This window comes from Chenopodium album, chromosome 21 (genome assembly GCF_948465745.1).
Source record: "Chenopodium album chromosome 21, dcCheAlbu1.1, whole genome shotgun sequence".
Taxonomy (NCBI): domain Eukaryota; kingdom Viridiplantae; phylum Streptophyta; class Magnoliopsida; order Caryophyllales; family Amaranthaceae; genus Chenopodium; species Chenopodium album.
In genome coordinates, this window is record NC_137854.1 from 11,580,960 (window position 1) to 11,725,138 (window position 144,179).

The 144,179-nt window shown below is 34.2% G+C and overlaps 15 protein-coding genes, 2 non-coding genes and 1 pseudogene across 17 annotated transcripts in view; 13 read left to right on the top strand and 5 right to left on the bottom strand.

The window, feature by feature from the left end:
* Positions 1 to 4,414: 4,414 nt before the first annotated feature.
* Positions 4,415 to 6,267, top strand: LOC145600390 (F-box/FBD/LRR-repeat protein At1g13570-like). Its single transcript, XM_081656287.1, has 3 exons — positions 4,415 to 5,317; positions 5,421 to 5,570; positions 5,863 to 6,267. The coding sequence occupies exons 1-3, from the start codon at positions 4,415 to 4,417 to the stop codon at positions 6,265 to 6,267; spliced, it is 1,458 nt and encodes a 485-aa protein (XP_081512413.1).
* A 1,609-nt stretch (positions 6,268 to 7,876) lies between these two features.
* On the top strand, positions 7,877 to 9,723 carry LOC145600391 (F-box/FBD/LRR-repeat protein At1g13570-like; annotated as a pseudogene).
* Positions 9,724 to 10,064: 341 nt separating this feature from the next.
* On the bottom strand, positions 10,065 to 12,739 carry LOC145600392 (F-box/FBD/LRR-repeat protein At1g13570-like). Its single transcript, XM_081656289.1, has 4 exons — positions 11,888 to 12,739; positions 11,644 to 11,802; positions 11,264 to 11,545; positions 10,065 to 10,154 (listed from the first exon to the last, which is right to left on the bottom strand). Exons 1-4 carry the CDS (start codon positions 12,737 to 12,739, stop codon positions 10,065 to 10,067), a joined length of 1,383 nt encoding a protein of 460 aa, XP_081512415.1.
* Positions 12,740 to 21,826: 9,087 nt separating this feature from the next.
* LOC145600393 (F-box/FBD/LRR-repeat protein At1g13570-like) lies at positions 21,827 to 23,721 on the top strand. Its single transcript, XM_081656290.1, has 4 exons — positions 21,827 to 21,851; positions 22,006 to 22,787; positions 22,902 to 23,060; positions 23,329 to 23,721. Exons 1-4 carry the CDS (start codon positions 21,827 to 21,829, stop codon positions 23,719 to 23,721), a joined length of 1,359 nt encoding a protein of 452 aa, XP_081512416.1.
* A 5,810-nt stretch (positions 23,722 to 29,531) lies between these two features.
* On the top strand, positions 29,532 to 31,650 carry LOC145600394 (F-box/FBD/LRR-repeat protein At1g13570-like). The gene is made up of 3 exons (XM_081656291.1): positions 29,532 to 30,425; positions 30,533 to 30,694; positions 31,366 to 31,650. Exons 1-3 carry the CDS (start codon positions 29,532 to 29,534, stop codon positions 31,648 to 31,650), a joined length of 1,341 nt encoding a protein of 446 aa, XP_081512417.1.
* A 2,358-nt stretch (positions 31,651 to 34,008) lies between these two features.
* LOC145600395 (F-box/FBD/LRR-repeat protein At1g13570-like) lies at positions 34,009 to 35,574 on the top strand. The gene is made up of 3 exons (XM_081656293.1): positions 34,009 to 34,866; positions 34,954 to 35,112; positions 35,215 to 35,574. Exons 1-3 carry the CDS (start codon positions 34,009 to 34,011, stop codon positions 35,572 to 35,574), a joined length of 1,377 nt encoding a protein of 458 aa, XP_081512419.1.
* Positions 35,575 to 36,951: 1,377 nt separating this feature from the next.
* Positions 36,952 to 39,082, top strand: LOC145600396 (F-box/FBD/LRR-repeat protein At1g13570-like). The gene is made up of 3 exons (XM_081656294.1): positions 36,952 to 37,260; positions 37,353 to 37,511; positions 38,813 to 39,082. The coding sequence occupies exons 1-3, from the start codon at positions 36,952 to 36,954 to the stop codon at positions 39,080 to 39,082; spliced, it is 738 nt and encodes a 245-aa protein (XP_081512420.1).
* Positions 39,083 to 42,803: 3,721 nt separating this feature from the next.
* LOC145600397 (F-box/FBD/LRR-repeat protein At1g13570-like) lies at positions 42,804 to 45,859 on the top strand. The gene is made up of 3 exons (XM_081656295.1): positions 42,804 to 43,679; positions 43,786 to 43,944; positions 45,590 to 45,859. The coding sequence occupies exons 1-3, from the start codon at positions 42,804 to 42,806 to the stop codon at positions 45,857 to 45,859; spliced, it is 1,305 nt and encodes a 434-aa protein (XP_081512421.1).
* A 5,282-nt stretch (positions 45,860 to 51,141) lies between these two features.
* LOC145600399 (uncharacterized) lies at positions 51,142 to 52,014 on the top strand. The gene has a single exon (XM_081656296.1). It carries the CDS (start codon positions 51,142 to 51,144, stop codon positions 52,012 to 52,014), a length of 873 nt encoding a protein of 290 aa, XP_081512422.1.
* A 1,624-nt stretch (positions 52,015 to 53,638) lies between these two features.
* TRNAG-GCC (transfer RNA glycine (anticodon GCC)) lies at positions 53,639 to 53,709 on the top strand. Its single transcript has one exon. It is a non-coding gene; the product is annotated as a tRNA-Gly (tRNA).
* Positions 53,710 to 55,467: 1,758 nt separating this feature from the next.
* On the top strand, positions 55,468 to 57,369 carry LOC145600400 (uncharacterized). The gene has a single exon (XM_081656297.1). It carries the CDS (start codon positions 55,468 to 55,470, stop codon positions 57,367 to 57,369), a length of 1,902 nt encoding a protein of 633 aa, XP_081512423.1.
* A 1,982-nt stretch (positions 57,370 to 59,351) lies between these two features.
* LOC145601707 (putative phospholipid hydroperoxide glutathione peroxidase) lies at positions 59,352 to 61,766 on the top strand. Its single transcript, XM_081657768.1, has 6 exons — positions 59,352 to 59,414; positions 60,426 to 60,502; positions 60,610 to 60,671; positions 60,759 to 60,874; positions 61,483 to 61,650; positions 61,731 to 61,766. Exons 1-6 carry the CDS (start codon positions 59,367 to 59,369, stop codon positions 61,764 to 61,766), a joined length of 507 nt encoding a protein of 168 aa, XP_081513894.1. The 5' UTR covers positions 59,352 to 59,366.
* Positions 61,767 to 63,175: 1,409 nt separating this feature from the next.
* On the top strand, positions 63,176 to 65,426 carry LOC145602776 (F-box/FBD/LRR-repeat protein At1g13570-like). The gene is made up of 4 exons (XM_081658932.1): positions 63,176 to 63,380; positions 63,859 to 64,708; positions 64,793 to 64,951; positions 65,069 to 65,426. Exons 2-4 carry the CDS (start codon positions 63,893 to 63,895, stop codon positions 65,360 to 65,362), a joined length of 1,269 nt encoding a protein of 422 aa, XP_081515058.1. The 5' UTR covers positions 63,176 to 63,380; positions 63,859 to 63,892; the 3' UTR covers positions 65,363 to 65,426.
* Positions 65,427 to 67,468: 2,042 nt separating this feature from the next.
* LOC145602311 (protein CLAVATA3 INSENSITIVE RECEPTOR KINASE 5-like) lies at positions 67,469 to 71,444 on the bottom strand. The gene is made up of 11 exons (XM_081658501.1): positions 71,017 to 71,444; positions 70,795 to 70,927; positions 70,522 to 70,593; positions 70,264 to 70,407; positions 70,023 to 70,094; positions 69,864 to 69,923; positions 69,650 to 69,747; positions 69,376 to 69,528; positions 68,939 to 69,280; positions 68,300 to 68,679; positions 67,469 to 68,217 (listed from the first exon to the last, which is right to left on the bottom strand). The coding sequence occupies exons 1-11, from the start codon at positions 71,120 to 71,122 to the stop codon at positions 67,897 to 67,899; spliced, it is 1,881 nt and encodes a 626-aa protein (XP_081514627.1). The 5' UTR covers positions 71,123 to 71,444; the 3' UTR covers positions 67,469 to 67,896.
* A 14,681-nt stretch (positions 71,445 to 86,125) lies between these two features.
* On the bottom strand, positions 86,126 to 86,197 carry TRNAH-GUG (transfer RNA histidin (anticodon GUG)). The gene has a single exon. It is a non-coding gene; the product is annotated as a tRNA-His (tRNA).
* Positions 86,198 to 89,370: 3,173 nt separating this feature from the next.
* On the bottom strand, positions 89,371 to 90,897 carry LOC145602850 (S-adenosylmethionine decarboxylase proenzyme). Its single transcript, XM_081659005.1, has one exon. The coding sequence runs from the start codon at positions 90,725 to 90,727 to the stop codon at positions 89,591 to 89,593; it is 1,137 nt and encodes a 378-aa protein (XP_081515131.1). The 5' UTR covers positions 90,728 to 90,897; the 3' UTR covers positions 89,371 to 89,590.
* A 27,044-nt stretch (positions 90,898 to 117,941) lies between these two features.
* On the bottom strand, positions 117,942 to 128,604 carry LOC145601481 (uncharacterized). The gene is made up of 8 exons (XM_081657502.1): positions 128,161 to 128,604; positions 122,580 to 122,660; positions 122,426 to 122,485; positions 120,153 to 120,196; positions 118,816 to 118,858; positions 118,633 to 118,704; positions 118,444 to 118,545; positions 117,942 to 118,341 (listed from the first exon to the last, which is right to left on the bottom strand). Exons 1-8 carry the CDS (start codon positions 128,533 to 128,535, stop codon positions 118,222 to 118,224), a joined length of 897 nt encoding a protein of 298 aa, XP_081513628.1. The 5' UTR covers positions 128,536 to 128,604; the 3' UTR covers positions 117,942 to 118,221.
* Positions 128,605 to 144,000: 15,396 nt separating this feature from the next.
* Positions 144,001 to 144,179, top strand: part of LOC145600401 (uncharacterized) — a 1,089-nt gene continuing 910 nt past the window's right edge. The window contains exon 1 of the mRNA XM_081656299.1: positions 144,001 to 144,179. This exon is cut by the window's right edge and continues 910 nt beyond it. Within this exon, the coding sequence (XP_081512425.1) occupies positions 144,001 to 144,179 (179 nt within the window).

Sequence of the window (144,179 nt, forward strand, 5' to 3'; positions counted from 1 at the left end):
AGGCATGTAAGTGTGTATATTTTGTACTTTTTATTTACTTTATCTATCTATTTCTTATTATTTGCAACAAAGAGATATTTTATGCGAAACTCAATCAAAATAATAATGTGCTTCAATCTGGCTTGTGCATCCTGGATCAAAGTTCTTGGCCGCGTGTGGTGTATCAAGAATGCTACCATTGCCCTTCACTCATGTGAGAAATTTACGACTCACAAACATTGATTCCTGTAAGGATCTCTCCTGCGCTGTTGGCGTACTTCGAAGCTGTCCTATTGTTGAAAAGTTGCAAATTTCGGTAAGTTACATACTTACACTTGCACTTAACATATTGTTCAATAAATTTAATTTGCTTAACAATAGGTTCATATAGCCTTGATCAAATGAGTTTTTGCTAATTAACTCCAAAATCGAAATATCTCATCCTTGCAATTATACTTAAATGTAGGTGAAAATTTCCGACAACACTGCTGATTCTGTTGAAGACAAGTGGAGTTGTAACCATTCAAGTAAATTTCTCCAACTCCGTAGCATCGATGTGAGACTGAACAGCGGGTCAGCTGAAGAGCTGAAGCTCATTGAGGTTTTGTTAGCCTGCTCTCCTGTACTGCAGATGTTCAATCTCGAGATTGTTGAAGAACTCGATGTAGACGACAAGATGAAGATGTCAAAGAAATTGATGCAATTTCATAAGGCATTTTCCAACATTAGTGTCTTTCTTATCTTCATAAACGGCAAATGTGATGACTGATGATGATATTGTAAACTTCATGCTGAATTTTTGATACCAATATAGGTCCGAAACTACCAAATTTGAGCGTTCATGAAAGTAGATTGTGTAGCTAATGTTTGTTGATCGGACAAAGCACATCCATTGACATACTTTAAAATGAGCACACATTACTTCTTTTTTATGATATTCAACTAAACAAACTCTACTATCATGATATTTTAATTTATTCTGTTCAACTCACATTTCTAAAACTATGTACCAGTTATTTTAAGTTTTTGGTTGAAATACGAACTATATTAGATAAGCATCATAAAAGTTAGTGGCCACAGCCAACTTACAAAAGTTACTCTTAAAATATGAAACTATGTACCAGTTATTTTAAATTGTTACTCTTAAAAATATGAAAGGGGCCGGGATCATTTTTCATGTGCTACCTACATGTTTTTGTAATATATACGAGAACTTAATTTTTCATAAATTAATTGCAAATATTTCATTAGTTCATCGATACTCAATTTTGCACGTTCTCTTAGGAAAATTAAGGGCATTGTAATTAATTAATAAACTAGCCTTTTGGCCCGTTCAACGAACGGGTTGTAGCTCATTTTATTTTTCTTGAAATGTGTTGCTTATTTGTATTGTATGTGTCGGTGATTTTTGGTAACAATTTGCTTAATTTTCTTACTTATAATTTGCAAGTTAGGAATACATAAAGATTTTAACATTAAATAATTTGTTATTTTAACTTTTACATTAAAAGGGGTATAGAGAGGAATACAACTTTTTTTTTTATAGTGAAAATGAAACACTCCACTTTCTTACTCAAATTTGCAAGTTAGGAATGCATAAAGGCTTTAGCATTCAATAACATTTTATTTTATCATTTACTTTAAAAGGGAGTATAAAAAGTAAAAAAATTAATGGATGTGTTATGTGGCATAAGGGTGAATTATGATGACATGTGTCATATAGGTGATTGTGGTTTGACTTTTTAAATACTAAAGTATAGAGTATAGATTAACAGGCATGTGGGGTTAATGAGGTAATTTTACTAGAGTTTGTAAGAGAGAAACAATAATCAATGCAAAAGGGTATAGTGCAATAGTAGGGGAGATAAATTATTTGCCCCCTCCATCCCAAAACAATGTGCGCTAGCTTATGGTATGTTCAGATTTACTGAATTGAACAAATTGGAGTTAAATTGAACTAAATAGAGCGAAAATGAATTGTTTATAAGAGAAGAAAATTAGGAACTAAACTGAAATGATTAGAGTTGAACTGAACTGAACTGAAATTAAGCTGAAGAGAACATCCCTTAGAATAAAGCACAATGTTAAAAACCATTTTTTTCATAATCAATATAAAAAAAAACTACTTAATATAACAAAAGACTACTATCAACAAAAACCATTAAACTATCAAATTCGGCCGTGTTTTAATAAGTGTTACACTTCCTTTTTTTTTTTTGACAAAAAGCTTCGTTTTAATATTACTCGTTTTAATATTACTCCCTCCATTCCCTTTTGATAGTCATTCCTACAAGCAAGTGGGGTCAAGTGACCCCACTTGAACATAAAAAAATAAATTTTTTCCTTATAAAATAAACTATTTTCTTATAAAATTGAGTTTTTTTCCCATAAAATTACCCTCTTGACCCCATTAAAATTTATTATACTTCCTCCGTTTTCTTTTACTTGCAACACTTCCCTAAAAAGGAAATGTCACAATACTTGCAACACACGATAAAAGGAAAGTTACTTTAAGGAAAAATTATACTATATCCCTTATTTAAAGCACATGGCCCACTAAATTACATTCCTAACATCCACTCATCCTATTTTAAAATTCATTATATCATGTAAACCCCACCTTTCTTAACGCGCTAAAGGGTGTGTTGCATCTAAAAGAAAACGGAGGAAGTATGTATTTTGAACCCGTTAAATATTTTTCCTGGACTCGCCACTGCTAGTTGAAATTAGGGGTGAACATAAATTTTGGGTACCCAGAATTAGAGTTGGAATAGTTAGGAACGATGGGTCCATAATCGGAATTGGACCCGGTTTAACATAATTCAAATAGCTTAATTCCGTGTTTTTTTTTTTTTTTTTTTTTTTTTTGTGTGTGTGTGTGTGTGTGTTTCACCCGATTCACGGCCATTTGGACTAATCCGAATTTGGAAATCGGTTTTGGTTGGTTAGGTTTCAATACCCTCCCAATTGCTGTTGTGGGGGATCGAACACAAATCCTTCATACTTGTATTAAGGGCGTGTTCTATTCTCCTGATTTTCACTTATCAGAATTTAACTTAACTAATCTGAACTTAACTGAACTTATTTGAACTTATCTGAACTTAACTTAACTTATCTAAACTTATTAAAACTTATTTTAGTTGTAATTTGAAGTTGGGCAACCCTTATCATAACCTATTTTTCCTGAATTGAACTTATCTAAATTTATTTTTCCTAAACTGAACTTATTAAACCTGAAACAAGTGAAAATAAGATGAACAGAACAGACCTTTAATATAGTCTCAATCACCAATTCACCACTACACCAACAATCAATTGCGAATCACACTTAACTTGTTTTGAGGAGTCTAACAGTCAAACTTAACTCACTTTAAATGTTTCCTAACATAAAATTTTAAAAAAAAAAAATTCACTCGTGGAAAACTCGAAGGTCGAAACTCGAAACCAAAGAAAAATGAAATTCAAATAAAAATTCAGATTGCAGAAACAAAAATTCACCATCTCGAATTCACGATCATCTTCCCGGTGATACCTCTGCTCTCTCCAAAGTAATGGATTTTTTTCACAATCTTTGTTTTTTATATGTTAAATAACAAATTTTATGTTCTGAATTGTCAATTTTTTTTGTTCAATTTGTATATCTGTTTATTTTTTCAATCAATTTGTATAAAATTATCACTCAATTGTAAATTTGAAGGATTAATTCATATCACATTCGGTTAATTGCCAACGAATTATGGGATAATTGGGATAACATCAATTGATATTTTTGGATTAGGGTTTTTAATTACAAGTAAAATTTTATTTTTTTAAAAAATATTTGTGTCATGATTTCTCAGAATGTTTGTGGGTTAGGGTTTTGTTTTGTGAAAGCTTATATCTTTATTAATCATTATAATTTAGTCTCATTACATATTAAGTCGTATGTAGATTCATCATATATTGATTTTGTGGCCAAAATTAAATTAGCTCATATCAGATTTCATAGTGTAAAATAAATTAATTTGGCTGATCAGATTTTATAATTTGATTTCGAAATTATATTAAATTTAATAATCCCTTCTATTCATAACTTTACTTTTGCATTTGCATGGTCTCCAATGCCCTTGTTTGACCATAAAGATTTTTTGTGATGCACTAGTAAAAAACTGTAAAAACTTGATTATTTATAAACTTTACATTGACATGAATTCTACGAGATAATGTTTTTGATAATATTTAAACCACCAATCATGAAATGAAGGTATAATGTGATGTAATTGCCAATTTTCTAGAGATTTTTTTATGAATAATCTTTGTTTATGTTCTGTTCTTATATATTATATGTCTTGGAAATTAAATCAACTTAAACGAGTACGTACTTCAGATCAGTCGAAATTTTGTTTTCTTTTTTTATTCTAACTGCCTCTGAATGTTTATATTAGTAGTATCAAGTATGGCTCATAGTGGATCGAAGAAAAAGAAGAGCCTTGAAACTCAACTTGATATGCACTATACTAGATTCAAGAAAAGGAGGAGCCTTAACAATCAAGCTGATATTGATAAGATTAGTGATTTGCCGCGAGATGTGTTAACCAGAATTATGGAATGTTTGCCCCTCCGGGATGCTGCACGAATGTCTGTTCTGTCGCATAAGTGGCAGGACATTTGGACCTCAATCCCTAGTCTTGCTTTTGATGCTCACTTTTTTGCAAGGGTTCTTAGAAGAAGTGTACCTAAAACCCATCAATTTTGCAGTATTGTTAGTAAAATACTCTTTCAACATGAAGGTTCCATTCTCAAGTTCACATTGTGGGTTCCTCCTGTGAAAACTTGTCCTGATGTTACTCAATGGATATCCTTTCTTTCAAGATCCGATCTTAGGGAGTTCGACCTTTGTAACATGTACCATACGCCTCTTAAGTTGAGCTTGCATCTCTTCTCTTGTCATAGCTTGGAAACTTTGAAGCTTTATAACTGCATATTTAGTCCTCCTCTTGATTTTGGGGGCTTTCCGAGGCTGACAAGCCTGGAGCTTTGCAGAGTCAATATAGTGTGCAGGACACTCAAAGATGTAATTGGCAGTTGCCCTGTACTACAAAGTCTAGTTTTAAAAAACTTTTCTGGTATGGAGGATAGGCATCTTATTATTGATGTTCCTCTCCTCAGAAACTTGGTTGTCGATGGTGCATTCGCTTCACTTGATGTTACAGTTTCTGAAAATCTTGTGTCAGCTTCCTTTGTTCTACAGAAAATAACACAAAATTGTCCTGAGGAAGGGAATTCATATGATCTGATCAATTCTCTTGCGAATTCTAGTAAACTTGAATGCCTTTGTTTAGGTGGTCATTTTTGTAAGGTGAGTGGAAAATAAAATGGGGCTTGAATTGTTAATATCAAACCATATTCCTTATGTTCTAATCCTTTGATTAATTCGTGCTTTAAACATGTTATGGCTGCAGGTATTGTTGGAAAAGCAAAGCCTTCCTAATACTTCTCCGAAATTGAAAATTTTGGAGTTGCTGTCCCTCCATCTGAATGATCAAGATGACTTTTCTTCTGTAATTAGCTCTATTCAGAGCTTTCCTAACATTGAAACGCTTGATATCTCTGTAAGTAAATTCTTTTTTATGGCTAGTTCCTGTTAGCATCGCGCTTTAAATTGTTGTATAATTCCTTGATTCATATACAACCAAGGTACCAAATGACTTTGCCAACATTGGTAATTTTATCTATATGATACATTTTACTGTAATAAATTTTTTATTAAGTACAAGTATTAAAATTGTTTATTTCTATAGAGCATATTTCAAATTGCAAAATATGTACAGTTAATAGCATAGGTATTCATAGTTAATTATTCTCATAGTGTTTATAAGTACTAAGAATATGTTATATTTATAGGTTAATACCAGCAAAAATCTGGATAATAATGTGCTAGTTTACGATCCTGATTTTATATTACATCACCTCCGTTATGCAAAATTTGGAATTTGGAGTGCTTCCAGTACAGAGCTCAAGTTGATTGAGTTTTTGCTTGCGTGCTCTCCTGTGCTTGAGAAGTTATCGATATCATTGACTACGCCCCTGAAGCAGGGCTCTCACTCCAAGATGTCGACACAGTTGAACAGGTTTCGTAGAGCATCACCAAAGGTGGAAGTCATCTGTCCAGAGCGTAAAGTCTTTCCAAAGAAATTACCTCATGGGCACTATCAAGTATCATTCACTTCATCTCCGACTTCCCAACATATTAGTATAGATTTGTCGTCCTCTGATGACATTGAGTATTATTCAGATTCATCTTCTTGATCAGATTAGTTTGTGGTTTTGTATGTAATGATTTGGATAGTTTCGGGTTTAGTATGTAGTGATTCTGCTTTTGTGATTTTGTATGTTAAGGGGATTTTTGTGATTTTGTACGTGGCGAATTGGATTAGTTTGTGATCAGTGGTAATAATGTTCTGTATGTACTATGTAATAAGTCTAATTAGTTTGTGACTTTTTATGATTTGTACTAGTATCTCATTAATAATCAGAGATATACCGATCTCTTTCCGGTCTTTTGCAGGTTCTAGTGTTACTTTGTGTAATAATCGCTCTTTATTTGAATATTGCGAAAAATAACGTGGGTAGTAATTAAAATTGGATTGCCATTTTGTATAAGAATTTTTGCTTTGTCTTTAGTAACTGTCCGCCATTAGCTTTTTTACGGCCTTTAATACACATTTAAAACATAAACATTCCTAATTTTATAAGCATAAAATTTTGAAAAAATAAAAATAAAGATTGATGGGTTAATTTTAAAGTCAACATTGAAACGATGAATAGAATAAGGGAAAATTTTAAGGGAGTAACAAGGTTAGAGTGGTAAAAAGATTAAATGTAAAAAAAATAAGTGAGAAATACACCACCTGACCACCACACTATTGCAGCACTCTAACACTCTTTATTGACTCATTTCTCTCTCCTTCCCGCCAATTCTTCTGCATTTCTCCAGGTAATTTCTTCTCCCAATTTTTAACAATTTCCTCTAATTTTCTTATTAATTTATAAAATCATTCTTCATATGTTATAGTAATTTGTAAATTATCTTCGTTCAATTTGCCTATTTATGCATATGATCATTCCAATTTCTATTTATATTCAGTTTAATAAAGTTATTATTCGGTAAATTTCTGGTCTCTTCGAGTGAATTACGAAGGAAATGTGAGCTCATTTTGATCATATGCATTGATTTTGCTTCTTAGGGTTTAAGTTTTGATTTCTGTTTTACAAATTCGTTGTTGATGAAAATAAACAATTTTCCTTTTGTTAGGGATTTTGGTACTGTTATAATTATGCTTAATTAACACTATATAATTGAAGATTTCTATTAACTAAGGTCTAAAAATGTTGCTGTAAACTTAATTAGTAAGTTTGAATTGAGAAACCATCAGATATTTGTTTAGATTTGATGAGTTGTCTGGATATTCAATTTGATCTAGTTGTGGGTAGGTGTTCTTCGAATAATCTTGATTGCGATTCGTGACCACGGATTTTGATATTAATGTGCCAGTGTTGATTTATGCCTTAGCTCTATGAATCATAAACGTGTAGGTGTTCTTCGAATAATCTTGCTTGTGATTCGTGACCACGGATTTTGATATTAATATGCTAGTGTTGATTTATGACTTAGCTTTATGAATCATATGGGTGTATGTGTTCTTCGAATAATCTTGCTTGTGATTTGTGACCACGGATTTTGATATTAATATGCCAATGTTGATTTATGACTTAGCTCTATGAATCATATGAGTGTATGTTCTGTTCCAACTTACACTATTCAAATTTCCTGAAGAATGAATTAAACTTATAAACTATGGTTGTTTTTTCTTATTAAGTCCTGTAGTTGATTGTAAATTTTTAAATCTAGTAGGTAATGGACCATACCAGAATTAAGATCAAAAGAAGCAATGACACTGAAGCTGATATAATTAGTAATTTGCCGAGGGATGTGATACATGAAATTTGGGAACGCTTGCCTCTCCGTGATGCTGCAAGAATGTGTATTCTTTCGCATAAGTGGCAAGACATTTGGACTTCAACCCCCCATCTTACTTTCGATGTTCACTTTTTTACAAGTGTGCTCAAAGAGGAAGTACACGAGGCCCCTTAAGTTTTGCAGTATTGTAAGCAAAATTCTCTTTCAACATGAAGGTCCCGTTCACAAGTTTTCATTGTTTGTTCCTTCTTTAAATGCCTGTCCAGATGTTGATCAGTGGATTTCCTATCTTTCAAGAAATGGTGTTAGAGATTTTAGCCTTTGGAATGCATACATGGCGCCTCTTAAGTTGAGCTCTCGTCTTTTCTCCTGTGGTGACCTGGAAAAGTTGAAGCTTCACTTCTGCATATTCCGGTCTCCTCTTAATTTCGAAGGCTTCCCAAAGCTGACAAGCCTTGAGCTTGACAGAGTTGTTTTAAGATACAAGACTTTCAAAGATCTAATTGGCAGTTGCCCTGTACTGCAAAAATTAGTTTTAACAAACTTTACTGGTTTGGAGCACATGAACATTGTTATAGATGTTCCTAAACTCAGATACCTGACTACTGATTGGGTATTTGGATCACTAGATGTGAAATTTTGTGAGAATCTTGTGTCAGCTTCATTTGGTATTCAGAAACTGGTCAGTGTTCACAAGGGGTTCTTAGGTGATCTGGCTAAAGTTCTTACAAATTCAAATAAACTCGAAAGGCTATGCTTTAGAGGTCACTTTTGTAGGGTAAGTGGTGTTTGGATAGCTGATACAAAATTATATCCATGGTTCACTTTATCCTGACTGATAAGATTTTTCGAACATGTTATGGCTGCAGGTTTTGATTAATGCAGGCAGCATTCGTAATACCTTTGAGAAACTGAAAAATCTGGAATTGCTATCACTTCATTTGGATTTTCTGGATGACTTCTCTTCTGTGATTAGCTGCATTCAGAGCTTTCCTAACATTGAAACACTTAAAATCACTGTAAGTAACTCATACCTATGGTGGGATCTCTGTCTCCACCTATGTAGTTCACTCTGTAACTCAAATTTGGTTGAAATATGTGTTTAAGTTTCCAACTTAGGTATAAAGTAGATGTATGAATGTATCCATGTATTTGGTTGAAAGCGTTGTCACAAGTCTATTACCCTTGTCGGAATGTCCAGGTTCTGAGATGGATACATGAGAATTCGAGATAAATGAAGATTCATAGTACCATAAAATTGATTCACTCTGATGAATTTATCAACAGATAAGGTTAATACGTGAAGTTCTAGCACTTTTATCATTGCAATTGTAATTTCTGGAGTCTTAAAATTATGATCTTTTTTTGTAGTAAATTTATACGAAGTATTACAGAGTATAGTTAATAGGTCCTAACATGTGAATTTCACTATATACTTTTAGGTAATTTCAAGCACAAATCTTGCTGGAGGTTCAGTGGACTCCAATTTTGATTTTACATTACACCACCTCAGGTGTGCCAAAGTTGGAATTTTGAATGCTTTTACTACAGAGCTGAAGTTGATCGAGTTTTTACTTGCTTGCTCTCCTGTGCTTGAGCGATTATCTGTACATACACCCCTCCTCAAGAAGACTTCTCGGTCAAGGATGTTAATGCAATTAAATCGGTTTCGTAGAGCATCACGAATGGTGGAAGTCATTTGTCCAGAGAACACATTGCCAAAGAGATCTGTTCATGTTGCCATCTCACCTTCTACTTCAGATTCGTCTTCTGATTCTGCCTAAGAGACTAGTAACTGGTATTACTTTCTTCAGTTCTTGTTTCGTAAGTAGCCAACAAGGGAGTGAATGAATGATCCTTTGGTTGTTATACATAAGCCTTACAAGTATAATTTATGGTTTGTGTCTCAGCTCGCTGTTGTTTCATTTCTTTTGCTTCTGGTTTAAATTGCAGAAGAATTTGCTTCAATACATTACTCCCCTGATGTTATATTATCTGTAAATTAGGGTTTTGGAGGGATTGTCATTTGGGGAAGAGGAGCTTTTTGTAATTGATTGTTACACCAAGGAAATTGGCTAAATTTAGCTAGTATAGTATGAATGGTTTTTGTGGTGTTTTAAGCAAGTCAGGGATTGTTGAAACGCATGATTCTGAAACAAATAATCTTCTGGTCATCACCTGATATACTAATTGCCAATTTGCCAGTGTTTTGAGCCTGTCATAGCACAGAAAATTGCCATTGCCAGGACAGATTTCAAAGACTGGAATTGTTGGAGATGAGGCTAAGCATTGAAAAGAGGCTAACAGCCAGTAGCAGGTGAAGGAAGTCATAGGAAAAAATAACAATGATTGAAGAGCTCACTACATAATGTTATTGTTGCAATGCTTGAAACGTTACAGCACTTGTTGCCGGGTAACAAGTTTAAAGACAAGATAACATTTAGTATTCTTCACATTATTTTTACCTCTTATACAAGTATTAGTCTTAGACTTATCTTATATGGAGTATGAACTTATTAGCTCGTACTTTATCTTCTCTAAACTTTTACATCCTTATCTTATCCTTCGTATCATCTTACTTCAACTTATATTCTGTAAAATTATTATTATTATTATCTTATAGGACCTTGTTTTTGTATCAGGTCCGGTGTTATATAAACTCCGTACATGTACTCCATATGGTATAAAAGTTGGATAAACAAGAATTGACCAAAGTTTACCATGATATCTCATGGTTCAATGAATCAATGACATATTTAACTAGTATTTTACCTTATAAATAAAGTATTCCATAGTAACAAGTAGGATTAGAGAGAGTAAAACAGAAAACAAATACAGAGTACCGATCATATATAAACACAATAATTTGATACACTAGAAAAGGAATGCAAACAATATAGTTTAATAAGATTGCTAATACACAAATTTGAATGTTCTACCTAAACCTCCACAACTCAACTGACCATACAGCATTTACCCAATTTAATCTGAGCAATACCCAATTTAAGGCGTAGGAAGCTTTCTTTAAGCACTTAATTAAACACAAACTTAGGCAATACAATTTTTCAGAGAAATACAAATGGGACAGTACAGAACAAATATCAAATATAGGCCATACATTAATTAATAGATAGGTTGATCACAGAGAGTTGTTGGATGGCCATAGGCGATCCCAAAATGACATCCTGGTAGCTAGTTTGCGGTCCAAAAGATTCTAAGTCACTGGCTAGAGCTTTAATACAAGTACGGGGAGGATGGACTCATGGAGTATCTAAATTCTAAATTACGACATACCAAGGAGTAATAGTATTTTTCTCAGCATACAGTCGTGATTATTATCTCAGCATTTGGAGAAGCTCGAGGACATAGCATAGCCTCCAAGGAGAAACAGTATTTTACTTCAGATCCCATTTGAGAAGTGATCTCATTCAGCCCAATAGTCATTTCCTCCAGAACAGGAGACTGGGCTAGAATATATTGTATAAGCTGCAGCTCACTGTGCAACCCCAACAGACCAAGGAGTTGCACTTTTCTGAGGCATTGAAAGATGTTAGAGCAATCAATCTGTACTGGCTGATCATCAGTCACTTCTGCATATTGGGGAACCTAATTTTTTAAAATGGGCAATATTAGATATGATTTAAGACAGAATTAAGTATGCAAATGAGTTAGATTAACTTAAAGACAAGCATAGATAAACTCACTTGAATGGATAGTTTCTCCAGCTGTGGGGAGCTAGCAAGCAAGCAAAGAACAAAAGACATGTGGGCTTGCTCATACAGTCGTACATATGCCAAAATCAAAGTTCGTAACTGTCCCAATTCTTTTGGAAATTTTTTGGGGGGTTTATAGTGATAGGTTGACTGCAATTAGCAAATCCAAAAATTAACAAAAGTGAATGAGCGACTTAGCTGCTATAAGTTGAAACATCAAATACAGTTCACTTACCAGCCAAAAATTGTCGTCTAGAACAAGAACCTCAACGTTGGCCAAGCAATCGAAAATATCATCCAGGCAGCCATAATTCCTCAACCAAATTTCCAGGACTACTGTGTTAATAACCCTAGTATCTTCCAAGAATAGACTATAAATGGAGCCCCTCACTCTCAAATTCCTAAGTTTTGGAGCATGAATTGTCAAATCCATCTCTTCATTAATCACTAGATGGAGGGTCTTAAGTTGTGGGCATCTTGAAATAAGAGTTTCCAACACTTCATTATTTTTAGGGGTGTCACGATTATAGTAGGCTCCCAGTTCTAGATAAACAAGGCATGGAAAGCCCGTAAAAGTTGGTGGAATATAGAGGAGTTTGCATCCGGTAATAGTCAAACGTGTTAAGCTCGAACAAGTGAACAAACATGTAGGCAAATTCATTTGAAAACCCAAAAAATATTCAAGAGTGAGTTCTTTGAGATCACTAGCACAAACATATCTTACCCACGTGTATATTTCTCCTACGAACCAAAAGGGAATATAAAGCACAAACTTAGTTATCGGTCCATCATGACTAAGAAGTATATTGTTGACAGCAGTTGAGTATGTCAATGAAATGTCAGTTCGTTCATTAAATTCATTCCTTCCCTTTATGATGGTTGTAATGAATGACTCACCAATTGTAAGCTGTGGTATTGAAGTCCATTTAAACCTCCAATTTCGCGACAGCACACTTGTCTTAACAGCTTCTTCTAGTGGTAAACATTCTAGGATTTTATGTGTCAAATCTAGTGGCAAGTTGCTGATTCGATCAACTTCTTCCATTCCACAGCTTCGCTTGTTTATAGCAGCTCCAATGGCAAACATACGTACTATCAACTACTATAAGAAATGATTGAAAATAAAGATTAGCAATGAGAACTCAACAGGAGGATGAGGAAGTGGGATGTCAATGCATTAATAATATTAGAGCTGTACAAACTTGGAGGTGGGAAAACAGGATTTAATTTCAAGTGAAGTCTTATTTTATTTTATGTTTATTTATTTTTTTGGAAAGAAAACGTTAGGCAGGCATTATACTTAAGTCAATTCAAGTTCCGCCAAAGTTATTATAAATCTTTGGGGAACATTATTCTCAAAACATACATACTTTAGCTCATATCATCAACATCTCCTCAAATATAAATGGGTAATTTGAAGTGAAGTTGATAATTCATGTAGGGAATATTTTCAAATTTTATTAGTGTTAATGGTATTAACATTATATCCATAGAAACACAGTTCCCATTGACTCATACTTGCCTTGAAAATGTGTGATCAAAGTTCAGTTCCTAGCCTAAGTAAGTATAGTCAGATAGTCACATTGTTCCAACGACTTCGTTCTTGGCTAGTGGCTATACTTGGAAATTACAACATGGGCATGTTTAGCTCACCATAATTTTCCTTATCTTACTAAAACTTATTTTTTTAAATTAGGTCTCGGAAAAAATATACTAAGTTGGATCTTGTTAGATTCAAAATAATGTACTCCCTCCGTCCCCTTCTGATAGTCCTTTATGGGCATTTTTCACGGGAATTAATAAACACAAATAAGAATAGTAAAAGTACATTGAAAAAGTAAATTGACATTGGGTATGCAAAAAAGTAGAGAGAGAAAGTAATAAAAGTATATGCAAAAAACAAAATTTACATAGAAAATTTAAATTTGTACAAATATTGTTGCAAATTGGAGGGAATTTTGGTAAAAAAATTAATATTAATGGTTGTTGGAAAAAGCAAATGGGGTGAACATTTTGGGACTAAAATTTGCCAGTAAGGGACTATCAAAAGGGGAGTGAGGGAATATAATTTATTAATATGTAATTATCATAATCTTTTCCCTACAAATTAAAACAACTTTAGCAATAAAAACGCACATAAACAATAAAACTTATAATTATTATTTTATGTACTACAAATAGAAACAACAAAAGAAAAATATTAAAATTGAAACTCATAAGTTAGAAAAAAAAACAAATAAAAAACAGTCGTATGATTTTAGAAACATTGGCAATCAATCTCATAATCGTAGTTGAGTTCTTACATTACCAAATAATATTCGCGATCCAAAAATTTTAGAAAACAAGGGTGCTAAAAATAACAAATTGGCAATCAATCCATAATCATGGTTGAGTTCTTACATATAGGAATAGTGAAAATTGAAGAGAAATTGAGATATTGAAAAACAATGGAAGGAGACTAAATTATTTATAGGCAAAACCAAACTTGAAAAATAAATTTTGAAGGCTGAAAAGTTGTTTATGTAGCAATTGGTGGTATTTGAAGAAGGAGAACAAAAAGTATATGGAAAATGAAAATTTTATGGGAAATTCTTGTGGAAACGGCCAACCACACAAAAAACGCGCTAAAAAAAATTTGGAAATATTAATTCCATAGTTGCATTAAGCACTTAAGCAGAAATTAGATCATGGCAAATGAACGCAACATTCATATACATCATAGTCTAGGACTACACACAAAACCCCCAGAAACTCATTTGAAACACAACCAATTAAGAAACTAAACACTAATTACTGTAAAGCTAGCTCATTTTCTCCAACTCAATTAAACAAATTGATACCAGATTTAAATTAACACTATAATAAACAAAGATGACCATCAATTTGACAAATTTTAACAAACAAGAAAAAAAAAAAAAAACCCTTGAATTCTACCAACAAACAGTAATTAAAAGCAACACCATATTATAAATCACAAGAATCTCTTGTCTTTAACTAGAAGAACAAAAGTTATTAATTAATATCAATAGTAGCTGTAAATGTGAGAGAACTTCTTAATAAAGTAAATCATCGTCACATGCATTAAGTTGGATAAAAAGGAAAAACAAACAATCACTCAAAATAAATAACCTAGAATAAAAATTAGCTCAATCTCCCATTAAAGCAATTGAAAGGGAAATTAAAAGTTTATGTCATACCCAGAGAAGTTGTGCTTGAAATCGGCAAAATCGAGCAAGAGAGAGATGGAAATCGGTTGATAAACTTGTAGCAAATTGTCATAAACAACCTTTTAAATTGTCTATTTTATTAAAAACAACCTTTTAAATTTTTTTTTGCAACTTCAAACCACATTATAAAATTTTTTTACCAAAGACAACCTAATGCTAGTTTTTGGCGTTGACTCTTTTTTTCCAATGTTGACCACGAGTGTGTGAGGCACGTGACTTCATATATTGCTAATTATACCCCTTTCCCCTCCAATTAACTCCTATTAAAACCCTTCAAAGTGACAAATTACTTTGAGAGAGGAGGAGATTTAATACGAGTGAATTGGAGGGAAAGGGGTGTAATTAGCAATATATGAGGTCACATGCCTCATACACTCGTTGTCAACATCGGAAAATTAGAGTCAACGCCAAAAACTAGCATTAGGCTGTCTTTGATAAAAAAAAAAATTATAATGTGGTCTGAATTTGTAAAAAATTATTTAAAAGGTTGTTTTAAATAAAGTGAACACTTTAAAAGGTTGTTTCTAACAAATTTTCCTATTTATTATCAAAATTTTCTTCAATTTACAACAATATTTGTGCAAATTTAATTTTGTCATGTAAATTTTGTTTTTCCATGTACATTTATTGCTTGTTTTTTCTACTTTATTGCGTACTCAATGTAAATTTATATTTCCAATGTACTTATAGTCTTATACTACTGCTTATTTATGTTTATTAATTCCCTTGAAAATTGTTCATAAGAGACTGTTATTGAGGGATAGAGGGAGTAATTTAAAAGATACTCTTTTCGTGTTTTCATAAGTGTACACTAATCAAATGCGCTCGTATTTTTAATATTTTATAACCAAAATTGGCCTCAACACCTTGAACTATGGTTTGGGTGCAACAAACACTCTGAACTTTGACTAACAGTTGAAACATCACCAACTATTAATTTGGGTGTAATGCGTGACATTAGTGCATGGTTTTTTTTTTTTTTTTTTTTTTTTTTTTTTTTTTTTTTTTTATGGGACTATATAAACTGAGATAATTTAAATAAATAAAGTATGATTGATGGCACACATTGCGCTCAAATCTATAGTTAGTGGTGTTCTAGCTACTAGTTAAAGTTCGAGATATTGGCTGCACCCAAACTATAGTTTAGGATGTTGATTCCAATTTTTCCATTTTTTTATATCATATATATTTCTCCTTTTATAGTCCCACCCAAACCCATTACTACTTTTTTTTATTATTTGTTTTCTCTTAAATTTCTTACTTTTTAATAAATTATTAATTAATTCTGCTACTCCCTCCGTCCCTAAATTACATTCCTCCTTTCTAGTGCTAGTGCCGATGTGATTGTAAGAAGGAGAACTAGTGCCGATGTGATTGTAAGAAGATTTATATAGTAATGGTGTAGTGATGGGTGAAAAAAGGGAATTATTAACTTTATTTTGGGTGTAATAGGTTACATTAGGGGGGTGGAGTGGATAACCTATTATCCTGAAGGTAATTATTCCTCCACTTCTCTCTTCTCCTTATGTCACTACAACCTTAATTCACTCATAAACACCTTGTCTCCTTACAATAATACCAGTAATCAACTACTCTATATAATTTACCTACTTTAACTTTTATTACTCCTTTAAGCTAGGGTCTATTTTCTTACGTTGAAATTTAGCTCAGTTCAGTTCAGTTCAGTTTAGCTCAGCTCAGCTCAGCTCAGCTCAGTTCAGTTCAGCTCAGTTCAGTTCAGCTCAGCTCTTAATTTCCTTCTCTTATAGAATATTCATTTCAGTTCAATTCAACTCAGTTCAGTTCATTTCAGTTCAGCTGAATTTAGTTAACGAGAACATACCCTAATTTATTACCCACATTTTAAGAGAGGTTCTCGGAAGCAAGAAGTGAATTTGTTAGAATAGATAGAGTTATTATTTCTTGCACGTTCCCAAGAACGCTCAGAGCTTCCGCTACATGCATTGATCATTCTCTCTTTTCAGTAGTAGGGAGGGGCTCAATACTCCTACGTTACCTTTCTATCCTGACCAACCAAAGGGCTGGATTTGTCTCTGTTATCAAAGAGATTTTTTGCTTGTTTGATTAAATTTCAAAAAAGAAAGTTGAAACTCCGAGTTAGCTCTGACCCTTATTCTTCTCTTCTTCTTTTAATTCTTTAAATAGGTGCATGCTTGATTGCTTTCACCTTCTTAATTGCATTATTCCTTCATATTCCATGTTCTTGTCTTTTAGTTTCTTCTTTAAAAGCCTTAAAGTCCTTCAAGTCTTTGCCCTTTATTTTCTTTATATGTCTTTTTGTATGGGAATTGTGCAGAATTCCTCTGACTATCAAACCCAAGAGCAACTTATTAATTGGCAGTTACGGATCCAAAAAAAATATTTAACGGGCTCAAAATACGTTTGATTAATTTTAATGGGGTCAAAGTAGGTAATTTTTATGAAAATAAACTCAATTTTAGAGTCATTACCTTATTGAACATTTTGTTGGGGACTATCCACCGAACCTTATCCTCATTCGGGGGTTGGTAAACACTCAGAGTCTGTTCTTATACATACGTTGAAATTCAATTCAGTTCAGTTCAGTTCAGCTCCTAATTTCCTTCTCTTATAAAATATTCATTTCAGTTCAGCTCAGCTCAGTTCAGTTCAGCTGAGTTCAGTCAATGAGAACAGGCCCTTAAATGGGTCACTAGAGGGGAAATTAAAAGCACTTAACTGATCATAACCAAGAGCGCTATGCTTGTTACAAGTTATAAAAATGACCAATTTTACTCCAGCAAAATAGGAATACACTACTCCCTCCGTCCCTAAATTACATTCCTATTTCTCTCTATTATATGAGGAATAAATGCTAAAAGTACATATAAATGTAATTTAAGGACAGATGGAGTATTAGCTTATACACAAGTATTATGTAGGCTATGTAGGGATTGAACTTACACCATGTACATACACCATAATACTATATATAGTACATTGTTCTACCATTGAGCTAATAGTGTTGAAGTAAGACATACATTTTTCATTTCTATCATAACAAATGGCCATACAATCACATGTTTAAGGCAATTGACCTAGTATTCTCATAGGGAGAAGGGGAGAGATAGCTAGCGTTCCTTGACTGTGTTCCCATCAAGGCATAAATATGCTTGGTAGTAGTTTTAATAGTCATTTCCTTACCTCTTCTACTAGCACAAAGATATTAATAGTATGATAATAGCTCAATACACTTTACATGCAAAATATTATATTAATGAGTAATTCTAACACATTTAATTTAATTATTTTAAACATGAATTGCTTTTGTTCTTATTTACAAAAAGTACCCTTCAAGTGGTTAATGTCAGCCCTAAAAAAGGTCATTCTAGATACATGCAGCTATCAAATTACACAAAACAAATCATACATGTTGAAGCTTAAGAGTTTTGATGATGATGAACACAAAGAGAAAACTTCAATTAATAAGATTTCTCTAAATGTTGTAAATAGAACATGTGAAGTAGACTTTAATTTGGAAGTGGAAGAGTAACCTGCCTTTGAAGACTCAAGGAGACTTCAAGGAAAGTTAAAGAAATAGAAGAAGAGTTTCTCAGTGGAACAAACTGAGTTTCGTAACAGGAACATTAAGACAGCAAGTTGAGAAGCATAACTTGGCCTGCGTTAAAGACAACAAGTTCCACCTGCGAAGTTCCAGTAAGGTACTTGAGAAGTGAAGATAGCAAGAACTTAATTCTGGACTGCGTGAAGCCCAAGTATCCTAACCTACAGCTTTTGACGAAACAATATAAATTATTTTAAGTTTACAATTTTAAGGATTGTTGTAAATATGTTAGGTTAATTTTTGCATCGAATTTATAATTAGAAGCTTGGTAAGCTTATAAAAGGAAAGTATATAAAAGATAAAGTTTCAATTTATGAAAAGATTTTCTAAAAGATTTTATTTTATAAAATCCGGTTTTTAAAAGATATTATTCTTTTCATAAATCTATCTTTAATTAGTTTTACAAAAAGTTTTTTTTCACAAAAGATTTACAGAAAAACGTGTTTTATGAAATCGGAGGTTTTGATAAAGTCTATCTTTTGAAAAACCTACTTAGGGTCTGTTCTCATACGTTGAAATTCAGTTGAGCTCTGTTTAGTTCAGTTCAGCTTTGTTCAGTTCAGCTCCTAATTTCCTTCTCTTATAAAATATTCAGTTTAATTCAGTTCAGTTCAGCTCAGTTCTGTTCAGTTTAGTTCAGCTGAGTTCAGTCAATGAGAACATACCCTTAATTAATATACGAGTTTGTCTTGCATATAAGGAAGAATTCATAATGAACACAAGTGGTGAGTTGATGTGTGAAGAATATGAAGAGAACTCAATTGTGTAAATTTGTCGAGTTTAACTTTATCATATTAGTTTCGGATTCCATGTGTAGCTTTCCTATCACATATTAAAAGTCAAGTGTTTCTATTGTTTTGGTTTGGGTGAGAGAACTGTTTATTGCAAACAATATTGCAGGTTTCTTTAGTGAAGCTGAGTGAGCAAGCACTCTGGGAGTACGGAGAAATTCTAAGTCAGGGAGATAGGGCAGGTAAAATAGGGTTCTACTTTGTAGCAAATTCATTCTGGAACTTGTGAGTTTAGGTCTGATTATAATAGGTTTCAACAGGAGAGTTTTCCCTATTATATTGAAGTATTTTGGTGTGTGAATCCCTTAGAAGGGTTGAGGTTTTAAATGTTTCTTCGTAAAGTACTGTGTGCTGTGCAAGTTCCTTTTACATTTCTGTTTTATATTCCGAAAAAAGCAAGTAATAGGAACTCACTATAAACCACCCCCCTCTTGTAGTGTTCTTCTCAACTAACAATACAAGTTGGCAATAAGATGCATCACTTTCTATAAATAGTTTTTTTTAATTTAGATGCATCACTACATGAACCTATTTATTTGTTTTTTCTCTATCTCTTTTCACTATACTCCAAAAATAATTGCATAAAAGTTAATTACAAAAATGATGTATATTAAAAAAACGGAGAAAATATTGTACATCCGATGGGTAACTTAGGGTCACATTTACAATTTTTAGGGTCACTTTTACAATTTTTTAGGTAACTTTAATTTTATCAATAAAACATAAATATTTTGTAACTTTTATTTATATTACTTGTAGGGAAACTTTTATTCATTTTAGAATGACTTTAAAACGGATGTACAATATTTATTGTACGAGTCAGCTCATATTTACTGAGCTAAACTGAGTTGAATTGAATTGAACTGAACTGAACTGAACTGAGCTGAACTGAATTGAACTGAACTGATTAGAACTAAACTAAATTGAAATTAAATAAATGTGAACGGGCCATACATCTAATTTATTTTGAAGTTTGTCATATAAAAGTTTAGCGCTTGCCATCGAACATATAAAGCTACTCCGTAGTAAAACATTCTTGGACGGGTTCTGTGTTCGGTTCATCTATAAAATACACTACTACTTAAAAAAGTTTGATGGTTCTCTATTCGTCAGTTCTTTCTTGGCTTGCTTACTTCGATTCTATCTCTACCTTGGTCGATTCCATCAATAACAAGCATTAATCTAGGTATGATCACACAAAATAACACTTTCCCTTTAAATTACTTAAATAATTGAGTTAATTTCAATTTCTAGGGTTTCTATTTCGATTAATTGCTTTTTTAATTTCATAGGAGTACTAATTAACGTCAAGCTGATTTGACCCATATGAAATCTCTCGGCTTTTCTTATTGTCAACTGTTTAGTTTACTTGGGACTTTTAGTTTGTTGAAATATATGAATTCTTGTAATATCATAATCTGATGTTGCTAGTACAATTCAAGGGGTTTGTCAAAATTTGTCAAATTGATTGTTATTTTTGTTTATAATGTTGTTTATTCAAGGGTTTTGTCAAATTGAGTGGTTGTTTTCTATCTAGTTTTATTGTACATTATACTTCATATTTCACAAAGTGAATAAACATAGAAATTGTGGAAATCGCAGCAAGGCGAGGCATCGTTGGGGTGGTTTAAGAGGGGCATGGCCCCTGTGGTGCTTCACCCTACTTGCTGGTCTAAAGTCTAGTCGTCGTTTTCCAATGTTGGCCCTATATGTTTATTAGACCGCTCTCCCTCACTCAAAAATGACCTGATAGAATTTTTGTTTTTCCTTTTTATTTCAAATTATGTTATAATCTCTGTTTAGTGGGAGTATAATTCAGTCTATCTTGCACAATCAAAAAGAAAAGAAACTTATACTGGTTACTAGGTTAGATGTTGTCTCAGTTATTCGAGTAGTATTATCCAGATTACTAGCATCAATAACATGTCAGAGCTCTCGATCTCTCTAGTAGATTGAGAAAATCTGGACGATTTGAAAGTATTGTAACTCAAAATGCAGTACTTTATAAGAAGTGATTGTGAAGTGAAGGCCTCTTGCTAAGATGTAGCGACTGAAATGTAAGAATTTCTTATAGTTTGGCTTTTAGTGAACTGGTTGTCGATTCATTGAACTTGTTTAGAGCTGATTGGAAATATATACGTATCAGGGTGGTTTTGAGCATGTGTAAGGTGAACTTATTTATGGGGCTGATAACACCGTGTGGTCAGCCGAGGTTTACTCAATTAGTTACAGGGAGTTATTACATGTTAAAGTTATAAGGGTTACTTTCTTAGTATAGAGGTTATTCTATCAATGTTGTAGGAATTACTTTGTTATTTAAGGGTTAGCAATCATTGACAACATGATATTCGATAGCTAGTTCAGATTATTATACATGTAAATTCAATTGCTTTACACTACTATTATTCTCTTATTTATTTTAAAAACTAACTAAATTAGGACATCCAATACTGTTTTTTATATACAGCTACCGGAAGAAAGAAGAATGTTACTCTAGGTATATGGCTGGTGAAAAATTTGCCGACTATTCTGCGTAATCAAGTCATTTCTCAATGGCATGTGCTCAGACATCTGAAGGTAATATTAAAATTATAAATTATAACATCTATTATTATTTGAGAAATTGAGATGGAGCTCTAGAACAGATATACTTTTTTTGTCCTTTTGTAATCTGAGAGATTTTACATACACCAATGCTTGTCTAATGTAGCTATTGTTCTTTATCTTTCAGAAATCTATCCACAAAATCGTATTTGTAAGCTTCCAAAAAGTATAATACATAGGATCATGGAATGCTTGCCCTTGGAAGGTGCTGCAAGGATGAGTATACTGTCCGCCGAGTGGAGAGAATATTGGCGAACAATACCTGCTCTTGTGTTTGATGATCCAAGATTATTATGTCAGTCATTACATTGTGATGACATATGTAAAACTCTCCTGCAACACAATGGTCCCATTGTCAAATTCGTTCTTATAATACCGTATATTCATTTGATGAGTGCTGCACCTTTGATACTATTCATTTCGACGAATGACCTAAAGGAATTCACTATGATAAAAAAGATGGGTCATCTTCTTGAATTGCCTTCTTACATTTTCTCTTGTGCCAATCTGACTAAGTTGACGCTTGGTAGATGCAAGTTTAACCTTCCTCGTTCTTTCAGTGGTTTTCAGCATTTAGTCAGCATAGATTTTGAGACCGTTGTATGTCTCGACCTTGAAAGCTTTGTTGCCAAATGCCCGCTTCTTGAAAAGTTAAGTTTAAGAGACATCAAATTAGGTTCAAATACATTTAAACTAGATTTTAATATGCCTAAGCTCAAGTACTTGACTATGTCTGGCATGTTATTCGATTCCATTAATCTTGATGGATGTCAAGGTATCTTGTCGATCTCTGTCAGTTTACAGAAATTTCTAAATCTTGATGAGAACAATGGAACAAAAGAACTTATCAAATTCCTAGAGCGTCACAGTAGAGTGGAAAGCCTCTGTTTCAACAAATATTTTATTAAGGTTAGTCTTATTAACTATTCCATCCTTAAATTTACAATCTTTTTTCAAGGTTTTCTAGTCTGAATATATATTAATTTGCTTCAATTTCATTCTTGAATACATTGTGGATCAAAGTTTTTGGTTAAAGGCGGTGCATTATCAAGGTTTCCTGCCACCTTTATTCATGTGAAAGATCTGCAGCTGACAAGTATTGATTCCTACTTCGAACTTCCCTTTGCTCTTGGTATAATTCAAAGCTGTCCTAATGTTGAAAGGCTTAGGCTTGATTTTTTGGTATGTTTCGAGTACCATGCATGACTAGAGTAGTATATATGTTTCTTATGTGATTTTTTGTTAGTCACATTGTTAAAGGAAGTATGAAAATATCGATAATTGAAATCATTGGAAGTCCATAGAGTACGTTTAAGCTCGTGTTTAACGATTGTGATTTGTGACTATCATTATAATGAGATATTATAGGTTCAAATTACAAATATGATCCATTATCTGTCACCTTGAAAAATTGCAGTAATTAACCTTTGCATTTTACACTTGATTTCAGGTAACAGATGATGTAATTTCCTTTGTAGATGTAAGGGTTATCGCATCATATTTATACATTTCCTACGAATTTCTCCAACTCCGTACCATTTGTGCCAGATTTCATACTAGATCAGTTGCACACCTCAAGATAATTTGGTATCTAATTGCTCGCGCTCCTATGTTGGAGGTAATCAACCTTGAGATTTATGGAATATTCACTGCGTATGACAAGATGAAGTGGTCAAGAAAATTGAGGCAGCTCAACGAGGCATCTTCTTACACTGTAATTATTACCTTAATGTCTAGGAAAGTTGATGACGATGAAGATGAAGATGAAGATGAAGATGACAACTCTGGTTATTCTGATTCTGATGAAGGTACAGGTTCAGATTCAGATTTTTCAGATTTTTGATTTCAAATGATGAGGAAAGGCATCAATGAGTTTTAATATTGGTTAAATAATTAGAGTTAAGCATACAAATGGTTATAGTCTTTTGCCATTTATGACCTTTTGGTGAATGTATTTTATTTTATTTTTCACCTTTTAATGATTGTTTTTTTTTTTTTTTTTTTAATAAACAATTAAACTCACCTAAAACTCCAAAACCAATCTAACAATGAAGCAGACTTTGAGCTACCTTTGACTACTACCCATGTCTCATATACCTTCACTGATCTAACTAAAAATACCCCCCCGGAGAAGACCTTGTGTGTAGGACAACCTCTGGACCAAGTATATCTTGTGACCATGAACCCCTTGATACATATCATGGAGATGCAATTGGAGTCTATGCTACCACCAATCTCGGATCCCCCAGATTTGGTGGCGACATTCCAAATTCCCAATGAGTTTAAACGCCTCTTGCGTTTTATTAGCCAAGCATATATGTCATCGTTAACTTTTATCCCAGTTTCTATGGAAGATAATTTACTGAATTTGGCTATGGATTCACTACCTATCACATGTATGGTGTGAAATGTTCAAGGTGCGAGGAGTCGTAATTTTATTTCTTCTCTTTGTGATTTAGTGCGTGCAAACCAACCAAACGTCTTAGCTCTTGTTGAGACTCACATGGGAGGACCAAGCAATTAAAATCGCTTCATTGTTGGGATATTCTGGTCACACAAGGGTGGATGCAGTAGGCTTTAGCGGTAGTATTTGGATGTACTGGAAACCCGAAGTTGTCACTATAAGTCCAATTGCGCACCATAAACAGTAAATCACGACGGAAATTTTGAGAATTGGCATAATACTGTGGTATTTCACAGCAGTATATGCAAGCCTGGATCCTATTCAAAGGGTTCAACTATGGGATGAACTTAAATCTTTTGCGGCAAATCACAATCATCCGTGGCTTATAGCGGGTGACTTCAATGTCACTCCATTACCATCCGAAAGGAATAGCTCGTGTCATGAAACAAACAGGAGATGAGCTTAATTTAATTTTAAGATTGAAGACATGGACCTTCTTGAGATGGTCGGGTGCAGCTCACACATGGGCGAGGGGTTTAACCCTTGAGACCGACTCGTCAAAGTGGCAAATTAGACAGGGCCCTATGCAACGAAAATTGGGCTCTTCGATTTGAAAAGGCCTCAATGAAACTTCTCACCGCAATTCACTCATATTATTAATCATTGCCCTCTATTCATTTCTCCAAATGGTTGTTCCATTGCAAGCTTTACATCAATTACTCAGGCTCCAAGCACCATGGTTTTCTCATGAACATTTTTTTGACCTTGTTTCTGACAATTGGGATTCCAATAGCTTTCACATGCCTACTTTAACCAAACTTTCTAATGATTCTCATATTTGGAACTAACATATATGTCTTTAGTAATATCTATAAACACAAACGAGCTCTTATTGCTCGATTGGGAGGTATCCAAAAATCTCTTGTGGTTAAGGTTGGCAAAGGCGTGCTAAAATTGGAGGAGCGGCTAAGAAGAGTGAGAGCTTAATGTTATTCTTGATAGGGAAGAGGTATCAAAAATCCCGGGTAGATTGGAATACCACATTTTTATTCACTTGAGTACCATTGTCGGACGACGGAAGAATAAAATCCTTGCAAAAGAAAAATCGGAAGGTTTGGACAAATGTGAGATTTAGAATCATATTGTTCAATATTTTACAATACTTTTCACAAAAGAAGGCTAACTGAATGATTATGATGTACCTCGAGACGTCTTCCCTACACTCTTAAATCACGATTGGAACTTGCTTACAAAACCTTACTCAAAATTTGAGATTAATGAAATGATTAAGGAGATGGGGGCTCTCAAAGCTCCAGGGCCAGATGATTTTCAAGCTCTTTTTTATCAAAAAAAATTGGGACTTGGTATCTCTTACAGTCTACAATTGTCTACTTCCCATTCTTGAAGGGAAAGGCATACCTTTGAATTTCAATGAAACCTTTATTGCTCTTTTACCAATGGTGGGTCAACCCGAATTAGCCTCACAATTTCGATTGATTGGTTTATGTAATGTAGCTTACAAGATTATGACTAAGGTGATAATTAATCAATTGAAGCTTGTGTTACCAAATTTGATCTCAAATACGTAAGCAAGCTTTGTGCTTGGGCGTCAAAACACTTACAATATTGTAATCATGCAAGAGGTTCATTCTTCATACTATGAGGGAGAAACAAGGTGCTAAGGGTTATATGATGGCTATCAAGATCGGCTTTGAAAAAGCCTATGATAAACTTTATTGGTCATTCATACTTGACACGCACTCTTGTTCAAATGAATTTGCTAGTTACAATGGTTGATCTCATCATGAAGTGCATCACCGCCGCTTCTCTTTGTGTCTTGTGGATTGAAGAACCATCTCAAAAGTTTAAACCAAGTAGGGGGATCCGTCAAGGTTACCCTTTATCTCCCTACTTGTTTATTTTGTGTAGGGATCGCCTATATCAGGTTATTGAAGAATCTAGCTATGTCTCATGGTTTCTGGAAAACAATTCATGCAAGTCATAATGGACCTATTCTATCGAATCTATTTTTTACAGATGACATTGTATTGTTTTCGGAGGCCAATGTTAACCAGGTTGAACTTGTCCGCACATGCTTGGTTCGATTTTGTGATACTTTAGGCCAGAAAGTGAGCCTACCTAAGTGACGTGTCGTGTTCTTCTTAAAAAATGTTTCTCTTTCGGATCAAGAAGAAATCGGAGTAGCCTTGGGAATGGAGGTAATAGTAGAATTTGGTATGTATCTTGGGATGCCTACCCTCACTATTAAGGTCACCAAAGATACTTTCAGCCACCTTTGTGAAAAAATAGACCGTTAGCTTGGTGGATGGAAGTCCAAATATTTATCTCAAGCTAGCCATATAACATTATTGGCAAAATCCATGCTATCTACAATGTCCTTTTACTTTATGCAATCAACAAAAATACCTCAATCTATTTGTGAAGACATTGACAAAAAAACTAGAAGGTTTATAGGGGTGGTAGTGAGGATACAAGGAAGGTGCATCTCCTATCTTTGGAGATGTTGCAATGTCCAAAAGAGCTAGGTGGTGTGGGTTTGGTCTCGAGTAAATAGGCTAATGCAACCTTTCTAACCAAGCGAAACGAGTTTTGATCGAGCCAAACTCCCTTTGGTCACAAGTTCTTAGAGCTAAATACTGAAGGGTTAGTTGTGATGTTGACATGTTCAAGCCTAAGCAAGGAAGTTCGAATGTATGGGTAGGAATCACAACAAATGTGCAAGTCTTGAGCAAAGGTATGAGGACTGCTATAGGTAATGGGCCGCAAACTTTGTTTTGGGATTACTTGTGCGTGGGATGCTGATAGACCCTTTAGGGATCTTGCTATTGCTCCTATCCCTGATAACCAAGCTCGATCTACGGTGGAGAAGATGTGGGTGGCTAATCAGGGGTGGAGGTGGAACATATTCGCTTCTTTTCTTGATTCAGATACACTCAAATTAATTCAACATCATGAGGTTTGTGCTGATCCTAATATAGGTGATTTAATTTATTGGAAGGGAGACTCTAAGAGTCGATTTACTATCAATTTAATTCTTATTATTATGAGGCATGAAACTGATTTTCTTGATGAAGAGTGTTGGAATTTAATTTTGAAAGCCCTCTTACGGCAGCGTATCCGGGCCTTTTATGGCTAGTATGCCATGATTTCTTGCTTGGAAATTTAAATTGCTTTAAAAGACATCTTGTAGATATGATGACCCTAAGTACTTTATTTGTGGCCATACCGAGAAAACCTCTTTGCATATCCTTCAAGAGTGCCCAGCTGCGCAAGGCGTGTGTGGCGTATTGTTTTAACTCGTGATTTGCCTCATGACTTCTTCAATAAGCCCCTGAAGGAGTGGCTAACGCACAACTTGAAAGAGTCAGGTAATATAGATGACCAAGGGTGGTCGACTTTGTTTGGTATTTTAGCTTGGTAGGTATGGAGATGGAGGAACTGCTATGACTTTAATAGGAGTGATGAGATTCCAGTTGACATAGGTGCATTTATTCGCATCCGAGTTGATGAAGCCTTTCGTAGTATGCAAGACCAAGATACCAATGCTAGTCCAAAGTCGATTTAAAAGCAAAATTTTGCAGCCCTCCAGCTTTGGTTGGTACGTAGTTAATTGTAATGGAGCAGCAAAAGGAAGTCCGGGCTTAACTAGAGGTGGTGCTCTTATAAGAGATCAAGAGGGGAAGTTCATATCTGGTTTTTCTATGAACTTTGGTTGATGTATAGCATTTCGAGCCGAGGTTCTAGCTCTAACTCGAGGTCTAGAATTGGCAAAAATTTGCAAATAACTCATCTAGAAGTCCAGTTAGACAACTTGGCTTGTGTGCAAATCCTAAGGCAGGGGAAGGCTCCTAATGGTGAGAATTCATGAGATTTCTCGATGCATCAACATACTTAATAATGATAGTTGGGAGGTAAAGGTTGCTCATATCTTTCGTGAAGAAAATTGCGCGGCGGAATAGTTGGCCAACCGTAGAGTCACTCAAGATACCGACTTAGATATTCTTAATTTTTATCCCGTAGGTCTTGGTAGTATTTTAAAGGAGAATGTTCCAAGTGTGGCCTTTCCACGCCTTGTTCCTCCGTAATTTTTATTTTTTAATTTTCATTTGTTGCTTTGTTTCTTTTTTTGCGTTGTACTTTTCTTTTCTTTGTAATTGGCTTTGCCTCATTTGAATTAAAAAAAATGCCAAAATATAATCACCTTTGAGAATTTTTATACCAACACAATCTGAATGAATCCTTTAACCATCAAAATTATTATGGAATTTTATTTCTCTTTATAAAACACTTTTTTTCCCTAGAAACTACCTTATCATTTTTTTCCCCGTTTAAAAACACACCTCTTAATTTTTTTTTTAATCTTTTTTCCGCGAGAACACATCTTATGCATGTTGAATTCTAACGTTTGACCTTGTATTCCGGGATTGTCTTGTTACTTAAGAGGCACATGATCTCTTAAATGCACCTTTTTTTCCCCGATTAACCACCACCTTTATTTAATTTCACAGTCTTCAAAACGCGTTTTAAAATGTATATATGGCATCGTTTACATGTGAGTTAAAATTACAAAGGCTCAATATTAAATGAATCCAACAAGATATCATATGATTATATTCTTGAGAATTTATAGAGGCGAAGAGAGTATTAAGGGTGTTTTTTTTCGAGGAGGAGTATTAATAATAGGAAAATGTTATACATACCCCTAAGGGTTATATTTATGCATTAAAAATACTATAAAAAATTGTTTAAATTTCGGAAATCGTGACAAAACGCACTAATTTGCGCGTGTTTTTGTCGTGAATTCTATTTTATACAATTTTCAAGAGTATATTTAATGCTTAGCCTTAAGGCTACATATAACATTAATAATTTATACATGATGATTTTGGGATGACTGTCAACTTGTCTATGTCTCAATTCGCACTTCATTCAACCAACAATTCATATTCAGATTGATTTAGAGTACCTTGGAATGGATCTCCAATAATAAATGATTAAATGTGCCGCCTCGTAAAATAAATCACAAGTACTCCGTATTTTCTTTTTTAAATTTTCCATCTAATTCAAATTACAATCACTTTGGTAAACCAAGTGTATTTATTGATACGTGAACTGCAAAGACATTAATTGACTGGAGTATTTTTCTTTGGATGATTAATTGACTATAAATGTAAAACAAGCATTTGTATGATTTATTCATACTTTTCTTTTCGAAACTTCATCTAAAAATGGTTTCTCCTTCAAAGATGATACCTAAGAACATCAAAAGCAGAAACGATCGAATCAGCAATTTGCCCGAGGTACTTATTGATAAGATACTCCAACTGTTGCCACTTAATGAAGCAGCGAAGATGAGTGTTCTGTCCAAACAATGGAGGACCAATTGGTGCTGTCTTTCGAGACTTGTTTTCGACAAGGATTTCTGGAATCGGCTGAAGAACGTCGATGGAGAAGTAAATTGGGAAACATACATCAGCATCGTCGACAATATCTTCCTCCACCACCAAGGACCTATTCACGAGTTCTACCTCGAGGCCCCCTACATTGAAGGAGATAAATATTATGATAGTATGAAATCTCTAAATCTTAATCCTTGGCTAAGTTTTCTTTCAAGAAATGGTGTCAAAAATATTATCCTTGAAAATAATCAGGAGTCAGATATCGATGTACCTTTGCCCTCTCATATTTATTCCTGCATCGAATTGGAGGAATTGATACTGACCAATGATATTATTTTGAAACCTCCGCCCACTGATTTCAAGGGCTTTAAACATATTCGCAAACTTGAACTCAGTTTTATATTATTGGAGGGTGATATACTAAGCAGTTTGATTGCGAATTGCCCCAAACTTACTGTACTAATTCTCAAAGATTTGTCCTACCTGAATAATCTTGTTATATATGCACCAAAACTGGAAAGCATGAGTTTATCCGTTTCTTCTGTCGGATTCTTAAAACTCAAAAATGTTCCCAACCTTGCTAAATTTGAACTAGAACTATTTTGGGATAGTAAATCAACTACTACTGACCGCGAAACTACTGAAATTATAGCTGATGCCATAAAACATCTTTCAGCTTCTTGTGAACTCAAATCGCTTCACCTAAGTACCCTTTCATCAAAGGTAAGTTTTATGGCTAAAGGACTTCTTGTACTGATTTGAATTTATTACTCCATATGCTTTTAAAATGTTATTATGCTATACAATTTGATGCCTTTTTATTGTGCAAGGTGTTTGTTGCAATACAAAAGAAGATCTCGTTACCGTGGGCACTTACACACCTGCATGAACTGTTTCTCGGATTACTACTTAAATCGGATGACTTTAGTATATTTTCTTCCACTTTTGATTTTCTTCGAAGATGCCCATCCATTAAGAAGTTCACTATCGATGTAAGTATATACCCTATAATGTTCGATTGACTGTAAGTTTTACCATTTTCACAATTTGTAAAGGAAATTATGTTATTCTCTTATACTATACTCCATATAAGAAGAGGAAGCCCTAGTTAATCAATTTGATAAACAAAATTTGTTTATCAAATGGAAAAATGGTAAATAAAATAACATAAATACTTATTCATCATGACATTTTCGTAAATATATAAACAACAGTCGAACCCATATTTAATAAAAAGTTGTTGATTTTTTTACAATTTTGCCATTTGATAAACAAATTTCGTTTATCATATTGATAAATTTGAATTTTCTCGTTAAAAAATTGTTGGTCTATTCAAAATTTTTTTTAAAAAATGTTGGTCTTATTTTTTGCCCCCATTAATTATGGGTGAATGCCTTGATGTGTTTTGAACCATGGCCTTCGCTTGTGGGATGTTCTACGTTGTTCACTTTCTACCTGAAAATTAAAATGAAAATATGGATGAGACTTTGAGGGACAGAGTGAGATTATTTATTTATTTATTTATTTTGGGGTTGGAAAGGAAAATTGCATAAAGGGGTAAAGGTTCTCATTTGATTTAGGATTTATAGAAAAGGGTGAGGTCGTGAGGATAAATGAAAAATGTGAATTATTGTCTTTTTGATGTGCTTTTCAATGTGTATAGGTTGGTCGTCTACGTCGTCGTCCAAACCAAAATGTGGAAGTTGAGCATAACTATGACTTTGAAAATAACTTCAAATTGGGTAATCTGGTTGAGGTGGATATTAGTGGCGTTATAGGATCAAATGCTGAGCTCAAATTCATTAAATATGTGCTCTCTTCTTCAATTGTTCTTCGAAAATTGACTATCAAAGTCAGAGAAATTGATGATGTTGTAGAATTGAAGCTGCAAAGAGAGTTGAATGCATTTCAAAGAGCTTCTCCGAAGGCACAAATTATTGTTTCATAAAAAAAAAATTGGGTATCAAAAACTTGATCGTTAGTTAATTTTTGTGTGAAACAGTAACCTTGCTTTGATACTACTTTTGTTATTGTTAAAATAGCTTTTTAGAAAAAAATCTTAACAATTGAAATTAATTTGGATATATTTGGGTAAATGGCGTAGCATGGTAAGTTAACTCCATGACTTAGATGCTTGTCAAAGTTTGCACCCAAAAAAAAATGCTTGTAGTGTAAATTTCAACGAGTGAAGAGCTCGTTACAGTATGTTATTGTTGCAATGCTTGAAACGTCACAGCACTTGTTGCCGGGTAACAATTTTATAAATACAAGTACTTGCGATAATATTAAATTTTTTCACATAAATCTTATTTATCTTATTTGTCTTCAACTTATCTTATTTGAACTCGTATATATCTTCTATGAAACTTTTACATTCTTATCTTATATTCTTATCCATTTTGTTGGACTTTGTTGGATCTTATCTTATAGTCTCCATACTAGATCTTATTAACCCTATTTTATCTTGTTTGAACTTATTTGCTCTTATTATAATTTTATAATTTTATCTTAGCTGAACTTAGAGTATACATTGGTAGAGGGAAATAATCGGTCGTTGGACGATCACCCTAAAACCAAACAATATTTCTACCTAAACCAACCTAAGACAAGTCTAGGGTAAGTAGAGGATCGTATCCACAGGGAGTGGGTAAGTACACCGAGAGTATGAAACGGTTGCAATCTAGTTCGGTCACAAATTGGGGGTTTCGATTAGATAACTACTATGGAGACAAACACTAGGGGGAAATAGGGATCGACTCCAACCAAACCAACGGATCAAAACAATAGGCAAGCATGAACACAAATTGGGTGATAGAGAGGGCACTCAATGTTGCCTTCTTTCGAAGCCACAACACTAAGAATTCCTAAGCCAAACTCAACTAACAAGATAGGCCAACCAAGTCTTAACAATGAGAAGTAGACTACTAACTCGGGTTTGTCTTTCGATCGGTCCAAGAAAGCATTAAAGCACAAGCAATTGAGATTTCTCACCTAATTGTTGCAACTAAGACTACTACATCATTCAAACAAGGAACCATAATCAAGAGGAGATTAGCATAACCATATAAGAAAAGGCTCACAACTAGACTTCATCTCTCAATGCAAGCATAGAAGTGAATACATGAGCAATAAGTGGCCATCCAATTACACATGCAATTAACCATCTCTTTAACAATCAATCATCAATCCAAAATGAACATGTAAGCACAAACATCAATCAACCCATGGCTTGGTTGGGTCTTCACCCAACCCCTAGCTAATTAACTACTCACTAAACATGGTGAGGGACATCAAAACAACAAGTTCTAATCCAAACATTAAGTTAATAAGTTAAGAGGAGTAGTAAGAATAAGGTAGATTGGACATGCAACAACAATTAAGCAAGATCAAGAGAGAAATTAACAATTCAAAGTAAATAAAAACTGAAATTAAAGAGTAAGAGATAGAGGAAAGAGATTACTTAAAATGCTTCAAAGTTGAGAAATTGTTTAATTCAAGAGAACAATCTTCGATTAATCTACTACAATGATTGAGTTTGAGAAGATCTAAGCTAATTAATGAGGGTTGAGAAGAACTAAGAGCCTAGGAAAACTAAAGGGAAAAGAAGATCCCGAAAACTGAAGCTAAGCGTCCTATTTATATGCCCAGAAATTACATCGTAAAATCCGTCGAAATCGGGCTTCAGAACAGGAGGAGCGCCCGCTCCAGTAAGTAGGAGCGCCCGCTCCTAGGCTCTCTGCACGCCCTCTCCTCTTGCAACAGATTGGGGCAGAAAGTAGAGGATCGGGGAGGAGCGCCCGCTCCTTGAAGGCTGCACGCCCGCTCCTAAATGTGCAGGGGGAGGCAGAATGTGGTGCTGGGATGAGGAGCGGCCGCTCCTGTAAGGGTGCACGCCCGCTCCTGCCTGATAGTGCTCCCTCGAGAAAGTCTTCATGCTCATGCTACTTAACCATAATCTCATTGAACCTACAAACACGAGCACACACATAAAAAGAAACGGGAAACCCAAAAGATGCAAGTATGCACAAAAAGAGTTAGAAAAAGAGATTGAACTAGGGGAAAGAGTACAAAATTGTGTTTTAAAAAGTCATGATATGATAAGTGGACAAATAAAACACTTATCATACATCTATCTATAAACTCCACAAACATTGATCAGTATATTGTAAATCGTTTGTTAGGGCTGTAACATTATCATGCATAAGTTCATGTACTCTTTATAATATAAAAGTTGGAGAAAATTAAATTAAATTAGATTGGTTTAGAATACATTAGCATTGCAATTAGAGAATTTAGGAGTATACTAATGGTTTCTCCACCTGAGTTTTCTAGCAATACCAGTATTATGGAAGATAAACAAGATTTAATCAGCAATTTGCCAAATAATGTCATTGACAAGATCATAGAAATCTTGCCAATATCCGATGTAGCCAAGATGGGTGTGTTGTCTAGAACTTGGAGGAACTATTGGTTGAATCTTGGTAGCCTTGTTTTTGATTATGTTTTTGTGAAATCACAGCGCGATGACAATGGAAAACTAGATTTGTCAAAGTATCACTCCATCATCAGCAATATACTCTTTCGACACCATGGTCACATTCATACGTTCCATCTTTTCATCCCGGAGAACGAAACTGTTGGTGAAGAAACACTTAATTATAGTCCTTGGTTATCTTTTCTTTCACGAAATGGTGTCAAAGACCTAGTATTACTGAATCTTCTTGATTCTATATTACCTTTGCCATCTTATATATATTCGTTTGTCGAGTTAGAAGAGATGACGCTAGGTTATTTCACTTTGAATCCTCCACCTAATGACTTTAAGCGGTTTAAACGTCTATGGAGACTTGTACTTTGCGAAATGAAGTTCAACATTGACATCGGGAGGTTGATTGGGAATTGCCCCAATCTTGCTAGGTTAAAGCTAATGCATTGCACCGGTATAAACCATCTTGCTATAGACGCGCCAAAACTCAAAAACTTATCCATCCAAGGCGAACTTGGATCCTTGGATTTTAAAAATGTTCCTAGCCTTGTCAGATTAGAATTAGCAGTGGAAGGCGAATTGGGTAACAGTTCATGTACACAATTAGCTGATGCCTTTAAAAAAATTGCAACTTCATGTAAACTCACGTCTCTTCAAATTGGGCTTAGTTTGTCTAAGGTAAATTAAAAAGATATATATTTCCTTTGTCTCTATATTTTTTTAACAAATTGTTCATTAATTTGATAAATGGTTTTGTTGTGGAAGTTCTTGGCTGCAGGTGGTATAATGAGACCCCTTCCATTAGCACTCACACATGTTAACAAGCTATGCTTCGTCGACAAAGACTTGGATAACTATGGTGTATATTCTTGTACGTTTGGCTTAATTCAAAGCTGCCGATCAATAAAAAAGCTTGGAATTTCTGTAAGTAGCTAGCTTAAACATATATACTATATATTTATGGCATAATTTGAGATTGATAATGATTATTATGCGCATTGTCCCCTAATAAAATCTCGTGCACAGGTTACTCCAAGCAAAAATTTAGATGTTGAGCATAAATATTCTTACGATAACAAGTTCAAGTTGGATCATCTGCTTGAGGTGGAATTTGAGGGCATTACAGGGTCACGCACAGAGGTCAAATTGATTGAATATGTGCTTTCTGTGTCGAATGTTCTTCAAAGTTTGTTTATCGTACTTGGAAAGCTTGATTACAATTCAGCGTATGTGTTGCGAAAAGAATTGAATGGTTTGGAAAGAGCTTCTCCAAAGGTACAAATTGTATATCTAGAGAAATCGAAGATGTGGCCATGTGAGTATTGTAAGTCTTCTAATTGTAGTTCTCCTACTCCACAAGCTTTAGAGCAATTGAGACTGATATGAAATCAGTCAGTGAATTGGATTCACTACATTTACTTCAACGTTTAAACAAGTGGGAACTTTTTTTCTTAAGAAATTTCAAATGTGGAGATATTGTTATGTTTTGAGTATGGTTTAATTCCACCATTGCCTTAAGGCCCACAACAAATGTATAAGGCTCGTCCTTTCTTTTTGTTTATGCCTGTTCTTTTCACATTGAAAAAAGTTAAATTAAATTAACTTTAGTTTAGTAAAATGTATAAAGCTCATCGTTTCTTATTTTTAGGGCATGACTCTTCGACTGTCCATTGTGCGTGAGCTTTTGGATGAGCTGTGATTGTGTCGATGTGTTTCTTTGGCCTAGAAGAATGACTTATTTTTGTATCTAATTGATTCTTTGAGAATACTGGATGCTAAAAAGCAATGTAGAGGTGCTATCTTGATGTGTTGATTATGGAATAGGAGAAATGAAATGATTTCCAAAGAGAGTAATTATCTGTATGTATGACTTATTGACCGTCAAGGTCTCAATTACTTGTTTGGGAACCAACAATTCATATTCATGAATCATGATAGATTCATAGCACCTTGTATTTCCACTAAAAAATGTGACGCCTCGTAGAACAAATTACAAGTACAACGTATTTTCTTTCTAAATTTTCCCACCTAATTCAAATTATATTCACTTTGGAAAACAACGTTTATTAATTGGTACGTGAACAGAATAGACCTACATACTTATAATTACTCTATTATATATCCAAAGCAAGCAATTTATGATTCATTCACATCCATTACAACTTTTATATTCAAATCTAATTATCATCAAATGGTTTCTCCTTCAAAGTTATCTACAAATGTCGAAGGCAGACAAGATCGCATCAGCAATCTGCCCATGGTACTTACTGATAAGATACTCGAACTGTTGCCACTTCACGAAGCAGCCAAGATGAGTGTGTTGTCCAAACAATGGAGATACAATTGGTTATGTCTTAAGAGACTTGTTTTCGATATCTATTTCTGGGAGCGGCAGTTCCGCACCTAGAAGGGAGAACAAAAATCAAAGTGGGAAACATACAGCAGCATCGTGAGCAATATCTTTCTCCATCACCATGGACCTATACACGAGTTCTACCTCTTCATTATTCCCGACATTCGACTAGATAACATTTCTTATCATCAAACTCTGAATCTTAATCCGTGGCTACATTTTCTTTCAAGAAATGGTCTCAAAAAGATTACTCTTGTAACTTTGAATTACATGGAATCGGTGGAATTGATACATTTACCCTCTCATATTTATTCATGTATCGAGTTGGAGGAATTGATACTGATGACCAACAAGGGTTTTGTTTTGAAACGTCCACCCACTGATTTCAACGGCTTTAAACATATTATCACATGTCAATACCATTTGAGGGTGACATACTTCAGAGTTTGATTGCGAATTGCCCCAAACTTACTACACTAAGGCTCTTGTATTTGCACAACCAGAACAATCTTGTTATAGATGCACCAAAACTCAAAAACTTAACTCTAGCTTCTGTTAAATTTTCAAATATAAACAATAATGTTCCCAACCTTGCTAAATTAGATCTATTTTTTGGCATGGGATATATTAATGATCGGGAAGAAGCTGCTGGTGCCATAAAAAATCTTGCAGCTTCTTGTGATCTCAAATCGCTTCGCCTAAGGGACTTCATGTCTACGGTAAGTTTTATGGCTGAACAACTTCACGAATTAGAATCTTAAATATTTTTTATATACTATACATATTGATTATGTCTATTTTGTTGAGCTAGCTCTTTGTTGAAATCGAAAAAATGAAATCGTTTCCTTTGGCACTTACCCACCTCTATGCACTGTCTCTGGGAGTACTTAATTTAGATGACTTTGGTGTATTTTCTTGCACTTTCGGTTTTATTCAAAGCTGCCCATCCATTAAGAAGCTCGCTATCGATGTAAGTAACCTATTTTGTCCGAACTATTTCAAGTTTTTAACATTTTGGAAAACAAAATTTTGTTAACCTCACGTCCAATATTCTGCTTCAAGTTTTTACCTTCTAATAAGTGTCTTCTTTTGCAAATTATTGAGTGATATGGCGATGATTGAATAGACTTACCTTGACGGATAAGAGCTTATCCTAATGAGATATTGGGGTTAGTTTTATAAACAAGTGGATTTACTCTTTTAATGGTTAAAGTATTAAAATAGGGATTGCTTGAATCTAGAAATGAGTTATTTGTATTTTTAATTAATGTTACTTATATTTTATGGTTAAATTAAAGTTATTTACATAAATAATTGAATAATGATTAATAATTATTTTTATAAACAATTGTAGCCACACTATACGGCTAATCAAACTGTTAGAGCAAATGGTTGATAATTGAAGTAATTAGCAAAGAACAATTAAGAAATTTGATAGTAAAAGAGACAAGAAATTGGAAGGTGGGAAAATCCTTCAAGCAATTACTTGAAGACTATAAAACCCACCCAAGAACAAGGAGAATGTTTGTATTGATTTTAATTAGTGTTTACAAGAGTAATCTCTCACTAATTTCCACTCTAAAGCACAAGGGTTTCAAGAATAAGAACCCTAGCTCTAATTGTGTTTCACTCAATTTGGGGATAATAAACAAAATAACCCTTAATGGGTATTTATACCCCCGACAGATTTGGATATGGTATCAGGTAGGCACGGACGTGCCAAATATGGCACGGACGTGCAAGCCCAGATAACTCATTCCAGTAGCTGCTGCTCGTCTGGAACTGAAGCAGCACGGTCGTGCCATATTTGGCACGGACGTGCATCCCCTGTTCGCGTCAGCACAGACAGCTCTTAGTAAAACAGCTATAACTTCCTCGTTTCTTATCGGAATTAAGTTTATGACCTATCATTGGAAAGCTCTTGAAACAAGCTTTCACCTCCAACTTTAATCACCTCAAAACTCTAAGTAGTTTGAGAGATATGACCAGTTGAAGTTGACCCATCCAATGCTTCCTTGCTTAACACAAGTAATTCTTCCCCTTAGCTTATAAGCCAAGCCTCGATTGATTCTCGAGTCACATTCCAGCACAAACACAAGATTTATTGTTTTCTGGTATAGAGAGAAAGAATTAGTCGGTTTTTTTTTGGGGGGGTGTTTGGGAAGGAAAGTTACATAGAGGATTAGAGTTTAGGGTTGTCATGGATGTGAAGAAGGGTTAGATTGTTAAAAAAAAATGAAAATGTGAAGTTTTGTCTTCTGATGTGTATAGGTTGCTTCAAGCGAAGATGTGGAAGTTGAGCATAATTATGATTTTGACAATAACTATAAATTAGGGCAACTGGTCGAGGTGGATATTAATGGTGTTACAGGTTCAAAACCTGAGCTCAAGTTGATTAAATATGTACTTTCCGCTTCATTTGTTCTTCAAAAATTGACTATCAAATTCGGAACAGTAGATAATGTTTCAGAGTTGAAGCTGCAAAGAAAGTTGAATGGGTTCCAAAGAGCTTCTGCAAAGGCACAAATTGTTTTTAAGTAAAAAATTTCAATGTCTTGGTCAATTATGTGAGACAGTAGCCTCTGATGCTACAATGCAACCTAATTTTGTTTTATTATTATAATTAATATTTTTCTTTGAAACATTGTATTTAATTATTATTATTAATGTGCTTTTAATTTATTTGTTTATTAACTTACGCAATTGAAAATTTGATATTGTGTTGGATATTGTTAGGGGAATTCTCATATTATATACCTCTTGTTCTATATTAATAAAATCTTAATGATGGTTGATCGAATTATGAAAGACATAGTTATATAGGTTCAATTTTAACACACTGATATTGATATGACTTTAACTTGATGCAAACCTAAGAATGATCCAATTTAAAAATTAGACCTAAAATTTATTTGTTTCAACCTTGACCCAAACTGGAATTTACTAGCTATTAACCCGCCTAAACTTGACTTGTTACAACTAGGACCTAAAATTGAACTCAACCTGAATTTGACTCGAATCAAACTTGACCTACACCCAAAAGGGTGAATTACCCGATAATCTCGTGATAACCTGAACCGATATTGACCCGATCTGAACCTAAACCATATGAATTGGAGGCTAGGTTGACCCGACATAACTTGATATCTGATTTGACCCAACTTGAACCCAGCTTGAATACCAAAATTGACAGATTTACTATGAAGTACAAGATGAAAGAAATAAAAAGAAAACCCAACATGACTAATTGATACTCCTCCACCCTTTTATTTATGCTCCATAATAGTAAACTTACTTCTTTTTTCTTTTTCTTTTTTTTTCTTTTTTTTTTCTGGGAAAAATTAATGTTAGAGAAAAGTGATAAAGTTAATAAAGTGCTAGTTAAAGTAAAGATATGGTCCCTTATACTCAAAAATAGAATAATGAAGCAAATAAAATAACTGAACTAAAAATGAAGTGTGGAGGGAGTAGTAATAGAAACAGAAGTGTCAAAATTGGATCCGACTGATTTTTTTTTTAAAAAAAAAAAAAAAAACATCCGATTAAGATTTTGACTCGCATAGACACAATAACTTAATACTCCGTATGACTCAAGTTTGAAATTAGATCCAGCCTTGACACCTTTAATTGAAAATATATAGTGCTATGATTTCATTAAAAAATAAAAAAAGAAGAAGAAAAAAAAAAAGAATGGTAAGAGTATAAACTTCTTAAAATTGTACAGTAATTTCCCCCTATAATCCTTATTCCCGCATACCAATATCTCCGGCAGGGTTTTCTCCCGTCAGACTCAGACCTTTTCTCTACATACTGACTGCCGTATCGTTACATTACAAATGGTAGTCGTGTTCTTCCTGGGTTGCAGAGTTCGAAATCGGTACATTACTCTCTTTCTTCCTCCCGCTTTTATGTTTTTTCCTCTGAAATCTGGGATGCGTTCGATCGCTTGAATACATCTTGATTGCTTTTATAATTTGAAAGTCGAACAACTATTAGTATAAATAAACAATTACTCACTTAATTTTCATATCTGTTACTCCCTGTATCTCGATTTGTCACATTAGTAGTTCAAATTACATTGTTTAATAGTTTATGACGGATGATTAGTTAAACATAAATTTGTCTAGTTGATTAATTTGGAAGTTTTGCTATGTGATTCAATTTATTTTACTATCTACAATCTGTGAATTGGTAGTGTAAATGGGAACAATGATTTTGTAGGTTTAGTTTAACATGATTAGGCTATGAATTTCGTTCTTGTTCTCGTTCTGGTTTTATTAGGTAAATTGGATTTAGTATAAAACCTCTTCACATTAATTGAGTGGAAACATGGTTGATCCGAAAACAATTTGCAGATTCATGTTTGAGAGGGAACGTGGTAGTATCAAGACATCTTGACCGCTATTCTGATCAATTAGGAGTTTTGTGCAGTTGCCGGATTACAAAGTAATTGGAAATTGAAGGTGATTTTTTTCCTAAACCCGATGTCTAATTGTTGGAATGCATAGATAGTTATTACTACTGTGTAGAAATTTCATGTTCGTTGCAAGTTTGGAGTCATCTCTTGAAGTTTAATCTTGAAGTCTTCCTAATATAAAGAAATAAAGGAAAGTAGTGCAACATCATCAGTAATATACTTCTCCATCACAATAGTCCTATAGTCAACCTTTGGCTTTATATACCGGATATACTTGTTGAAGGGAGTCCGAATATCAGCCAGTGGTTGTCTTTCCTTTCAAATAATGGGGTTAAAAAGATCACGCTTGTAAACTGTGTTGGCGGGAAAGATGGGGATGAACATCCACCCACTGCCTTCTCATATACGAGTATTATTTTGTCGGGATTTGGTGAAGTTTCAACTTAATTTTTTCTATCTAAAATCTCCAACCAGTGACTTTAAAGGCTTTACAAATCTGCAAAGCCTTGAGCTGTTCAACATAGATCTTACAGCTGAGATTTTTACAAGTATAACCACGAAGTGCCAAGCTCTTTTGTTGGGTTGTCATGAGGCATTTAGTTATATATGTACCCTGTCTTAAAAGCTTAGTTATCGAAGCTCTATTTGAATCTCTAGAAATCAGTAATGGCCAGCATATTGCTAACATTTCAATAATTTTGGAAGAAGCAGGGTTTGAATTTTTCATGCACCAGGACTGTTGACACCTTCAAAACTCTTGCAGATTCATATGAACTTCGGTGCCTTCACTTTGGGGAGGGTTTGTGCAGGGTATAATTTTTATCCACTGTCAAATACATTTTGTCTTTCATACATATCAGAAATGCAGCAAATTATACACTTATATGTTTTATTCTATGAATTCTTAAATTAGTTTGGCCCCTAAATATGATCTTTGTTCTGTTTCTGCAAGTTCTTGGCTGCAAGCGATTTCCTGAATACGCTGCCAATTGCATTTAATCACCTGGATAGGCTTTGTTTGACTGCTCTTGATGTGCTGACTTCGATATATTTCATGTTACTATTGCTATGGTTCAAAGTTGTCCCTGCATCAAGGAGCTTGGTATTGAGGTGAGCTGATTACGATTGCTTTTTAAGTTTTTAACGACTTAACTAGTTGATCTGACTAGCAAGTAACGACAAACTTGTTATAATTATATAGCATGTCGCTAATACAAAGGCTTACAGGTTACAGCAAAACATTCCTATGCCATAAACCTTTGTTGTTGGCCTGTTGCAGCCTTCAAATTTCTTTTTAACGTATTTCTTTTGTTGACTGTTGAATAGAATAGTGATTTAAATCTCACAAGAAGTTAATATCTGCGGTTTCTAACAAGATTGTGCCATTTTAAAGTTGCTAGAATTTGGCAGCTCTGTTTATAAATTTAAACTCGTATGAAACTAGTATTCAGTCATTTTTGTGCAGTTTACGTGTTGTTGGATTGTGACGAGTACGTATTATATACCCAAAACAAGCATTGTATGTATTATTATTGAGGATATATTTTAGAAAATATAATTGGGAATATTTGGTGGTTATTTGAAGTTATCTTTTATATTGTTTCTTAATCTCTAATCTTACCGAAGATATGTTATGTATCTCTAGGTTTAACATATATATCGTTATTTGTTTCTTGAATGAGAATTAAGCAATCTTACCAAAGATATGGTATGTATCTCTAGTGGTAACATTGTATATATATCGGTATATGTTTCTTGAATGAGAATTAAGCCGTATGTTCACACAAAATTAACAATTATTTATTTCCATCCATTACCACTTTTTTCTTCAAACTCTAATATCAAATGGTTTTTCCAATACCTACAAATGTCGAAGATCGCATCAGCAATCTGCCCATGGTACTTATTGATAAGATACTCGAACTGTTGCCACTTAGAGATGCAGTCAAAACGAGTGTGTTATCCAAACAATGGAGGACCAATTGGTGCTATCTTAAGAGTCTTGTTTTCGATGACGATTTATGGAAGCAGCAGTTCCGCTTCAAGAAAGTAGATGATAATTCAAAGTGGGAAACATACAACACCATCATCAACAACAGCTTTCTCCATCACCATGGACCTATACACGAATTCTACCTCTACATCCCCGACAATGGCAAAAACAACGGTTCTTATCAGAAAAATCTGAATCTTAATGCGTGGCTACATTTTCTTTCGAACAATGGTGTCAAAAAAATTACCCTAATAAACTATCTGTGCTTATTCGCAGCTATACCTTTGCCATCTCATATTTATTCATGCATTGAGTTGGAGGAATTGACACTTTCCAAAGGTTTTATTTTGAAACGTCCATCCACCGAATTTATGTGCTTTAAACAAATTCGCAAACTTGAGCTCAATTCAATAACATTGGACGGTGACATATTTAGCAATTTGATTGCGAATTGCCCCAAACTTAATATACTAAAGCTTGAGCACTGCCTCTACCATAAGAATATTGTTATAGATGCACCAAAACTAGAAAACTTAACTCTAAATGTGTCTTCATCTATTGGATTGTTGAGTTTCAAAAATGTTCCTAACCTTGCTAAATTAGAGCTATCTTGGTGTGATTCATCAATTACTGATCGCCAAACTGCTGAAGCAGCTGATGCCATAAAAAAACTTGCAGCTTCTTGTGATCTCAAATCCCTTTTCCTAAGGGACTATAAGTCTAATAAGGTAAGTTTTGTGGCGGAAATATTTCTCGAATGTATAGTGTATAACTGTGTATAATTAATATGATGCTATGCTATACAAATTGATGCCTTTTATTTTGTTGTGCAAGATCTTCGCTGCAATTGGAAAAAAGAAAGCGTTTCCGTTGGCACTTGCACATCTCTATGAACTGTCTCTCGGAGTACTTAATTTGAATGACTTTGGTTTATTTTCTTGCACTTTTGGTTTTCTTCAAAGCTGCCCATCCATTAAGAAGCTCACTATCTCAGTAAGTATCTTTTAATGTCCAATCTACTTCAATTTTTTAGTACTATTTTGGAATTGAAAATACCTTTTAAGTTTCTTATTTTGCAAATTATATAGTAATACCTTAATTTAAAGAGTACTTGTTTTTCTTATTAAGAAGAATGAACCTTATTGAGAGAAATAATTAAAATAATAATATGGCATTTGAAATGAAAGTATGATGATTTAAGGGGGCATTTGGTTCACAAATTGGTATGGGTTTGGTACTAGGAATGAAAGGTGGTATGAGGTCATTAGGAACTTGATTCTTGATACATTGTGTTTTGTTGTTTAAGGAATGTTATTTGATTTTTATTTGATACCATGAGTCATACACACCTCTGTCCTTGGGTTTTCAAACACCATACCATGTGAGTTTGAGGTATGGGTTTAAAAATTGGAAATTTTTAAATTATCAACCAAAAATGACACTTATTTCCAAAAAAAAAAAAAAAATAAACCTCCCGTTTTTAATATTTTACCAACCCTTAAATTAAAAAACTACTCAAATTCCACCTTTTTCAAAATTTCAGTGATTTTTGACTGATCCGTCTGTGGGCCTTAACTCTATTTCCATTTTTCGCTGCATCAACCGCAAAACCTCTTTCCTGTTTCACTTTCTCCATTTTCCATTTTCCTACTTCACTTTCTCTCTCCTCCTTCTTACCTGAAACCACCATAGGAGGCAGAGGAAGGAGTTGTACTCAACCAAAACGCTTCAAGCAAAGCAGAGATAACATATGGAAAAATGGCTCCAATCCGACGCCGCTGTCGACGGTGAGTACAACTACGGTGATGCTGAAAGGAAAAGCAGGGGAACAAGGAGCCGTTGAAGACGCCCAATTGTTGAAAACGCCCAATTGATGAATTGTCCCAAGAACCCCAATCTCCAAAAATCCGAATCGAAGTTGGGAGAGTTGTTTTAAAGGTAAAAATAGCAATTAGTAGCTGTTACGTGGGGCCCACAGACGGAAAACCCATCGAAATGTGGTATTTCGAGTAATTTTATAATTTAAGAGGTCTTAAAATAAAAGAAAAATAAAAATAAATAAAAATTGAACCGATGGTTATTTTGAAATTGAGTCATTTTTTGGGTAGTAATTTAAAAAATTTCCTTAACAATTAGATTTTTCTTAAACAAGCATTGGTTATGGATTACTCGTATCTAAATCCTAAGAGCAACTCCAATGACAAGCTAATTTGACAATTAGTTTGCCATGCCACATAAGCTTTTAAGCTAATTATCATTTTAGCTACATTTTGCTCCAATGGCTAGCTATTAGCTTAGTAGTAGGTGTTGGATAGAAAATGCATGGAAATAGCTTAATTGGTGCAATGAACATTTTATTTTGGAAAGTTTAATTCTCAAGCAAATTAGCTTGGCAAAGCAAATTTGCTTGGCAAAGCTAATTTGCTTAGCCAAGCTAATTGAATTTTCTAGCTCCAATGGTCAAGCTAGTAGCTAGGGAATTATTGAAATTGCAAGCAAGTCCCTAGCTACAACCATCTAAGAATCAAATGCCCCCTAAAATTGTTTTAAAAGTAGTAAAAAAAAAAAAAAAAAAAAAAAAAAAAAAAAGTGATAAATCAAATGCATGGTATCTTCTGATGTGCGTTTCAATGTGTAGGTTGTTCGTCCAAACATAAATGTGGAAGTTGAGCACGATTATGATTATGACAATAATTATAAATTGGGTAATCTGGTTGAGGTGGATATTGATGGTGTAACTGCTTCAAAAGCTGAGCTTAAATTGATTGAATATGTGCTTTCTGCTTCAATTGTCCTTCAAAGATTCACTATCAAATTCGGAGGAATTGGTGATGTTGCAGAGTTGAAGGTGCAAAGAAAGTTAAATGGGTTTCAAAGAGCTTCTCCAAAGACACAAATTGTTTTTTAAGAAAAAATTTCAAAGACTTGGTTAATTATGTACTGTGGTTGTGGTAGTAAATTTTTTCTGTGAGACAGCATCCTTAATGCTACAAAACAACTATTGCTCGACGTAATTTTTTGTTTTCATTTTTCAATTTTTTTTTTTTAAACAAAATTCAAAAAAAGGAAAATACGAAGAAAGGGGTGAACATTTTTTTGTTGTCAATTTCAAAATTATCAAGATTTTATGAAATTTGACTAATTTTTGATTTATTATATGACATATTCACATACAGTATATCATATGATGTTGTAAAATAATCACAAGGGTACCATACAAACCTTAGGGAAAAGTTTCTAATGTATATGAACTCATATAATCGTATTACTTACGTTTATTCCTTAGGTAAAAGTTTCTAATGTATATGAACTCATATAATCGTATTACTTACGTTTATTGATACGAGAATTTCACTTCATGCTTATTCCAATTGAGATTATTATTATGAACTTACAAAATCTGCAAATTATGCCCAGCTTCATTTCTTATGTCTTCATTCTTTTGCCACTCTTATTCCCTTCTCCGCTATTGTTTTATAATTTATTTGTTTGAACTTACATGGATTGGAAATCCTTTCTGCTTTTGGATTAAAGACAGGTTAGACATGGTAGAAACTAGAAAGTAAGTTATGCCATCAATTCGCCATCATTTACTTGGCTAGATAATCCATTATATGACTTAGGGTCTGTTCACATTTACTTTATTTCAATTCAGTTCAGTTCAGCTCCAATCAGTTCAGTTCAATTCAGCTCTTAATTTTCCTCTCTCATAAAATATTCATTTTAGCTCAATTCAGTTCAGCTCCAATCAGTTCAGTTCAGTTCAGTTCAGCTCCAATCATTTCAGTTCAGTTCAGCTCTAATCAGTTCAGTTCCTAATACTAAAATTCCTAATATTAAAAGATAATATTTAATATTTAATTATTTTAAACTTAAAAATCGCATTCGCCAATTTGCTTACGCGGCGTTTGAATTATTTAATTCTAAAAGAAATTAATAATCTCTTATGTAATTGGCTATTACTAAGATTTATAATCCTACATGGCGCTAAGAAAATTGGATCCTACGTGGCTCTCTAAAAACTCGGAAAAAAACTCTTCTTTATATATATATATATTAGATTTGTCTTTCACGACAACTATTAAGAGCACAGGGAATACATCACTGATTTGGGCTGCCCAACGGTCATAAAAATCTACAGTATTCTGTCGTTTCATTAAAGAAGTCCTGTTACATTAATGATTTACTGAGTTTGTATTAGACTATTAATGGCAATTTAAAAAATAATAATAATAATAATAATAATAATAATAATAACAAAAAAAAGCTAGAATACTAGACTATTATTAATGGCACATAGCAACGTTCGAATGCATAAAATTCTAGAGTAGAATAATGTTGTAACTTGTTAATGGTACTCGTATCTAAATCTTCCTTGTTCAAGGCATTGTCTGCCAGCCAGTCTGCCACAATTTAACGATTTTGTAAGGAGATATAGTAATTAAGTTCGAATCACAAAATACAAAGCACTAGATACAAATTTGATATTTTGGTTGACAATTCCTTAATAGGAGTCATGACTTATAAACGTCACAATAAAAGGAAAACACTACTGTATGTCATGAGTACAACAGCAACTCGAATATTAGATTAATTTGTGTTCATTGGGTGCATATTATATCATTAGTTTATTTTATATCTCATCTAGTGTACACATAAGTTATTTTATGTATATATGTATATATATGAATTTTTAGGTGACCAATTTATTTGAGTAACTTGTTTTATAAAACCACCAACTTTAACAACAAATGGATAACTAATGGGAAAAAAAAAAGAAAAAAAAAAAAAAAGGCTTCGACTTTCGTAAACAATTATTGTAAAGGTGCCATATGGCTCATATCTTTTCGGGAGAAACTGTAGGATCGGAAAATTGTCTAGATTTGCCTTTTTGAGAGGTATGCTTGTAAATTTTTACTATGTTATTTTTTATTAAAGAAACTTTGATCATCTATTGCTAATTACATATGAAAGAAAAAAATAAAAATTATCACGTATTCAACGTATGGTATCAAATCACTTAATTTTGTAATTTACATTAGTACATAATTAAAGCTATAATTGAGAATGATCTCTTGGACCAGTGGTCTAGAGGTCACCTCGCATCTTTGAGGTGCGAGATTCGATTCTCATCGGGCACAAATCCCATCCCTCTGCCCCTCCAGGCATTGCCAGCCAAACTTCCTGTGATAGGAGCTCTCGATTGGGGCCCAATTGATCTTACCGTGTATTTAAAATTAAAAAATAATAATAATAATAATAATGATAAAAAAAAAAAAAAAAAAAAAAAAAAAAAAAGAACGCTATGATTGGTTAAATTTGTGCATTGAGTATAAGTTGTATGAGTAACATTACTAGTATTTTAACAAGTACGGTAAAAGAAGTTCAACTACTAGTCGCGGAGTATTGGATATAACTCCATTAATCAATTTTTTTTAATCCAAATGAGCGTCAAGGAACATGTTATCTATTATATGCAAATCTTTAGCCTTAACTGTTAAACAAAGACCTCATTGGTCCATTTTAATGTTCAACAAAAAAGTAGCAGATAAATTCTAAAAAATAATTAAGAGCTTGTTCACATTTATTTAATTTCAGTTCAGCTCCAATCAGTTCAGTTCAGTTCAGTTCCAATCAGTTCAGTTCAATTTAGTTCAGTTCAGCTCTTAATTTCCCTCTCACATAAAATATTCATTTCAGCTCAATTCAGTTCAGTTCAGTTCCAATCAGTTCAGTTTAGCTCCAATCAGTTCAGTTCAATTCAGCTCAGTTTAGTAAATATGAACAGGACCTAAGTCATTTATATTATAAATAAATAAATAAATAAATAAAAAAAACATTAACATTTGACACACAGTAACTTAAAAATGTTAGTACTATCTAATGTTGGAGAGATACACCAGCCATACATGCACTACTTCAACCATCAAATACTACCTAAGCGAGCTCTTTGATAGATACTCTTATTTTTCTTTCTACTTATGTTTTTACCAATCCAAAAACGCTAACTGCTTCTTACAAAACTACAACGTACCACTGAACAAGGCCATGAATAATTTATGATAAATTTATCTTAACAATAAGCTTTTTGCTTCAAAAATTAAATACTAATTAATGAGGCGACAAAAGCTAACCGATAAACTTGGCAAACATTGACCAATTCTTGCGTGTAAAATGGAACGTAATATCCTTAGAAAATTTCCAAATGTTATCTTACTCCAATCTTTAGAAATATATGTATATCATATTATCATCAACCATATTCAATTGCTTGGTAGATTACTAAAATTAATAAAGAACCAAATACCATCAAACCTAGAGGTGTCAATTAAAATATCTGAGTTAGATTTAGGTAGTTCGGGTTGAATATATTTCAAAGTTGAGTCCCTACCTTATAAAAAGTAGAAACCTACTCTTATGAATAGTGTAATGTCAATTATACCCTTTAAAATGTGCATTTACATATATACCCTCATTAATATGTACAAGTTTTTTTAATGAATAGTGTTTGGACAATTATACCCTCTGAAATATTTAATTACGTACGGAGTACTTATTTGTTTTCATGCATTAATGTTAGTTGTCTTGTATATTTATACTCATAAACATAGTTGTGTACATATTTTTTTGTAACTAATTTTGCCAATAACTAAATTTGTGTTTTTAAGACCAAGCCGAAAGAGTAACTAGATATGACTAGCTATGCGCGTGCGTTAGTTGCCCTAATTATACTAAATTATTGTATCATATGAATCGAAATCTGCATTGAGTTTTTTCATATCAGTTCAGGACTTCAGGTCAGTCAGATCAAATTTTGACACCTTATTCAACCCCATATGAATAGGACCTTTTTTTAATAATAATATAAAATCAAAACAATTAAAATAAATAAAGTCAGGCTTATTTGGGGCACTTAATCACCTGCTTAAAATAATCTACTGTAAAATTCTAGGGGTATGTGCTTTGCCTAGTTTATTGCTTCCGTTACCCACTTGCACAGTTGCACAACGTACCAAAATCCCATGTTCTAATTTAATTTTTTATTATAAGCTTCTTAGTTCTATAAATAGATGCCAAATCACATAAATTACACCAAATTCATTACTTTAAACTTTCATTTTTCAACAATTCAATCATGATAAACTTTAAAAATCTTGTTCCTCTAATTTATGTCATACTATTGGTAAACACATATTATTTCCAATTAGTAGAGTCATGCCATGCTATAGACAAAGCAGCATTACTTGATTTCAAACACAAAATCACTGACGACCCGTCGCAGCTCCTCGGCACTTGGGTGTCCAAAACCGATTGCTGCACCGCGTGGGAGGGTGTCGATTGCAACCCCACCAACGGACGAGTAGTAAACGTGTCTCGGTCCGGCCTCCAATCCGGTGACGACTTTATATTGGACACATCCATGTCAGGTACACTCTCCCCTTTACTTGGTAACCTTGCCTACCTTCAACTCCTTGACCTTAGTAACCTTAAAGAGTTGACCGGTCCTATACCACCTCAACTAGGTAAATTGTCTCATTTGACCCATCTTTATCTTAACCTTAATAAGCTCAATGGTTCACTACCCTCTTCTTTAAGTGGTTTACATAAGCTAAAGGCGCTATATTTAGGCCAAAATAGCCTCTCTGGTGCCATTCCAAGCTCGATTTTTCGATCATTGACATCAATTTTAGAATTAAGTTTTGGAGAAAATTTATTATCTGGTCCAATACCATCTTCAATTGTTAATATGGTTCAACTTACTAGGCTAGATTTTCATAAAAACGGACTCTCCGGTAGGATCCCTTATGATATTGGCAAACTAAAGAGACTAACGAATTTAGATATGTCCATCAATCGAATTGGAGGTAACATACCTTATTCTATAGGTAAACTAGCCCAATTACGCGATTTGTCCCTAGACTATAACAAACTTACCGGACCAATCCCTTCTTCAATAGGCCAGCTTATTTCTTTGCGTGTATTAGGCCTTGCTAACAATAAATTATCCGGTGTTTTACCGAAAACCATAGGTAATCTCCCAAACATACAACATATAACCTTAGAGAACAACATGATCACAGGCCGTCTACCACCAATCTAGGACATCTTACTACATTAATCAACATGTTGTTTTCAAATAACCGGTTTGTCGGTCCAATACCGAGAAGTTTTGGCAATCTAAAGAGCCTAATGGCCTTAGATTTGTCGAAAAACCAACTTGTTAGCCCTGTTCCTCATCAACTTACTAAAGTTAAGGATTTGCAAATACTGGATTTGTCGTATAATCCACTTGGTCTAGTAAATGTACCAACTTGGTTGTCCAAAATTAATCTGTTTCGGCTAATGTTAGCCAAGACCGGGCTTAAAGGCGAGCTACCCTCGTGGTTGTCCTCCTCCTCGATAGGCTACCTCGATTTATCGAGCAACAAACTCTCCGGGAAGTTGCCTACATGGATAGGAAACATGACACAGTTATGGTTCCTAAACATATCTTATAACGGATTCTACTCAACCATTCCAAAAGAATTCAAGAATCTTTTACTACTCTCAGATCTTGACCTTCACTCGAACAAGTTCACAGGCCCCTTGGATTTTATTTTCGATAAAAATGTGGATGACCCACGAGGGCATTACAACTCTATCGACGTGTCTAGTAACATGTTCACAGGTCCAATTGATAAAAATGTTGGTAATAAACTCGCTATGGACTCGATCACTTCCTTGATCTTGTCATATAATCAATTGGGAGGATCGATACCAAACTCGATAGGGAACTTGACACAATTGCAAGTATTGGAATTGGTACGCGACGGGTTATCAGGACCGATCCCAGAAGAAATTGGAAATGCTAAGGAATTGAAGACAATCAAGTTGTCTAGGAATTACTTGAATGGGAGTATTCCAGAAAAAGTGATAAATTTGGAAAACTTATCAATATTTGAAGTGATGAGAAATAAATTGAGTGGCGAAATTCCAGCACATAAGGCTAATTTCCCTGCTTCAGCATTTTTTGGTAATCCTGGTCTTTGTGGTGTGCCACTTGCTCCTTGTAACCTTTCATAGATGTTACTTATAATTTTAAATTGTATTATTGACTCATTTTTTAATTTATAATTGTATTTGTAAGTGTAATTGTAATATTGATTATGTAATCAGCAAAATTAATAAAGGACATTATGTCTTATCTTTTTTTAGTGCGATCGACTAAAGACTAAAATAGCAAAGTTTGAATAAAGTGGTATATTGCCAATGATCCGAGCAAGGCTAAGGCCTAAGATAAGTTAATTAAATCTTCCACATACCAGTGATACCACTCACCCTTCACACAACATAAATAATTCCACTATCCCTCCGTACTGCTCGATCCACTTCTCTATACTGCTTTTCTTATTTATAATGGATAATTAATAATGCTTTTCTTAATTATAATGGATAATTATGCTGCTATAATTATTGTCGAATAATCTACTCACCAAGTACACCTAAAATAGCTCACAATATATTCTAGGATATATTTTCACAATATTCGCAATTATCTTGTTTCCTAAAATATATCCCAATAGTGTTTAAACTTGTTGAGTTGAATTCCACTATGTTTTCTACTAGAGATAGAATACTATACTCTCTCCGTCTCATAATTAGATGCTTATTTCATTCAACACGATCTTCAAAGCACGTCTTTGGCATCAATCAACATCTTTATTACAAATTAACCACAATTTATAAAAGTTAATATTATTAAACTATACATTGAAACCTATATATCCAACCATATCTTCCGTGACTTTCATTAATGAAAATATGCGTCAAAATTATAAAGTTTGACCATGAAAATAGATATAGACACTTAATTTTGGAACAAAGAAAGTAAAAAATGTAATTAGTTTAATAGATCGATGGTGGGTCAATGTCAATGTACTATGTTTTTTTTGGTGTTTAGAAAGCTACAAGGCGGGGGTGAGAATCGATCCCATGATCACCTGAGACCGAGAGGGAAGCTCTAACCACTTGAGCTAACCCTCACTCTCATGTCAATGTACTATGTACAAGTATATGCTTGTAATAAATTTATATTTAGTTTAAGTTAATCTATGAATAATGTAAATTAGTCAAAGATTGCTTGTGTTTAGAAATAGATAAAATATTTTATTACCTTAGGTTTGTTAAACACGTTAAGTCAAAGTTCCATTATTAATTTGTGAAATATGTGGTGTAGTGTCTATGGCAGTAGCGTGCGTAAGTGCTCAACACATGAGGATGGAGACACACATTAGTACATTGCAGTAGTGCAATTAAGCTACGTACTTTATTGGATGTATTTTCCTCTAAATTAGGATATTAACATTAAATTAATCTTATTCACTTGATAAGAAGTTCAGAACAAAATAAAATTGATCTTTTTCGTATGGGCTGACGTAACTACTCTTCATCCACTTGGTAGTTAGTCTAAGCTAGTTACTTCAACATCAGCCAAATCCATTAGATTAAAAAATGTTCACATTTCGTCAACATAAAAAATAATAATAATAATAATAATAATAATAATAATAATAATAATAATTAAAAGGTTCACATTAACAAATCATCTTATAGTTATTCCCTCAAAAAAAAAAAATCATCTTATAGTTAAACAAGTAGTTAACACATTTTGTGTGATAATTCTAAATAACCACAAAGTTATCAAAAGGCACCAGTGGTCTAGTGGTAGAATAGTACCCTGCCACGGTACAGACCCGGGTTCGATTCCCGGCTGGTGCATATATTTTTGGATTTTTCATATTTTATTAACCTTTTAATTTCACATTATCGAGGCCATACTCGCTTTAGCAGTGTATTTGGATAACATTAGAGGAAGGAAAAGCAGGGAAAGGGAGGGGAGAGAAAAATGATGAGCTTTCCTTCCAAATCTCTCCATTGTTGGAGGAATCATTTTCTTACAATGTAATCCCTCCATTTCTCTCCCCTCCAATTCCCTTACTTCCTCATTTGTTATCCAAATAAAAGATATCACATCTCTCCATTTCTCTCCCCTTCTTTTCCTTCCATTTCCTTCTATCCAAACACACCGTAAATCTTGACACTCTTAAATCTTAATTGGCTAATTAAGGATCTTATTAATGAGTATTGAGATCATCTCCTATAGCCCTAATTCAAGAATGTGTGACAACACACACCGCACATATGGCAGCAACAAGATAAACTAAAGGAAGAAAAAAATATATACTTCGTAAATCTAATTTCTTTTTTAAAAAAAATAATAATGTATGATATTACCTCATAAACACTTGCGTGGACCAGGTCCACAATAATATTATTGTGGACCCGAAATTTATACATACGCAACTGACATTATATTGAACATAGTGACCCTTATTTGTTACATAGTAACCTTTTTTTAAAAAACATATTAACCTTTTATCAAAACTTGCATAACGTTTAATATTATTGTGAACTTGAAGTACGGCGTTATGACCCTAATTTTAACATATAGTGACTTTCATTATTTATATTGACCTTATAAAATTTTTCATTAAAAAAATTAACCTCTTATAGCCTATATATTACCAAAATGACTTTTATTTTAAACATAGTGACCTTTATTTTAATTATAGTGACTTTTTTTTTTCTATTAATAAAGAACGATAGTTTCTCTAATGTTAGTGGTCCACAATAAATTAGTGTGAACCAGGTCTATTTAAAAATTTGTAATATTACCTTGATTTTGTAAAATACAAACATATTTCAACGATGGTCGATCTTTTGATATAAACTTAGTTTGGGTTAAGCATGGCCTTGATATTTTATACAGGAGTTTCTACCGAAAGTAAAGGCGCTAGGTGTCTTTACTTGGAAGCGGAGGTGGGAATAGATGAATCATATGGCCTCACTACAATGAGGTTTTTCAACAACACTCAAAGATATATTAGGTATAATCGAATTTTATTTGAAATTTTTGGGTGCACTACGTATATTGAAATTTTATTTTAATACCGTATGATTCAAGTACTTGAAATATTGATTGTGATCCAAAATTTTATAAACATCTTATCCAAAATATTCAAATTATTAAAAATCATACCGATCGAATATTCTAAATTTTAAATCAATTTATTAACTAGATAGCGACCCATTTTACACATAAAATTTCCTTCCCCACCCGTAGTCTTAAATAAATTGAGGCAATTATTTCATTAAAAACCATTCCTTGAACACAATATTTTTCCTTGTAAAAAGCTTATAAAAATAAATACTTTCAAATCCATCTAGAAGCAATCAAGCAATACATAAGCAACCCCTTGTATACATTATATACATCTGAACAGAAGCAACTTGATGATGACAAAATAGAATAATCATACTCAACTAGTAGTAATCTATTCCTTTTGTCTTACTTCCATTTGCCCAATGTAACAACCCACGTTCTAACCTTTACTATAATTAGATGCATAATTTCTCCATAAAATGCATCAAATTCATTGCTAAAACTAAACTTCATCAATTCTTCATACGTTGATCATGTTGAATTACATATATTTTCTTCCAATAATATACATTGTACTCTTGGTTAACCCATCTTTTTACCAATTAGTAGAATCTTGTCATGCTATTGACAAAGAAGCATTGCTTGATTTCAAGCATAGAATCACTTATGACCCATCACAGCTCCTCGGTTCATGGCTCACAACCACGGACTGCTGCACCGCGTGGGAGGGCATTGCTTGTGACCCCTCCAACGGACGAGTAGTAAACGTTTCCCGCCCTAGCGCCATGGCAACCTTCATGTCAGGTACACTCTCCCCTTTCCTAGGCAACCTCACCTACCTTCAAGTCCTCGACCTTAGCGACCTTAGCGAGTTAAATGGCCCAATCCCACCTCAACTAGGTAAGTTGTCTCATTTAACCATTCTTTTCTTAAGCAATAATAAGCTAAACGGTTCACTACCCTCTTCTTTTAGTAATCTTCATAAGCTAAAAAAGCTCAATTTAATCCGAAATAGCCTCTCTGGCACCCTTCCTTACTCAGTCTTTCAATCATTCACTTCGATTTTGGAAATAGATCTTTCAGAAAATCAATTTTTTGGCCTAATACCATCTTCGATTTTGAACATGAATTCGATAACTAAGCTTTCACTCCAATACAACAAACTTTCCGGTAGAATTCCTAACAAGATAGGCAAACTAAAGAGTCTTACAAACTTATTGTTGACATCGAATCGTATCACTGGAAGTATACCTCATTCAATAGGTGAACTCTCCCAATTAGAAGATTTGTCCCTTAACATAAACGAACTTATTGGATCAATCCCATCTTCAATAGGACAGCTTTCATCTTTGCAAGTATTAGATCTTAGTGACAATAAATTGACCGGTGTTTTACCAGATTCCCTTGGCAATCTTTCGAAATGTTTTAGTATGAGCTTACAGAACAATATGATCACAGGTCATCTACCACCAAGTCTAGGAAACCTATCGAAATTATCTCGAATGGTCTTTTCAAATAACAAATTTGTAGGCCAAATACCAACAAGTTTTGGCAATCTAAAAAAACTTGGGGAATTAGATTTGTCGAAAAATCAACTTGTAGGTCCAATTCCTCGTACACTTATTAAGATTAAATTTTATTTTCGTATACTTGATTTGTCACACAACCCACTTTCTCTAGGAAAAATACCAAGTTGGATAAACAAGTTAGATCTTTCTTGGCTAATGCTAGCCAATACGGGGCTCAAAGGCGAGCTACCCTCGTGGTTGTCATCCTTACCATTAGGCTATCTCGATTTATCGAGTAATGAACTCACGGGAAGGTTTCCTACATGGATAGGGAACATGAGTGACTTATGGTACCTCAACATATCTTGTAACAAATTCTACTCCACCATTCCAAAAGAATTCAAGAATTCTTTGTTACTAACAGACCTCGATCTTCACTCAAACAACTTCTCAGGTCCCCTGGATTTTATCTTTGACAAGAACGTCGATGGACCACTAGGACGTTACAACTCCATCGACGTTTCTAGCAACAAATTCACAGGCCCTATCAACAAAAACGTTGGAAACAAACTCGTTATGAACCCGATAAGTTCATTAATCTTGTCAAATAATCCATTGGGAGGTCGGATACCAAAGTCGATTGGGAACTTGACCCAACTGCGATTGCTGGAGATGGTACGCGACAAGCTCTCAGGGACGATCCCAGAAGAGATTAGTAATGCTAATACTTTGAGGATTATTAAACTTTCGAGGAATTACTTAACCGGAAAGATTCCAAAGAAGGTGATTAATTTAAAGTGGATAGAAGAGTTTGAAGTCATAAGAAATAAATTGAGTGGCGAAATTCCAGCACATAAGGCTAATTTCTCTGCTTCGGCATTTTTTGGTAATCCTGGTCTTTGTGGTGTGCCACTTCCTGCTTGTTAGCAAGTTTAGGTTGCTCAAGCTAACGTTATTATGATTCATAGTTACAAGTTGATTTTGTTTTGAATTTGATACTTCTTAGTTCTTACTATTTGTTATTCTGAAATTGTAACAGGCTAAATTGATTAATGACATAAATTATTGAATTTGCCTAATACATGTTCCATAACTACTATGTTTTATCCTATGCTATTTTTAGTCTAAAATGGTCGATGTCCCTCTATCAAATTCACGGAATTTAAGTTGCTTGTCAAAACACTTAACATGACTCGAATTTGAAATTAAACCCAACTTCACTAAACGCGACTAAACACCCAAATTGACTAGTCATCACTCGTACACACAACTAAACAAGCTAGATTGAATACTTTATTTTTCACAATAAGTATTAAGTAGCGACAAGAATTTATAAATAAACTAATTAATTTGCATCAATAAATTAAATAAATAAATTAATCAATATAAAACTAGTAGTTGCTAATTTAGGCAATCGTTGACCAATACTTGCAATTATTATTGTAATCCGCCAATCCTTTCACGCGGAATGGGAGAGAAATCAGTAAATTGTACTGTTATCAGTCTTACTTATATATCACACTCCACCAAATATATAATACTATAAAATGCAGATTAGTAAGTCAATTCAAAGGCAGATCAGATTAGTATGTAAGCTTAATAATACCGACCATAATTCAATTCAAATGCTTATTAATGAAAAATAATGTGATTACTAGTGGTACCCACCCGCCCACATACTTTGTACGAGTACATTACAAGTTTACAAACGGGCACATATCTAGCAGACTTGAGTTAAGTCTCTCAGGTCTTTCAATTCATTGGTTTGACTCAACACGATCCATATATTCAGTGAGGTTGAGTTAGGGTCGGACTTTCAAACTCACACCGTACCCGGCTCGATACTATAACCCCTTTTGATTGGTTCTTTACTAGGTAGACTACAATAAATATTAAATAAATGGATAAAGTGACGCGTTTAATAAATAAGTTGAGTTATAAATTGAGTGTTGACAACTTGTTTACCAAATTAATCGGATTGAGATTGAGGAGATTCAAATCATGAACGGTATGCTTACACGGACTACAACACGTGTCAACTCTAGAAGTAGTAACACTTGTACTATTCTATTCTAGGGGCATATGGTTTACTTCGTTCCTTAGTTATTGGTTATTACTTCAATCCCACCCCTCCCCTCTTATAAATAAATGCCTAATCTCTATCTTAGCCAAATCCGCCTCTCCGGGGTCATTCCCAACTCGATTTTTCAATCATTGAAATCGATTTCAGAGTTATATCTTTCAGAAAACCAATATTCAGGGCCAATACCATCTTCGATTGATGATTTGATTTCAGTTGTATTATTTGCATTGTGATGTATTGATCCTTTTGGTATGGTTAATCAGGCAAAGCATGTTTGTCAATTTAATTGGTACATATCTAATTAATCTAGTTGGTTGAATTAACTGGCTTGACTAAGCAAGAAATATATACACTTATAAATGGGACATGCTATAATAGGCAAGAGAAAACAATATACAGTATAATTAATCAAAGTGGATTTGATGATTATAGTAAGGTGTGACAAGAAAGATGAAAAAATGTTGAGTTTTGATTAATTGGAAATTATTTGATTTGTGCAATTGTACATCCAATTGTGCTTTACATGAATTCACATCTTACATCAAGTAGCTTTAGGCTATCTGCAAGCTCTCTACCTTTGCTTAGGATAATTATAGCCTAGACTTTTCTATTTTTACATACTACTAGGACTTTCAAAGTTAGTTCATATTTTACAACACATTTTATCTAGATTTTTCTGTACATTTCTTTTTATATGGTGTCAATTGTTTCATATATAATCAATTATCTTTAATGTCAAAGCCAAGTCATTTATACATCTTTCACTAATATAGATAATTTGTCGATCATTTGGGTATATTAATCATTCCCCTTTTTCTCAAGCTCTAGATCACAACAATCAATGGCAACTTATGCTCAACCCAGATCAGTCCACGAATTTATTGTGAAAGTTAGTTTTTCTTTTAAATATTCTTTAATTGTACTTTGTTTTTTATATTCTAAAAATCTTCCCATATTGTTGTAATTATTAATAAGAAATTGATTTTATGTTTTTTCATGTTTTGAATTTCATGTTTATAGGATTGCAATAAACAGTGGCGGACCCAGGAATTTGACGGGTGGGGAGACAATTTAGATAATTAAATTTTTTTAAAAAAAGTTTGAGTACACAATTTTAAAAAGTCGAGTACATATACAATCCAAAAGACCATATTATAAATACAATTCGGGTACATATTACTAAAATATCCTTCGGGTTTCATTCTTTGAAATTGATCAATGACATCTTCATCAGGAACTTGTAAAAACACTTCTTTCTCAATGAAAGTCACAAAACAATCATTCATTAATTGATCACCCATACTAATTCAGCCTAATAATTCAATTCACAAATTAATTCACAAACAATTCATTTCACAAACTAATTAACCAAATAACACTCTAATTCACAACCATTGAACATTGATAATTGATGAATTCACAAAAACGTTACTTAAACTTTGTAAAATATATAGGGTTTTAAAAATATGAAGAAGAAAAAAGAGGGAAAACCTACTTAATTGGCGGGGCAGTGGTCGTCGACAGTGGTAGCGATGCTCGCTGCAGTCTAAGACTCAAACCTCTGATATAGGTGAATCTCATATTGGACCCCTACTTATATTGTTTTTAACCCACTGCCAACTTAGCTAAGGCAAACTTCTTATTTATTTCTTACACTCAATTGTATATAAGTATTTTTCCAGTTTTTCCCTGAAATTTTTTCCTCTGTTTTTTTTTTTTCCCCCCCAAAGTAAGGGGGCAGTCTTCCCCCTTGTTCCTTAGTGGGTCCAGCCATGGATATAAGTATGTAATTTCTTATATGTTTTGGATTTCGATGTAAATTCTTATATGAACGTAATTTGATATCGTGCCTATAAGTTTCGGACTTAATTTGATCAACATATTAATCGTTAATATGCAGGATGCAAGTGGTAAAAATGTTAATCTTAGCATTTACAAAGGGAAGGTGTTGTTGATTATCAACGTTGCATCACTATGGTACGTATGATATGGCTTGAACTAAGTCATTTTAAGACGTACGTTTGTTTTGTTGGCGCTACCATTTGTGCTTAACTCAGCTCACTCCATTTCTGTTTTGGGTGCAGTGGTCTTACCAAAAAAAATTACACATATCTAACACAATTGTATGATAAATACAAGGACCTAGGTAGCTTCTTGTTCTATCTTCTTATGTTTTTGTTCGCGCTGTTATATGGAAGGTTAGACGACTTATGAATGTGTTGAATCGCTGCAGGTTTCGAGATCTTGGCATTTCCAAGTAACCAATTTAAGCAAGAGCCAGGAACAAATGAGGAGATCGTGGAGTTTGCATGCACGAATTACAAAGCTGAATTTCCCATTTTTGACAAGGTGTTTTGCTCGTTTGATCATTTACAAACCACCATAAGTCCAAAATACTTCATTTGATCATTTAATAAATTTGAGAAGTGTGGTCCGGATAAAATGTGAAACCTTCTAATAAAAACCAAGAGTATTAGGGTCTATTTGGCAAAACTAGTTGTAAGTTTATAACTAAAAATGACACTGGGCCCAGCACGAAAAAAGCACAACACAACATGACATGGGCATAATATAGGCCCAGCCCGACACGTAATTGTGCGTGTGGGATGGGCTTGGTCTGTCTTTATTTGGGAGAAGCACAATAAGGCACGGCTTGACCAAACACGACAGAGCATGCTAAAATCAGTTAACTTTGGCTTAGGCACGCAAGCCCGGTACGATAGCGCGTGGGCTTGGGCTGTGCACAGGCCTACCTTTTGAATATTCAGCCCATCACGGCACAAAACTCATGGGCGAGCTATGGGTTGGGCTTAGCTAATTTCAAAGCACGTGGGTCTGACACGAGGCATAACTCGGCACGGCCCAGAGCCATCTTTGCCTAGCTAGCTGTAGTTGTTGTTACGGAGTAGCATTTATGACTTACTTTCATAGACATTTTGGCTTTTATTTTTTGGCAGATTGAAGTGAATGGTAGTAATGCTGCCCCAATATTTAAGTACTTGAAATCAACCAAAAGGGGGTTTATGGGAGATAAAATAAAGTGGAATTTTACAAAATTTGTCGTTGATAAACATGGTAACGTTGTTGATCGCATCTCACCATTTACTCCCCTTAAGTTCGTCGAGGTAAAAACTTAAGCTTCACTCGTTATGATACCAAGAAACAATTTGGGTAATTTATTAATTAATCTTTTTTCGTTTTGCAGAAGGACTTGAAGAAACTGCTGGGCGTCCCAAAATAAGGACGCATCTTGACCAAGACATGATACTTATGAATAAGACTCACTTCATAGTCCGATCTCGTTTCTATTGCTATCACATGAAACCAAAAAAAAAAAAAAAATTATTTCAATGTTTTATTTTTTTATTTAATTTTGAAAGAAACTGTAATGTTTTTTAATTGTCGAAAGGTTGTTTCGTATGTGGCACTTTAAAATCTATGTAAATATCGCGCTTATTCTGTGCGGCTATTCCCGGCTAATGTGGCCGCCTGTGAAAAAAATAGAGTAACTCTAATTATATTCAGAATATAACCCCTTATCATACCTATTGAGTATCAACCCTTATATAATAAAGTAACCCCGCCCCTACAACACTAACAGAATAATTCCTATATTACAGTATCAATTTAGTAACCCACATAATCGTAACAGAGTAACCCCTTTAACACTAAATGAGTCCCTATAGTGAGTGGCCAACCACATATAAAAGTTACTCCCCTTGTTTTGACGGAATCGAACCCTATACTAATAATTATGCTTAGCTAATACCTTCCATTGTCGAATGAAATTATAAAGATATACTGTAATTTTTGGCTCGATTGTCAAATGTTAACTCAGTCATTAATACAATATTTATATACTTTTATGCCTCTAAAATGATGCAGCTTGGGATTACAATACCCAATGCTAAATTTACACTTGAAAGAAACAGTGGATAAGATTCAAACTCGTGACCTTCTTATTACTCTACCTCTTAATATCATGTTACAAAATCAAATAATTGAGCTTAACTATAACTAAATTCACCAAACAATTAGTAATGTGTCCAACGCACTAATTGAGCTTAACTCGAATCTTGGTTATTCAAGACTTGATTCCACTTTGACCTACCCTTTTTTTTTTTTTTTTTTTTTTTTTTTTTCTTTTAGGAACTATTAAGACCTACTCATTTCAATACAAGTTCTTTTAGATCTTAAAACTTGGTAAGATATATGACACGCCAATTTATGTCAACAAAAACTAATTTTGCTCTAATATCACGCGACCAAATAAATAAATGAGGATTTTTTTTTTTTTTTTGAAATGAAATAAAAAAAAAAAAAAAGGATAAAAGAAATAGAGATGTTAAAAACTGACTCGACGAGTCCAATGTAATCTGACCCAAAAAAAAAAAATTTAAAAAAAAAAATTTAAATCAAATTTTGGCTCATAGAAAGTACACAATAATTTCTAGCAAATGAAAAATTGGGATAGGATCTTTTGTTCGGGGCTATTTACAACTAGCCAACTAAGAATTCTCGAATATGACTCAATTTTAAAACCGATACAACCTAATATTACCAAATCCGAACCAAGTACTAGTCAAATTGACATCTTTAAAAAGAAGCACTTTAAAGTTTAAACATTTGGAGTTTAGCTAAAGTGAAAAACTTCTCAATTTGATTTGTTTAGGGGGAACTTCAACTTCTTACATAACGCCACCTTCCACCGATACGGTTTCAAGTTTCAACTCATCAAAGTTTCTCAAACCATCATCCATTTTTTTCTTGCATTGCCATTTTGACGAATTTCTGCATAAACGCACCAACTCATTCATTCCGATTTCCTACCATTATCACACCCAATTGTTTTTCGGTGAGTTCTTACTTCGTTGATTTGGGTTTGTATCAATTTCTCCTATATTACTATTTAATTTGATTGATTATAGTTTGTTGGGTTTTATGCTTTATGATTTGAATGTTCGTTTGCTGCATTCTATGTCATTTGATTTAGAATGGGTATTTTGAATCAATTAATGGGTCAAATTTCACATTTTTAAGGATGTGAGATATGTCAAAGTATTCTAATTGGGTTTCTGGGATTTTATTCCTAATTATAAAATTAATTGAATTGGCAATTTCCCTTCTTTTTCAATTTTTATTGAATTCTATGGCCTAATTTTGAATTTTTAGCTATTTATTTGATTGTTGTTGGGGTTTTCTTCAATTTGGTGACAAGGGTTTTGTCAAGATTACATTTTGATCCCAACTAGTGATTTTTCACATTGTTTCTTTGATTTTATGATCATAAGTATTTGATTTCTGATAAATTTTTCTTAATGTATTTGTGATAGGTGATCTTGTCATACTGTTGAATTTGTGTGATAAATGGATAATGAAACAGCTCCAGATTTACTTAGTGATCTGCCACTTAGTATAATTGAGATTATCCTTTGCTTACTGCCTATAAGAGATGCTGTTAGAATGAGCACATTGTCAACTAAATGGAGGTATAGATGGGCTAACCTTCCACAGCTTACTTTCTGTGACAATTGTGTCAGTCCTGTGCCGGACAAGTCGGTAGTCGAAAACAAGCTTAAAAACTTTATTACCCATGCCCTTTTTCTCCACAAAGGCCCCATTCATAAGTTTAAGATTTGTACTTCGATCCTTCAGAGTTGCCCTGATATTGATCAGTGGCTACTTTTCCTCTCGAGGAATGATGTTAGGGAGCTCACCCTTGAATTGAGTGATGGTGAGTGGTTCAGGGTGCCAACTTGTCTGTTTTCTTTCAAGAAATTGACTCTTTTGGAGCTTTGTCGATGTGAATTGGATCCTCCGCCTGGGTTTAGAGGGTTTATGTGCTTGCGTACCTTGACACTCAATCAAGTTTTGGTGACACCTGAAGCAATTGAAAGCCTAATTACTAGCTGTCCTCTACTTGAGAGTTTAACATTGTCATACTATGATGGTTTGGACTTGAATGTCAATGCCTCTAATCTTAAGTACTTGCACCTAGAAGGTGAATTCAAAGATTTATGTCTCGAAAATACCCCAATGCTGGAAGAAGTCTCTATCTCTTTGTATATGAACACAGATGAAATTCAGGAGCATTTTGAGCAACTTTCAGGTTGCAATTTCGTCCAGTTTCTTGGTGGTGTACCCAATCTCAAAAGGCTAGCTGGACATGTCTACTTTACGAAGGTAACATGAGTATATGACCTTATATATCACCTCAGGAGTATGACTATGCTGCATCCTTATTTTGTTCTGTATATTTTTTTCCAGTATTTAAGCATAGGCATTGAGCAGTGGACACCGTCACTGACTTATAGCCATCTAAAGATCATTGAATTAAATCAAGTAAGTTTTGAGGACATGAAAGAGTTATTGGTTGTTCTTCGCCTGATTACAAACTCCCCAAACTTGCAGGAGCTTCAGATCTCTGTAAGTCATGATGAAGTTCATTAGTTTAGAATTAATCTACACTGCACTTATGATTTCTGTTACGTATGTTGAATTTTTTTTTTTTTTTTTTTTAATTTTCTCCTGTTTTGTGCTTAGGGTTCATCAAACGCAAATGTCATACTGGAAGCACCTAACTTAGACTTTTGGGAGACAGAATGTCCTCCAGATTGCACATTCAAACAGTTGAAAACCGTGAAGATGACAGATATTTATGGAGTGCCTCATGAGATGGAATTAATAAAAATTTTACTGGGCAACTCTCCAGCTCTTGAAAAGATGAGTATAGTGCCCTGTATATATGTTACAGAGTTAAAAGTGGATATGCTGGTAGAATTAGTAAGAATGCGACGAGCCTCTCCTCTAGCTGAAATTCAGTTTATCCAAGAATGAATATTGTGCATTTTCAGAATGCATTCCCTCAGAGTATAAGGTACACCATGTAACCAATTCATTCCCTTGCAATAAAAAAAGAAACTCCATGAAACCATTCTTTTCCAAAATGTCATGTATGAAATTCTATGCGTTGCATGTAAATTTATATGAAAGTGAAAACTGTGGATGAATAATTTCTCTGCATCATTTCTGATTACAGTAATCTGATATACTGTAATTCTGTAGACTATGTAACTGCAAAGATAGAATCATCATGGGAAAATTGAGGTTGATTTGCATTTTTGCTCAATCCATAATAATACCTATTCATTGTGTTTGAATTGTTTTAGACATTCTTTCAAAGTTCTACTTTTATCATACTACCCCCATTTTAAAGTAATGGTTACGGTTTTTGTTATTTTGGTCGTTTCAAAATAATGGTTACATATCAGTATCTATGTACCTCATTAATATATTATTTCTTTCTTAACTTTTGCCCAACTTACTTTATGCGGAGTATTATGCAGAGTAATTGTGTTTACAATATCCCCCTATTATACATTATTTTTTTTCTTTCATTTTCATATGTTATTCCCCCTTTTGTTCACTGCTATCCTGTTGGCTGAACCTGAAAAATACCATGTTTTGGGCAGAATATTTGAACTTGGCACTTTATTTTATAAATAATTGGGATTTGGCCAGCCTAAATGTAAATGTTGGTTAAATTTCCAGCCCAGCCTAAAAGCCTGCTCTATCTGGTCCAAAATGTTTGGACTGCACATGAGCTTGGCATAGTCCAATGGCGCGAAAGGGCCTTTAATTTATATGTCAAAGGTTGATCTAACTCGCTCATGATTCTTTATTTTGAAACGTAGGATAAACAAGCAATTGAGTGTGTGATGTGCTATAGCCTATAGGCGCATCCTAAATTCTTCGACGTTTGCACACCATGAAAGGTGACACACTTCAAGAAAGGGAACCTTAAAGACCACCCAAACTTGTCATTGTTTTAACTTTTTGTAATCTTTGCCCATCTTTCTCTCTGTTCGCTTACACTCTCCTCTTTCCTAACCAACCACCGATCCAACCACCACTGCCGCCACCACTTGTCTAGCAACTTGACAACCTTACTGCTGATGAGAACCTTCACTGTCAATGTACAGTGAATTATCGGTTTAACAATTTTTATTTTTAAAAAGAAAAAACCAAAAAACGACCTAGGCATTTGGAAAATATTTTGCCAACTCACCACCTAAGCAAAGTCGTCCATAGAGGATGCCTCATGCCTATGCCTAGGTTGAGACGGATCCCCAAACTCTCTCTGTCTCTCACCTTTATAAATGGGTTTTGAATTCTTGGGGGAGGGCCATTGCCGGTGCCGTGTTGATACCTCGAGCTCACGAAATCAATTGCATTAAGGAAATGATCTCCGACCTCAGCTCATTTATCAAGCATTCTAATGAAGATTGGAATGCCAACAATATTGTTGTTATTGTATAATAAATGTTTATGCATTGTTTTTTTGGTGTAAATGAGCAGCAAGGGAAATACAAATCGTACACAGACCCTCAGTTTTAACCACTAGGTTAAGACTTTATTGGTTCATTGTTTATGTGCCGTAGCATCATGAGCTCACATGAAAAAATGTCGATAGAGCAATTTCTAAGGATCAAGTTAAACACTTTTAAATAGTCGAGGTGTAGGACTGCCTTAATTTTAGCAGGCTCTGCAGCTTGTTTGTGAGATGGATGCATTTTGATGTATGTTTTGGTTTAAACCAGCTTCATCAAGGTAGTTTTGCATCAAGGTTTGGCGTCAAAAACATTGTCATGTTAATTAACCTTTGTTCAGTTCAATCTATAATCATTGTTAAAGCTCTAGTGAATCATTATTTTAAGTTGTCATTAAGTTCAACTACAATCATTAGCAAATCAGCAATGTATAATAATTTGTCTCTTTGCTGAGTACTAAACCAACCAGGCTAAGTGGCTCTTGTGCATGTTCTTTGAATTCACACTGATATTGCGGAGTAACCTTTGTTGAGTCTAATCTATAGTCATTGTCGATCATTTCGAAACAGCAAAATTTCGAAAGATGCCCAAACATGAGACAATTAAGTCACAATCAATCTGGCAGTATCTTCATTAAAGGAAAGCTACACGAATACGAATATATAAATATATTATACACTCTTCTTTGACGTATGGCTGGAATATTACACATTTCAAAATGCCACTCTATATGCTTACAAGTCTAGGATATCTCAAATTGTAAGGTAAAAAAACAGGAACCCTCATTCACACTGCACTATTCTAATGAACTTGATGCACTCTTTAACAAGATTCTTCATGCAGTCAAGAAAGTGGGTCACCTGAATTCCTCGTTCTATTTCTGGATTCTGATTCTGTACAATGCCAAGTTATAGACAGACTCTGATGAGCTTCACTTACTGATTTACGATGATGTTCAACAAAACCAGATCGTCTGATTCCATGATCTTGTTGAATTAACAAGACCTCTAACTCTATGCAAAATATATATAAATAGGACTGTCATCTAGGTCCAGAGAGCTCCATTGCTTGAACAAGCAATGAAGAATCGTCAGTAAGGTCAGAGTACCGCTCTGATGAGGAGAACTCGTTGCCTCTGCTCCTTGTGGAATCAGCTCTTTGAGAAGCTTCCCATTTCTCTGCAAGACCATCTCCCTCGAGCATCCTTACCACTTCTGACATCCTTGGTCTCTGGTTAGGGAGGAATTGAGTACATAGAAGAGCTACTTGGACTATTTCGTCAAGCTCAATCCTGTCATACTCATTCTGCAAGTCCTTGTCTACCATAATCTCTAGCTTCTTTTCTTGGTGAATCTTCTTCACCTGCAAAGACAGCCAAAATTTTAGAGGAAAATAATATTTAAAAAAAGTATTGTACTATTTTCCTTAAAATAAATTTGCTTACCCAATCTAACATAACTCCTTTCTGGTTTGCTGCTTTTCCAAAATCTAGTGCCCTCTGACCAGTTATTAACTCTAGGAGCAGGATTCCAAATCCAAAGACATCAGTTTTTTCTGAAGATTGTCCAGTAGAGAGGTATTCTGGAGCTATATGACCCACGGTGCCACGAACAGCTGTAGTGACATGTGAATCCTGGTGGTCCAATAGCTTAGCCAAACCAAAATCTCCGACAATGGCCTCACAGCAATCGTCCAGCAGGATATTAGCTGCCTTAACATCCCTGTGTATTATCTTAGGATCACATTGCTCATGAAGGTATAGTAGTCCCCTAGCTGCCCCTAATGCAATTCGTTTTCTGGTACCCCAGTCTAGCGCTGGTTTTGCTGCATTGTCAATTGTTGTGAATAGACACAATTAGCATCTTTCCAAACATTGACAGGAGTGAAGGTTATGCAATTTTGTTTGCACCAAAACATAAATTAAAGATTAAAGATTCGTTCTTTTCATCTGAATTTTCCTTGACGTATCTTAGTTGTATTGTTGTATATTCATATATTGAGATTAGGAAGCCCTTATTGGAATTTATGTAAACTTAGCTATCTAAGGTGAAAAGAAAGCAAGATTATGCTTAATGCCCTTTACCTTTGAGACGAGAAGCAACACTCCCATTCGACATGTAAGGGTAGACCAAAAGCCTCTCTGTGGAGGTCATACAAAAGCCATTTAGGCGTAACAGATTCCTGTGTACAGCCAAGCTGATCATCTCAACTTCAGTCTGAAATTGGATCTCCCCACCAATGGCATTCCCATCCTTGAGCCTCTTAACTGCAACAATAGTACCATCTGAAAGGTGTCCTTTGTACACAATCCCAAAACCACCCTTCCCAATTATGTTTTTGCTACTGAAGTTGTTTGTTGCACTTTGAAGTTCCCTAAAATGAAATCTCTTCAAATTTCCAAGGCAAACATCTTCATGATGTCGATCTGTAATGATAAATATTGTATGGTGGAATGAGACGAAGCCTCCAAGATTACATATGTACTTAATTGACATGTAGTATAATCGAGTCTTTCATTACCTTTGACATCGAAGAACATCTGTCGGTTGTGCTTGTACCGCCACCATAAAATGAATCCAAACCCACAGATCAGCAGGCAAGTGCTAGCTAAACTTGAACCTAAGGCCAGGGCAAGCTTAGCATGACCTTTAGATTTTTGAGCTGCCTGAGGACCTTCATAACAAGAAAATTCCTTACTTTCTCACATTTGCTATCTAGAATTCTTTTTTCATTACTATAATTTTTTTAAGGACATTAATAAATTTTAGAATTTAAATAAGAAATTAGTACTCACTAGCTGAATTGTTCAAATTGAAAGAAAGAGGTAACTGAGCAATTCCAAAGCAATCTTTCTCGCTCGCTGTGGCACAAATTTGGGGATTTCCTACAACACTATTATAGAATTTGGATTAATGAATGATACATGTAAATAATTTGAATTAATCACAAAACTCCTTAGGAGGCAAAATATATAGTATAAATTAATATCACTGCAATGTCACTCTCACCTGAATGTTTTTGCTTGGAATCTTGGCACAGGACCAGTCAAATTATTGTAGGACAAATCTCTAGAATATCCAAAAACAATATAAAAAAAAAATGCTAGTTAGCTTAGTTTACAAAAAAAAATCATGAATTCATGATTAAAGAAGTAGAAAGAAACATACAGGAATGTAAGCTGGCTCATGTCAGCTAAAGATAGGGGAATTTCTCCTGAGAGACTGTTGTTGTTCAACCTCCTGTTCAAAAAATTGAAGCAGATTACCATAAGTTTACAAGTCATTATGATACTACCCCTCTACCCGGAATCATTAATCACGTAGTTAGTGTAATTCGAACTACTAACACGACAACTAAATCCCGACGAATAGAGTAGGTACAACTAAATATGTAATGTTGATCACATACAAGTAATGAAGGATCTTCAAATGGGAAAGAGAAGAGGGAATTCTTCCTCTGAATTGATTATCAGAAATATCAAGTGTTTGAAGCTTTGACAACTTTCCTATTTCAGCTGGAATATGTCCAGATATATTGTTATTCTGCAGAAGCCTGTCAAAATTAATGAACAAAGAATGAATCATTAATTGAGTCTATCATTATTTTATGACATGAATAAAAATGTCCTATGTTTTTCTCTCTCATAATTAATGCTTCACCACTTACACAGTTTGGAGATTTGTCAAGTTCCCAATACTTGGTGAAAGTGTCCCATATAAGCCCTGACTTGGTATACCCCTGTTTGTTACACAATCAATATTATGTTAACTCTAGATAATGATAATCTCCCATTGGTACTGGTATGAAATAAATTCTGTTATACCGTCCACATAAACTCGGGAGCACAAAGCGTGTTTTTTAAGGTTCAGGTTAAAACCGCTAATTCAAATACCCGTTTTTCAGGTTAGATAGAGAAGTAGAAAGGGAAAGATAGCTTACAGACTAACAACTCTGTCTTCAGGAGAGCAAGAAACCATAGCCCAACTGCATGGATCAACTGCATTTCTATCCCAATTATCAAGAACACCATGTGGGTCCCTCAAAGAGTCCTTAATATCCATCAAAGCTTGAACTAAACCAAAATTACAAACACATTAAACTCATCAGCATGTCATTAAGAACAATAATTACTCAACTAATCACATTAAACACCATGATTACCTTCATAATTAACTCCATCAGGAGTAAGAAGAGCAACAGAAGAATTACACAAGAAGAAAAAGGCAATAAAACCCAGAAAAAGTTGCCTCATTTTAAACAATTTCATTGAGGCAATACGTCGAATACCTGATATACAGGTACCCAAAATGAAACAAACCCAGAAAAATAGAAAAACCCAGTTGAGATTGAGAGCAGGTGGAAAGGAGTTTGAGGTAAAAAATTCAATTTAGTGAAAAATAGAAAGGTGAATGAGAGTGCAAATTCTGGGTGTTGATGGTCTCCAGATATACAAAGAGTGTGCAAATTTCTGACAATGTGACACACCATGTCAGGAGGACCCAAAGGCAAAAAGAGGCTTTGGTGTGAGAGAGAGAGAAAAGGGGGAGTGGAGAGATGAGAAAGATGGCCAAAGTGTGAGAGGGAACCAACATGCCTGCCACTGTCTTACCAAAGCTATTGAAAGGAATAATTATTTAACAATACAATAATGCTCGTGGTGGGAATGCTCGGGATTGAATTTCGTCTATACCACTGTCTTTTGTTACTTTAAATATGAGTAAAAGAGAACGTAATAATACGAGAATAATACTCTTGTGAATATTTAGGATTAAATCTAGTCTCCATTGTGTTAATAGTGTTTCACTAATTGTCTTTTGAGACTGTTTTGAAAAGCTAATATAAACAATAGAAGGACTATCTAATAATACAATAATGCACGTCTTGTGGATGCTTGGGAAAATCAGGACACTTTCGAGTTAGGTCAGATTGAGTCGGTTTTGACATATCTAATTCGATTAAATTTTTTCTACATCACATTATCACTATTTATGTAACTCTTTTTAAAAGCGAACATAAACAATGCAAAAATAATGATACCATCAAAACTTACTATTGTAAAAAAAAATATAATGGAATTGAAAAAGGTGGTAAGAGTATGGGTAGAGATTAGAAAAGGTAAGTTCCTTCAATCATGCGTTTGGTTTATATTGTTTAGAAAAGGGTGACGTTAGAAATACCTGTTGTATAGTTATTTGGAAGTTCTTCTGATTAAAGCTAAGTATTGATGCGGTAGCTATCTGTAAACCACTCTTTTGAGGTTAGTTTTATGTGAGATATGCCCTTGCACCGAATTTGTTACAGGGTTGGTGTTGTCTCTTCTTAGATGTTGTATGCTAGACAGTATTTTGTTGTGATAAATCAATTTGCCAAATTGACCGATGTCGTTTTTGTGATATTTTAAGTATATATCGAATGACATTTTGTGTTTTCCTAACTAATTAAGCATGTAACGTGTTTTAAAATAAAGCTTCATCTTAATACTTCGTATTTAGTAATTGATTACAAAAACTAATTCTATTATAAAATCATTAGCTAACTTTTGGCTAAGTTGGTTTTATTTAAATATCAAGAATCGGTGTAACAAAAAAATCACAAGTTTATACATCCGCACTTTAAGCCAAAGATTTTTCAAGTTTTCATATAAGAGTGTCATAGAGTATAAAACTAATTTTATTTAATTAATCTCGTAAGGTAGCTAATTATTCCTATGTGTGCGTAAAGAACAATAATTGTCTCATATTGTAATAATTATTCCAAGGTTTATGCGATACTTGTGATGTCATATAGTTCATGTAGAGCTTGCATTTCCTAATGATCCAATAACCCGAGCAGAAGGTATTAGTAGAAGCTCAAACAACCCAACTTGACCTACGGTTGAACAATTGGTATCAAAGGGCATAAAATGCACTATTGACCAATGTTGGATTGTTGGTATCATGAAGTTTTAGATGTTGCAAGGGGTGTCGGGGGAAGGCAAAGGTTGTGGTCACATGACAATTAGGCAATCAAAAAATTTGAAGAGCTAAGCATGAAGTTAAACATGTTGGTTGCATTGCTTAGTGTGGCTTAGGCATGATGCAATTTCTAATTGTGATGTTTTTGAAAAAAGTCTCCAGTTCTTATTGTATTATTGAGTTATGTAGAAGGTCATAGGATATTAGGATGTGTCATATGCTCTCAACACTATGACTTGAAACTAAGGGCTTGTTCTCATTGACTGAACTCAGCTGAACTAAACTTATTAGAACCGAACTTAACTGAACTGAACTTATTAGAGCTGAACTGAAATGAATATTTTATAAGAGAAAGAAATTAGGAGTTGAAATAAACTGAACTGATTAGAGCTGAGCTGAACTGAAAATAAACGTATTAGAACATGCCCTAAAAGTGTACTGAACTGAAAATAAACGTATTAGAACATGCCCTAAAAGTGTACAATTAGGGGAATTAAAGTAATGTTAGAACATATATGCATGTCAAGGAAAAGTGGAGAACCCATATCAATCAAAATATTAAAAGTAGCTAGCCTATCATACTTCTCTTCAGCTTAATTTCAGTTCAGCTCTAATAAGTTTAACTCAACTCTTAATTTTCTTCTCTCATAAGCAATTCATTTCAGCTCTATTCACTTCAGTTCAGTTCAGTTCAGCTTCAATCAGTTCACTTCAATTCAGGAAATCAGAACAAGCCCTCATTTGATTGCAATATAGTTTTATAATAAAACTTCACCAGCAAGATGATCTTTCAAACACAAATGACAAATCTCTAATTAAAATAAACTCTCCAAAAATGAGTAGTAATGGGAAAGATGAGCAAGAGTGTAAGAGGAGATTAGGAATAAGATAAAAATTCCCGGTAATCAAAGTAGAATTTGAAGAGATTTAGGGTAGTCTAATAAGTGGGTCACCCAATTTAGCTGTCACACAATATCCACTCAGTCTGAGACCCCTCTTTTGGAATTTCTAACATTCCCTGTTTATCCAACCAATAAAGTTACAATATGGGTATCCTACTAAACTAATAATGTTAAATTAACAATAGTAATTTGGATATATATAAACGTATTAAATATGGGGAGGACCTATGATTGGGCTTGAGATTGGCAATCGCAATATCTACTCGTGAGATACTCTGTTGGGACTTTGGGAGATGCATCATCTACTTTTTTTTTTTTTTTTTTTTTTTTTTTGGGTTAAAAATCACTTGAATGTATCACATGATTCCCATCAAATTTGCAAAGCATAACAAATGAAGAATTTGCGTTTTAAATATTAATTAAAGTTTTCCTTACCTTATTATAAAAAAAGTACAAGATTAATCTTATGAATAGTGAAGTTATATGAATTTATCCCTTTTAAAAACAAAAAAGTTATATGAGATTATCATTTTATTATATTTTTGCTTCTTCAAGAAACGGAAAGAGTGCACAAAATTGAGAATTCAAGACTTTATATCATGGTTAGAAGTTGGTAAAACTACAAAGTTATTATTTTATACACTAGATATACTCGTATTTAAGCACGATATGTATATTACTTACCTATAAAAAAAAAAAGAAAGGGAGGGAAATAATATTGAACATTAAGGACTTGGAGGTTTGTGGTTGTTGAAAGTTAAAAAAGCAACATTCTTGTTACTACTACCTTCCACCGAGTCTTTGATCCTAATGTTTGTTTATATTTTGACTGTACATGTGTGTTAATGCGTTACTTTGATCATAAATACAGTATCTATAATTACACATTAGTAAATACTGAAAGAGTAGATTTTATTTATTTGATATAAGTACAAGTAATATATAAAAGCTTAGTGAAAGGTGGGTTAGTTAATTATAGCGTTTTCCTACTTCAAAATCAAATCAAATCCATCAATCTTTTATCTATGTGATAATCAAGGTCTTTAGTCAAGAAAGAGTCCAAGAGATGAGATTTATAACGACAAAAAGGCAGCCAACTGCCAAAAGCTATAAAAGGTGTTCTCCCTTAGCTTCTTCTCATGAATCTCATCTATTTCAAAATCTTTAGCCCCACCTTCCCAAAATCAAGAACATGGCAAACTTTTAGCTTATACGGTTATACCGAATTACCGACTGTTCACCTCTATGTTGAAAATTTTTGAACCCTTACTATGCCTCAAAAATTTATTAATAATTTAATAAGGTTGCGTTGAGGAAGTTTAGATTGAAACATTTAGGTTTAACACGATAATTTTCTATGTACAATCAGTTGTATTTTGTACATTGTGCAATTAAGGAAAATATTTTCTAATATAAGAGTCTGTTCCGATTTACCGAAAACAATTTAACTGAATTAAAATGAATTGTTTATGAGAGAAAGAAATTAAGAACTAAACTGATTGAAGCTAAACTGAACTGAAATTAAGCTGAACAAAACAGGCCCTAAGAATCCATCAAGTGCTCATCTTTGGCAAATCCATTAAGGCCCCGTTCTTTAGAGCTGCTCTGCTCTGCTCTGTTTTAATCTGCTCTGCTCTGCTCTACTTAAAAATAATACTTAATATTTAATTATAATAATAATAATAAATATTTAATAATAATAATAACAAATATTTAATGATAATAATAATTAAAAATTAATATTCAATAATAATAATAATTAAAAATTAATATTCAATAATAATAATAACAATAATTAATATTTAATATTTAATATTTAATAATAATAATATTAATAATTAATATTTTATAATTATAATATTAATAATAATAATAATTAATATTTAATAATAGTAATAATAACGGTAATTATATAATGATGATAATAGTATTAATAATACTTATAATTAATAATATTAATTATAATAATAACAATTGATTTTTTATAATAAAAATTAACATTTAAAGATACTAACTAATATTTATAGATAATAACTAATTATTAATTTTTAATAATAATATTAATAATAATAATAGTAATAATAATAATAATAATAATAATTCTGCTCTGCTCTGCTCGACTCTGCTCTGCTTTAGAAGCTCAAAAGAACAGGGCCTAAGTCTTGTTCTTTTGGACTTATATCAATTAAATTCAAATTCACTCAGTATTTATTTACAGTTCAATTGTCCACAAGATCTTATTATTAATAATCTTGAAATAATAAATCACTCTTTTCTTTATTCAAAAAAAATAAAAGGCAATTTTGTTATAAAAAAAACCTTTTAAATGCATCATTTTGCGAAAAAAAAACCTTTTAAAAGCTTTATTGTAAAAGAAAATCCAAACTTAAAATTTTTTTGTTTAAAACAACCTAGTAACACTAATCCACATAATTAATATATATTTTCTTCTAATCACCCTATAACTCTTACTTAACTATTTAATAATTAAATTAATTTATAAATTTATAAATAAAATAGAAAACCACCACCCCTCAACCAGGCAGCCACCCTTTCCTCCTCCCCTTGCGGCAGCCCCCACCCCGGCGACCCAACTCCACCGCTGGCCGATCCTCCGCCCTTTCCCCTTTCCCCCGTTGCAACCCTGCCCCTCCCTAAACCCTGGCAGCAGTCACCAATCGCCATAATCGTTGCCGCATAACCCAATTCCATGTCTTCTCCGCCGCAATCACCGCCACAAACAAAGTAGAAAATTGCCGAGGTGTGAAGGAGTTATGTCTTCGTCGTGTGCAATTACTAGATATATATAATTGGATCAAATTATGGAGATAATTAAGTCCGGACATTTGGGTCGTCGTTTTGCCATAGCTAGAGGTACTTACGATCTTTGGACTAGTAAAATAGGCCAAAGCCCAATTGGACGGATCCTATAAGGTCACACAAAGGGGCTAGATCGAGCATTAGAGGACGAGGCCCATCATGGGCCTCATCACTCTAGGTGGCCGACCATGTAGGGGCTTTAAGAGGCTATTGGGCTTCGTGCCCTAGTCTAATTATAATGAGATTATAAATAGACTAGGTGCCTAGGTTTGCAAGTATAAAATTTACTGATCTTTTGATCAAACCCGAATTAGCAAACACGAAACCCAACCCCTCTCATATTCCTCTCTCACGGCTCTCTCCTCCTCCCCGACGCACGGTGGTGTCTCGTGGTGGTGGTGGTTCGTGCGGTGGTCGGTTGTCCAAAAAGGTGGTGATCGCGATTTTCCTCAATCACTCGACCAATCTAGTATTGGTGGACGGCTCGTTCGAATCTCGTGGACTAAGTAGAGGAGCAACACTTGGGGCTCTATTCTCTCCCTGATTTGCCTGTCGAATAGCTTCGTGGAATTCACGCTTCAAAGGTATGATTATGTGTCTTGTGTGTTATGCATGCGATCCTGGATTAGGTACTTTATTGAATATGATTCATATTATTTCCGCTGCGTAGTACCTATAAACTCCTACAGTGTTCTTATGCACTTATCTTCTCTCTCCTCGAGGTATGTTCTTAGTCTTCTTACCCTTGAGTCCTTGACTATTTTAAAAATTTTGTGGCTCTTGATAACAGAGATGGTGGTTTTCGTGGTCGAGGTGGTGCATAATTGAAGGATTGGGGTTTAGGGGTCTTGGAAGAAACTCAAGAAAGGGTTAGGAAAGGGGAGAATGAAGGGTTTGTGGAAGTAGCCACCATTGTTGAAGGCATTGAATGAAGGTTGAGGAGAGAGAAAAATAGAGATTTAAGAAGAAGAAAGGGGGCTGCTGCCATGGTTTAGGAGGTGGTCGCCGGGGGTAAGGGCTGCTGCCAGGGGAGGGGAAAGGGTGGGTGGTGGTTTTCCATTTTTTTTAATTTATATATTAATTTAATTATTGAATAGTTAATCAAGAGTTATAGAGTCATTAGAAGGAATTACATATGTTAATTAAGTGAATTAGTACTAGGTTGTTTTAAACAAAAAAATTAACTTCAGGTTTTCTTTTACAATAAAGCTTTTAAAAGGTTTTTTTCGCAAAATGACACATTTTAAAGGATTTTTTTAGCAAATTTGCCAAAATAAAAATAAAATAAATCACTATTTTCTTAAATAAAACTACAGTATGCATAGAGAATAAGAAACTAAAGATATTCGTCAATAGTTTGGCCTGTTATTTATGTCGGCTCGGAAAAGAATTGGGTTTGAACGCTAATGGTAAAAAGGATTTTAGATTATACAAATGTACAAATCGATTCAATACAAATCAATTAGCAATTTTGATACTTTTTCCATCCCCAATTGATTGTCACTTATGCCATTTTTGGTGACCCAAAATATTTGTCACATTTCATATTTTTCAAAATTATTAGGATTTTTTCACATTTGCCACCACCTAAAACACCTCACTTCAGATTCGCTACCTACCGTTTTAAATTTTTTTTTTTTACTTTGCTACCACCCTAAACAGAGTTTGTTAGAAATTACTACCCATGCCTACACCATTACAATTTCCGTCAGCATGCCCCAAACCACCGTCCAGCCACCCCACTACCACCCCCTCCCCTCAACTGCCACCCCTCTTCCCCCCCTGCCGGCGGCCGACGCCCAAAATAACGGCCGACGCCGGCGACCCCACCCCCCTCCCTTTCCCCCACCCACGAAGCTAACCCCCCTCCTTTTCTCCCACCACGAACCCAACCCCCACCTCCCTTTCCCCCACCCACCGAAGCCAACCCCCACTGAATTCAGCCCCCCTCCCCGTTCCTTCCACCGGAATTGACCCCCTCCCCTTCTTCTACCCTTTTCGACCACCCCTAACCCTAAACCACCACCCAAAAATCACCATGAGCGAAACCCTAAAATTCGTTAATAGTGGTTTCGGGCTGGTGGTTTAGGGTTAGGAGTGTCGGTTTTTGGGTGGGGGGAGAGGAGGGATGTCGCTTCCGATGGGGTAAATGGGGAGGGGGTTGATTTCGATGAGGATTGGCTTCGTGGGTGGAGGGTTTGGCTTCGTGGGTGGTGGGGCTGGCTTCTTGGGTGAGGGAAAGGGAGGGGGGTTGGCTTCGTGGGTGGGGAAAAGGGAGGGGGGTGAGGTCGCCGGCGCCGGCCGAATCTTTTGGCGCTGGTCGCCGGCAAGGGGGAGGGGTGGCAGTTGAGGGGAGGTGGTGGCAGTGGGGTGGCTGGGGTTTTTTTCATTTTTTTTTTAATTTTTTCCTTTTTTTTAATATATTTTTTAAAAAAATAAACTTAACGGAAATCCTAACGGATTCTGTTAAGTGGTAATGATTTCTAACAAACTCGGTTTAGGGTGGTAGCAAAGTAAAAAAAAAAAAATTAAAACGGTAGCGAATCTGAAGCAAGGCTTTTAAGGTGGTAGCAAATGTGAAAAAATCCTAATTATTAAGATATATAAAAAGACTTTTATACCCTCATTTTTTGTCATTATTAAGTTCTCTTCATAAGTTATGTTTACCCTTTTCCATTAGTTTAATATGAACTTTTTTTTTTTGGGTAGTGGTGCTGGTGTGGCCGGTGGTGTGTGTGTGTGTTGTGTGTTCGTGTGGTGGGTGGCGCTTGGTTTGTGGTAGCTGTAGGCTTAGGCGGGTTTAAGGTTAGGGTGATGATGGTTTAGATGTGGGCATAGGTTAGTTTGGGGAGAGTAGATTACCTTGATTTCGCCGGCGACGAGAAGAAATTGGGGAAGGAGGAGGAGAGAGCATGGCGTGAAGGAGTTGGGTGTTGATTTCCGGTTCGGGGTTAGGGTCGGGGCAGCAAGATAGGGAAAAGGGAGGGAGATGAGCTTCGTAGGTGGGGGAATTGAAAGGGAGTAGGTGTGGTCGTCGGCCGCCGGCAAGGGGAAGGGGGAGGGTGGCTAACCGGAGGGGTTGGGCTATTTTAAGGGTGGCTTGTTTTTTTTGTTATTTTTTTAATTTTTAATTTTTATTTTATTATTAATTAAAAAAAAATTAACTCAACGGAACTCTAACTGACTCCGTTAAGTGGTAGCAATTTTTAACAAAATTGGTTTTGTATGGTAGTAAATAAAATAAAAAAAAATTCCGGTAGCAAAAGTGAAATGCATGTGTTTCGCTGGTAGCAAAAGCGAAAATTTCCTTAATATTTTACACTCTTGAATCTCTCAATTTCTCTTTTTCATGCACTTTTAATTACTTTTTTTAATTGAAAATGGCTCTTTCCTATATACTTTTAATATTTTATTGGTTGGGAATTTCACGTTTTCATATACTTTCTTTACTTCACATTTTCCACCTTAATTCCCGTGATGTTCCTTTGAAAGTGAAAAACAAATGGGGACGAATGGAGTAATAAATTAAAACCTCTATTGGTGTACAGTTGCGCCCATAAAACAAACTCAAATGTCAATGGAAGTGTTATCTCACATTAAACGAGTGTAAAGTGAGGACGAGTGTTGAGATGCGTATCCCACATTAAGAAATGAGAAAGTTGTGTCCACTTTATAAGGCATGGGGCTACTCCCCTCATTATCATACATATGATTTTGAGGTGGAACTTCCTTAAAATAAAGTGGGCAATTGTAACAGGTGTGATCAAGGCCCATTTACACATGTACTTTTAGCGGTTTTGCTTAGGAGTTGGGAGGCTAGAGTTAAGTCAAATCGATATCAACCCGCTAATACCGGTAAAGGTTTAATTAATAACCCACTAAAATTGTTAATGATGAATATGTTACTTAACTATAAATCACAAAAGTTAGTCGGATTGGAGTATGTAGATAATTTTTAAAAGTTAAAGCCAGATAAACCAAAATGAAAGAAATACATATCATTAATGCTACCAATAAAAATATGTCGTATATGAGTATAAAACTAAATTTTTTTGTTTTTTTTAAACAAACTCAAATGTTATCATGTAAAAAAGTGCTATTATTAATACTTTTATATCTTTTCATAATATTAACTTTATACTACCTCCATTTTTAAAAGTTCGACTCACTTACTATTCATGTAGTCAAAATAAAATAACTTTGACCACATTTTATGATCTATTATACAATCAAAATAAATTAACAAGTTTGATCTTATTAGATCCCCTTATGTTAAAATTTTCAAATATCAACTTTATAAAAAATTCATTTATACATAGCCAAAGTCATTAATGGTCAAAGATTGGAGACAGTACAAATGCAAAGTGAGTCAAACTTTCAGAAACGAAGGGAGTACATCTTATTAATGTATAAGTATATATAATAACTAGTTTTGTGCCCGTGCGATGCTCGGGTTGTTTATTGAATTTTAAGATAAATTTTTAATCTATATGTCAAATATTAAAACATATCATTGATACAAAATTAGTTAGGAATTGATGTGTTTTGTGACGATTTAAACTATGTAGTAGGCATATAATGACTAATAATAATAATATTGGTGAAAAACATTTCTTGACCCATAACCTGAAATAATGACCCTGTCTGAAATGACTCGTGACCCGACCCAATTGACAGGTCTATACACAGTTTTAAAATTATATTAGATTGTGAAGTATATTATTTGAATTGATTAGAATATATAATAAATAATGGATGTGGTACATTTTGAACTAATTCCTTCGCTCCAAAAAAATATTATGGTACAAAAAAAAAATTTATATGATAATTTATGAGGGTTATAATCTAATTATTTTTTGAATAAAATTATAATTCAATTTGTACATATGAAATATTGGTACTAATTGAAAATAAACTCTAAATTAACAATTATATCCTAAAATTCTGTCCAAATTTAATTGAAAATAGAATTCTAAACTAACTTTTTTATGTCCTCAAAAAGAAAAAAAAAACTAACTTTTTTATCCTACAAATTGGATTCTATATAACTCTATCTTATGTGGCACGACCCTTGGCGAAAAGTTGGAACAGCAAGTGTCGCTAACTCGTCGCTTGGCTAAAAGTTTAGCTTTATATATTAGTTTTTTTTTTTTTTTTTTTTTTTTTTTTTTTTTTTTTACAAGAAGAGAAAGGATTTCATTAATGAAAGATAGCCAAACGGCACTTACAAACAATTCCGAGGAAATCTAAAATTCCAATACAAATACAATTCACCTTAGAACTAGTTACATTGCAGATTTGATCAACGATCGCCTTTATAAAAATCTTCATCTGAAGTCAATACAATCTGTGAGGTAGCACTAATTCGGCTTGAGATCCACATATGAATAGCTGTTTGGGTGAAAAAACTCATATGGCCTTCTAGACACTTTTGGAGATTGTGAAACCCTAAATCTTCAAACTTTGACAGACGAACAAACAAATAAATTAAACCTAATAGTAGATCAAACTCCATCATAAAGATGTGATCTTTTATTGAAAACAAATAAAAAAGTTTTTTTGGGGCTTACCACCGGTAAAAATACCGATGGAAGCCCCTACAAAAATTTACAATTGAGATCAGAAGAAAAGAGATGGAAGAGAAAGAGAGAGAAGGAGAAGATTGAAGGAAAACCTTCAAAAAAAGAAGAAAAATCTAGCAATGGAGGCTAGAAAAACCCTCCCAAGGGAGAAACCCTAGAGGGAACCAAAAAAACCCTCCCAAGGAGAAAACCTAGAGGGAACCCACGCCTATAGCTTTATATATTAGTTATTATATGATATGATGATTAAACTCATGCAATGAAATATAACACTAATTTTATTGTGTCGATCATTCTGAGATGAAGTGAGTACTCGGAGAGAATTTTTTTTTTTAATTTTTAATTTCAAAGTATTTTAATACGGAGTATTGTATGATTAATTTTCATTAATTTTTTTTTTTCAAAAAATTGCATAATTAATGGGCCCAAGATATGCAAAGTAATAAAATAAGAAAAGTAGTGGGAGGCTGGGAGCAGGTAAGAGTGATGGGCCAAACCTTCAAATGAATGGAATTGGACGATAAGATTTTTCATTAAGCAATATTAGAAGTTTATGTTGGGGTTGAGAGTTGAGACAGGACCTTTAATAATTAAAGTACAACCTTACTTAACCAAAACCATTATTATTATTAGTACCACAGGCTTTAATCATATGTATTAAAGTTGTATGCACTCCACGTGCACCAATGTATCATGGTTATGGTTCATGGACCATTACAGTATAATTTTTTTTGACCAAATAGTTAAGTTTGTGATTTATTTTTTATTTTTTGGCTAATAAAGAGTTTATGATGATCTGTGAAATCTCTTAAAATTGAATAAAGTCTTTTATAAAATAATAATAATAATAATAATAATAATAATAATAATAATAATTACACTTGTTAAAATACTTGTAAAAATAAATTACAGAAGACAAAAGTTTATCACAAACTTTTAAAAAAATCGGGTGTACAATAATTTTTGTACATCCATTATAAAGATCTCTCATAGTGATCAAAAGTTACCCTTAAAATGAATACAAGTTACTCAAATATGTATTAAAGTAACCCAATTAAAATAAAAATATTATACGCTTTATTGGTAAAGAATCACATTTTAAATGACTAAAATTCAATTCTTAGTGATTGAAAGTAATTTTATTATCCTTATAAAACTTTTCTTGTTCTATTTATATTAAAAAAATCATTTTATGTTCAAAGTTACCCAAAAAAGGGTAAAAAGTTACCCTAAATTGGCTTAAAGTTATCCTTATACTGCTCGATGTACACTAAGATTAATGTAAACTAGATGTATACAAAAGTTTTTGAAAGTTTATCTATGTTAACACAAATTTAAGAACTATAATTATCAAAAGACTAAAGTTTCTTAATTTATCTTACGGTATTTTACCTGTCAAAAAGAAAAGTTCATCTTATTGTAAGAAAAATAAGTAATTTTTTGTATAAGTTAATAATACGACTCCGACTCCACGATTATAATAAAGAACTCAATTTCAATTTACAATATAAAATAAGCTGGAATTAATTCAAGTGAAATCTCAGTCTACCACTTGAACCAACCAATACTTAGTAAAAGTATAAAATAATTTTATTTAATTATTTTTATAATTTAAAATCTCATTCTTCCTAAAAATCCAAATTAACAAAGAGCCAGCAAGAAATTCATCAAACTGGGCCCACTTTGTATCTTTCTTCTTCCCTCAAATTTCCTTTGTTATGATCTTCCCTAACTTTTTAAAACACAATATTTCATATCAATATATCGTTTCACTTTTATGACGATAACAATTAACAAATAGCCACTTTTTAATGTTTTATTAGTGTCTCTTGAAAGGACTAGTTTGGAGCCAAAACTAGTCAAACAATTGGTTTGACCAAAACATGGTTGATTTTTCAACTTCCAATTGAGTGAGAAATTATTGCCACTCCACTTGCAATTGTATCTCAGGGAAAAGTAACCATCTTTGAAGCAAAACCTTACAAGTTGTTACAAGTGATGATGGGCGTACTTCTCCTTAACATTTAATTGTCACTTCAATAGATAAAGATGTAGTAAGGACGTAAGGTATCCAATCCAACCAATTTTGATGATGTTTCGGGTGTGAAACAATTTACCTTTCAAAAGGTTGATTTTTGTTTGATATAAGGTGGCTAAATGCTAATTAACTCATATATAGAATTAGAACTCACGCACAAAGATACATAAGTTGGCCTCAAAAAGGTATTTGAAGAAACTCACTTCGTTTTTTAAGGGGCTTGCTAGAAGCAATAGCGCATTCAATCTAAGCTTCTTAGTACACAAGTATAGTTTTTTTTTTTTTTTTTTTTTTGGGTGGAAAATGCACAAGTATGATGTTATTTTTTAAAAAACAATACTAGTAGTATAGTACTATAGTGTAAAATGATGTACCTCCTATGTTTTATATTTTGATTTTCCTCTTCAGAGTGCTATTTACACTCTCCTTTTGGACCGAAAATATCCCATATAAGGATTGCATCCGCATATGGGGCTTTTCATGTCATTGCTGGGCCGGCCCAAACAAAGTGTAAATCTTTTTGGGCATCCAAACAGATGACAAGGATCTCAATTTCTTTTTTTTCTGGAAAATAAAAAATAAATAAAAAATTAAAAAAAAACCCTCATATAACGTTTACAATAATTTAGATCTGTAACAAATTGAAACTTAGAAAACTTGTAACATGGACTGATGGACATAGACAAAAAAGCAAAGAGGTTTGATATGCAAATCAAAAACATAATTATGAAAGCCTAAACGTTTATTTTATACGGTAATTTCTAGTTCTATATGTTAAGATATGGCATAAACTTGTCCACTTACATTAAAAAGAAAATGTTTAGGCTTGTTTATATTTAATGAACTACATATTGATAAGCATAAAGCATCATCATATTATATAATTAAGGGTTTATTCACATTTAATAAATTGAAATAATTGAAGTTGAACTTAACTGAAATTAAGTTGAACTGAACGTACCCTAACCCTAGCTTACTTGAAAGATTTGCAGAGCTAGTAATATGGATTATTTATATACTAGTACTTACAAATTTACAATAGACGTTAAAGATAAGCTTAGACTTAGTCAAGTATTAGACTTGGACATCTACAATCAAGCTAATTAGTGAATAGTAACACGTAAGAATGTGATAAGATTAGGCTAAAAGGCATTATATCTCGCTTGTCATAGAATAAATCATGAGTATTTTGATAAGATACAACCCAGCTAGTTAACCTCATCCCGTGTATATCCATACTTCATAGGCCATCAAATCATAATGTTATCTTATTTGTACCCTTTATATTACGAGTATTATAATTCGTGTATATATAAAACAATTCAAGACTTTTTAGATAGCATACACGAAGTATTGTATATGTTAAATTGTATTCATTGACTTCAACTTTAGAGTATATATATGTAAATATGTTGTATATATATATATACGACGCGATCTTTCTTGTCTATATGTGTTGCTTTCTAAGCATATAGATCATATTCATTGACAGTTAGGCACCATGTCAATTGATTATCATACTCTTACTTAAATAACAATTTTTTTAAAATCAAACTATTCTTAGAATAAAGGAAAAATGATTAAATCATTCTATACGAAATTCTTAAACAAAGATATCAAAGCTAATGCACTTATTCTACATTATCATTATATGATTCCCCTATTGTAAGCAAACAAACATTCATTTAATAACATTGACGACTTCTTTAAAAAAGAAGGAAGCTCGAATATTAGATCATTGAAGTCGAATTAGGCATAACATGATAATAATTTCACTATGTTTATGTATAAAAAATGATTTTTTATCCCATACATAGTCATATTAATTGAATGTTTTTCTCATTTTCTTTTGACATGTTTGCCTAATTAAGTTATTTTTTTTTGTTAAATTTTTTTTTTTTTAAAAAAAAGCCTCTAAAAATTGCCAAAAAATAAAAAACTCTAAATATTGCCAAAAAAAAAATTAAAATAAAGTGTGGCTGCTGGGATTCGAGCCCAGGTCTCCACGGCCACAACGTGGAATTCTAACCACTAAACTACAGCCACATTTTTGATATTTTATTGATGTTAAGTTAGATATAGTTATATTACACTTTGTATCTTGCAACTCACACGCCATTGTTGACTGAGTTAAGGTATATGCCAATAAGATGCTGCAAATTGCGCAAATTGCGCCAATTGCGTAGATTTTTAATAGACAGATTCTCTATTACCTTAACTAGATTGTCTTTGACAAGTACTAAACCTTTTGTCTGTCTTGTAACTCTTAATTGAGGTAACTCAATTTGGAATGGCTTTTGACCCATTATGATTCTCTTTGAAATTGAAATTCAAATTTCGAGAAATTAATTTTTATGAGTAAGAGGTTGCATTTGTTTTTTTTTTTTTTTTTTTTTGATGTTTAGAGAGCCACAAGAGCGGGGTGAGAATCGATACCAAGATCTTCTGGAATCGGGAAGGGAAGCTCTAATCACTTGAGCTATCCCTCATTCTCAAGAGGTTGCATTTGTACATTAAGTAAGATTAATTTTTTAAGGGTATGCCGTAATTGATTTTTTAAAAGAGAATAATCTTGCTAGTAAAATATCGATGACTTTTGTTTTACATTAGAATAACTTTAGTCATCTTTAAAATAATTTTATTAGGAGTTTAAAATATTTATTGGTCATCCACCTTTTTTTTTGAAATTAAATGGCTACCCAACTAACCTTAATTTAGTAGTTTGCATAACTTATAAAGATCACTTTACAAGTCAAGAAATTAAAATGTTGGCTACACGCCTACACTAGTTTACTTATTCAAAACACAAAAGATGAGAACATTTGTGCCTTAATAAAAATCATTTGTATTGTTTGGATATACAGAGATCCAAATTGCTTCTTTATGCTCATATTAGTACATGTATATTGAATATGTTATTGGGTTAAGCTATTAATCTCAAGTAAATACAGTATCAATCAATATGGTGCACACAAATTTAATATTGATATTAGATACTGGAATTTGTTGTACAAACAATTTCAAAAAAGTTGAGATATTCCACCAAACAAACAAACAAAAAAAAGAGTTGAATAAGATTTAAATCATCCAAATTAGACAAATTTGTACCAGTCATATTTATTTGTTTAAAATACAAAATCTATCTTCTGCCCGTGACAAAATAAATAAATCAATTTTGATTCTCATTTGTTAACCCAATTAGTTTAAGACAAAAAACGTGCTCGAGTATATTTTCGCAACTAAGGGCCTTAATCATAGGTAAAGGCAGCAACCATGATTACATTTAAAAGCATGTTAGAATATGTTTTCAAATCTTTGAACCTTAATCAAAGGGAAAACACACTTTGGAGTTTTAAAAGTGTTTTTAATTCTTTAAACCTTAATTCTTCAGAAAATGCTGATGATTTTGAGCAAGTACAAAAGGGTGATTTGAGTATTGTTTCAAACTTATAATTGCAAAATCGCAAAAGATGAATAAAAATCCGCCCAAAATAATGAAATTCAGTTTTGCTGTTTTGCATCCATAATATACGGAGTAAAACAGGCATTCATGTTTTGATGAGAAAAAGATAAAGGGAGGCTTAACACATGAAATGATTCAAAATCATTGCTTTTATGCTCACTAGCTCCAAATTATGGTGTCACAATTGGCACGACAAAAGTGCTCATCTTTCTCAACGGTACCAATATATACATTGTAATTATTGTAATTAAAAATTGTAACAAAGTAGAAATAATGAATACCAAATTACTAGTGTTGTCAAATTTCAAACCGAAACCGTTTAACTGCCCGAAACCGACCGACCCAAATGAAAACCGAACCGATTAAAAACCGATTTTTTTGAAACCGAAAACCGACCCGAACCGTATTTTAGTAAACCCGAAACCGAATCGACCCGAATAATGTTAAACCGTATAAGGACCGAACCCGTTAACAAACCGAACTGAAAGAAAACCGAACCGAAAAAGAACCGAACTGTATCTAACCCGAAACCGGTTCCAACCCGAAACCGTTTAAACTGGCAAAAAAACCGCTTACACCGAACCGTTAGCAAACTGCTACTCGTTTGCACCGAACCATTTAAAAACCAAACTGTTTGTAAACCAAACTGGTTATAAACCGAACCGTTTATGAACCAAACCGCTTCTAAATCGAACCGTTTACAACCTTTTGTATATAATTAAATGGATTTTTTTTTTTTGACGGGAATATAATTAAATGGATTAAATATTAGAAATCTTAGAATATTTTTTTTTTAAAATAGCAAGGCAAATCATTCATTAATGATAATCAGTGTTCACAAACAAGAGCAAAACAAGCAGGCTCAGGCCCTGCCTCAAACTATTAGCAACACTACTGCCTCTAGTCATGTATATAAATGATTAAATAAGAAGTATATAATAACCTAATTGTAAACACACAGTAATACATTAATACACTAACTCTTATAATCTACTTCGTAATAAACTAGTAAGATCAGTATGACTAAACTTGAAACAGAACATAATATGTATTTATAAAATCAATGAGAATTTGTTTATAATATGATGCCTAAGTAGTAAATATGAAATGATTCGCGACTTTATATAAAACTTGTGAACGAAAAAGGTTAGCAAGTACTATCAAATTTCAAACCAAAACCATTTAACTGCCCGAATCCAAACAACTCGATAAACATTTTATTTTTTGAAACCGAAAACCGACCCGGACCGTAATTTAGTAAACTTGAAATGGAACCGATATGAATAACGTTAAAGTGGTTAAACCATCGAAGAACCGAACCAGTTATAAACTAAACCGAAAAGAACCGAACCAGTTATAAACTGAACCGAAAAAGGACTGAACCAGTTATAAACTGAACTAAAAAAGAACCGAACTGTTTCTAACCCGAAACCGTTTCCAACCGAAACTGTTTGAACCGGGATAAAAACCGTTTACACCGCACCGTTAACAAACTGCAACCCGTCTGCACCGAACCGTTTACTACCCGGACTGTTTACAACCCGAACCGAATTAAAACCGCTTAAGAATAAACCCAAACCGAATCAAACCGATAACTATTTAAACCGAACCAAAACCAACCCGTGAGACAATTAAACCGATTCCAAACCGACCCGATTGAATACCGAACCGATTTCAAACCGAACCGAAACCGAACTGTCAAACCGTTTTGACAGTGCTACAAATTACTAACTACGGATCTAAAAGACCATAATAATAATACTAATAGCAATAGTAATCATATAAAAGTCGAATGATATAATCCGAGTACACTTTTAAATGATGTTATGTTCCATAATTGGAACCACATAGAGAAAAACATCCGAAAAGATAACAATGGTGAAGAAAAACACGACTACAGAATAACAGCCATCAGGATGAAGACCTGAATCTTATTGAATAAAAAAGATAACCACAAATACGAAATTGAAAAGGTACTAATAATCCTTTTCTTCTTCAATTATCTCCTCTTTCCAGCAGCATTTCAGAGCTGGCTTTGGCTTAGGGGCAAATCGAGTTGCCTTGCAGAACTTCTGGTAGAATACAGAAGAGTCGCCAAATCCGAGCTCCTCAATGCCTCCCTCTTCACGACTGTAACCGTTCACGTTAACGAAACAGTTGTGCTCCATAGAGTTAGCAGCAATCTCAGCATGAATAGCAATGCTAAACTCGCTTGGTTCAAAGCAAGCAAGTACCCTCTCCACCAGCTGGTTCAGATCAATCTTCTTCAAGTCATAACCAACAGCTTCAAAGCTGGCGTAACTGAAACCATCTTCAGGGGTAATGTGAATGGTGGAGATAGCAGATCCTTCAATAGCATTCATAGAGTAACCACAGGGTTCGAAATCAAAGTCACATATCTTTGAGTCTGGAAGAATTTTGCGAATTCCAGAGCTCTCTGTCATCACAGCAGCATTCGGCGATTGAGATTTGAAGAAGACAGAAGCCCTCTCCTTGTTAAGTCCGGTCATGCACATCTCAAGAGTATAGACAGGGGCATCAAAGCTGATCGTTTCAGCTGATGCAGAGTAAACATGCCATTTCTGGGGCTTTGTAGGATCCCCCATAACAAATGCCTTGCTGCCGGCCGCAAGCTTACCAAAGTAACCATCAAGAACAGCCACTTCCTCAGAGAAGCTCCGGTGAGGGTAAGATTGGGCACCCGGAAAAATAAAACTGCCACGGGTGTAACGAACAGATTTCACGTCAAGGGAAAGGCTTTCAGCCAACTTCAAAATAGGTGGGATTGCACGGAGCAGCTTAGTAGTCCCACAAGTCTTAATGATGATCTTGTATGCGTACACAAAGAGGCTAGACTCTGAAAGAACGTAAGAGTCTACATCGTCATTTGCAAGTGAATCAACAATGGTGCACTCAGCAGGGCCAAGAATCTCATCCAGCTGTGCTTTAGTCAAAGCACGGAGACCCTTCCCTTCAGGATCGACAAAGATACTGGGCTCAAAGAATGAAATCTCGAGCCTCTTCTCGAACCCTTCGAAACCAATAGCAGAAATTGCCATCTCGTTGTTGTTAGTGTTGTTGTTGTTGTTGTCTCCAGCCATGGGAACCGTCATGACTGCTTATACTAGAAGAACGCCTTACAGTCGCAAAGAGGAAGTCGAAGTACACAGGAAAGAGGAAAACAGAAGAAGAAGAAAGGGACTTGAAATCAAAAACAGCAATAACTAAAAAAAAAAAATGACCACGTCTAGCGGTCGAGCGGAGCACTAGTTAGGGAATATCAGGATGGTTTGCGAGCGCACTGCAAAACAGAAACAGAAAAAACCCGTAAGTAAATCGCAGCAATTTCATATAATCCATTGAATACACAATTGAAAGAAAACACAAGGAGCTTACGTTTGAGTAAGCAGCTGATCTGAATTTCTTGATTCCTCCCTTTGGTCGAACGTCTTCAATGCTGTAGGCGAGTGGTGCGGCGTATAACAATGATTTACTACTACTACTACTACTAGAATCGTCTTTACCACCTTTAGATTCCATTAGAACATTCACTCTTCACTGAAAAAAACAACACAGAAATGAAAGGTTAGCATATAATCAGACTAAAATATCAAAATTTACATAAAGACAGATATAAAATCTGATATATACAAGCAAACATCAATCGCAGCACCAGATTGTAATGAATTTGAGATATTTTCAGAGATTAATTTGCAAAAACTATTTTTATTTATTTTTATTCATGCAAATTGGGGAGATTGAATTGCAAATTCATAAATATTATTCATGCAAATTAGAGAAATAAATTTCAAAATTCATATATGTTGATTATCTTGAACAAATTTGAAGAAATTGTTGGTTGCCTGAATTTATATTCATTAGTTCAAGTCAAATTTATACCGCGATTATTATTAACAAAATAACAAAGAACTTGTCAAATCAACCAGCAGACAACGTCATATGATGATAGCGATTTATCAAATTATAACCGACTTGAAAAACTCAAATACGAAAATCGCGCAATCTAACATCGTTTTCTCAAATTAAAAACAACTTCAAAGCAATAACAAGGAAAACGAAGATTTCAACAACGATTTCAAGTTTTCAAAAACCAATTAAAAACAACCTAATTTATCAGATCTAAAGAAGTATAATGATAAAAAAAATTTTAAAAAGGACAATCATAATCATCAAAACAATGATCAAATCGCATGCATCATATCATAGAGATCAAAAACCCTAAAACAATTTCAAAAAAATCAAAAAAATACCAAAATCTAGATCTAAAACAAACAATCGAAATAGCAATCGCATAATCATAACGAAACAACAAACATCATCAAAAATTCAACAATAACAATGAAATCAAATCAAGATGATAAAAACAGAAAAAAAAATCGAAAGGAATTGAGAAACTTACAGATAAATGGAAAATCAAAGAATGAACCAAAATCAGTTCCCAGAACCACAAATCGGATTATCCAGAAAAACAAAGATTCCGAAATAATTACGAAATAATTGAGCCCAAAAGAAAACCCTAGGAGAGAGAAACCAAGGCAAAAGTATATGATGAGAAGATGATTAAGAATTGAGAATTGCGGCTTTTGGAAAATTGGCAGGCTTTCTTTTGCAATTGAGATAAGTAAGCAAGCAGGTTAGGTCTTTATATAAGGGGAAAATGAGTGTCGACAGCTGTAGAAGGGTGTGAAAAGACGGTCATACCCTTGGGTTTTCCGTGGAGGCTACTCAGCCATGAGTCAGGGGTATAATTACGGAATTTACCCCCGATTTATTTTCCTGGATTTTTTGTGGCCCAACACGTGGCTCACATCTTATTGACTGTGGGATTAGTGGCTCTCGTTGCTTCGCATGACTGTATAAGTCTTTTTATTGGATTTTATTAATATTGGTTGTTTTTTTTCTTTTTTTGGGTATAATGGTAATTAAATAAATATATAGCCATAAACTTGTAGGTTTCTCTAGAGGAATACGAGTACTTTTTTTTTTTTTTTTTTTTACCGTTGTTCAAGATTCATGAATGATGGGTCGGTCCATTGTTCATGTCAGCATGTCTTTATTCGCCTATTTTATTATTTATTTATTATGTACTCCCCCCGTTTTTAAATACTTGCTTCATTTCTCCATGCGCGAAGTCTTAGGAGAAATTGGAGAGAGTAAAAAATTGTAAAAAACAAAAATAGTGGAAGAATAGGAGGAGAAAGAGTATTATATTGGGTCCACCAAGTGTGAGAAATGAATTAAATATTGTAAAAGTTTTCCAAAAAAGGAAATGAAGTAAGTATTTAAAAACGGAAGGAATATTTATTATTTTTTTTTTTTTGGTGCAAGAGAGGGGCAAAGCCCCTAAGGAAACAAGCAAACAACTACCAGAAGCAACAAAAGGAAACAAACAACGAAAAAGAAAAGAACAAAAAACAAACTAAGTCACTAGCTAAGGGTTCATCGAAGGAACCATTCTAGCTCTCGAAACCCCACTAAGGTCCTCCAATAAAACGGCCAGAAGATCCTTCGGGATCGCCGCAATCATAACAATCCGCTGCTCTAAACGGACTCCATAGTTAGCAAGCCAATCCGCCGCCATATTAGCCTCCCTGTAACAGTGACCCAACCGAACTTCCCAGCCATGACGATCAATAAGAGCCTTGCATTTTCGAATAAGATGTAATAAAGGAGAGTTGGCTGGAGTTGGGTTGGTCAAGATCCGAAGAATAACCTCAGAGTCAGCTTCAAGCAACACTCGTCTATGGCCACCATTCCACGCAATGGCTAGTCCTCGCATAACTCCAAGTAGTTCTGCTTTAGTGCTTGTGCAAACACCACAATTGGCAGCAAAAATCTCATGAATTTCACCACGATGGCCTCGGATAATGCCACCTGCGCCTGCTTTACCAGGATTGCCTTTAGCTGCACCATCCGTATTTAGCTTAACCCAATCCTCAAGAGGACACTTCCAACGGATAAGCTGCTCCACTCTTTGTCTCTTCGATCTGCCAGAAATCATCATATTTCTTTCCCACGCATTCTTAATGTCTCCCACCCTAGCTAGAATAAAACTTCCTTGATCAAAAGGAATTTGAGCACGCTGAGAAAAAATACGCTCACATCTCCACTTCCACAACCACCAGCAGGCTACAGCGAAAATCAGAGGCCAGTCTTCACTCACAATCATCCCATCTCCTTCCAGATTTTCCAACAACCAATCCTTGAAGTTGTTACTGAATAAATCAACATCATTAGACCATCCTAAGGCGCGCCACACAATCACAGCAAGAGGGCAACCACGGATTATATGCTCAGCATTCTCTTCATTACCATTACAAGATGAGCACCTCGGGTCATCAGCAATCTTCCTAATGAAACGAGTATTATTAGACATCAGTCGGTCTTGGATGGCTAACCAAAGAAACATCTTAATCCTCTGAGGGATTTTCAATCTCCATATTAATTTCCACCCTCGAACCTGATCTACAGAGGGTGCTTGCACATTACGCACAAGCTGTAAAGCCGAGCCTATGGTGAAGCCACCCGACTTTGACCCATTCCAATAAATGCTATCAACTTCATCCACATCCTCCATTAGCTCAAAAGAAGCTATCTCTGCAAGGGTCTCAGCTGACAGATACGCTACAAAAAGTTCAAATTTCCATCCCACATTACGATCCCACATATCCTTTACTAGGACATTACGAATGTCAGCTGGAGGCAGGGGATCAGCCACCTCAATCAGAGCATCCTTGGTGACCCATCTATGATTCCAAAAGGAAGTATTACCTCCATTACCCACGGCCATATTGATTCCCTTTCTCAACACATCAACACTACTGACAATGCCCCTCCAAGCGTTAGAAGCTCCTTGTTTATCCTTGAACATGTCCACATCACATCTACCCCCACAATACTTGCTTCGTAACACCCTTGCCCACAAAGACTGAGGTTCCGCAAGGAGCCTCCACCCCAATTTAGCCATAAATGCAGCATTGGATTGGCGCATAGACTTTAATCCAAGCCCCCCCTCATCTTTTGGTTTCGTGATGGTTTCCCATGCCACAAGATGGATTTTGCGCTCCTGATCAGTTTCACCCCATAAGAATTTCCGCATCTTTCTATCAACATCATCACACACGGATCTAGGTAACAAAGAGGTTTGCATAACATACGAAGGGATAGGCATGAGTGATGATTGAATTAAGGTTGTTCTACCTGCTAAAGACAGAGTTTTTGTTTTCCACCCAGCAAGCTTAGCATTGATTCGATCCAACAAGTATTGGTAGTCCTGTTTCGATGTGCGACCATTTATAATCGGAACTCCCAAATACTTACCCAAATCATCAGTTTCCTCCATGCCCAAAGAACGACAAATTCCACCCCTAATATCCTCGTTAGTATTATGTGAAAAGAACACTGTGGATTTCTCTACACTAACTTTGCTGCCGGATGCTGTTTCGAACTTCCTCAAGCATTCACTCATCAGTTCTGCCTGCTCAATTGAAGCCTCACAAAAAAGGATCAAATCGTCCGCGAACGCCAAATTGGAAATGAGGGGGCCATTTCTGCTAGCTCATACTGGTTTCCACGCACCCGCCCGCACCTCGAAGTCAATCAACTGAGCCAATCGTTCCATACAAATAACATAGATGTATGGTGAGAGCGGATCACCTTGACGAATGCCCCTACTTGGGTTAAAAGCTTCCGTTGGCTCTCCATTCCAGAGAATTCTCAGCCTAGCCGAATTGATGCATCGCATAATAATCTCTACCAAAATCTGTGGGAGGCGCATCTCCATAAGGGATTCTCTAATAAAATCCCACCTCAATCTGTCGTACGCTTTCACAAAGTCAATCTTAACCGCCATATAAGCCTTCCCACTTTGCTTTTTCCTCATCGTATGAATCATCTCTTGCACAATCACGATATTATCCGTGATTTGTCTTTTAGGAACAAAGCTACATTGCGTTGGAGAGATAAGGGCAGGAAGAATCGGCTTAAGTCTATTGACGATCACCTTAGTCACCATCTTGTAGATGATGTTACATAAGCCAATAGGACGGAATTGATTAGCTTTTTGAGGCACCTCCACCTTTGGAATGAGCACTAAGAATGCATCATTTAAACCCACAGGAAACTCTTTCCCCTCTAGAATATCTTTCACCAGCTTTGTAACACTCGGCTGAACAAGCTCCCAGTAATTTTGATAGAACAACGGTTGGAAGCCATCCGGCCCCGGTGCTTTATAAGCTTTCATAGACATTAGAGCTTTTTTAATTTCACAATCCGCATATGGGCGAGTCAAAATATCCCAGTCACGAGCTTCAATGTTTGGGAAACAATCAAGTAACATCCTATGACCTGTAAAATCCGACTGTTCAGCAGCAAACAGGCCCTTCCAGTAGCTAACAACCAACGACTTCACCTCAGTTGGCTCAACAATCCAATTGCCCTCAGAATTTTGAAGTGAGTCAATGCGGTTGCGTCTTCTTCTTATGACAGTAGAGATGTGGAAATATTTCGTATTCCGATCACCATCACAAATCGCATCCATCCTAGACTTTTGAAACCACAAGGTCTCTTCTTGGTCAAGAATATCTTCCAATTGCTTTCGAAGCTCCAACTCCAATTTGATAAGATGTGAAAACCTACCCTTCGCAAGATCTCTCTGAACTCCAGCTATCCTCGCCATTAATTCCTCCTTCTTCCGAAAAATATTATGAAAAATATTCCGATTCCAGTGATTCAATTTTTCCGCAAATTCCGCAAGGAATTGCACAATAGGCACATCATTCTTCCAATTTGAGACCACAAACTCCTCGAATTTTTCATGGTGCAACCAAGCTGCTTGGAACCTAAAAGGTTTTGTCGCCATAGGAATCGGAGCAAAACCCGTCGTACTAATCAGTATTGGGCACTGGTCCGAAGCAGTTCTAGGAAGGTTTCTCAACGCTCCTTCAACAAAGCGCAGTCTCCATTCTTCATTCACAAGACCTCTATCAAGTCTAGCAGATGTAAAGGTTTCCGGGGAATTGCCACGAAACCAAGTATGAGCCGGTCCCGAACACCCTAAATCAAGGAAGCGATTATTCTCAATCCAATTAGCAAAATCAGAAGATCTTTTGAACATTCCTGGACCTCCCTTTCCATTCCTCTCCGAGAGGCTAGTAGTATCATTCCAATCTCCAGCCATCATCCATGGACCGTTAAATGAGTCCCTAATTCTTTCCAACTCCCGCCATAAGTCCTTCCGCAGAGTAGTGTTGGGACTTGCATATATAGCCGAAAATAGCCAAGGAGTTTCTCCATTCTTTGAGACCAAAATAGTCAGATGTTGAGAATGACTATCATAAGGGGTGACAGAAACTTCTTCACTCCTCCAAAAAACCCAGATTCCACCACTAAAACCTTGGGCTTCAACTCTCAATTTACCCGAGAAATTAATTTTCTCACAAATATTATCCGCTTCCGAACCACTCATGTGAGTCTCCACTAAGGCCATCACTGAGGGTCGATTAATCCTAACAATTTCACGAATTGCCTGTAGCTTATTGCTAACCCCTTGAACATTCCATACTAGTACTTTTATGGACATATTAAACATATGAGGAATGGGGTACATATCATACACATTCAGAGGAATGTTAGGCAACATCCGAACAAACTCCTCTCGAAGAGTTCGCATCGGACCCGCTATGTCCAGTGGGAGCTGAAACGTCGCCATCAAATCCGGGGGATTGTGAACCGGAGGCAGGTACGAAGTCAACTGGAGTTCCACTTTGTTCGCTAGAGGGTGAACCAGGGCCATCACCGGTCCCTCCATTGGGCTGTCCACGAATGTCTCGAACATTGGTGGCACCTTCACTTCCAGCGTGATCGGGATGTTCAAAGCCATGACCAATAACACCAGAAGAGGTCAATTCGAGGGAGGAATTTTCTGACTGCTTTCGGAGTTCTGTAGGAGTAGCCGAAGCAATCTCAAAATAATTCTCTTTTTCCAACTCAGGAGATCGAGACTTAATGGAAACTCTAGGATTATGACTATCTTTTTTCTTGAAGATTTTATTTCCCATAGGATTTATTTTCCTATTATACGGAGATAAAGGAATACGGAAAATATTCTTATCATATTTACCCAGAGAATGAATCTTTTCCTTAACAACAATATTCTGCCCAATCTTCTCATAATGATTCTTTCCTCCAATAGTATTCTTTTTGACTTGCAAAGAAGCACCAAGGTCAACAGTTGACTCCACCATATCCATGTCCTCATCAACGCTCGATGTATGATCAAGAATAGCATCATCCTGGTCTCTAATGAACTCTTCGTCTCCTAAATTCACCGCTGAACCAGAAGCATTCAAAACTTCTAACTCCCTCTCGATAGCCTTATTTCTACTCAATGTTGCCTCCGCACCCTTAACTCTAGGATTAGAATTCTCATCCTCTGTAACAGGGACTACTTCCTGATCAAGAACAGCAAATCTAGACCCTACATTTCTCTCTTGCGAATGAATTTTAGTCACAGCCTCACCACTCTTCTTGTCCTGGACTCGAGTAGTCCCCTTAATGATCTTATTCTCTCTACCACCTTTATCAGGCTTGCTAGATTTATTCCCTTGAAATTGCTTCCTATTAGTTCTCTGCACCATCATCCACGAACCATACTTATCCGTTTCTTCCGGCCTATGCACCACCTGCCTGGATTCTATCCCTGATACCAAAGGATGTATCATCCCCTCTGATCCCTGCTGAACAACAGTCTTAAAGGCCTCACAATTATCTGCCTTATGCCCAAGCTTTCCACACTGGAAACAAATCAGTCGCAACCCTTCATACTGAACCTTCCATATTTTACCATTCAATCTGAACCTTGAGAGCAAAGGCTTAGTTAAATCAACCTCAATGCTAAATCTTACATATTGTCCTCTATCCTACGACTCAGTATTCTTATCAATTCTGATAACCTTCCCAATGTTTGAACCTATCTTATGCAAGAACTCTTTGTCGAAATACTCAACAGACAAATTAGGGATGCGCACCCACGCTGTTAGTTTCTTAATAGGCTCTCCATCCGCAACAAAATTGGGAATCCACTTTCTAATCGTGAGATAGCTATCACCAATCAACCATGGCCCTTGGGTCATAACATAATCATAATCCGCCATATTGTTGAATCGAACAATATAATACACAAAACCCACATCAGTTAGGGCAATATCACCCTTGAGGTTCCATTTTAATCGAAGCTTCTTCACCAAAAGGTCATAACTCAGCCGTCGATCAAACAACTTAATGATCAGTGCATTCCACCACGGCTGCCTCAGACGTTTTTTCTCCTCCTTCGTCAACAGGATCGTAGGACAACTCTCATCCTCTGAATCACAATCAAGCGGAATGTCATCATCTGAATAAAACTCATCGTCATCATTTCCTGTCTCATACAGAGGATTCGATCTATTTCCTCCTCCACCAACCATTTGCAGATAGGAAATTGGATTAGAAACCCTAATCCCTTGGTTTTCTCCATTGGAAATGGAATTCCTTTCCACCAAGGGTTCCATATCCACATCTCGATTCCTTATCTCAGGCATTAGATCTGTTCGTTTATGCTTTTTGTTTGATCTCTGAAGGAGGTCATTTTCCTCCGACGAAAGTTCACTCGCTCTTCTCTCTCGCTCACTCTCCATTTCTCGGAAGGAATATTTATTATTAATATGAGATACTCTATTAATTTTCCAAAAAAAAAGTATTGTATACCAAGTGTATTTTGTATTTATATTATGTCTAGCTTTTACTCCCTCCGTCCCCAAATGATAGTCCCTTATGGCCTATTTTTAGTCCCAAATTGATAGTCCCATTTGCTTTTTTCAAGTACCATTAATATCAATTTTTTATCAAAATTTCCTCCAATTACAACAATATTTGTGCAAATTTAACTTTCCCATGCAAATTTTGTTTTTCAATATACTTTTATTACTTTCTCTCTCTACTATTTTACATACCCAATGTAAATTTATCTTTTCAATGTAATTTTACTACTTTTATTTAAGTTTCTTAATTCCCGTGATTTTTGCCCATAAGGGACTATCATTTAGGGACGGGGGGAGTATATGAGTAAGGTTTAACTTAGGCCCTGTTTGATTCACCTTAATTTTGTTGAACTAAAATTATTTTTACTGAACTGAACTTATTTTTACTGAACTGAACTTAATTTTACAGAACTGAAATTATTTTTACTGATTTTCTATTATAATTCTTCTTTAAGAAAACTGAATTTTACTGAACTGAACTTATTTTTATTGAACTGAAATTATATTTAGTGAACTGAAATTAATTTTACTGAACTGAACTTATTTTTACTGAACTGAAATTATTTTTACTTAATATTATTTTTTTAAGGTGAAAAGAACAGGGCCTTAATAGTTAGTTAAGCACTTTGAAGGTTTGTGTATGATTAATTATAGGTTCAAATTGCTTTTTAATCAAGGCTATTCAAATTTTAAATTGTCAATTGTTGAATCATACATTCATATCCAAGGTATTGAACTTTTTTATTTTCCCTACTATTCATTGTACTCCATATAATAAAGATTAAAAAGAAAAAAAAAATGTATGTCTTTTAAACCAAACATTTTATATTTATTTTGGTTAACATAAGTCAATGTGAGGTGAACAAAGTATAATATACCAAAAAAAAATTGTTGTATTGTCAATAAAACCCCAATCAATTACTTTGTGTTTATAAATGTCACTCACTATGCTTTACCTTCAAAAGAATTAAGTTCAAAAATACAAGTAGTTAATAATACATCTAATAAGTTAGTTTTACAAAGGATAATTGTTGTATTGTCAATAAAATCCCAATCAATTACTTTGTGTGCATAAATGTCACTCACTATGCCTTACCTTCAAAAGAATTAAATTCAAAAATACTAGTTAATAATACTCAGAGTTTACTTTTTTTTTTTTTTTTTTTTTTTTTTTTTTTTTTTTTGCAATATACTATCCACAATCTTACTATATTAGTCAATCCAGGTAAGAGCGCGATTTTTTTACCATTTATTCCTATTAGTCGGCAAACGAAAAACGATTTCTATACAAAAAGATAGATTTTTTTTTTCCCCAAAATGGGGTCTTTGTGTTAAAAAAAATAAATGTTTGATGATAAAGTACTTTCTCATTTTTAAAATGTTTATTTTATATTAAAAATAAGGGTTTGTTCACTTCAGCTTAATTTCAGTTCAGATCAGGTCAGTTCAGTTCAGCTCCAATCAGTTTAGTTCAGTGCAGTTCAGCTTCAATTCAGCTCCTAATTTCCTTCTCTTATATTATATTCATTTCAGCTCTAATCTGTATAGTTCAGTACATCTCTAATCAGTTCAGTTCAGTTCAGTACATGTGAACATGCCCTAAGAATAGTCGAATACTAGTATGGGTTTTTTCAAGGGGAAAATGAGGGATATATGACTAATTTTAAAAGTTTTAATGTTTTATTTTTTTTTAAAAAAAAAAAAACAAGTATATATGTCTACTTTGAAAAGTTTTAACGTACGTAATATGCGGGATGATGTTATTATTATTTTTGATGCAAATGATGTTATTATTATTTTTTTTGATTCATAAATGATGTTATTATTATGATAGTACAATATAAGTATACCATGATTTGCATGATGTTATCATTATAACATCATTATATACCAAATCATTTTTTTAAAATTGTATATACCAAATCATCTCATCAATTTTGATATGATTAAATTATTACAAATGATTATCTGTTGGATATATATGATTAAAATACATAAAACGTAGTAATTATATACTGTATTCTAATGGCTAGGCCATCAATACAATCCGTATTTGTGTACAAGATTCAAGCCATACAATACAACTCTTTATGTCACATATCCATTTTTTACAATGTTTGCACGGATTCACCAATCCACATAATGTGGTAACGCGAAATAATTAGCTAGGGGACATATTAGGGAAGAGGGGATAGTGATACACATACATTCATTGTATGTGGGCTCCATATACATTCCCAATAAGATGCTGCCACCTAAGCAAGAGCCAAAAAAAGAAGAGGGAATTTTAGGGGGGAAAAATTCACCCTCATTGGCGCTAACTAGTTGCTGGAAGCGGGAAAATGGCTGGCCAAATTTCTTGGCGCCTAACTGCATTCAATGCACTAAAATTTTGTTTTTTTTTTTTCATTCTATTATTTTATCATTGATGGTATCACAAGATTCACAACCATTAACAGGTTAATATGATAACGATGCCGTAAAACATGAACACGACGCCGGAGAAGATGAACAGGACGCCGGTGAAGATAACGTAATCCAGCGCCGACAATTGTTACTCAGATGAAGTTATAAGAATTTTTCTTTTCCCGAGCATGTGTATTGGACAAACGAATTCGATTTTGAACAATCAACAATCCACCATGATCGATTTATTTCTAGCATGTGTTTAATTTAATTAAACGAATTTCACTGTTCTTATCTATCCAGCTTTTCCAGATTCAACAATTGAGGTTGAACATTCCAGTATATGATATCAATTTAGAAAAAATATACTTTATATTGAATTAATGTCATTCGTTTCTCGTATTAAGATTTCCACGAATTTACGAACTAGATACTGAACTTGAACGGGTAATTAAATTTCAATCCTTGCGACTTTCTTGGATGAAACAAAGATACATATATAATTAGTAACAATAACAATTGTTTAAGTAAAATCATATTTTTCCATTAATCATGTTCAAATTCAAATGTGTTGGATACTAATTAAATCGGTAAAAAATCCTACACCGACCTTGATTATTAACAAAAAAAATTTATTTATATTAGCGTTTACTAGTATGAGTATAGTACCTAACTTTTTATATTAGCAATTTGCAGAATATATACCCTGAAACCCCGAAAACAAATGGACTTGTTAGGTTATGTTATATGTACAGAAATTGATACTTATCAAACAGTTGTTCCTAAATAATCCTGTAAAAATCAAATTAATCTTAAAAAACGAATATAAACGTCATAGCTATCCTTCAATAAGAACTGCTAATAATAGTTATCCTACGCTATATAATAATTATAATAATTATAATAGTACAAGGTTACTAAATTTTGAATTTATAATTCATGGTAGAAAATAGAATATTGGAGTATATTTGCATATATGCTTAAGTAAAATCATATCATTTGATTAATCTTGTAAAAAGTAAATCGTTTTAGATATAACCTTATTAATTTCGTATTATTCATTTCACATTTATTTGCTACTTAGTAAATTTACCTATCCCAACATGTACTATGTACAAATTAGCTGCTTATACTAGCGTTTTTTAAACTGTAGTACACATGAATCAGATATGTATATATACTCCGTATCATAGAACAACTTATTATCTCTTAACTAGTTTTGGCTCTGGCGATGCTCCGGTCATTTTTTGTAAATAAAAGAAAGTAAAATAATAAGAAGTGAAATATATAGTTTGCTTTATTTGTTTTATAAAAAAATTAGTTTTATAAAAAAAAGGCCACTTATATATATTGATAATATCATGTCCTTAGATTATAACTAGATTTTTTTAAATAATTTTTTTTAATTACTGTGCTAAAATTGGTTATATATTTAGATAAAGTTCTTAACAGCAAAAATATTTTATTTTATGTTTAATTAATTTAAATTTAAAACTCTCATTCGCCAATATTTCTTACGTGACATTTGAATTGTTTAATTATAATTTAAATATTAAAATCACTTTTGTCAATTTTGCTTACGTGCCATATGAATTATTTAATTATAAAAGATTTAATAATCTATTATTAATTTATTAGATACTAATAAAATTTATATTCTTACATGGCACAATAAGAAATTATATCCTATGCGGCTCTCTAAAACCTCGGAAAAAAACTCCCCGTTACATACATATATTAGATTTACTACTTTTTTTTTCACGTCCTCGAGGAAAAGGACTCTTAAATATAGGGGGTGGCCTGGAGGAGCTAAAACTAAAAACAGAAAAGGGAAAAGTTGAATTGAAGAGGAGAGGTGAAGATGAAGTATAAATTTAATGAAAGACGACTTAGAAATAGGCTTAAAATATTAATAAATGCAATAACACATGCGGTAATTGGATTACAGAATAATATAGAGAAGTGTAATTAAATGGGAACATATGTCGTTTCTAGTTAGAGTTTTTGATTACTTATAGATATAGATAGATTTAATTTGTTAATTTGATTTCGTTTAACTACTAATACATAACATTTGATTACAAAGATTTAGAGAGCCCCATTAAGAATATGTAAAAAGTTGTAGTTTATTTTATCACGATACATATTATTTTGGTAAATACTAAGTACTTCAATTCACATATGCTATTGGATACATAATATTATAGTAACCTAAAAGTATTCATTGACTGTGTATATGTATATATATATATATATATATGTATGTATATATATATATATATATGTATGTATATATATATATATATGTATGTATATATATATATATATATATATATATATATGTATATATATATATATATATATATATATATATATATATATATATATATATATATATATATATATATATATATATATATATATATATATATATATATATATATATATATATATATATATATGTGTGTGTGTGTGTGTGTGTGTGTGTGTTTGTGTGTGTGTGTGTGTGTGATATATATATATGTGTGTGTGTGTGTGTATGTATATATATTGTATATATAAGTATACACACACACACACACACACACACACACACACACACACACACACACATATATATATACTAGGTTAAATCCCGTGCCATGTACGGTAATTTTTAAAACTTAATACTTATCATTAGTTTAGCATTATTATTTAATTATAAAAAATTAAACCTAATTGCAAAATAGGATAAAATTTCTGTAATTACAAAAAAATTTGAAAAAATTGATCACACAAAAGAAAATAGAGAGAATTCGAGTGAGGGATAGCTCAAGTGGTTAGAGCTCCCTCCCGGTTCCAGGAGATCTTGGGATCGATTCTTACCCCCACCCTTGTTGCTCTCTTAACACCAAAAAAAAAAAAAAAAAAAAAAAATAATATATACACGACTAATAAAAATAACTGTGGATTACATCATAAAGTTATAGATAGAAAACAATTATTGCATAATATTGTATAAAAAAAATAATATTTTGTTTGATTGTGTACAAATGAAATATATTTATAAAATAGGAAGTGAAATATTATTGAATAGTTTGTATTAAAAACTTCTCTAAGAAGCTTTGGCCAAAAAAAAAGGCTTTTGGAGGGAAAATTTTTAACCAGGAGATGACATGTGTCATTCCTGGTTTCGCCTTTAGTATAATGTTATAGATGTGTATGTGTATGTGTGTGTGTGTATATATACTTATATATACAACATCAGAGGCTAAAACTACATATGAATGTTGTATTGCAATGAGTTGCTACAATATACATAATATTATAGTAACCTAAAATTATTCATTGATATTCACACTTCATACTATTAGAAATTTATACATTATATATATATATATATATATATATATATATATATATATATATATATATATATATATATATATATATATATATATATATATACTACCTCTGTTTCTTTTAAGTTGACACGTTTCCTTTTTGGGTAAATATTTTACCTTGCAGTTACAAGCTACTCCACTTCCCTTTTCATTCTCTATCACATAGGCGAAAACTACATATTAATGTTGTATAACAATGAGTTGCTATTAGATACATAATATTATAGTAACCTAAAATTATTCATTGATATTTACACTTCATAATATTTTAAATTATAAATTTGTACAGTAATATAAAATATAACAGGGAAGATTATATATATTACATAGGCTAAAAATGCATACTAATGCTGTATTACAATGACTCCTATTCACATGTCACATTAATAAAAGTACAACTTATAAATACATATTCATGACATAACATATGTCAGTGTCAACTAAAATAAGGGTTGCTCATGTATGACACTATAAAATCTTGCACTAAATGATCTTTTCAATTGCTAAAGAGTTAATCATTGCTTAATTATTAATTGTGTCTATAAATAATTTCATAAATCAGCTTATCTGTTACTAATTAACAAAGTTATATATTCTACAGTTTTCCGGTCACATATATATACATTGTTATAAGATGTGATATGTCGCATATCAATAAGGACTATATACAATCTAAGACTTTTTAGTTGACTTTTTTTTACATACTATGAACTGCAAGTCACGATTATTTTTGTAAAGGAAATCATGAAAACGTGATCCTAGTCTAGTAAGGACTTGTGAATAAAAAATACACTTAATATAATTTAATAGCCCGTAACATAGAAAGTTGCTTTGACAAGTAAACTGACTCTTTTAACTCTTTGAAGGTTATCCGTCAACAAAATTTATAATGTTTACGTCATTATTGTTGTTCATGTATGACACTATGAAATCTTACACTAAATGCTCTTTTTAATGGCTATACCTAATTTCATGAATCAGAATTATCTGTTACTAATTAAGGAAGTTATATTCTACAGTTTTTATGAAACACATATAAGGTTACTAACTAATGTACTAACCAAATGAAAAAATATGAAAAAGCAAGAGTTTATGACCTGCCTTTGGTTTATGACTTCATACAAAAATTAAAACTGACTTTGATATAAGTCGTTTAATAAGGGCTCAAGTTAAACACTATTTCCAAGTGAAAGAGATTATAATATTGACAAGCTCTTTACTGTCTTTTAGTATTTTATATAAGATATGTCGCATATCAAGAACGACTATTTACAAATGAAGACTTTTCATTTAAATGTTTTATATATAATGAAATACAAGTCAATGATTATATTTCAGGGGACCTTATCAAATCGTGATGCTAGATTGTTAAGGATTTGACAAGAAACAATACATTTATTACAATTTCATATTCTGTAACATAGAAAATTCCTTTGACAAGTATACACTTTTTAATTGTTTGAAAGTGATCCGTCAACAAATTGATAACATTTACTTCATTATTTTGATTGTGACATATGACAATTTTCACACCAAATAATCATTACAATTGCTAAAAAAACATCATTGCTTAATTACACAAGATCACTATAAATGTAACAAAAAAAATATAATAAAAGGAAGAAACATTGCTATTAAACATTCACGTTACTCGGAATCGATATGTGCTTACCAAATATAATTCCCTATGTTACTAAGATTTATAGTATGTTTTGTTTGTGTCGTTTTCAGACTTGTGTGTACCATGTATAGTTTCCTGAGTTACTAAAAAAATTTCTAATATTGTTTGTGTCGTTTTCAGACTTGTGTGTACCATGTATAGTTTCCTGAGTTACTAAAAAAATTTCTAATAACATTGTTCGAGTATTTTGGGGGTTTTCCGCCATTGTCGACGACCTAACACCATTCTCAACCATTGCTGTTGTCGAGTTTCAAATCTCCTAATTACTTATTAATCAATTTGGCCCTCGGTTACTTGTGTGCCTATAACAAATATAGTATTCCAACAAAATATCCAATTTTATTTGAAATCGATAGGACAAAGAACATACCCATTTCACTGTTTCAATTGAAAATTAGTATATTCTGCAAACATACTCATTTACAAATACGGGGACGATTAATGGAAGAAGAATAAGTCAATTAAACTGCAAAATATATAACACAATAGATTCTACAAATAATATATGAACGTTTACACAATTAACTGGAATAAATCCAATTCGAAAACCCCCAAATCGAAAATTTCAGAAACCTAATTAACTCAAATTTCTCAATATTCTCAGGTAAACAACGATTCTTTTGTTCAATTAAACATAAAAATCTTTGCGGATGATGTAAATTTAAGCTTCTGCATGTATAATGAAGCAACTTCAAGGTTTTATTGTTCTTCTTCCATTGTCGCCCATGTCTTCCTCTCTCTAAAAATTGTTGAACGATGTTGCAGAAATGATTTTTTTTTTAATTTTTTTTTTTTTTTTAAAAAAAAATAATAAATGAATTGCATTGGAAATGACAAATGAATTTGAATTTCAAATTTGAATTTTCATTCAAATTTGAATGAAATCAGCAAAAGTAGTGGTAGTTGGGCCCCAAACAAACATCCAATGGAAAGGCGCCACGTCACAATGTATGTGGGAGCCACATACAGTGAATGTATGTGTAGCCTTTTCGAGGGAAGAGGGATTGCGATGGTTGGGACATGGAGCATGGTCCGGTGGAGTTCACGTAGGACCATGAATTGGTGTCCACAAGTATAGAAAACAGAATCAGATACTCCCTTGTGACCTTGTGTGGATGGGAAGATAATGATCGCTGACCCAAGGTTTTGTTTCGACTTTGGAGCTTTCAGGGACACTCTCCTTCACAACAGATCCGCAGCATCACATTCTAATTCCCTTAGGCCAAGTAGAACAATAATATCTACCGTGTCCACAAATCTCAGAATCAGAGTGATAAACACGAACAAACAGTTCACAAAGCAAAAAGTGCATAGCATAATCCTACAATTACTCCGTCTAGAACCAGGTTCTGCATAGTTGCCCATATCTATCCATCTGTATACATATGATCCAGAAGCTAGAACATCAATCTACCTGGCAAAACACAACATTGCAGTCACTGTCAAAAATTCAATATACCATCAGATATAAGCTGATATTGAAATGCAACGAATGATATCAATCTTGGCATTGGGGAATAAGGAGATAAAATAAAAAATAACTAGCCATTTTACTTTCATCGGGGCTCTGTTATTTTGACAAAAAATATTTTCTTGTAATAGGATTTCCCATGGAAAACAATTAGCAATAGATAACATAACTGTAAAAATAGTTTCCAATGTTTCTGTACAAGTAAAAATAGGGAGTAAATACTCGTAGAAGAGTAAGGGAGGAGAGAAAAGGGGTGTTAGGACTATTAGGAGTAGGAAGGAAAATGCGACAATTCTTTCTTTCAAACAATTTTCTTAAAGGTGGGACACACTTTTCCCAATAGTAGAAACCATTTTCCTTTTGAGTTTTTTTTATTTTTTTTTCACAAAGAAAATGCTTTCTACTCAAAAGGAAAATGGTTTCTGCAATTGGGCTAAGTATGTTCCACCTTTAAGAAAATTGTTTACCACCATACAAGCCAAACAGCAAAAGGTGGAAAAATGTTTTCCATCAAAACAAACGGAACCAAATGCCACAGCATCCACTTTCCAAATAGTGCTACATCATCTAAATTTCTTAGTAAAAAAACAAACAAGCAAAGTCAATGCTGGCTGCACAATTTCATCTATTGCAGCATATACCTCCATTTCTCTAGATTTCAAACACCTGTATGCATATGTAACCAGCCAACTTTTCTTCCAATGCTCATATGCTACGAGTCTCACAGAAATAAGTTTCCTCACCTTCCCAGCAACTCAACTGTAATTATCTCCACATCAATCAATTTCCAAACCCAAATTCCAATTTGAACACAATTACATTGCCCCAAAAATAATTAATTCTAGTTCCTTACTGCCCAAAACGTGCAGCATAAAACCTTTTTCTAAAAATTTCTCCAAACTTCCAACGTAATATTTATGTATAGCCCCCCTATAGAACCTACAAATCTGATAAAAATGAAGTAATTGAGCACTCAATAACCCATGTGAAAGTCAAGGATATCAAGGGATGAAGAGCAATCCAGAGGAAAGAGCTCGAGGTGGGGGAATGCCGGAATGGGAGGCTTGGGGTGCCCTGTCCTTGTTCCTGTAGTAAGTTCCAAGAAGATTACCAAGACTTCCAAATGCCAATAATGTAGGGTAGTGGATAAGATGAACTTAATTGATCTTAGAAAATCAAATTTGAGACCTTGTAACTTTACTAGTGATAAATTTGGGGGCACTTAAGTTTAGAGATTAAACAATCAAATTAGTCAAAGTTTAAAACATCTCCCTCACTAAACATCTATACAAGATTTGCACTTTGTTTGGATAGAAGGAAATGGAAAGAAAAGAAGGGAAGAGAAAGGGAGGGGCACAAACTCTCTTGTTTGGGTACAAGATTGAGGGAATGAAGGGAAAGGAGAAGGAAGGATCCATTTTCCCTATCTCTTTAATAAGCATAATAATCCCTCCAAATTTGGAGAGATTTGAAGGGAAAATGGAGTTCACCTCCCCCTCCCTTTCTTTCCCCTTCCCTTCCTTATTTGCTATCCAAACAAAGCGTTGAAGATTGTTAGATTCAGATTATGCTGTGTTCTCATCTAAGATAGAGGCGGATTAATCATTCATCAGTAAGGGCATCTCCAATGAAATATACACTGCTAATCTACCTAAACAACGCTTGACCTGCTTAAAATATTGGAGATGAAACTAAAGACTTTCCACCTTCATTTATCCTACCTAAAGAAGCTAGATCAAAGCCCTCTACTTGGATTATGAATCAAAAAGTCTGTTTATTTTTGGAGATCCATGCAGCTATGCGAGCATGAAGCATAATGGATCAAATATTATGTATTTAATTCATTGGCAACTTATGTTTGAGAGTATGAGACATACATGAAACTCACATGAACTCAACTTCATGGAATGGCTTTAGCAACATGGTTTCCTAAAACCCAAATTTCGACCTAAGAATCCTCCACAATCACACTTCATAATATCTTTCTTGGTCAACCAAGTCTTTCTAGATTGTAAAAAGAGGGCACGCTGGAATTCTATGAATTTATCCTTCCATCAACCGGATACATGTTGAAAAAATAATGCTATTAATTACTTAGCAACTTGCAAAGATGATCAAATTAGAGGGATCAACTATTCTTACTCTATTCTGAAAAGGGTACACAGAGCATTGTACCAAATTCATAAATCAACACAGAAAGCAATAATCTTTTCACTTTCCTTGCTTTTTATCAAATATATATAGACTTGATAATGGTGGTTATAATGGAAAAAATACATTCCTAAACCAATCTCTTCGCCTTTTCAATCACGGATTCACATTAATCTGATTTACAGTTATTTGAACATATTATCATAACCATAGAATTGTAAATTGGACTTGAAACCGATATATTTCCTAAACTTAATTAATCTAATTTTAAGTTCTCGAACAGCCAAACTTGTCTAATCTGACCTTGTGCAATTATGCAGACCAATATTATATGAATTAATTGGAATTAGAGTGAACAGAAACACACAGTTCATTCAAGATCAATCAACTCATACAACTAAGATATACTTGTACATATATTCTATGAAGTATTTCATTAAAATATCTCAGCCAAAATCACAATGTTTATGGTAATCGTATCCAATTAAATGCAATAAATCATTCACACAATTGCAACTTACTTACACAATTATACAATTTTCAAACAAGATTAAGCTAATAAATCACAAAAAAATTGGCAATTTATCACCAGAATATATAAAGTTGGAAAATTGAAAGAATAGCAACCATAATTAAGGAGGAGATTTAGCAGAAGAATGACGGGATTTGTAGAATTCTGAATAGCGACGCTCAGGATTGTTGGGTTTGCTAGTTTTTTTACGCAACCCAAAGATTTCTTGTACCAGTGGAACATGAACTAACACCAATTTCCACGCCATCCACCAACCTGCAATTTTCGATTATACATCAATTAAGCAATCAATTGTATCAGATGATTAATTGATCAAAATTCAAAAAATTGAATTAATTTACCTAAGCAGAGGACGGAGAGAACAAAGAGAAGGGCGAATAGAGGGCGTAGGAAGAAGAGAAGAAGGTAATCCCAGGAGGAGAGGGAAATTGTATTTGGAGGAACCTCCATTGACATGGATTTCTTCTTGTATTTTCAATTTTTTAGGCTTCAATTAATTTGTGATTTCAGATTTCTGTTGTTTAGTTGCTCAAGCACTCTAACGAATGCAAAAACAAAGTTTTTAATTTTTTTTTTTTTTTTTTTTTTGAGGCAACAAATTTTTTACTTTTTTATATTTATTTTTTTTAATTGTATTTATTCTACTCCCTTCGATTCTTAATAATCTTAATATAAGGTGTAACACTAAATTTTCAAAAATTATAGGGTGGGGTTTAAAAGATAAATTTAGAGGAAATCTAAGTTCATCAGGATTTACATCAGATATAAATCAGGAGGTATTATTGTCATTTTAGTTATTTAATTGTGGGTATTTTTGTATTTTTATCGCTTTCTTCCTCCACTCTCCGATTCCCATCCACCTTCTTCCTCCAAGCCAGTAAATCTGCACACCAGCGACACCACCACCTGTGGCGGTTCAAAATGCCGTTGCGATGGTAAGGCTTTTCCTTAAGGGGTTGATATGGCTCTAATTTACACTGTTTGTTACTAGGGTGTCTTTTTGTAATCGGCACAAAGCGGCGTTGGGGTCGTTGTTGCGAAGAGAATCACGGGGCTATGATGGTGATGGACACAAAGATGTTAGTGGTTGCGAACTTGCGATGGACTGTGATGGTAATGGCGCCTGAGAAGAAGATGGTGGTGGTGGTTGTTCCGTTACTTACCACCATGGCACCATCACTAACGAGAATTTTGCATCTGTTAAAAAAAAAACCGTACAAATGAATATAATATTATTTGCAAGTACAGTGTATGGCCCACACCAGCGCCTAATTGACAAAATTTCGTCAATCAGGCTTGACAAAATTTTGTCAATCAGGCTGATTGCCTGGGCCTACCTCATAAATTTATAATATAAAGTATAGTTTTTTCATTAGAAAAAAGTATAAAGTAAAGTTCTTAGTGAGAATATATTTGATTGTTAACAAGGATAGAAATAATAAAATAAAAAAGTAGCGAGTGCTTACCAATTACGGAGTAAGGAAGTGCAGCACGCAACTATCTTAAAAAAGGACGTTGCGATTCTTACGAAACAGAGGAAGTACATAGGGTAGAGGTAATTATGGGTCGGGCCAGGCTAAGGAAAAGGAATTGTCCATTTTAGTCTTGACTAAATTTGGACCAAAAAATAGTGGTTTTAAGTTGGACCAAAAATATATTTTTTCGATTTTGTATTTACTCGGAACACTTTAACTTTTACGCTACTCTATCCATATACTCTACTTTAACTAGCTCTGCATATTTATATTTATGGAAAAATATTTATAATAATTTATCTTGAGTGGTTGGCTAAATTCATTCATAGAAATATTTATAGGGCGCTTGAGAGAACCATGTCGAAGGAACTCGGCAAAATGACCCCGTAACTCCTGGACTTTTTACCCTTGCGCCCTGTGAAAAGGTTGGAAGTAATATCAAGTTTTCTAAGAGCAACTTCAGTGGTTGGCTACATTTATCGTAGTCATGTCATTTTCTCAAGTTACAACAAATCTAGCTACTTGTTGCTCCAATATTTAAGCTAATTAACTAGTGTGTGGCCCACGTGATGCCTTGGGTTGCTAGTTTGTATTTCTTTAATTTGATAATTATGTTCGACTGTTTTATAGCTAGTGCGTTGTCCGGGCATTGCCTCGGGTGTTACTATTTTTTTTTACCTGCAAATGTATTTATTTTTTTAATCTTGTGAAAAAATAAATTAAATAAATTGTAACCTCTAATTTACTTATTAAATGAAAGGAATATATATTATTTATTAGGTGAAAATTACAACATTAATATAAGTTGGTTTAGATGATAAATGTATGACTTTTATGTGTTGGAGGTTATGGGTTTGAATCTAGCTCAAAGCATAATTTATTTTGTTTAATGAAGTTGTTAACTTACGTGGCGCATGTACTTTGAATATATAGTGACGTGGCATTGTGACATAGTGCATGTACTTTGAAGAGTGCCACGTGACACCGTTCCTTTGACAAGAACGCCTTGTTTTAGCAATTAAAATCATGCATTAACAAATGTGAATTGAGATATTTTTTTTTTTTTTTTTCTAAATGAAGTTCTAACTAAAAATTCAATTCTTTTACCCAAAACTCGATGGGAACAAAAGAAAAAAACAAACAATTGGTTTAGTCTGAGTTAAACTTGGATTTGGGGACCTATTTTTTCTAGGGGTGTTCAAAAATCGGCCCAGAACGAAAATGGATCGGACCGGATCGACCTCGAACCGGACCGAATTAATCGGTCCGGTCTTCGGGTTGAGAAATTCATTTTTTGTTTTTGGTCCGGTCCAGTCCAAAACCCTATAAAAATCGGTCTTGACCGAACCGACTTTTTACTTAAAAATATGCATAAAATCTTAAATAATGATTAAAATTATCCTTAACATGCGTTGAAAAAATTAATTTTATGAGTTTTTTTTTTACTAATCTTACATAAAAAGACGTTTTAATATTGTTTTTCTTTTATTTTTTTTAGTTTTCCATAAAAAAGTTGATTTTTTCTTAATAAATCCTAAAATCGGTCCAAAGCGGTCCGGTCCCAGCTTAATCGGTTCGGTATTCGGTTCTTGAAATTGTAATTTTCGGTCGGGTCTGATCTTGGACCGATGAACAGCACTAATTTTTTCCCACCCTCGGGCATTTTTGGGCTGGGTTGGGCCGAACATGATCACCTCTAGTAAGGAGGAGATGAATACTAAGCATCCTGACAAATTACAAATTAGTATTGCATACATGCATCATGCATGATACATTATTTGAAATGTAAGAAAAACTGCTCTATCGAACTTGTATCTCGCATAGTTAAGCCAATCGAGTTAGCAGGTAAGACACCTTGAAAATTAGCATTTCTACCCATAAAATAACTCCGGATAAAATAAATAAATAATCCCTTTGAGGGTATAATGGGGATGAGGAAAATGTAGGCATGACTTAGGAGTTAGGACTTGAGAGCAAGATCTGGCGGAGAATACGTAGGGCCACAAAAGAATCAGATTCTCAGTTGAAGTAGAATTAGATGGGATGCCAAGATAAAGATAATGAGAGATGACTCACTAATTTGTTTGGACATTAAAGCTTTCTCTCCATTATTTAAGTGATAAATGCCACCCCACTTTATTTTTTAATTTTGTAATCATGTCAAATATTTATATTCATGTCTTTGCTTTTTTTAGTAATTAGTAAATCCTTTTTGAATTTTGTGAGCTCGTGTATCCACTTGTTGCCAATTATATGCGGCTACTCTTTTGATTTTTCATATTGTTAGTAACTTGTTTAGTGTTATGGACAATAATGACAACTATAGTCAATTAATCATATAGACCATAATAGGGACATTTTTTTAAAGCCACAAAGAGAGGGACATCACTTAGAACTAGATCTTCATGCCTTTCTTAATTATGTATTTGTAAGAATGTCTTAATTAACACCTTCATTTACATTAGAGGAACATTCTCTCTCTAAAAATCCTCTCTCTCTCTCTCTCCCATAAACCGCCGCCCCTCTTCTTCTTCTCCGGCTATGAGGCTCGCCGGCGGGCGTGTGGCTCACCGCCCACGCCACAGCGTCGGCGAGCCTCCGATCTACGCCTTTAGATTGTTTATTTCTTTTTTCGTTATGGTTTTTCGTTTTTTCAGCCTTTCATCTGGCGCCGCACCGCCTCTTCGTCCGCCGCCGTTATTCTTCTCCGACTGTGAGGCCGGCCTGCCGTCGTTTCTTTGTACCGCCTCCCCGCCGCGCCTTCGCCCCACCCCTTTGTCCGTTGCCGCGACGTGGTTTACGAGAACGGGGAGGGGGAGTTTCCTCCCTCTGAGTCCCTCGTGTAGGGCCGTTCTAAGTCCCTCGTGTAGGGTTGTCGTTGCAGCGACTCAGGGGTGTGTGGGGTTCGGGCTTCTCAGGCGAGCCTCGGTGGTCCGTGCGTTTATTTCCGGCGTTTCGTGGGCTGGGTCGGTGAATCCCAGAGCGTGGGTGGTGGGACTCGGTTTGGCGGCGGGGTGGGATGTTAGGGTTTCGTTTTTTGTTTTAGGGTTTAGTTTTCGTTCTGTTTTTCCTTTTAGAAGTCGTTGTGTGTTTTTTAGTTTTATTATTTTTCTGTTTGTGTGGTGTGTTGGAGTGATATGGGGCTTGCGGATCGGTGTACCGATCTTCTGGTGCAGGATTTAAGCCGGGTTTTTTTGGCTATGGGGCTTCGGTTTGATCTTCTGTTGGTTTGGGCTAAAGGGTTTTGCTTCCATGCCAATATCCGTGTTTGAATCGGAGTTGATCTTGTCTATGGTGAAGTGTACGACACCAATTTTGATTTCAGGTCGAGGAGTACGGGATTCTGAGCCAATGAAGGTTCTCGTCAGAAATTACATCATATTGCCAGGCCCCCTTGCAAGAGGCTGCATAGGACAGCGTTATATGAGCCAAGGGTACTTAAGAAAGTCATTCTGCGCGTGCAATTGTAGTTTCGTTTATTTCGAACTTGTAATTGGTTCGGTTGTCTTTGTATTGTTCGATTATGATCTCTTATGTAAGTGCCGTATGGCTTTTTATTAATGAATATAATCTCCCCCCCCCTTCAAAAAAAATAAAAAAAATTAACACCTTCATTTTTGTATGATAAGATGTCGAGCATCTAATATTACTGATAGAGTATATAAACCAATCATGCACTTCAACCATCAGCTTAAACTTTTGATTTAAATATTACATAGTTCATTAACATGGTTGAAACCCATGGTTGGTTTATATACTCTATTAATAATGAAACAATCAAATCTTGTGTATATGGGTATTAGGCTTGTGAGCCACCAAAACATTTCTTTTTTAAAAAAAAACTACCTCTTTCATTTGCTTCTAGTTACATCACTTGAAAATCAGTTGTTAAATCATCCAATTTTGCTGATTCAACTTAGTCTGGAAAAAAAGACTTTTTAGAAGAAAGGCAAGGGTTGACCATCCGTTGTATCGAATGCCTGCTCTGCAAGCTGTTGCTGCTTTTGCGGAGAAGCCGTTTCCAGCCAATTACTATCTACATTTTTCTTTTGACCACATGTTGATTTATATGATAAGCAAACTATAGTTGTATACTTGTATATGTTTCTTAATTTCTTTTTATAATGTCAAAGTTTTTAAATTTTCACTTGTTCATACATGTGAAAGTTAAAGTTAAACATTGATGAGCATAAAAGACAAAACGTTGCTAGACTTGAAGGAAGCATATATAATAGAAGGGTTTTTTTTTTTTTAATAAAAAATTTAAAAGTCAATTAGTACCAATATCTAGTGCATTAACACATATACACTTCATTTACAACAAATAAAAACAAAATTCTCTTTGGATCACCTTTCTTTATTCACTCTTCTTGACAGATTCCTACCACCCTTAATTATTGGCAATGAAGCTGCCAAAAATAGGTGATACTTGCAACTTAAAATATTCATCGACACACGTCACACAAATCAAATCAATACAAGTAATAATAATATAAATTAACTAATAAAAAGCTAAAAGTAGATAAAATAAAAGATTCAAAGTTTAATAATGCACCCTTTCAGCAGTTGAACTTCCTAGAAAGATCAGGGGTATCATATCACGGATACAAAGCTCAAGAAAAAGAGGAAAGCAACACAAGTCCAATCAGATTAGGTTAATTTAATTTGGCACAATCATGAAAGTTTTTCAAATACCATGTCACTTTCCTAGGTTAAAATAGAAATAAAGGAGACCAAGAAAATATTGGAGTATGTCATCTATCAACTAAACACAGTGTGCAAATCTACATATAATAGAGTTGGGAAATAAAGTTAATTCGGAGGCTCTCCTTCCACGGTTCCACCCCTGTAAGAGGGGTTCGATTCTCACCCCAAGCAAGTTGGATCCCTTATTTCCCCCCAACTTGCAAGGGAATTCTCCTTACCTTTTTTTTTTAAAAAAAATAGAGTTTGGAAATTGCAAAAATACTGTATAAAACTCTTGTATGAGCTGAACTATTTGTTCATCAGTCATCAGATCAGCACGGACTTTATTACTAATTGTGCAATATAATATGGGTCTGAGCGCCAACCGAATATTTGGTCGAAAAAATTAATGAGTAATTTACTCCGTAATACAAAGCCTAGCCTTCAAAGAGAAGAAATTTAATTTGTTTTAGGAGGAAGTATAAGTAAAATACTAAATAACTTGAGGTGCTAAACAACATGGGTATAGCTCAAAACATGAGGTAATAACTGATAAATGATATGGATTGATTCGGCTCATATAAAGAGATTGCGATGATTCAAACAGGCTAAGCTCAGTACTAGCAGAAGCAACCCTATTGCTGTTTTTGCTTTGGCTCATAAGTCACATCAGGTCACCAGCTCCTAGTAGGAAAGCATTTAGCCACCCTAATTGACTAAGCATTTAAATCCCAATAGTAGAAGAATCTGATATACAAGAATCAAGTCCGATAACAGGATGTGTTGAAACTTGAAAATAATATCACAAGGCGTGTTTAAGTTGTGTGACCCTGCTCCATAATTATAATTGTTTTCATGATACATGCAAATTCATAGGAACTATACAAGAAAAAATGGTTGTAGATTGTATCCATGATTTGTAAAGTGATGGAACTACCATTTCAGATTTAGTATACACTTACAAGTTATGACATAGCAGCCTCACAGCAGCTGTAAATAGATACTACAGTGCATTCATCAGCCATCTCGGCAATGCCAATGATGCCTTCATCCCAAGCCTACTCAAGAACAAGGCATATAGGATGTGCAGAAGAAACACGAAGAAGCAACAATTTAGCAAGAGCTGCCAGAAAAAGAGAGTGTAAACTTGATGGTTACATCATACAAAATTAAGAATTGATTTTTTTTTCTCTTTTAATTTGATAAATGGATCTAGAAGTCTTACCAGAGTACCAAATATAGCATATATAGTATTCATTGATGGAACTGTATTAAATCCTAATGAGTTGAGTATCAAGGTGAGGGTAGCATGTACATTTACTGTGATCTGCAACAAAGGATAACGGTGTTAGGTGCACTCTTATGTCTGACCACAAGAAAGAGTTCTATAGGAAGGAATCACCTAATTACATACCAAAGCAAGTATGTTTTCCCTTATCAAGAATGAGGTTGTAACAACATAACCCAAGGCTCCTATTGCTCGCACCTGCATCTCAAAAAAAAAAGAAAAAAAAGATCCTTATCTGTGCAACAACTGAAAGTAAAGCTTAACAACTCTGAAACAAAACTTTTAGGCAAAGGTGGGAAAGAGCCATACCAATGTGCACAAGAAGATCGAAAGCCTCCATTTGACTTGTAGCCTAAGCAACCAAATTCCGAATATAAATGTAAAATAGAGTCAATACAAAGAAAAAAGGAAGGCAAACAGAAATGGGAATTTAGCAGACACAAAAGAATAGAGTCAATAGACTAACGCTTTGTTTGGATAGCAAAGAAGGAAGGAAAGGAAGGGGAGGGGAAAGAAAGGGAGGGGGAGGCGAGCTCCATTTTCCCTCCAAATCTCTCCAAATTTTGGAGGAATTATGCTTATTAAAGATAGGGAAAATGGATCCCTCCCTCTCCTTCCCCTTCCTTCCCCCAATCCTTTACCCAAACAAGAGAATTTGTCCCCCTCCCTTTCTCTTCTCTTCTTTTACTTCCATTTATTTCTATCCAAACAAAGTGTAAAGCATAGTTACTTAATGATCCGATAGACTGAGATAGTGTAAAGCCATACAGGTTTGCAATTCTCTATCTAATTTGTTAATTTAGGCAAAATTGCACTAGTTCTATGATATAATTCGCCTTTTTCGGTTTGTTTGTTGAGGGCCAGGCCCGGGGGTTGGGGGGGGGGGGGGTGAGGGAATTGGGTAACACTGGACCAAAAATACAGGAATTTCAGCAGACATCAAAAAATAGATTAATACAGTCACGCCTAAAGTGATCGCATACTCTTCGATAGCAAGTGTAATAGAAAAATTATATACCGAGAAAAGATGTCAAAAGTGAGAATCAAGCACCTAGTAAAATGACAATGAAGCATCAGTTCCTAGCAAGCATACTAGGCAAGAGTATTCTGATAACTTTTTTATTCCAAGCCAAAAATATTGAAGCAAATGTGCAAAACCAACAAAAAGAATGGCATCAGGAAAACAAAATGAACAATCTTATTTTACTACGGGGTACTTTAAGAAAAAGAGTCTTCATTTTGCCCTTTCCAGAGAAGCAGTGGGGTATTTTCAAAAGTCGGAGCATTATAGAAAGCTAATTTTTTATTTTTTTTGTCGTTTCCCTCAATTCAATTTACATTCCTGTATCTGTTCTTGCTTCTGCCCTTGCATTTCCCACTAAGGAAGAACAGTCAGGGGAGGTACTTAAGTTGTCTGCCCAGATACAGTTTTAATCATAGCGACGTTTATTGGCATGTGGATAACTGGATACATATAAATGAAAGGTCCAACAAAAACTTCAAGAACTTTTATCAACCAGAAAGAACAACGGCGTTTCTCCCAGTCATAGACCAGATATATAGCAAAGTACAGGTGAAGGACATATGAAAAAGCAAGTGGTCAATAATTACGAGAGTGCAGAAGAAAATAAGATTAGGCCATATACCTCCACAAAGAGCCCATGGTGAATCCAAGTAATCCATGCATTAACTGCAATTAATGAAACCATAACTTTTTGTATTAAGAAGCACAAGCCCATAAGCACAATATCATGTAAATCTTTAAAATTTATGAAAAATGATCACAGTGAGCACTAAGTTTGGGTCTTTAAGCTCCTCCAACAAAGTACACTTGCAGCCATGCCAAAACATGACTTGACGGTGTCAAACAAGGTTGGACTCCCCTCCTCCATCTGACGCCTACCACTTTTTGCAGCAAATTAACACATATTTTCTCCAAATCACTTGGATTTATGGTTTCCTCATCTTTATTTTGTGGGTTATTAATTTATTATACTATCCTTTGATGAAATTTGTTGAGGGGTTTTATTTTGCTGAGGACTTGTTAACTGAGGTTTGTTTCATCTATGGATTGTAGAGGTGTCAAGCATCTGCTAGAGATTAGTACAGAAAGCAGAGTAATTCAAGCAGAGAAGAGAAATAATAGCCAAACAAGATAGATTGTATTGCAAGTCAGAGTAACCACAATACAACTCCCTTCTTTCGAGAGGAAAGGATGCTCTCCAAGGAATATTTTCCTCAATAATTTTCTAGATGATTTCCCCCATTACAATTCCCTCCTTAAATACCCAAAACTAACTACCAGCTGTGATAACAAAATCAGCACACAAAACAAGGACCAGCCAATCTGTCCAGCTCATCTTCCATCATCAGGCTTCTGTTTGGGCCTTCTGTGAGCATAAGTGAAACGCATCAATGGTCTGGGCTGATCTCTTGCAGCATCTCATACAAATTATCATCTTGGTGAAAATCATACTAATGAGCAAGAGCCAAAAGATGATGAATTTTCTTCACTTTAGAGTATAGAAATGACAAGTGATCAGATCGTGTAGTTAATGAATAAAACAGAGAGATTCCTTGTATAAACAAGAAAACAGTGACCAAGCTTTTGAGAAGTATTACAAGCAACCAAGTTAATTCTTTTATTTCAAAAGGAGGAAAAGCCATATTCTGCATCTTATGATTCTTACCACAGCTTTGAACTTAAATTGAGCTATACATGTGCAATCATGCTCAATAATTTGGCAAAAGCTGTAGATCCCTATTTTCAAGTGTTGGAAATTGATTATTACAACATTAAAGCAATTATATAAAGCGATTCAGGTTTTCTTCACTTGGCAACCTTAGAGAAGGCACACACTGACTTGTTTATTGTAGTGTTTGGAAGTTGAAAATAGTGGTAAGGGAGATACAAAATATTGAGACTTGAGGGTTTTAAAAACAAATACAAGTCACAGAAGATTCAGAGAATGATGAAGGTGTAAAGATGAGGGAGTAAGTGAGTGACTAGCACACCCTTATCAGGTAAAGTAAGAGACTAAGAGTAGCTACGTTTTTTTTTTTTTTTGGCCAAGTCTGACAAGTATGGGAGTCTTTGATGAGCTATCAGCACATCCCTCATCAAGGCAAAAGAATAAAAGGTAAACATCTTGAAGAATTAATCATCATGGAGGATATAGTGGATATTTCCAACAAGGGTGGAAGCAAGCAAGAAATAAAACTAAGTGAGGTGTGGGAGATGTGGGCACAAGCAAATAGATGATAAAAGGGGGTATACACACACAGACCACACTTATATTACAGAATGACTCAATTAAATGGTACAGGAGGAGTCAAAATGTGAAAGTCCCCGACCATGTTTTTTGGTAAGGAAAGGGACAGTTTACGATGACTGCTTAATAAGTTATGAACCTCCCAATCTCAAGCTTGGTTTCAGTAAGTCATCAAAGAGGGTTAAAAAACAAGTTTAGATACTCCGTACATACACACACTGTGAATTTTACAGGGGTGTACAAGGAAAGGGAAATTCTAAATTATTATACTAAATGAAGAAATGTGATGAGGAGGAAAATCAAGAATCACTTCTCTGATAGTAAAATAGTTTACAGGAGTAGCAAGACTTATTACCAAGCTCCATTAGCTTGTAAAAGTGACTAACTGTTTCACTTAATTTGCATTAGTGTAATTAAACAATTAAAGGAGGAAATGAAGAGAAAAAGCTGATGGAAAAAGTAAAACATAAAAACGCAAGTCCGCTTTTCAAAGCTGTAGCTAATCCAAAGGATTACCTATTACGGTATTACCCTTTGCATGCCCACTCTAGAATCTAGGTCATAACAATTGCAAATCCGCAGATGTAAATACAAGAAATTAAGCAGGAACAAGTACAGCACACATAAGAAAGAATATTTGATTTTACCACATAGGTTAATGCTTTCACAGGCCCTGACAGCACAAGTAATAGCACTGCTGTTGCAACCTATAAGAGCAAAGAAACTAATTAAATTACAACTGAAAGATAGATCATCAACAGCAGAAAAAGTTACAATAATAAGGTGCAAATGAGAATGTACCATTGTTTTCCGCCCAGCAGCAATACCCCAACGCATGGAAGTGATTACTATTGGCAATGCGAAAAAGCATCCAAAATAATTCTGCACAAACCAACAGCAAACTGAGATTCTCTTTGGATAGTTATATGAGAATATAGGTTTAGAGCATGCTGGAGCAATTTTTTCAAGCATTTTTCAAATGAGAAGAATCGTTTACAGACAAAAGTAATTCTAAGTAAAGGTTGACTACGGCACTTAAGTGAGAAGCACTCGAGTAAGAACTGAGAAGCCACAAAAAAGAAACCACTTGATGGGGGATATGGCGTTTTCTGGCTGGGAGAAAAAGTGATATGTTAGAAGTTGAATATGATAGATGATATCATACAGAACTTAGTTCGACAAAGTACAATTTTCCTCATGTCTACTCGATTATGGATGCATCCAGATACAGAATCACCAATTCAGCAATATATTACACAGTCCTATTTTAATTGCCAGTGGCCCATTGTTTGTAATCCTCATTGGGTTATAGATCAATGACAGGTTAGTTCTCCAAGAATTCACTGAATATCTCTCCTCTCACATTTTTCCTTTACTATCTACCCCCCCTGCCTCGCCAAGGCCAGCCAGTCCTCCTTTACTTCCCCTTCTCACGATCATCCTTCCTGTAGTAGAAATTTTGTATTACTGGCTCACTGCAATCTCAGCCCTTTTTTTTCTCTTTCATACAACAATTCTTTGTTTGATTCAACTTATCTAGTCAAAAACTTGTCTTATTTTAACTTATTCTATTTGAAAATATCTTATCTACGTACTTCCTTTTTTCTATTAAGTTGCACCATTTCTGTAAAACGGAAATATCATAATAATTGCACCACTCATTTTATTAAGTATGGATTTTTCTATAGATAACCTATATAATCCTACTTTTCACATGGGGATTAATTCCTACTTGCCATAATTCATGTATCTTTCTTTGTGTACAATTCCCTTTGTATGCCCTACTTTTCCTCCTAAATCATTGTGCCAAAAAGAAATGGTGCAACCAAATAAAAAATGAAGGAAGTATGAAGACTGTATGAAGACAACTTATTTTGTCTGAAAATAAGTCTAAATAGGTTAAAATAACTTGAACCAAACGGGTTAAATGGGGCCTTACTCTCCCTTCTCCAGGAAAAGAAAAGCCCACCTCAGACTACCTCTCTTTACCTTCATATCCCTTCTCATTGTTATCCCTATCTCACAATGCCCCGTTCTTTTCCACTATGTAACAAGTGCTTCCATATGTAATCTAACAGATACTCACGTGCAACATAATACTTAATTAATTGTGAAGATTGAGTACAAGTATGAAGGAACTTTAGCAGATTTTGAGCTAAAATTAAGCAAAATTTGGGAGTCCCTTTAAAACTCAATCACTGAAAGGAGCTTCTATGTGGGGATCCTAATGACTCTAATTACAACGAGATGATCAGTACTCATAGAATTAAAAGATTTTCACAGGTGTCTATTTCAAGTTCTGAACACTATTTAAGTCTTGAGGACACTTTTGACATAAATTGTAAATAAATTCCATTAAAATACAATCCGAAAACAGCTTGATCCATGACAATAATATGCATCAATCAGTTGATTACAACGCAAAAGAAAAATCAGCGTCAAGACTCAAGATTAGATAATTCATTCATTCATCTCAAAGGTTCTATACAAACTACCACTTATAATGTCATGCTGGCTTTAATTGGTTCATCAGCTTTGAAATAAGGAGCTTATACATTAAACTTTAGAGAAAACTCTCATTGACAACCAAAGCTAAGAGAAATCATATCAGAAGATACAAAAACGTCCTGTCAAGAGTGACTTTGGAAATAGAGTACGTCAAGTGAAAAATCCCAATGAAAGTACATTGACAGAACGTATCCAACTTCTTTAGAGTTTACCAACAAATAGGTCAAACAATTATGAGCTCATTTTGACAGAACTAGTAATCTAGCACAGTAATGATGCAAAATTTACCAACAATGAGGAAAGCAACTTAGATATAATTTTGTTTCCATCAACATGTTTGTAACACTAAACTAATGAATGCTCACAAAACGGGCCACAAGAAGTCATACAGGACTAAGTAACAACTTGTTCAGGTTAACATCACCATCGCCCATGGAAAACTGTAAACAACCCATTCCGCAAGCACTCATGCCATAAACCCTCTGGACTACATATGCTATCTCTTATCTCCATTTTAACATGTGTTTAAACTTCTTTAAAATCAATTAATGATGCTTAAATCATGCTGGATAATTGGGTGCAAGAGTTTACATGCAACATTGCAACGTATCATGTATGGAACAAATACCCTAAAATATACAATAATCTTGTTTACCGATGTTGTTTTGACAGCACTTTTTACAAGTGATTGCATAATTTTGGACAACCAAATATATTTTCTTATAATTTTCAATCTGAATATTCTTATAGAGAGGCAAGCCATGTAAAATAAAAAACTGAAGGTGCACTAAGGCAATTGAGTCCTGCTGTGCCTAGGTGCGCCTTGTACACGCTTTAGAAACATTTTTAAAAACTGACTAATGCGCCTCGTCTTGATAAAAATAATCGCTCTACCCTAATCGCCTAGCGCTAGAGATGGCAATGGATCGGATTTGGATCGGGTGGAGCTTCACCCGCATCCATCCATTATCCTAATTGCTCCATCTACATCCATCCGTCATCCGCTTCACCCATCATCCATATCCGTCCGTCCATCATCCGCGGATGAAATGGGTGGAGCGGATGACAAATGGATGAGTACTAGAATGAAAAAAAAAACTCACATAAACTTTAATTTTCGTTTATTTATATAATAATTTTTTTAATTTATTAATAAAAAAGAAATAATAACAACATATTGTTTGAAAAATTAATTTGTAACAAAAAAAAATAAGTAATTTTCTTGCACATTCTATATTTTATTAGTAAAATTCTTTGATTAAAAATTTAATATATGTTAAACGGATGGTTAGCGGGTGAAAAAATATCATCCACATCCGATCCGATCCATCATCCGCTTCATCCGTCACCCGCTTCTCCTCCATTTAATTCGGGTTTTCGTCCATTTATTTTAAGCGGGTGGAGCGGGTTAGCGGATATCCACTTAATATTGCCATCCCTACCTAGCGCAGTAGGCACACTTCTTCATAGACTGGGAGCACGTGTGTTTCAGACCATTGATATATCATAATACCATTACCCTAGTGCAAGTCAATTTTCTGAAAAACTTAGGTCTATTAAAAAAGGTTGGTATAGTAGGAGTGTGTGCTGTTGTACTAACTATTTACGGAGTTTTTTTGGCACAAGTACACAACTAGCCATTGAAATACTACCTCCGTTTCACATTATCTGCAACAATTTCCATTTAGGGAAGCTTCACATTATGTGCAACAAAAAAAAAGTTTCCTCTTTTAGTATATTTTTCTGTGTAAAATTACCACCATACCCTTACTAAATTGCACTTAACTTTAATAAACAACATATTAACTCTTTAGCCCAATTTAATTTATCCATAATTAAAACCCTAACCCACATTCTCTCTCCTCCCTCACAACCATATCCACCACCACCACCACCATCACCATTTTTTCTCTCTCCTCCCTGTAAACCACCACCAGCACCAACCTTTATCTCTCTTCACTCTCTTCTCGCACAATCAACGCACCACCACCACCACCACCACCCAGATCCACCACACCACCGACCATTCCACCGCACCACCACCACACCATCTCTTCTCTCTGTTCTCTCTCTTCTATCTTCTTTCTTATCCACCGCACCATCGAATATTTTACCTCGCAAGTTCGCCGCCGCCGGCTCTTTTCCCCTTATCAAAGTCGTCGCCGCCGCCTCTTTTCCCCTTTTCAAAGTTCGCCCCTTTTCAAAATCAAAATTAGATGGTGGTAAGCTGTGGTTTCAGATCTAAATTAGTAGTGCTCGGGTTGGTTGGTTTGGTGGGTTCATTGGCTGGTCGGGTTTGTTGGGTGGGTTTGTTGGGTTGTGGTGCGAGTTGATTGGTGGCTGGTCGGGTTGGTTGGGTGGTTTTGTTGGGTTGTGGTGCGACCGTGTGAGTTGATTGGTGGCTGGTCAGGACGTCGGGTTGGTTGGGTGGATTTTGGGTGGTGGTGCGATCGATTGGGTGGGTTTTTGGGTGGTGGTGCGAGCTAATTGGTGGTGGCGCAAGTTCGTCAGGTGGGTTTTGGGTGGTGGCGTGGTGGTGTTTCAGATCTTAGTGGTGGTGAGAGGGTGAGTTACAAGGTGGGTGCTGGTGGTGTTTACTTTCTCTCTCATCCAATTAATTACATGTTCTTTTATTACTAATCTTTGCTTAAGAAATTTTGTCTTGGGGGATGTGAAAGGGAGTTTGTTGCAGATTATGTGAAACGGAGGTAGTAATAAAGTAAATTAAAGAACCACTATCCTAAATACAATTTAAAACACTGCTGCAAAAGCCAAACTCAACTTAAAACTACTTTGCCCAACACGACTAATGTTTTGAACTTTTGAGTCTTTTGAATTACTCCAAAGACATTGAACACACCCACATTCTAAATGTTTAAGGGGAAGGGTCATTAGATTCAACATGTTGGAAATGGAATGAAATGGAATAGAACATCACACTGATTGTGAGTTTAAAAGTACCCCAAACCTATTTGTACATGTTTAAAACAGTTTTAGAACTTTTTTGCTTTCTCTTATCCCTAGTGTTTGGTTGATCCGTTCACTTTTAGCTTGATGGGAGTACTTTTTTGGAAACAAATTTAATTAAACCATAACCGTAACAATTACCATTACCTAGGAGTAATGGTTTCCATCGATTTGTTACCTCTCTATAACCTAAAGTAACAATTAGCCTTACCTTCCTCAAACAAAATGAAAGAGTTAAGTTTAAGTGATTCATTTCCATGGTTAAATTAAACAAATGAAAAGATAAGAGTTAGATGATTCCTCCCTCGCCCTACCGCTATTTGTTTCCTTTCCGCTTTGTTCCAATGTCCATACAAAACGATCCCTTAGAATGGAATCCGTATATGCTTACAGCCGTTACAGGAGTACAATATAGCGAAAAATTTTAAAATTGAGCAAACGTTTTTTCTGGGAACACAGTCTAATTCATGCTTCCAATAAAGTGATAAAATTACTTCTTAGTAAACCAATGAAATTGATAAGACGGAGGATAATAAACTAAGCAAACACTCTTATGACCAACAATTGTTCTCACAACAAGAATCACAACATCAATCCACAAGTGAATAGATAGTCACTGCAATTCAGCTTTATGAATCAATATAATCATCCCAGAATCATATAATTATACAATCAAAATAAATAAATAAATAAATACATATGTATAACGATTGCATTTCTGGCCAAATTTCCAATCACATTATTGATTATACCACTAAAATAACTTGGAATTAACACATATTGAAGTAAACCCAGAACAAAGTTACACAAACATGAACAGCAAACTAATCTCTAAATTCAGGAACAATAACTATTGCAATAAACAATCTTAACATAATTGTAAAACCCAATTCAAAAAAACCCTAACCTCAATAGCAAGAGAATTACTGAGAAGATAAGTCAATCCAGCAACAGCAGCAAACATGGCACACTCCACCAATCTCAGCGTTTTCAGATAAACTGGACTATCAGAGGCCAAATCTTCAAGACACCCAGAATCATCTTCATCATTCAACCTTTCTTGTTCATTGCCCCAGAAAGAAGGAACAATGTCTTCGACCTTGAAAGCTGCTTGGGGTTTGAAGGAGGAAGAAGAGAGAGAAAATGAAGCTGAAAAAGCATTGTAATGGCGGAAGAATTTGATGGGTTTGGGATTGAAAGAGGGGAATTGAGAGTGAAGAAGGAAAGGAGGTGGTGAGTAGAGAGGAGAGTGATAATGGTGGAGTTTCAATAATTTGTTCATTTTTTAAAATTTGTTGAAATTCTACCATTATCACAACAAAGTAATGCTTGGTTCCGGTTGAGGGAGGAGGGATTCGGCCCTTTTAGAGATATTGCCTTTCTGGAACAACCCGATTAGGTTAGCGGGCTAGACACTTTGAAATCGAGTTTAATGGCTTGTTATGCGTACCTGAAGTCATGAATCAATTGCGAATTATATACTTGCATTTTGTATTTTTCCAAAGCTTTGGGAAGATTTCAAAATTTCTATCCATCTAATTGTAATGCATTAGTTTGCCCTAATTTATATAACTCTTTTTAAGGTAACCTCAGTGTATAGAAACATAAAGAATGATCATAAAAAGAGAAAAAAAAAAAAAAAAGGCCTGGATACACTGGTGATCAAAGGAAAGAAAAATATTATATAAATAAAAATCTATATCTATACTATATACTAAAGTAAATTCCATAATTATCCCCAAATTACATGTGTCATTACCTCATCAAAAATTTTCCTATTAAAAGTTTTGTTACTTTTTTTTTTTTTAAATTTATTTTAATTTTTTATTTTTTATTTTTATTGTTGTTGTTGTTATTGAAAGAAGTTTGGTAAATTTAGCGTTATATTTAGGGAAGTGAATATGCACAATCATAATAATTTAAATGTTGGTGTATTGGTGACTAGTGATTGGGTACACTTGGTAGTGAGAACCTGTGTTCAATCCCCCGTAACAACAATTGGGAGGGAACTGAAACCTAATTAACCACCCAAAACTGATCCCGTATCTGGATTAGCTCAAAGGGTGAACCGGGTTGAACATCAAAATAATAATTTAAATTAAATTAAAAAGTGTAGTAGTAAAGAATAATAAATATTACCCAAGCTTTAATATTACGAATACTACAAATATTATAACTTTGTACTCCCTTCCTTCTCACATTACTTGTAGTACAAATTATCACAATATACTGTAATGTTTATTACTTGTATATATTTTTTTTTTCACAAACAATAATTCTATTTATACATTTTTAATAAACTAATAATGAAAGTATTATTGTACTGAAAAATCGTGCAAAACACGGGTTTTAAACTAGGTTTCCCTCCATTCCATAATATAGTATCTGTTTGTGTTTTGTCACTGTATTTAAGAAATAAGAGGAGAAAGTAGATGAAGCACATTTATAAAAGTGAAAAGTACAATTACAGACAAAAGTTAAAAAGAGAAAGTAGGAAAAAATACAAGGCATGTGCAAAATTCAAGGGTAATATAGGAAGTACAATGAATAAAGTAAAAAAAATGAGGGTATAATGGTTTTCACATACTACTCCCTCGGTTTTAAATACTTGCTCCATTTCTCCTTGCGCGGAGTTTTAGGAGAAATTGGAGAAAGCAATAAAATATGAAGGTAGTGGGGTGGGTAGAAGAATAAAAAATTGTATAAAGTAAAAGTAGTGGAGAGGATTGCAGGAGAGAGAATGTGAAATTAATAGAATATAATTTATGTTGGGTCCACTAGGTGAGAGAAATTAATTAAATATTCTAAAGCTTTCCAAATAAGGAAATTGAGCAAGTATTTAAAAACGGCCAGAAAAGGAAAGTGGAGCAAGTATTTAAAAACGGAGGGAGTATCTAAAATAGAAACAGGAACAATATTTTGGATCTCCAAAATAGAAAACATGAACTATATTATGGGACGGGAGAAGTAGTAAAATATATATGAAAAGGAAAATGGAAAAACATAAGTACAACAAGGTAATGGTGGGTTGTGTGTTTTACTGGGCTTCAAGGCCCATGGGCCGGGCTAGGTGTTCTAGTCCATGTTGTTAGAATCCAACTTCCTTTCGATGTTTTTCCTAGACTTTTCTCTAAGTTTTCTAGGCTTTATTTATTTATTTTTTTACACGGTAAAATACGAGGGTGCCCCTCCTATCACAGAAGGGGTGAGGTGAGGATCGAGTTCATGTCACTCTTGGAGGATATGGAGGAACAAACCGACTCTCCACTCCATGATCCTTGTTTTCTAGGGTTTAATTAGATGCAATTATTGTGCTTCCAATCTACTATCAAACTAGTGTTCACTAGAGCTCTTTTGTAAATTCAAATTAAAGCTCTTTAGAGGCAAATGATTGAATGAAATCCAAAGGTATTCTGCCCGATAGGGAGCACTCGTTAACCACGGGTGCGAAGTCGGGGCTTGTGACGGACGATGCTTCAAAGCGGGCACAAGCGGAACCGACGAGGAAAGGCGTCTCTTGAAGGTTTCTTAGTTTGGTGGGGGATGCTTCAAGACAAGGCAAGCACAATATCTATAAAGGCTTAAACAACAACACAAGTCTTAAAGCAACACAAGACCCTCTTCCCGAGGTTTCTTAGTTTGGTGGGGGATATGGAGGAACAAACCGACTCTCCACTCCATGAATCTAAGCTCCCTACCCCTTTGCCTTGCTTTAAGACTTGTGTTGTTGTTTAAGCCTTTATAGATATTGTGCTTGCCTTGTCTTGAAGCATCCCCCACCAAACTAAGAAACCTTCAAGAGACGCCTTTCCTCGTCGGTTCCGCTTGTGCCCGCTTTGAAGCATCGGCCGTCACAAGCCCCGACTCCGCACCCGTGGTTAACGAGTGCTCCCTTGAGATACCCTTGGTCCGTGTTGCTGTGTGCTCACGAACCTCTTTCATTCTAGGCTTGCGTCCTTGTCCCCAATAGACGAGGGCGCGCCGCACGACCCGGTGTCAAAACATCCGGACCGTGACAGTTGGTATCTGCTTTTATGCTTGTGTTGTTGATAGACCTTTATGGATATTTTGTCTTACTTGCATATCAACACCCCAAACTCAATTCATGTTACAAGAACTCATGATTCAGTCCCGCTTGTGAACGTTTTGACTTGATCGACCTTCACAAGCCACAATCATCCACACTTTTTCGCCATTAGACGTGAGCACCCTTTGAAATACTGTTGTCCGCTTGTGTTGCTTTGTGCTCACAAGTCTCGTTTATGCACAAGGCTTGCATCTTTCCCGTCAAAAAGGTCTAAACACGCTACATTAATCGATGGTCAAAACCTTAGACCGTGATACACGGGCTGGGCTCAAGTGGCCCTAAAAATGAGCGTAGGGCATGGCCCAACTCATATCACAAAAGCTAGGCCCAGGACCAATACACAGTCTAACACTAATAACAGTATGGGGCTTGGCTGGTTTCAAAGTGCGCTTAGCTAGGTTGGACAATCAAGTTCGGACATTGAATTTGAAACGAAAGGCGTATGGATGAACGTAATACTATCTCTCACTTATACTATTATGTATTAACCAATGAGGCAATGACAATGCCAATAATCGATAATTTAAAGTAAAACTGTAAAAGGGATTATGCTCCTTTATTGTTAACTCCGGTTACGACATAGTGTAACAGTGAATGTTAGAGTTAACTCCATGTTACTTAACAAAATTACTTAACCAGGAGTGTTTTTTTTTTTTTTTATTTTTTTTTTTGACAAAGAGTACATATAAAGAAATATAGAAATTAGCAAAGGTTACCAACAAACTACACTATGAAACACCCCGAAAGACACTTGCGAGCAAAGTTTGAGTACAACCTGAAACCCACACTAGACCCTCGACTACGCTTTGCACCACACTACATGCGGATGATTTAGATCGCTCCTCCAAGGAACTTGTACAATAATATGATTAATACACATGATTGAATATCTCCGACAACTCGTCCACTTATACATACATGAATAACATGATACATACACCGTGTACCAAGTTACCAACTCATAGATTATTCACAATTAATTGTAACAATTTTTTTATTTTTTATTATTTTATTTGTTAAGAGTTAATTAATTTAGTCAAGGTGTGAATGTCCACACTCCAATTTCTTCATTGCATTTAATGTAGTAGCCAACTCTAATTGCCACCCTCTAAGGTTATAGCCCACAATGTAATAGTGGTTCTTACTACTATAAATAGCCATGTAATTTCACTTGTATGATACACAAAAATATTACCAAGAGTAATACATAAAAGTAGTAATACTTCTCTTATTACCTTCTTCTCTTAATCCTCTAATTTCTATATATTTCATAACACGTTATCAGCACCATCTTCAATCAGGTATACTTATACCGATTATCCAATTTTTACAAAGATTCAATTTCTTTCACAAAATATATTTTGAGGAGTATGCTCTATAGTTGCCCATATGGGATCCTCTATACCAGAAACTCACAATATATTTCTCCACAAAATTACTCTACATAATTAGCCATGTTGATTAAAAATGAGGATATCAATACATACCTTATTTATGATACTTAGTTTGGTAACTCTCATGCATGGTTATAGAAAGTAATATATAATTACTTTTGCATGTGGAAATATTTGTTGTATGCATGTTAATAGAGTAAATTTCATGGTCACACAAATCATGTTTATACTTACTTACTTGTGCATAATTACTAAAATGAAAAAAAAAATGATGCAGCCTTTATATTTATTTAATTTTTAGATTACACACTTTTATATTTCTTTCAATTTTCGAACCCTTGACCTCATGAATAGATTAGGGTTCTCGGACCACTACGGCTTGCATCCCAGTGTGATACTTATTTACGTTTGTAAATATTTATAGTTTGATTACGATTATTTTACCAGTCTACTAGAACATTGTATGATATTTTTACAGTAGTGTAAAGCTGAAACGGATAATTTACCCCCTATAAAAGGCGGATTACACCCCCTTATTTCACCATACAAACCTTATCCCCTCCTTAAACTTTACCCAAATTATCTCCTCTTCTTCCTCCTCCATTTACACCGGTCACACACCATGTTCCCCGTCGACAACCGACAACCACCACACCCCTTTACCTTTGAAGAAGATTTAAGGAAATTAAAACTATATTTAGTTTTAATTATGGCCCTAGTAGTTTTATTAATGGCAATGATGATTTTCATCATTTTACATAAGTAACGCTCGGTTTTTCGACAAAGGGAATTCATGCATGTAATCTCCGTAGTACTTCAAGTTTTTTTGTCTTCTAGGTAGATTATAAGTGCATTTTGTTATAATAAATGTTCCTTTTGTTTTATCATTAATGTATGTCATTAATATTATTATTATTATTATTATTATTATTATTGTTGTTGTTGTTGTCAGTGATGTAGTGATAGTAGTAGTATTTATTGTTATTGTTATTATTATCATTGTTATTGTTATTATTGTTGTTGTCGTTGTTTAATTAACGTAATTATCATGTTTAATTTTAGCTTAACTTTATGTAAATCATAATAATAACCCAAGGGGGAGAAGCAAATATGTTTTAAATGGATTATTATTATGATTACAATTTGATTACTTTAATTATCACTTGCTTAATTGGCTTAATAATAATTACCTATTTGATTGTAGTTAAAATGGGAGACTTGATGAAAAGACAATTTGACGTATTAGACTTGTCCGGACATAATTATCTTGAATGGACAGTTGATGCCCAAATGAATTTGAAGGCTCAGGGATTGGAACATACAATCAAAGAAATTACCATCCCAGGAAACGAAAAAGATGCCCCTGCTCAAGTTAAAGTTCCAATTGATCAAGAGAAAGCAAAAGTTATAGTTCTCTTAAGGCATCATTTACATAACAGTTTGAAAACTGAGTATTTAATGGTGGAAAATCCCAGAGAACTATGGGATAGCCTGAAAGGAAGATATGACCACCATAAAAGGGTACTCCTTCCTTCAGCACAATTTGAGTGGACAAACCTGAGATTTCAGGACTTTAAATCTGTCAGTGATTATAATTCATCACTATATAAAATCGTATCAATATTGAGATATTGTGATCAACCAGTCACTGACGTGCAAATGATAAAGAAAACACTCTCTACATTCCATGCTAACAACATTGTATTGCAACAGCAATACCGTGAAAGAGGCTTTGCAAAATATTCTGAGCTTATTTCTACATTATTGGTTGCTGAAAAGAATAATGATCTTCTGTTGAAGAATCACAACCTAAGACCAACTGGGTCTCAAGCATTCAATGAAACAAATGCTGTAGAAAGCTCAACTCCACCTGAGACAAATGTTGCTCATAGAGGTGGACGTGGAAAATATAATAACCGTGGCAGAGGTCGTGGAAATTTCCGCGGACGTGGCCGTGGACGTGGTTATGGCCGTGGTAGAGGCCAATTTCCCCCTAGAAACAACACTCAAAGGGGGCATCAACAAGGAAACAAAAATCAAGCCACCACAAAAGGAAAAGACACATGTTATAGATGTGGCATGACTGGACATTGGGGACGTACTTGTCGTACGGCCAAACATCTGGTAGAACTATACCAGGCTTCCATTAAAGGGAAAGAAAAACATGCCGAAACAAATTATGTTAATGAAGAAAATGTCCCTGGAATTAGCCTTGATGTGTCTGATTTCCACATAGACAATGGTGAAGCTGGTGGTGAATTTATCTTTGGAGAGAATAATCATGTTTAGATAATTCATCAATTACTATGATATGTATTATGTTTTCATTATGTACTTTTCTTGTATGTTTTTTTTTTTCATGTTCAAGTTATGTACTTTTAATTTTTCATCATTAATAAAGTAAGTCCAGTTTAATTATCTTAAACTAATCTTATACTTATTATTTTATGAAGATATGGATCTGCCCGAAGTTGGTTCCAAATTTCAATGCCTTTTGGACAGTGGAACAACACACACTATTCTGAAGGATAGAAAATATTTTTTAAAGTTAAAATTATTTCAAGCAAATGTTAATACCATTTCTGGGTCAGCCAAGCTAATAGAAGGTTCTGGAAAAGCTTGCATAATACTCCCAAATGGAACAAAATTAATCATTAATGACGCTTTATATTCGAGTAAATCTCGAAGAAATCTTATAAGTTTTAAAGATGTGCGTCAAAATGGTTTTCATTTAGAAACAATGATAGTGGATCAAAAGGAATATTTATGCCTCACGGCAGAAAAACATGGCAAGAAACATGTGTATGAGAAATTGCCAGCATATTCTTCAGGGTTATATCATATAGATATACGACCAGTTGAAATAAATTCGATATCTAACCAGAAGTTAGATAATAAGAATCTGCTAAATTTATGGCATGATCGTTTGGGTCATCCTGGTACAGGAATGATGCACAAGATTATAGCAAATTCAGTAGGACATTCAATTAGGAATGTTAAAATCCCTCGATCAGATGAATTAACATGCTCTGCATGTTCACTTGGAAAATTAATAATAAGGCCATCTATGAACAAAATTGCTACTGAATCTCCAACATTTTTAGAGAGGATTCAAGGAGACATTTGTGGACCAATTAATCCTTCATGTGGACCATTCCGATATTTTATGGTATTAATTGATGCCTCAACTCGATGGTCACATGTAAGTCTCTTATCCAGTAGAAATGTTGCTTTTGCAAAACTCCTTGCTCAAATTATTAAACTAAGAGCACAATTTCCAGACCATACAATAAAAAGAATAAGGCTTGACAATGCTGGGGAATTTACATCCCAAACATTTAGTGATTATTGTATGTCGATTGGAATTGTTGTAGAACATCCAGTAGCTCATGTTCATACACAAAATGGACTCGCTGAGTCATTAATTAAGAGACTACAATTGATTGCAAGACCATTATTGATGAGATCAAAATTGCCTTCATCTGCTTGGGGTCATGCCATAATACATGCGGCAACTCTAATTAGATTGAGACCAACTGCTTATCATAAGTTCTCACCACTACAATTAGTTTTTGGTCGAGAACCTAATGTCTCACATCTAAAAATTTTTGGTTGTGCGGTGTATGTTCCTATTGCTCCACCCCAACGAACAAAGATGGGTCCACAAAGAAGGCTGGGAATTTATGTTGGGTTTGAATCACCCTCCATAATTAAATATCTTGAACCAATGACCGGTGATTTATTTACGGCCAGATTTGCCGACTGTCATTTCAATGAGACAGTATTCCCAGCCTTAGGGGGGAGAGAAAGTGGACCCACGAAAGAAAGAAATAGAAATCATTTGGAATGCAACACAATTGTCAATGTTTGATCCACGAACAAATATGTGTGAACAAGAAGTTCAGAAAATTGTTCATTTACAAAGCATTGCAAATCAGCTGCCTGATGCATTTATAGATGCAAAGAAAGTGACAAAATCACATATACCAGCTGAAAATGCCCCTGCACGAATTGAAATTCCTTCTGGTGATAAGATCATTGAAAATGAATCTCTAGCACGCCGAAAGCGTGGAAGACCACTTGGTTCAAAAGACTCTAAACCAAGAAAATTAAAAAGACCTGATGAGATCAACAACATTCCCCTTACAGAAGGTCAAGAAAGACAAAGTACAGATGAGAATAGAGAAAAAGATGATAATCCGAAAGGGGATGAACAAGATGACCATGACATCGATAACAATGAAACTTCAATAAATTTTGTTTCTACCAGGAATTATTGGAATAGAAATGATGTTATCGTAAATGAAATATTTGCATATTCCATTGCAATTGAAATGGCATCTGACGAAAATGATAGTGAACCAAGAACAGTGGAAGAATGTCGTTGCAGGCATGATTGGCCAAAATGGAAAGAGGCAATGCAGACAAAGTTAAAGTCACTCGAAAAACGAGAAGTGTTTGGAAAAATAACCCTTACACCAGAAGGTGTAAAGCCAGTTGGATACAAGTGGGTATTTGTGAGAAAACGAAATGAGAAAAATGAAATTGTTAGATACAAGGCAAGACTTGTAGCCCAAGGTTTTTCTCAAATTCCAGGGATTGATTATGAGGAGACATATTCTCCCGTAGTTGATGCAACTACGTTAAGATTTCTGGTAAGCTTGACAGTCTCAGAAGGACTAAAGATGCGATTAATGGATGTAGTAACCGCATATTTATATGGGTCACTCGATACAGATATTTATATGAAAGTCCCAGATGGACTAAAATTACCAGTAAACCACAAGCCTAGACATTTACTTTCCATAAAATTAAAAAGGTCACTTTATGGATTAAAACAGTCTGGGAGGATGTGGTATAATCGTCTTAGTGAATACCTTATGAAAGAAGGGTTCAAGAATAATCAAATCAGTCCTTGTGTTTTCATTAAGAGATCACAATCAGGGTTTGCAATTGTTGCAGTTTATGTTGATGACTTGAATATCATTGGAACCCCAAATGAACTTGAAATAACTGCAAAATACTTGATGAAAGAATTTGAGATGAAAGACCTTGGACAAACTAAATTTTGCCTTGGATTGCAAATTGAGCACTTAAATAATGGTATTTTCGTCCATCAGTCTAACTACACCGAAAGAGTGTTAAAACGTTTTTTCATGGACAAAGCGACCCCAACAAACACCCCGATGATTGTTCGGTCTTTGACTATGAAATATGATCCATTTAGACCTCGAGAGGAAAACGAGGATGTCCTTGGTCCTGAAGTACCATATCTAAGTGCAATTGGGGCTCTAATGTATCTAGCTAACAATACTAGACCAGACATAGCTTTTTCTGTGAATTTGTTAGCTAGGTTTAGCAACGCACCAACGAAGAGACACTTACTACGATATCTACGAGGAACAAAAGATCTTGGTTTGTTTTATCAATCAAGGCAAGATGCCACCCTCATCGGATATGCAGATGCTGGATATCTATCAGACCCACAAAACGCCAAGTCACAAACTGGATATCTGTTCACCTATGGTGGAACTGCAATTTCTTGGAAATCAACAAAGCAAACCTTAACTGCGACATCATCAAATCATGCTGAGTTGATTGCCCTTTATGAAGCAGGACGTGAGTGTGTATGGCTAAGGTCAATGATCGGCAATATCCAAGAAGAATGTGGGATGAAAGAAGTAACTAAAAGTCCAACCATCATTTACGAAGACAATACTGCATGTATCGCACAAGTAACTGAAGGATATATTAAAGGTGATAGGACTAAACATATATCCCCAAAACTGTTCTTTACACACGATTTGCAGAAGGAAGAGAAGATAAATGTCCAACAGATCCAATCATCTGATAATCTTGCAGACTTGTTTACTAAGTCCCTACCTTCGAAGAGTGTTGAGCGGTTGGTCCACAAGATTGGGATGCGTCGTCTTCATAAACTATGTTAAAATCAGGGGGAGCATTATATGCACTGCACTCTTTTTCCCTTCGATCAGGTTTTTATCCCAATGGGTTTTTCCTGACAAGGTTTTTAATGAGGCAGTACACTAAAGCATATAGTAATATATTGTTGTACTCTTTTCCCTGAGCTATGGCCTTTATCCTAAAGGGTTTTACCTAGCAAGGTTTTAACGAGGCAACATATACCCTATTCTGTATGGACATTCAAGGGGGAGTGTTAAGAGTTAATTAATTTAGTCAAGGTGTGAATGTCCACACTCCAATTTCTTCATTGCATTTAATGTAGTAGCCAACTCTAATTGCCACCCTCTAAGGTTATAGCCCACAATGTAATAGTGGTTCTTACTACTATAAATAGCCATGTAATTTCACTTGTATGATACACAAAAATATTACCAAGAGTAATACATAAAAGTAGTAATACTTCTCTTATTACCTTCTTCTCTTAATCCTCTAATTTCTATATATTTCATAACATTATTATTATTTTTTTTGACAAAGGATAAATTTGTAACAATTTTACTACTATGAATCAGTTGTTTTTTTTTAAAAAATTGCTTTTTAAAAATAGAAGTTTAATTAGTAACTACTCCGTATTAACACTACATATTCATAGAAAATACTCCGATCATACATACGTAGTAGTTTTGTTAGATTGCAACGTTTCAATAACGAGACTAGCATAGGATCATGCGTGGTTCTTGGGCGTGCGGATCCTGTAATTTATGGCCATCATGTCAATTGTCAGACGCACAAACGTGCATCAGCTACCTGAAGATTGCCCTACCAATAGTTTATTTTATTTTATTTTTAAGAAAAACATAAAATAAATAAACGTAACCTGTAATCGGGAGAGAAGCTTTAACAATTTGAGCTACGCCTTACTCTCAACTTATACTTTTTTATAATTGTATTTTTTATACCCTTTTGCGTTCAATATTGCTCTACTCATGAACTTGTAAAAGAACAAAATAATGCCTCTAACACTGACTGAGTAACAATTGTAATACTGAAGAGTAACCCCTATAACACCGACCAAATAACCCCTATAATACTGACCGCGTAACCCTATAACACTAACGAAATACTCCGTAACTCCCACCAAATCATAACGGTTAATATATGTGATATATTTTCCGTAGATATCATTAAGAGAATAATGTATTTGGGTTTATTTAGAAGATATATTTTTAGGATTTATGATTATGGTAATATATCTTTTAGAAATTTGTTTTTGTTTTTGTTTTTGTTTTTTTTTTTTATTTTTTTATTATTATTTTTTTAATAAATACTCTACCTATTGATTAATAATAATCAAGCAATACAAAGTCATTCCATTCTCTCTTTACTTCCTGTTCACATTTACTGAGCTGAACTGAACTGAATTGTACTGATTGGAGCTAAACTGAACTGAGCTGAATATTTTATGAGAGAGGGAAATTAGGAGCTAAACTGAACTGAACTGATTGGAGCTGAACTGAACTGAACTGAAATGATTGGAGCTGAACTAAACTGAAATTAAGTAAATGTGAACAGACCCTTACCCTAATTTATCAGCACTTTGTATAACAATATAAAATAAATAAGGGCTAATTAATTAAAATAAGTTTAAATAAAATAAGTTTAGGACTAATAAAAATCAAATAACTTAATATGAATTGAAGTACTTCATATCAAATAAATGAAATTAAGAGGAAGATAACATAGCACGTACCTAACTCGTTGGTCCCCCTACGATCCTGTATCATGATTAACTAGTATTTGGGCCCAAACGATGCCCGACTCATTAAATTTTTTCTTGTAAATAATATGATATATACATTAATATTTGTCTCAAAAGGTAACATGAAATATTCTATAGCTTGGTGGTAAGATGCTCAACTTTAGAAATAGAGATTGTATGTTTAAATCTTGAGGAGAACATTTTTTTTTATTTGCATGACATGCAATGAAAAATATATGGAAGGTAGAGCCACGTGGCGTTGAGTGGGTGACATGGCATAATAAGAAGTTGAGTAGATGATGTGGCGTAATGAAGGGGGCTACGTGGCACATAGACTTTCTTAGGAACGCCTTTTAATATATTAGTATAGATCTGATGAAAAAGCTTTATTAATTAGTGCAATGTGATCCATCTTCTTGATTTATCAACTAATTAATTAATGAATAATAAATTTAACATTACAGTTCGTCAATGTAGTAGTTTTTTTATCTAACTCTATTATTTATTGATAAAAGTACTCCTTTTATTGCATCACTAGCTAGGAGATCATGTTCTTCTTGAAAGTATTTAATTATTTATATAATGTTGATAAGAAGTTGATATTTAATTATACATTTTAGTTGATAGGTAAGAAAAATATCCTAGGAAGATCAAGGAGTGGAGGTAGGGATGATTTGTCCCTCCATCGATCTCTTCTAGGAGTGACCTAGGTTCGATCCTTACCCCACCCCTCGTATCTCACCGTGTAAAGACAAAAAAAATAAATAAAAAGTACGGAGTATCTTAGAAGACCCTCCTCTTGAATGCTACACGCTTACACCTAGCAAATTATGAAGTATTAATTTATTAGTACAAATCCAGATAGCTATCACAACTAATAACTACCCCTGTAGTTACATTTTGCCAAACGGAGTAAATCGTGCTTTCATTGAAGTGTTTTAGCTTAATTAAGTTGAAAACAAACTTGGTATATAAACAGATTTAACCCTATAGTTAAAGGTTTCGGGCTACTTTGGCTCTTAAGGATCCAAGTTAAGGTGGCAAAAAATTAATGGATTCACTCATTTGAGTGTCAATAAATATCTCAATATGCATGATATGAGTTGGTATAAGACCAAGATTTTTTTTATTTTTTTTATTTATTTATTTATTTATTTTTTTTTGCCAATTTTAACATCAAATTGAATCCTTAAGATTCATAATGATCCCAAAACCTTAAATAAGCAATATATCCTGCTTGAAAATCAAAGTAATATATAAAGAGGATATTGTATTTTTTAATATCACGTGCCAATCACATGTCGGTCAACGCCAAATTAGTGGGCCAACTCCCGGAAAAAGGAGTGAAGGTCCCAACACACAAGCAGAATTACTTATACAGTCCTTTTTTGCGCCCTTTTTATTTTATTTTATTTAAGGTCATTTCTCATAAAATGGTAAATATAAAAGTTTTTTTTTGACAAACTTTCCTCATAACAAAGTATTTATGCAATGACATGATATAAATCAAATCCTATATAAATATAATTAAAAATGCTACTTCTTCTTGCAAATTACTGTTATCCTTGAAATTTTCTTTTATAGATAATGAGAATGACTGTAATCCTCACGATTTTTTTAATTTAGTATTTGCAAACCAGATACTTGAACATTACAGTGAATGTTGAAAACTTTGTTCGGGAATATAAGCATAATATACGGAGTAGTACGTACTTACGTAGCCTATCTATGTGGGGAACAACGATGAGGTGTTGTCTCTTTCTCATAAATAGACAAGACATTATGTCACTTTAATTTAACTTTCAACCCACACGCAAAATGTTGCTTGGAATGCTTGCTAATTGCTATGCTATGCTATGCTGCTTAATTGCTCATGCAAACCAATTCATGCATGTTGTGGCCTTGTGAAATGGGATCGATTAGTAATGCTATTACAGTATACACTGTTGTCATGTATGTTGTGCACTCTCACCAGGATAAATAAATTTGTATTTGTATGCTATTATTCCAATCATCATTACTTAACATCTTTATCTAGGTAATTATTGTTCTAATATACATATCTGTATATTGCTTGAGTAGTATACATAAGCTGTACACATTTTTAGCTCTAATAATTGTTGAATGTTTTGTCATGTATGTTTTATTGGTTGATTTTAAATTTTAGAGCTTCAATTTGCAAAAGAAATAATATTATGTTAAATTTTACGAGTACAACAACTTTATTTAGAGGCCTAATTGTGTAAATAGTACAGAAACCTCGATCTAAGATGTTTAAGACAATCCTGTTCATCTCCACCTCAATTTGTTATCCTCATCTCTAGCAGTCTCATAGCAATTTACCCTATTTATGATAAAACAACTTATCCCATCCCCCCCCCCCCCCCCAACACCACCAAGTATAAAACAAAAAAAAAACTTATTCTCGTACCACTGCACCATCCATTACCCGTCCCTCCACCTACTTTATCTGCTCTAATAAAATCCACCTCATGTGTCAAATTAAATTTAAATTCAACACATATAATAACTACAAAAAAAATTAAAAACATAATACACCGATGTACTTGCATTTCATTCACTTATACTCGCATTGTTTACAAAAAATTTAGTTTTTAGAAATAAATTCAGGTATATATGTAAAGCCAAGAGATTTTTAGCGTAATAGGTACAAGACGGGTATGGGTTGGTTTAAAATCTACCGCCGCCCTACCATCCATGATAGATAGGTATGATTTTTATCTTCACCTCCACCCCCATTGATCACCCACCTAACCTTCAACCCTTCACCATCCATAACTTATTGGGGTGAATATGTGAATGTGAGACAGGTCTCTACTAAAATCCGACCCACTGACATTACCATGTAGTTAGTATTTACTAATAATTAATTTTATTAGTTTACAAAATATGGAAAATACTCGTAATTTTTTAAGTAACTTGTTAAAAATTTATGTTAAAAATCTTACTTGATATTGTTTTTCTTGATATTGTTTTTCTTATACACTCTATACTTATATATCATCAAACACTATCATAATCTTTTAACTTAACCACATGATAAAAAGTAGGAAAAATTTCTTAAATAAAAGGAATTCGTTAATACATAAATTTCGACCTCATCAGCTTGTTAGTTTAGTACCTTTCACTATTGATTTTGTTGAATAAGTTTGGGAGAATTTTTGCCCTCCTATAATTTCTCCTTGTGCTCTAATGGACAAGTTGTTTTGATTAATAAAATTGGTACTAATTGTTTCTTCCAAAAAAAATAATAAAAAATAAATAAAAAACAAAAAATAAAAAATTAATGTTTATAGATAAAAGTAATTTCACCATATATAGCTAAAATAAATTAAGTTCGACAAAAATAAGTTTAAGAACACCACATTCACTGTTTTACTCTACTATCCCTTTCATGTTCTCCTTTCCACTTTAAAAGTTAAAACCCCCAAATTCTCTGTCTTTTTGCTTTTCCTCTTTTTGATCATAAAATCTCAACAACCCATTTCAAAATCTTGTCCTAATACTCCAATTTGCAGCAGTTTCACAACCCAAAATAGTAAATTCCTCATCATACAAACCATGAAAGACAGGGGAAAAAGAGGGCTAGAACCATATAATAACAATGGAGATTGCTTTGATGAAAAATTCCCAGATTTTCCCTGCAAAAAACACCCAACTTCATCCTCTTCTTCTGGTGGAATTTGTGCTTATTGTCTTACTGATAGACTAGTTCAGTTAGTCTGCCAACAATGTGGAGA

Coding starts and splice junctions, on each gene's coding strand:
- LOC145602850 (XM_081659005.1), bottom strand. CDS start 90,727: ATGACGGTTCCCATGGCTGGAGACAACAACAACAACAACACTAACAAC.
- LOC145600390 (XM_081656287.1), top strand. CDS start 4,415: ATGGCTCATAGTGGATCGAAGAAAAAGAAGAGCCTTGAAACTCAACTT. Junction 5,318..5,420: donor TAGGTGGTCATTTTTGTAAG/GTGAGTGGAAAA, acceptor TTATGGCTGCAG/GTATTGTTGGAAAAGCAAAG. Junction 5,571..5,862: donor TTGAAACGCTTGATATCTCT/GTAAGTAAATTC, acceptor TTATATTTATAG/GTTAATACCAGCAAAAATCT.
- LOC145600392 (XM_081656289.1), bottom strand. CDS start 12,739: ATGTTTGCCATTGGAGCTGCTATAAACAAGCGAAGCTGTGGAATGGAA. Junction 11,803..11,887: donor TAGACGACAATTTTTGGCTG/GTAAGTGAACTG, acceptor TGCTAATTGCAG/TCAACCTATCACTATAAACC. Junction 10,155..11,263: donor CTGAGATAATAATCACGACT/GTATGCTGAGAA, acceptor GTGCTATGACAG/GCTCAAAACACTGGCAAATT.
- LOC145600393 (XM_081656290.1), top strand. CDS start 21,827: ATGGCATGTGCTCAGACATCTGAAG. Junction 21,852..22,005: donor ATGTGCTCAGACATCTGAAG/GTAATATTAAAA, acceptor TTTATCTTTCAG/AAATCTATCCACAAAATCGT. Junction 23,061..23,328: donor GGCTTAGGCTTGATTTTTTG/GTATGTTTCGAG, acceptor ACTTGATTTCAG/GTAACAGATGATGTAATTTC.
- LOC145602776 (XM_081658932.1), top strand. CDS start 63,893: ATGGATAATGAAACAGCTCCAGATTTACTTAGTGATCTGCCACTTAGT. Junction 64,709..64,792: donor GACATGTCTACTTTACGAAG/GTAACATGAGTA, acceptor ATTTTTTTCCAG/TATTTAAGCATAGGCATTGA. Junction 64,952..65,068: donor TGCAGGAGCTTCAGATCTCT/GTAAGTCATGAT, acceptor TTTTGTGCTTAG/GGTTCATCAAACGCAAATGT.
- LOC145600397 (XM_081656295.1), top strand. CDS start 42,804: ATGGTTTTTCCAATACCTACAAATGTCGAAGATCGCATCAGCAATCTG. Junction 43,680..43,785: donor GGGACTATAAGTCTAATAAG/GTAAGTTTTGTG, acceptor TTGTTGTGCAAG/ATCTTCGCTGCAATTGGAAA. Junction 43,945..45,589: donor TTAAGAAGCTCACTATCTCA/GTAAGTATCTTT, acceptor TTCAATGTGTAG/GTTGTTCGTCCAAACATAAA.
- LOC145602311 (XM_081658501.1), bottom strand. CDS start 71,122: ATGAAATTGTTTAAAATGAGGCAACTTTTTCTGGGTTTTATTGCCTTT. Junction 70,095..70,263: donor TTGAAGATCCTTCATTACTT/GTATGTGATCAA, acceptor TTTTTTGAACAG/GAGGTTGAACAACAACAGTC. Junction 69,281..69,375: donor GATGTTCTTCGATGTCAAAG/GTAATGAAAGAC, acceptor TTATCATTACAG/ATCGACATCATGAAGATGTT.
- LOC145601707 (XM_081657768.1), top strand. CDS start 59,367: ATGGCAACTTATGCTCAACCCAGATCAGTCCACGAATTTATTGTGAAA. Junction 60,503..60,609: donor ATCAACGTTGCATCACTATG/GTACGTATGATA, acceptor TTTTGGGTGCAG/TGGTCTTACCAAAAAAAATT. Junction 61,651..61,730: donor CTCCCCTTAAGTTCGTCGAG/GTAAAAACTTAA, acceptor TTCGTTTTGCAG/AAGGACTTGAAGAAACTGCT.
- LOC145600400 (XM_081656297.1), top strand. CDS start 55,468: ATGTTGAATTACATATATTTTCTTCCAATAATATACATTGTACTCTTG.
- LOC145601481 (XM_081657502.1), bottom strand. CDS start 128,535: ATGAACAAATTATTGAAACTCCACCATTATCACTCTCCTCTCTACTCA. Junction 122,486..122,579: donor CTGCTGGGCGGAAAACAATG/GTACATTCTCAT, acceptor TTGCTCTTATAG/GTTGCAACAGCAGTGCTATT. Junction 118,859..120,152: donor ACCATGGGCTCTTTGTGGAG/GTATATGGCCTA, acceptor TTGGTTGCTTAG/GCTACAAGTCAAATGGAGGC.
- LOC145600399 (XM_081656296.1), top strand. CDS start 51,142: ATGGCCTTAGATTTGTCGAAAAACCAACTTGTTAGCCCTGTTCCTCAT.
- LOC145600396 (XM_081656294.1), top strand. CDS start 36,952: ATGTCAATACCATTTGAGGGTGACATACTTCAGAGTTTGATTGCGAAT. Junction 37,261..37,352: donor TAAGGGACTTCATGTCTACG/GTAAGTTTTATG, acceptor TTGTTGAGCTAG/CTCTTTGTTGAAATCGAAAA. Junction 37,512..38,812: donor TTAAGAAGCTCGCTATCGAT/GTAAGTAACCTA, acceptor TGATGTGTATAG/GTTGCTTCAAGCGAAGATGT.
- LOC145600395 (XM_081656293.1), top strand. CDS start 34,009: ATGGTTTCTCCACCTGAGTTTTCTAGCAATACCAGTATTATGGAAGAT. Junction 34,867..34,953: donor TTGGGCTTAGTTTGTCTAAG/GTAAATTAAAAA, acceptor TTGTTGTGGAAG/TTCTTGGCTGCAGGTGGTAT. Junction 35,113..35,214: donor TAAAAAAGCTTGGAATTTCT/GTAAGTAGCTAG, acceptor TCTCGTGCACAG/GTTACTCCAAGCAAAAATTT.
- LOC145600394 (XM_081656291.1), top strand. CDS start 29,532: ATGGTTTCTCCTTCAAAGATGATACCTAAGAACATCAAAAGCAGAAAC. Junction 30,426..30,532: donor TAAGTACCCTTTCATCAAAG/GTAAGTTTTATG, acceptor TTATTGTGCAAG/GTGTTTGTTGCAATACAAAA. Junction 30,695..31,365: donor TTAAGAAGTTCACTATCGAT/GTAAGTATATAC, acceptor CAATGTGTATAG/GTTGGTCGTCTACGTCGTCG.